General features: G+C 37.8%; 3 protein-coding genes across 4 annotated transcripts in view; all 3 read right to left on the bottom strand.

The window, feature by feature from the left end:
* Positions 1–47,441: 47,441 nt before the first annotated feature.
* CCER1 (coiled-coil glutamate rich protein 1) lies at positions 47,442–48,800 on the bottom strand. Its single transcript, XM_055336457.1, has one exon. It carries the CDS (start codon positions 48,798–48,800, stop codon positions 47,442–47,444), a length of 1,359 nt encoding a protein of 452 aa, XP_055192432.1.
* Positions 48,801–57,616: 8,816 nt separating this feature from the next.
* On the bottom strand, positions 57,617–92,484 carry EPYC (epiphycan). Its single transcript, XM_055336605.1, has 6 exons — positions 92,320–92,484; positions 70,400–70,574; positions 65,339–65,497; positions 64,100–64,302; positions 62,646–62,741; positions 57,617–57,821 (listed from the first exon to the last, which is right to left on the bottom strand). The coding sequence occupies exons 1-6, from the start codon at positions 92,482–92,484 to the stop codon at positions 57,651–57,653; spliced, it is 969 nt and encodes a 322-aa protein (XP_055192580.1). The 3' UTR covers positions 57,617–57,650.
* Positions 92,485–138,270: 45,786 nt separating this feature from the next.
* The window catches only part of KERA (keratocan), a 7,712-nt gene continuing 1,803 nt past the window's right edge, over positions 138,271–144,179 (bottom strand). For both annotated transcript variants that reach the window (XM_055336529.1, XM_055336528.1), the window contains exons 2-3: positions 143,331–144,179; positions 138,271–139,166 (exon numbers count right to left, since the gene is read on the bottom strand). The exon at positions 143,331–144,179 is cut by the window's right edge and continues 45 nt beyond it. In XM_055336529.1, the coding sequence (XP_055192504.1) occupies positions 139,000–139,166; positions 143,331–144,179 (1,016 nt within the window). In that variant the 3' untranslated portion in view covers positions 138,271–138,999. The remainder of the gene's footprint in view (positions 139,167–143,330) is intronic.

Here is a 144,179-nt window from a genome sequence, read left to right as displayed (position 1 = left end):
AGGCCATTAGCCTAATAAAGATGGAATAAGGAGGCAAGTTGCTGTATTTGTCTTATCTTATATGGATGAGTTTTGGCAGAATGGTTGAATAAGACTTAAATTACAGTTTCTCTCTTTTGTCATCCAGGTTCCCAAATAACATTACCATATATGGCATTTTAAGGACTACCTCTGAACAAAGTCTCTAAAACCCTTTGGCTATAAACTTTCTGAGGAACATCATCTAATCTCATTGTTTCATGAATCATAATTATAAAATGACTCTCCAAGCTCTATCTCAAGTCGTTCTTTTCTGGGTTATAGTCCTGAATTCCTAACACAAATTCAATATGCCCACAAAAATGTGAATCACTTTCTCCTCACTAGAGCTCCCTCTCTGGGAGTAATTCTACTTCTAAAAATGCTGCTAGCATTCTCTGAGTAACTAACACTTAAATCCGAGAGGATCCCTTCATTTTTCCCATATTAACCACTTAAAACCAATTTTTCATTGAAGTCTTTACATTTATGTCTCAAAATATTTTTCTAATTTCCAGCATCATAACCGTGTACCAAGTCTTAACTTCACTGTGAGTTTCCTTACATATATCTCCATTTTTTCCCTATTCAGCAAATTCTGCACTCTGCCATCAGATTGATCTTTCCAAATTACAGCTTTTTATCCCTCAAGTTTTCAATAGATTTCTAATATCTATAAAATTATTAAGCTTTTCCCCAGTCATTGAAAGCCACTTCTTACTTTTCTAGCCCAATCCTAAGCTTTTCTGTATGTACTTTCAAATTTCTATAAATAGGTGTATTGGAATGAATGGTGACTCCCCTAAAAGATATGTCTACTTGGAATCTGTAAAAGTGACCTTATTTGGAAAACAATCTTTGCAGATGTAATTAAGAATCTCAGGATGAGGTCTTCCTGGGTTAGAATGGCCTTAAATCCAACAAGTATCCCTATAGGAGAAGAGACAGGGAGAAGACATGGGAGAATGTCACATGAAGATGGAGACAGAGATTGGAGTTATCCAAGCCAGAGAACACCAGGAGCCACCAGAAACTGGAAGAAGGAAGGATTTTCCCCTAAAGCCTTTGGATGGAGTGCGACCCTACTGACACCTTGATATCAGACTTATGGCCTCCAGGACTGAAAAAATAAATGTCTCTTGTTATAAGCCACTCAGTTTGTGCTAATGAATTGCAGTAGCTGTAGGAAATAACACAATGGTCAACTGAGTCTTCCTAATGATATCTACTCTTGTGGTTTCTCTTGTTTAGGATGCTCACCATACTTCTCCTCCTGCAAAAATGATAGTTAACATGTTTAAGCACATACAGCATAAGGAACACTGTTCTAAGAAGACTTTCCATATATGAAATTCTTCAAATCTTTCCTTGCCCTATAAAATAGCAACATTATCTCTGCAAATAAGTAGGTATACATTCCAGAAGAGCTAAACTGAACAGAAATAACCTTACTCTAGAATCCACTCTCCTAGTGGTTTCAAAAACATCAAGGCCAAAGTTCAAAACATGGCCTTGAATTTTTCCTAAGCACCTATCTAGAAGAGACCTTTATGATTTTCTACAGCTTCTTTGGTAAGTACCACTCATGAAACAGCATATACTTTATTTATTCCCCAGATAGATTCCAAAATGCCTAAAAGAGGTGCCATAGCATATAAATATATATCTCTAATTTTCTTCTACAGAGGCTGGCATAGAGTTCCTCTAGATTCAAAATAAATAAGTCATTGAATGAAAACATGTGGTAGACGACAAATCAAATGACCATGTTTAACACAAGTTTAAAAGGGTAAAACCATTTGTCTGAGACAGTTTTTTTTTTTTTTTTAAAGAGGCTGACCTTCAGATTTCTGTCTCATCAATGCACTATTCTCTCACCATTGGGTCTCTTCTTACTTTATCTAACATACTTAAGAATACAGAAATATATTTAAAATATTTGGTTTTAGTAATCTTTATTAACAATAATTTCCAAATAGAAGACATATAAAATAATGAAATTTGACAAAACTGGGAAATTTTTCAAATCTTTAAAAATAACTTGACAGATTAAGTGAGTGTTTGTTAAAAATAATTAGTTATTTGGTTTTATTTTCAAATGTAAATGTGAAAAAATATAAGAAAGCCAATGCTTTGGGAACACCAAACCAAGATGCTAAATTCAGTGACTTATGTATTCTCTGCAAGGATAGAAAGAATGACTCACCTCCTTCTTCCTTTTCTAGCCTCACTGATTCTTCTTGAAAAATTTGTATGAAAGCAGAATCATCTCAAAAGACATGAGAAACCTGATCTAAAGCATCACTTCATGAATTCTAGAGAGGGGTTTTCTCAGCTCTGATTTTATAATCCATAAAATTTTGAAAGGTGATAATTTGTATATTTCAGTTTTCAGAGTAAATCAATGCTATATCTATGAAAAAATATCTAAAATAAGCATGTTGTTTATTTTTTCTTTATAGAAATAAGTATGAAGGAAGTGTTTAACAAGTATAGTTTTTAAAATCATTGACAATGAAATAGTATCAAGCATTAAATCTGAGGATGCATAAAAAGCATAAAGTTAAATATTTTCTCGGGATGCCTGGGTGGCTCAGTGGTTGAGCATTTGCCTTTGGCTCAGGGTGTGATCACAGGGTTCTGAGATCTAGTCCTGCATTCTCTCTCTGCCTATGTCTCTGCCTCTCTGTCTGTGTCTCTCATGAATAAATAAATAAAATCTTTAATTGTTTTTTTCTCCAAGGTTTTAGTTCCCCATCACTGAAGAAGAAATTGTTTGATTAAAATGAGGGCATAGCCAAGGAGAAATGAATAGAAGTCATCAAGAATATGATCAAGGACAGAGCATAGTACATGCTTGTATCAGTTAGGAATACTTCAGTTCAAAGTAAGAAAATATGCAAATAATAATAGTTTGAATAAAGATTTACTTGTTTACACATAATATGAACTCTGGACTTTGACAGCTAATGGTGATAGGTCCTCATCTTAGTAGTGTCCAGAATCTCCATGATCTACTTGGCTTTTTTTCATGTTCTTCATCTCACAGATATCTATAACTACAGATGAACAAAAGCCATTTACTCAGAGAAGCAAAAGTCTTCTAGGAAGCCCCATTCAGTTTGTTGTTGGTGTTGTTTTAATATTCTATTGGCCAAAGCGGTGTCACATGGTCACCTCTGTGGAGGCCATGGAGGGTAGCAGCTGAATCATCCAAACATCCAAAAGCCGATACGGCTACAAAACCACAGTGACAGTGATAGGTTTTATGGATAATTCTGTGATAATAACCTGAGGATACATTTTTCTTAAAAGATGGAGCTAAGGTTAAATATGACCCTATATATTTACTTAAAGAAATTGAAAGCATTCGAAGCTTCCTGGGTGCAGTGGTACCTATAACTACATTCTGGATCATTTACTTTTTCCATTTTGAAATCGTTTTTTCTGGAATTATCCACATGACTAAATCCTTTTCAACATTAAGTCTGAATTCAAGTGTTATCTCCTTATAGTACTACTCTGACCATATTAACTCAGTAACATCTTTCTCATTCATCATTCTTACATTATTTGTTTATATATTTATTGTCTTTCTTTCTAAGTAGAATACAAACTCTACAAGGAAATGGACTTTTCTTGTTCACAAACACATTCCCGGTACCTTAGAACAGCATCTAGCCTATGGTTAAGTATTGAATAAATGTTGATATAATGCACAAGTATATATGCATTCTTTTCTCTGCATACCACCTATGTCTATATCTAGATTTATCAGTCATCTATATTTAGAGAGTTTTGCTAAAAAGTTAAAATGAGCTATAGAATTTATATCTTATTGTAATAAACTCTCCTGCTACAGCCTCAAACCTGCATAATGTATCTGATGATAAAACCAGTATGCTTATCCAGAATGACTTTAATATGAAGGTTTTTTTTTAATATTTTTTTAATTTTTTTTTCATTTATTTATGATAGTCACAGAGAGAGAGAGAGGCAGAGACACAGGCAGAGGGAGAAGCAGGCTCCATGCACCGGGAGCCCGACGTGGGATTCGATCCCGGGTCTCCAGGATCACGCCCTGGGCCAAAGGCAGGCGCCAAACCGCTGCGCCACCCAGGGATCCCTAATATGAAGTTTTATTGGCTATTCCTATCTTTGGGCCCTGACAGTCACAAGTGGCACATCTGAGCTTAACTTAGAAATAACAACTTTGAACATGATTATGATTTGGTTCCTTTATAATAATGCATACAACTTCTTTTTACAGATATAATCATTCATGCAACTTCCTTCAAACATACATCCTTCTGTTTTCTTCTTGGAAAGCTTATAGTAATCAAAATATATTTTCTATGAATTTGTTTTGAAAAACTTTTAATTAGAATATATACAGAAATGGGCAGTATATAAAAGAAACCATTTTAATGAGTGATTTAACTAGAGTAGCTGCTATTTAAAGGTGTCTAGCTTCTCTCTGTTTAGCTTGGCGAGAGCAAAACACCTTGAAACAGATCTTTGATTTTGAAAAGAGTTTCTTGAATGATTTCTTAATTATGAGGTTGTAAAGCAATCAGGCAGCCATTTTTCCTGAAAAAAAAAGGAGGGGGGAAGTATGATGGGTACTTAATAAGGGTATATACATATTCACAGAAAATCATGAGAGGGGATCCAAACACTCTGGGCCAAAATGTGATTAGACTTTCCTTAATAGATTGAGGTGACCCTAACCTACAGGAATTGATGACCAAGTACAGATGCCCAGACTTACGATGCAGTCTTAATCAACTAGGCCAGAATTGTCTTGGATGGTGTGGAATAGTCCTGGAGACATATCTTGGCAGGCAGCTCTGTTCCACTCCTCACAATAGACAATGGGAACAATATAGGGCTCTCTGAGGCAATGATAAAAGATTATCTAGTTCTTGGCCAGATGCCCAGAGTGATGCTATTGGAACAGAATGGAGATAAGAATGACCATGATATGGTGACTCAGTAGAAGCGGACATGGGCTTACACCAAGGCCCACACTTGATGACTAATGTTACCATGGACCTGGCGTGGCCAAGACTAAACCTATCAACTAATCAATTAAGCATGTTGCTTATGATATGAACAGCAGTGTATCAGTCCAGAGTAAGAGTCAAAAGCATCAGCAAAGGGAGGATCTCTCAGGATCATTCATCTTGAAACTTGGCTTATGTTACCTCTAAGTATGATTGTGATATCTACTAGTCTCAAGATGATGCATCTGACATCTGGGGCTAATGCTGAGATGGGATAAAGACTAAAGCATGCAAGTCTAAATGCTGGGCCTCTAAATATCTTAGGAAATTTCCCTGAACAGTAAAAAAAAAAAAAAAAAATCTGGCCCATACTACATGCTATTAAAATATTAAATGACAGGTTTGGTTTTTTTAAAGATTTTATTTATTTATTCATGAGAGAGAGAGAGAGAGAGAGAGAGAGAGGCAGAGACACAGGCAGAGGGAGAAGCAGGCTCCATGCAGGGAGCCCGTCGTGGGACTCAATCCCAGGTCTCCAGGATCACGCCCTGGGCTGAAGGAGGTGCTAAACTGCTGAGCTAGCCAGGCTGCCCCAGGTTTTTAATTCTTAATGTGCATGATCTTTAATTCAACCAATAAAAACAATTAGTTGGTAAAAACAAAATGCCCTTTCAGTAATTGCTTATTGAAAGTTCAGCAGTTGAGTGACTGTGCTGGATTCCTGGGGTAGGGTGAGGTGCTGAAGATGTGTTCTTTATTTTACTATTGTACTCATTTTGTTCTGGTCATAAAGGTTTCTAACTATTCCTCAAACTAATGAGGGTACTTCTGTCTTGGGTAGGTGGCTCACTGCTTCAACTTATTCATATCTTTGCTCATGTGTCACCTTGCAAATGTGCTGAAATACCTTCCTGAAACACGTTTTTTTTTTATTATTTATGATAGTCACAGAGAGAGAGGCAGAGACATAGGCAGAGGGAGAAACAGGCTCCATGCACCGGGAGCCGGATGTGGGATTCGATCCTGGATCTCCAGGATCACGCCCTGGGCCAAAGGCAGGCGCCAAACTGCTGCGCCACCCAGGGATCCCCCCTGAAACACTTCTATCCCTTTTTAAAATCTCAACCTTTCCCCCACATGTACACTGGTAGTCTGGGAACTATCCCTGTCTCCATACTAGGAGTCTTCCCAATGTCTGATAAGCAGGATGTTCTCTTTGTCAGGGATAGCTACTATGTATCTCCCATTGCCATTCAGTGGATGTTCCCAAGGGTCTTACCTGTCCCTTTTCTATCATTGTATACTGGTTGAGTATGTATGTTGGGATGAAAGGAGGTTTAGGTAACTTCATTTTTAGTTCATATGTTGTTTTATGGAGCCAATCAAATTTCAATGGATTGTTGATTAAATCATTCAGAAATCCTGGACTTTGAGCTAATTACAGTAACTAGATTAACTTTGGGTTGTCTCTTCTGAGGTAGTGTTTTATATGAAAGATGTATTTGGGTATTTAAGAATTAGACTCTAGATGAGATGATTCATAGCAACCCTTGTGCTACCCTTCTACATTATAGAAATATATTGGGAGATGTCTTCCTAGCTCTTCTTGCATGTAGGTGGATCACTTGAATAGATATTGCCAATGAAATCTAACTATGCATTGTTACAATGAATGATTGTAAGTAATACATGTCCCTTCCTGACCTAGATGGTTAAGTGTCAGTATGCCTTCTTCCACTCATTTTCCTTATCTACCAGCTAAATGTTGATGTCCAAGATGACTATGAGAGTGTTGAAGATGGTAGGGAGGTAGAGATAAAAGATGAGAGACCCTGAATCCCAAATTAGCCCCTTGGAAGAGAGTTACTAGGGCTCTCTCATACTAGATTGTTGAATATCATTTATATACCCACCATTGCTTTATTTTTCTACAAACTATGTATTCCATGAAGTACTATTTAATTTATTTAATTTATTTATTTATTGAATGAATAGTCTCATCCTCACCAACAAGAACATAGGCTATATTAGAGCAGAAATTTTTATATGTTTTGTTTACTGATGGATTAACAAAGTCTGGCCATAAATGCTCAATAAAAATTGGTGAATGAATAAATGACTAACTGAACGAATTGAGGTAATAATAGGTAGAAATAACTGCAACATGAAGCTTGAATTAATAGGAGCGAGGTAAATAATAAGCAAAGAGTCATAAGGTTAGCAGAGAATGATTATAATGCAGCAGTGAGGGAAAGCATGAAAGGGAGTGAAACTTCTGAGTTGGATCACGTAAGAGGAAGTGTTAAGGCTGAGTAGTGTTTTACATGTGTAGAAGCCAGGGATAGCTGAGCAAAAGCAAAGATGAACAGTTACCTGGACATCCGGAGTTTTAATGTGTCTGAAGAGTCAGGTATATGGAATTGTGTAGTAGGAAGGGCAAGAAAAGGGCCATGCATCAGTCAGATTGCTCTTGGCTGTGAGGAAGGAAATCATGAATGACACGCTATCCTTAAGAACACTGGCATAAGAGGTTACAAAACTACACACTCATAATAGGGATGGATGGTTTCAATAGATCTAAGTCAGCGGGTCACTGAGATCACCAAGAACCCAGGATCTTTTTACTTTTTCACATCCTTCAGTCTTTGCCTAGGTTTCTTCCTTGGGCTTATTCAAAAGTGGCTGAGGCAAGTCTAAGACTCACATTTTCAACCACATCCGGAGGAAGAATAGAGAATGCAAGAGAATCTGGTCTCTTCCTGTGGGTCTATGTTAGCAATGATAAGACTTCCTCAGAAGACACTTAATAAATTTCCCTTCACATGTCATTGATCAAATTTGGACCACTTGTTGAATAGCTTATTAACAAACACCGAGGGAACCCCTAATATTGCCAAGCACTGTTAGGTATTTTCAAATACTACGGCATTAAACTAAATGAAACCCTTGTCCTCAAAGAGTTTATATTCCAGTTGGGGAAACCAAAAGCACACATATTATCAAACTTATAATGTCAGATTATGACAAGTTCTATGAACAAAAACACAGTAGAGTCAGAGACAAGCAAGAACAGGTATATTTTATAGGTTGGATGGGCAAAGAAGGAATGTCTGAGGAAGTGATTTTTAGGCAGACACCTGAGTGAACTGAAGGAGGGAGCTGTGTGAATATCTGAGGAAATCTGTTTCTATACAGAGAGAAGAACAAATCCAAAGCCCTGAGCCAGGAATGAGTTTGATATGTTCAAGAAACTCTGTAGAAGGCAAAGTGGCTAGGACAGAATAAGAAAAATAGAGTATGTAAGGAACTCAATTAGAAAGTCAACAAGGAAGGCAGATCATGAAGGATCTTATAGGCTTTGGTAAGGATGCTGGATTTTAATCTAAGGGAGGCACTGAATGGTTTTGAAGAGAAGAGTGGTATGATATGATTTATATTTTGGAAAAGATCATTCTGCTTGCAGAGAATCAATTATTGGGGTGAGTGCAGAAGTAGAGATAAGAAGCTAGGGTAGAAGGACAGATAAAGGAACTGTGACTTAGAGAGGATGATAGTGGTGAAGATCAGAAGTGATTGGATTCAGAGCACACTGTGAAGGTAGTGATAGGGTTGGCACCTACTCAGCCCAGAGGACTAGCCCTGATTGCTTAATCTGGTCTTTTGGGAGGAATGCATATTGAGGAGTAGAGTTTAATGCCCAGTACAGAGCGTATTAGCATCACATTATGAAGGAACAAGATAGTCACCTTTAGGAGCTAAGAGTGACCCCCAGTTGACAGCCAGTAAACAAATGACAACCTCATTCCCATAATCATGAAGGACTGGATTTGGCCAACAGCCTGGATGAGGTTGGAGGCTGATTCATCCCCAGAGTCTCTAGAAAGGAATGCAGTCCTGACAATCTCTTGTTTTGGGTCTTGTGAGACTCTAAGCAAAAAATTACTCTAAAGTGAGTCTTGGGACACCTGAGTAGCTCAGCAGTTGAGCATCTGCCTTCAGCCCAGGACATGATCCTGGAGTCCCAGAATCGAGTCCCCACATCAGGCTCCCTGCATGGAGCCTGCTTCTCCCTCTGCCTAGCCTATGTCTCTGCCTCTCTCTCTCTCTCTCTCACTGTCTCTCATGAATAAATAAATAAAATATTTAAAAAATAAAAATAAAAAAATAAAGTAAGCCTTGCTGTACCCAGAATTCAGACTGACTGAACTGTGAAATAATGAATTTGTGTTGTTTTAAACTCCTAAGTTTGTGTGAATTCTTTACATCAGCAATAGACACATAAAACAGCAAGGGGTCCTTACTTTTACTAGGACAACAACCCTTCACCTCCTGATTATGCATAAATTGAATAGCTGCACCATCTCTTTCTCCCTTAGGGATTCTATATTCTACTGACCATTCCCACAACTCTCTATGAGTCAGGCCCCATGTCTGACCATCTGATCTTGCCACTCATTATAATAATTGCATCTCATTATATAAATTGCATTATAATTAATTATAGCTTCCGACAGTGAAGTGCTATCACCAGATTTCTGTCTTCAGGTTTTATCATTCCCCTTTCTACAGTCATGAGAGAACTGCCACTGAACTTCTGTGTCACTCTGGTGACTTCTTTACTAGATTACTCTGTATGACCATGGTAAAATGTTTATCCCCTGGGCATCAGTAATCATCTGTTGGGTCTTCAAACTGTGCATAGTATTTCCATTCTTCCATGCCCACTTCCCTGGGCATTTTAATCCCTTCTTATACCACCAGCTATGGCAATTCTAGCAATCTCAACTTCACTTAGTATAGCACTTTTGTCATATGTCCAGGTGCCATCCTAATAGGGAGTTTGCACCATCTCTCTGGGGTTTTCTTCATAGTATTAAATCTTATATCTTGGGAAAATGTTCCTAAGTCATAAACTCTCTCTTATCAGTCTTTGTCTTCTAACTCCCTTGATCAAATACCCCAGAAATCCACTTCCCATGTGTACTTTCCAGCTTCCAGGTCTTGAAGTTTCTCTAGGATATACTCTCCTCTTTTCTCAGGCTCAAAAGATCCCCTTTTTGGGCTATTCTGTTACTTAACATTAGTAACAGACTTAATGGCTAAAAGGGAAGGTGGGGGTAGGGCTAGAAGAAAGGTATGCAAAAGTCTGCTGTAGAAGAGACTCTGCAGTGTCTTCAAGAAAGTGGGGAGATCTAGCTTTTGATAGCGAGGGGTGGATCATTTATATCGGCTCCAAGATAGTAGATGAATTTAGGGATTAAATTTTTAGTCAAAGCATTAACACAGATGCTCTTATCCTAATGTGATGATGCCATTATTTCCCAGTAGGGACCCTGAACCATAGCAGACCTGCCTTGTTTGAGAGTTGAGCTTTCTTTTAGCTCAGTTATTCTAATGATGAAGTCTCTGGTCTGGCCTTCAGTGTACTCTGCTTTCCTTCTACAGGAAACGGGAGCTTTTATATATCCTACCAAAATGACCCACCGACTTTCATATTAGCTTTCAATTGGTGATTAATCACTTTCAGCTTATTATCATTTTCTGGAGAGTCATTTAAACTTAGAAGGAGCCACTCAGTTTCACTGACCTTCTAACGAACTGTTTTCCCCATATTTCTCAAACTATTGACAAAATGCACCCACTAACGCATTTATTCCCTTCTATTACTAAACTAGTAGAGCATTCCAATTCATGTCAGTGGAAGTTTTACAAGATGTTAGACTGTAACTTTTTGCCAGAGGCTACCTGTGCCCACCCAAATACCAGTGTTGGGGTTCTATTACTAGCCGGACAGCAAATGTTCCAGTGGCAAAACTCCCAGGTGTCTCCTGCATCCTTAGATCGTTCTTGACACCAATTACAAATTGAATTCCTCAGTAAGTAGTCTGAGGTGGAATGTTTTGTGCAGATCATGAGGCAGTGCCTTGATGTCAACACCTGAGAAAGGGAGAACAAGGAAGAGGGATAAGGTGGAGAGAAAAGTCAAGGAGCATATTGCATGTCCAACAGCAAGCTTGGGCGATTCCACAGGAAGCTCTAAAGCTAGCCTGGCCTAGAGAGTTGTCCCAAATTAGAGCAAATGGCCAGATCTTTATGCCCTTTGTTAAATATTCATTGAATGAGGAACCCTGAAAGGGACATGACTTTGGCCAAGGTGGCTTTCCACAGTTGAGTTATTCCCGGAAAGGACTGTGACAGCTAAACACTCTCTTCTCACTGTCCCCAGCACAAGTCCTTCGGTGAAGCATAGAATCTGCTGGACACATAGCCCTGCTAGGGACACAAAGATAAGAGATTTCAAAATTTCAATTTGGGGGAGGAAGATACACATCATTTTGCCACACTAGAGTAATAATTAAAGAAAACAGTATGGAGTAATCCTAAGCCAGGTATTGAGGAATGAAAAAAAAATTATCCAAAGAGAAAAGGGAGACTATTCTGGACAAAGGATTATCATAAAAAACAGAGACATGGCCAAATTTCTTTGTTAGGGGACCCTCAGGCAGTTTAGGTTGTGAACAGCTATGCGTCTGGGCCTCAGCTTCACTACTCAGTAGGTGCTGGTCATCATTAAGCAGTTAACTTAAGTTGGTAATATAAGGTGAGGTTTGCATTTTAAAAAGAGCTAGGGGACACAATCTAGAGGATGGATTAATCAAGTTGCTTAAAATGACCTTGGATGTGTGTGGTGGTCTTACTTAACAATGGAAAGCCACTGCAGGTTTCTGAAAACATAATTGACTCGATCTCCGCTATATTTTGGTAAAAAATACATATCATTGTGGTAAGTGGATCACGTGACCAGAAAGTAAATGTGACAAATCAGTTAGAGAGCTTTTAAAATAGTGTAGGTAGCATTCTTATAAAATAATCTGTTGCTAAAAAAGAAAATCCCATACTGCAGATTTGCCAATGGTTTAAAGATCATTTGCTTCTCTACATTCAAATTAATGTATTTCAAATTACGGGCCCCTTTTCAATGGACTCCTGACTTAAGGCTTTGCTTGTCATGTAAACTACTCTGTATCTCAATATGAGCTTCCTCATATTTTTACCATGGCACACTCTAGCAGTTAGAGCCCTATTTTTCATCTCATACTACTGATAATACAGGTTGAATCTGGACAAAATAAAAGGGGCCAAATATACAACATATGGCTCTTTCCCAGTGTTTACTGAAAGGAATCCTAAAAGGCAGACATGATATGATCAGGGCCAAGACAATAGTTGTGTGGTGAATTACAATGGTATTTTTTTTTAAGATCTTTATTCACTGAAGAAGATTGAATCTGTGGGCCTGACTCCTAGAATAAGGAATATGTAGAAGTTATGACATAGATCTAGGTACAGACTGTCTATGGCTTCTCCCTACTACAGGTCAAAGTGGTTTGAAGGTCACAAGTGACAAAAAGAATGTCCAGGGAACTCTTCCATCCTGAGCTTAGCTAGTATATTCAAAGTTAAGGAAGTAGGCATTAAGTGTGAATCTGGAACCTGCAGGAACAAGTGAGTTAATCTCTCTTCCTCTGGAAATGAGAGGGGTGAAATAAAAGTCTATAACCCTTGGCCAGCTCAGGAAAGACCTGAGAAGACAGATTGCTGATGGATTCCTCAAAGAAGCCAGCCTTAAACCCCTAGATCTTAATTATTCCAATCACTGAAAAAGACATGGTAATTGTATGATGCAGTAGAATCCTAAATTGTCACTACAGTTGCAGATATAATATATAAATGCATCAAATCAACATGTTGTATATCTTACATTCACATGCAATATCATATGTCAAATACTTTTCAATTAAAACAATTTCAAAAGTAGAGACTAAAAAGAGGAAGATTATTCCAGGAGATTCGCAGTAGTGGAATCACCAGTTAAGGCGATCAACTTGTGATAAATCAACCAAATTCTCCATCTCCCTGGTAAAAAGAGTCTTTCAGACTTCTACAGAAAGACTATTTGGCAAGGGCCATCCATCATCAGAGTGCTGGGAAGGTGGTGCTGTTTCCAGCAGTAAGAAAAGAGATGTCAAAAAGTTTTTGTTCTAATTATTGAGGGAAGGCCTTTGGCAGAATAAAGTTTTGAATACAAAGAGGAACAAGAGAAACCTGGTATAGAATGACCCAAAAAGGATCAAATGACTATTTCAAATATATCAAAAAGAAGCTGAGTTCTTAAAGTCAAAACTGGTTGAGAGTACATATCTTGTTATGTAAAGATACGCATGTACTATAAGTGGAAACCCATGGGAAGCTCCAATCACCTATTTCTCCTCTTTTCACCCCAGGTGGCATCTGCCTCTCCACACCACAGCAGCTCCCTCCCTATCTTATGCTTCCTTGGAACTTCAGTTTGCCCATCACGGCTCCTCTGGGCCTTCTCTGTATCATAACTTTCACCTTAAACTCTGACGAGTAGCTGGAAAACATTTTATGTGTTTCTTGTTCCAAATTTAAGTTTACAGAAGCAGGAACTGGACATGCCTGAGTCATCTTTTCAAGTCAGGCCACAGAGGTCACTGTTACCTAGTCAGCCTATAGTCAAGGGACCATTTGTTATATACGTGACAGCTTAGCAGCCAGTGCTGACATAGAGACAGTCTCTTTTAGAAGTGACTGTGGTCAGGGAGGGTGCTGCAGCCAATATCTAAGAAGTACATTGGCTGAAGTTTTCATGCAGTGCACTTAGAATCCTTTGATAGTACACTTAGGCCATCCATAGCTTCCTTTGCTCATATACTGGCTGCAGGTAGAAAAGCCTATTGGCCAGATTTCAAGAATAAAGTATTTCTCCAAATAAAATAGAAGTTTATATTGCATCTGATTCCTACTCCTGAACACCCTCTAGAACAAGACATCTGATTAAAGTCACCTGAGAGCCCCAAGACTAGCCATTGGGTGTCAAACAATGGTCTTTAGGAAGATTGAGCTTTCACCGCCCTCTAGTGGAGTGGAGGAGGCGGTTTTGTTGCTACTAATAATCCGGGTTCAAGTTTGAACAGATAAAGAGGATCTACCTTATTCTTGAGAAAGAACCACAAGACAAGAGGAGAGAAGAGTGTTTTTGTATAAAGGGATAAAAAAAAAGTTTTTTTTAATAAATTAATTTTTATTGGTGTTCAATTTACCAACATACAGAATAACACCCAGTGCTCATCCCGGCAAGTGTCCCCCTCCGTGCCCGTCACCCATTCACCCCCACCCCCCGCCCTCCTCCCCCTCCACCACCCCTAGTTCATTTCCCAGAGTTAGAAGTCTTTATGTTCTGTGTTCCTTTCTGATATTTCCCACACATTTCTTCTCCCTTCCCTTATATTCCCTTTCACTATTATTCATATTCCCCAAATGAATGAGAACATACACTGTTTGTCCTTCTCCGATTGACTTACTTCACTCAGCATAATACCCTCCAGTTCCATCCACATTGAAGCAAATGGTGGGTATTTGTCGTTTCTAATGGCTGAGGAATATTCCATTGTATACATAAACCACATCTTCTTTATCCATTCATCTTTCGATGGACACCGAGGCTCCTTCCACAGTTTGGCTGTTGTGGACATGGCTGCTAGAAACATCGGGGTGCAGGTGTTCTGGCGTTTCATTGCATCTGAATCTTTGGGGTAAATCCCCAACAGTGCAATTGCTGGGTCGTAGGGCAGGTCTATTTTTAATTCTTTGAGGAACCTCCACACAGTTTTCCAGAGTGGCTGCACCAGTTCACATTCCCACCAACAGTGTAAGAGGGTTCCCTTTTCTCCGCATCCTCTCCAACATTTGTTGTTTCCTGCCTTATTAATTTTCCCCATTCTCACTGGTGTGAGGTGGTATCTCATTGTGGTTTTGATTTGTATTTCCCTGATGGCAAGTGATGCAGAGCATTTTCTCATGTGCGTGTTGGCCATGTCTGTCTTCCTCTGTGAGATTTCTGTTCATGTCTTTTGCCCATTTCATGATTGGATTGTTTGTTTCTTTGCTGTTGAGTTTAATAAGTTCTTTATAGATTTTGGAAACTAGCCCTTTATCTGATATGTCATTTGCAAATATCTTCTCCCATTCTGTAGGTTGTCTTTGAGTTCTGTTGACTGTATCCTTTGCTGTGCAAAAGCTTCTTATCTTGACGAAGTCCCAATAGTTCATTTTTGCTTTTGTTTCTTTTGCTTTCGTGGATGTATCTTGCAAGAAGTTACTGTGGCCAAGTTCAAAAAGGGTGTTGCCTGTGTTCTCCTCTAGGATTTTGATGGAATCTTGTCTCACATTTAGATCTTTCATCCATTTTGAGTTTATCTTTGTGTATGGTGTAAGAGAGTGGTCTAGTTTCATTCTTCTGCACGTGGATGTCCAATTTTCCCAGCACCATTTATTGAAGAGACTGTCTTTCTTCCAGTGGATAGTCTTGTATAGGTTCCCAAAACAGTCTCAGAAGAAGGGAAGATCATGGAGGAGAGCCTGAATGCTGGGAGCCCCAAACTTGGAGAACATGCATGAATGAGTAAAGCTGAGTCCTGGATGTTTCCAAGGAATGAAGAACTGAATGACAGGAGCTGTGTGGGGGCTAAATCCTCATGAAAGGACGGCCTACATGATCCTCACTTGATAGGAATGTCATGCGGACCAGTTACCCACTGTCAGCATTGTCAGACTTCAAAGCATCTGCACCCAAGGGTGTGTCTGGTTTACTGTCAAACCCATCCCACCTCCAAATTGTCCCATGGGATGCTTCCCCGCAGCATCCCTTCAGCTGTACAGTCAATACCTGGAACATAATTCAGTGCTCAAAGGCTGGTTTCACTACACATATACACACTCAACATAGACTTCTAAAACCCAAGTTCACAATTGAAAGGAACTTTTGCACAAGTTTTTGAATGATGCAATAAAAACACTGTGACATCCTAGCTAGGACATTGGAAAATGGATTCCTATGTTCTACTTCAATATTTTTCTTAGAGTAACTCAACTGAGTGTGATTTGCAAACAAAATCACTGGATACAGGCTGACCTTGTAATACAGACCTAATGTAAATATGCAGCTGATGTTTGTCCTTTACAACAGAAAAGTATGCATTGTTGAACTACTTATTTGCAAATGATCAGGCTATTAAGCTACTTAGTAAATATGGACTCACTCTTAAAACTAGAGTGAATGAATAATGATGCATAACTTTAACTGTTCGGTAACAATGAAACTAATTCTACCTGAATCAACAAGGCTTGCCTGTCTACCAAGGGGCCTTGTGGTGTATTGAGTCTAAGATGAGTACACTGTATCAATGGGAAGGTGTACAATAGTTTTTATGAGTGGTGATCCAACTGGTTGGTACAAAAACATGGCATCTTATATCATCTACTGGGAGAATTCTAGCCTGCAAGGCAATCAAATATTTATGAATAATACACTAGAGACATACTGTCAGAAACAAATGTGAATAGGGCCTTGACAGGGCATTCCTGAAAATTGCCCAGAGTAGTCCCCCAGAATGACCCTCAATAACCTATTTCACTGTTTGAATGTTATATTTTACATGGGCAGTGCAAGGACGAACTCTGGGAGCTCCACCCAACAAGAAATCAAACTGTGAAAAGAATCCCATTGAATTTATGGATCAGCCACTAAAGCAGACCATAGCAGTCCCCAAAGGGAAAACACAAGCGAGATGCAGGGAACATAGTATTGATGTCAAATCAGAGTGTCATTGGCAAGCACAAAATAGCTCAGGCAAGAAATATTTCCCCAGTTCTGTCAAAGAGCTGATCATACCTTCTGTGTTTGAGAAGAGAATCATATGGCATAGATTGTTAACTCTCTGGTATAAATTTCTATTTAGATACTAATTAGTAAAGAAGGCAGTCACTTATCACTGAAGCCAGGTAAGGAGGCCCTGCAAAAGGGAGAGACAAAGTCCCGCTGGCAGTGGTTTTTAAGGTCAGTAGACATAAGCATGACCTGGAGGGCTTGTTAAAACATTGCTGAGGCCCCACTCCCCCAGAGTTTCTGATTCAGTTACTTTGTCTGGGTGTCAGACCCCAGAATTTGCATTTCTAAGTGTCCTGGTAAGGGTGATGGTACTAAACTGGGAAATCATATTTTGTAAACCACTGACCTTGGCATCATATTGGACTTAATGTTTTTGGAAACTTTGGGAACAAGTATGCGGAGGTGACCTATATCAAATTAGAAATTGGAAAGGAATCCTGATGACTGATCCTTTCTCCACCCACATCTAGTCTTACAGAAAAAAAAGAAAACCTATATTGATGTTTTTCTTATTTCTAGGTTCTTTGCATACATCATCTCATTTAATAAGCACAGTATTCTTGAGCAAACAGAACTCAGTAACCTGTATAATACATAAATAATAAATTGTGTGAAGCCCAAGCATCCTGTGATTTAAGAAAAATATGTCTTTTGTCATTTTCTACTCGAGGAAACATTAGTCTGATGCCTATGGAAATTGAGGAAAAAATACAACTCTTTACTAAGTTTTTATCCTGAAAACATAGGAAGGTGAAAAACACTCATAAGGCATACCAAAACCCTTCCCTTCCCCTCTCTCAATATATGGAGAGGCAGGTACTCTATACTAAGCTTATTTTTGAGACCACAAAAGATGTGGATCCACAAGAACTCCTGGGGCCAGATCAAAAGAGCTGTGTTGGTTGAATTAACTGAGAACTCCAAGGAACCTGGTCTAGTTTCTCTCTGGCTCCCAAAACTGGATTTGAATGACACTCGCCAGAAACAAACAAAGCAAAACAAAAACAGAGAATGGGGTAAATTCATTTCTCACCATTCTTGATTCCCATTTAACCCATTAGAATCTACATCAAAGATGGCTATATTGAATATTAGTACTTATCTTGAAGTGGTTTTAGTGGAATGGATTCCGGAAGGATAAAAACTTGTCATGTGACCGAAACCTAGATGCTCACAGCACCACATTTTCTTGGCTACAGAGATCCGGCCCGGGTAACCTGACTACTTTCCCTCTTGGAACTTTTTACCTGGAGATAAGGGAAAGTTTCTATCTTTCAGTCAGGATCATAGCTGGCCATCTTGCTGAAGTGAGACAGGCATTGTGTTCATCAAGCAGAGAAGAGACAAGCAAAGCTTGGAGAGGGACAGAAAAGAGGATCCTGGTGTGAGACAGAAGAAAGGAACCTTGGAAGAAAAACGTGGCCCGTACTGCTTGTATTTGAATTCCAAATTTTCCACATACCTAGGGCAAGCTACTTGACTCCTTTGAGCCTGTGGTTATTCATCTCTAAAATAGGTATCTCTTAGGGTTGTTGTGAAGACTAAGTTGATATAATATGTGTATAAAAGACACCATCTGAACGCATAGTAAGTGCTGTTACATGTTGGATATTTTTTCTTTTTTCTTTTTTTTTTTCATGTTGGATATTTTTGACATTCTTTGATCCCCTGTTCTACACAGCTAAGAAGTAAATAGGTCTAAATAGCTTATACCTGCTGCTATCATAATTGACATGCACAACAGATGCCCACATTTCTCAAACTGAAGTTTTAGTCAGCAATTATGGCAGGTATTAAATTTCAAAATACCTTGAACAAAAAAGTATAATATTGATAGAGTGGTATTACACTCTATGTATTTAGAGAACTATATACTTCATTTTCTTAAAAATAATGCTACTAATACCAATTCAATAGTTCATGTATTACATATTGATGTTATGAATTGGGAAAGTATAAATCAGTAAGAAAAAAGATATCATTCGGTCACATACTATATCCCAAACAATAATTAATTTCTTCTTTATTAAATAGGGAATTTAACCAAGTTATCTCTTGTGTAGGATTCAGTTACAAAAATTCTCTAGAATTGCAAATCTTTAAAAACATACTTTTAAAGTGATAGAACTTCCTTATAAGAAGACATTTAAGGTTCATCACCCAACTCTTTTATATTAAAGATAGAGGTTGAAATGACTTAGTATGATTTCTTCAAGACTCTCTGACAAAACAATTTAGGTACTTGACCTAAAATTTGCCAGGAAAGAGGAAAAAGAGAGTTAAAATGGAAGCACAGTCAAATAAGCAAATAAACAAAAGGACTTTTATTTCACGTTGGTGGGGAAAGGCAGAGGAAATTGAAGGCTGATCAGGAACCCATTTGAGACTTCTAGGAAGAGCATTGTAAGAACAGTGTTCTAGAAGAAAGGAGAAAGGTATGGTTTATAATCCAGGTGGAAATTACCTTTGTTTTTCTTAATAAAATATTGTGGGTTTTACAAATAAAAGATTAGTGGACTGGCTATTGCAGCCTCAGTTGCTAGAGACACAGTGACACCCTATAATTCTGATTTTTTTTTTTTTTTTTTTTTTTTTGCTATTTGTTACCTTCCAACAAACCTCTCTAGTTATGCAGAGGGATTTTGATACTCTAATCCAAGTGAATGGTATCAAGTATTAGAAGTCAAACAAAACAGAAGAACTCATATGAAACCACAGCTCAGGATAAGAGCAACTCAATGATTCTAAATTGAGACCATCTTCCATCCTACATCAGTAAAATGGCAATATCATAACAAATTCCTTGGTTGTCTTCTTCTTAGTAGTATGACCCTTAAAATACCATATGTATGGATAACTGAAATCATAATGAGTCCATACTGATGAAAGACATAGCTCTTTAACAGAAAAAAAGGAAAATACTTCAAGAAATCCTCCATGAACTCTTCAAGATCAAATGCCTTCTCTTAAGAAACAAACAAAACAGTTTTATTTGGAGGACTTTTCTCTGTGAATCTGAAAAAAATTTTTAAAAAGATACAAATATGTGTTGAGGCAAAGACATGGGGGAAGAGTATGAAGGAATATGTGCCAAGATGCTATTTGACTCAATTCTCTTCATTACTTTGTTCTTATTATCATTCCTATTGCCTCCCACCACAGGATTATTTCCAGTCTTATTGTGGCTCTAGTTCACCCTCTGCCTCCTGGGAGTGGTTTAGCTCTAGGCTCTCCTGACCTCAGAAGACATTATTTGGCATCAAGATCATTCTTGCCTCTGAGCCCTGTGTCTCAGGCTTTGCTTAATAATCCATTCGCTTGCTTTGGAGCTGGTCCCTACCCCATGTTCCCAAGGTTATATTTCAGATCCCTTTTCTATGGCTTTCAGATTCTCACCAGGTCCCTCGAGGTGGATCTATTTTACCTTACTGAACATCCTTCCTCCTACTGATGACCTAGAATACTTCTATCCTTTCAGACTGAAAAATTCTCAAGCTCTTTGTCTTCATGGGCTGCACTGGTTGTAACCTTTTTTGCCCCACTCTGACATATGTTAGTATCTTCTGGTGTGGATTGTTTTTCAGCTCCAGCCTGCTCTTGAATCATACCATATTAGCATCTTAGGGCTTAGTGTTGATCACTTATGACAAATAGACTCACCTCTATATAATAAATCTAAATGCCAGCTATGTGGATTGAAGAATCATGAGATTGAGGACTTCCAGTAACTCTTCAGCAGACATAGACTAGGAAGTATGCAGAATTCACTGCGGAATTAATCATACATGAATAATCAGAGCACCAAACAATGGCAAAGGCCAGCTAAAAATGGAAAACAAGAGTCTGTAATTGTTTAGTTTGCCATGGTTCTGTATCTTTCCTAAGGATTACTCTGTGGGCTTGTTACTTAGGCAATGGCTACTAGGAAGGAATTCTGATTTGGAATTGACATCAGTGGCTTGAAAAGTTTCAGGAACATGGTGGAGGTGGTGGTGGGGGGCTTTGATTATGCTGGTACTGAAGTAATTGAGCCAAAAGTTTTACAGGAGAGGAAAAAGGTTACAGCTATAGAAATCTGTTATCATAAAATTTGCTTATTAAGTTGTGGAGCAGCTGAGTGGGAGTATTAAATGGAAAGCAACCAATGGTTGAAGAGAGAAGGTGCTGAGTTAGAGATCTCAGAGAGGATATGGCACCTTCTAATGGTTACTTCCAGCCTGATGAGCCACAAAACAGTAATTTTGCACAGAATGGGGTGCTTCAGTGGATAAAATTGATGCCATGAACAAACAGAAGGAGAAACGTGTAAATGAGTGGACAATGCCAAGACCAGTTCTAAAAGACTAATACAGAAAAATGAAATAGACTTGATCTGGTAAGTATATATTGTTTAACAAGATACTTTAAATGTCCTTAAAAGCAACAGTATGAGGTAAAGAGAACATTGACTCCATCATACCTTTCAGGTGGGCATTAGAGAAAAAGTAAAGGCATGGCAGGGTAGGAGTATTTATTTTCACAAGACAGATAAAGGTGATAAAGAAGAGGGGTTCAAAACAGTTTGGGGAGAAGTGAGAATTATGTATTTGTTTGTTTGTTTGTTTGTTTTTACCAATTATGCATTGGAGAGAAAAGGAATAAGGTGGGATGAATCAGTGCAGAGTGGGTTCTTTAAATGGCAGTGGTATAATTGGAGTTGCTTATCTACACAACAGAAGCAACAAAAGAATTGAGGTGGACAAACAGTAGGAGACAAACGCAATAGTTCTGAGGAGGTTGACGGGAAACACTTTTACACAAAGCAGAGGGTGAGAGGGTTTGAATATTGGCAAGAAGGGAAGATGAAGTCGAATTTCCATTAAGGTCTGAAGTCGTGAATTTCTCAAATGCAGAAATAATGCAACCACCAAAATTTCTTCAGGACTCAGCAATATTTTAATTACCTTGCTTTTTGGAAAGTTTATTTCCTCAAACCATCAAATTTATTTAATTTTGCCTGGTTCTGTAACAACAAAAACAAAACTATCTTGGAAAAATTCTTGGAAAATACAAGGTACAAATTGTCCTCAGGAATGCAACTATTTTTAATACATATTTGCATTATAATTTGCCTAGAGCATAAAACTCTCGCTTGGTGGTAAAGCCTGGAAAGTTGTGTTGATTCTGCTGAGATGGTAGATGCTGTATCTCATAGAAATTTTTAAAAGGACAAAAGTCAGGGATGCCTGGGTGGCTCAGCTGGTTAAGCACCTGCCTTGGGCTCAGGTCATGATCCCGAGGTCCTGGGATCGAGCCCAGTGTCTGGCTCCCTGCTCAGTGGGGAGTCTGCTTCTCCCTCTCCCTCTGCCCCTCCCCACCCCCTAGCTTGTTCTCTCTCTCAAATAAAAAAATAAAATCTTTAAAAATAAATAAATAAAAAGACAAAAGTGAAATGTAACCTTAGTGATTTGAAGCTCTCAAAGTTTTTCTTTCCTGTGCTGTGTCTTTAGTAAGTAAACCCTTTTATCGGTTTAGATAGACAGCCAACTGACTTTAAGATCACACCCACTGAGTAATAATTAAAAGTTCAATTTGTGCTTCTGAAACTGCATATTGAGTCATGCCCCAACGGAATCAAACTAAACACTGTTATTATTGTATAAATTCATATCGGCATAGCTGTTACTTAAAGTCAAATATAACCTTACGGACAATGTTTATAATCTGGTTGTGTAGATGTAATAAAGAAGGGCTGATCAAAAGACCATATTTTTCATCTTCTTCACATTAGACATACATTAAAGCAGACTCTTATTTGCAGCCAATACTTGTGGAAGTTGCTATTTTCAAGACATACTCCACATCTGAGCTGAACTAGGTGGTACAGGAATGCAAAAAATACTGGTTATGATTTGGTAGGTTTCGTATACACCCAAGGCAGGTTTCAATTAGATTTACTCTGATATTAACATAGATAAGACTTCAGATTTACTAGTGTCCTAATATTTTTGCTAAAACCCACCCACCCAACCAACCTAGAGTGATTCCATGTCTGGTTGCTTAATTTTATGTAATGCCTACAAAGCAATCAGTCCTGGGAGGCTCCCATGAACACAAAGACTTAGCTGAAATTGTTAATGCTGGCTACTTGGGCAACACGGGCGGAACATTCGCTTGGAATATGGAAACTGAAGAAGCATCTGATTTGGAACTTGTAGGCTAAGGAAGATTTTTCTAGGAGTCTTTGGGAGGATTGTAGGCAAAAATAGCAATGCCAGAAAAATTTCACAGATCTGAACACACATTGCTGGGTCTAAAAAATGCCAAGTGTTCCCAGAGTGAGCTTGGAGCCAAGAGTGGTGGGAATGAGGCCTCAGGGGGCTTTCATGTTGTGATAAGAAAGGAAAGGCCTTGAGAGGTGTTTAAGCAGAGGAGCAATACACAGCTGATATTTTCAAGATCCCTCTAGCAGATGAGTGGAGCATTGATGAATTGAAAGAAAGGCAGGAAAACCAGTGAGAATCCTAGTCTATCAATCTAGACAAGAAATAAATTAATAGGCACCTGGATTTAGGCAAAGCAAGGAAAGAGTTTGCTATTTAAGAGCCCTTTCCACCACCTTTGAGCCTCATTTTCTTCCTTTGCGCCTCTTTTTTTTTTTTTAAGATTTATTTATTTATTTGTTTGTTTGTTTATTTATGATAGACAGAGAGAGAGAGAGAGAGAGAGAGAGGCAGAAACACAGGCAGAGGGAGAAGCAGGCTCCATGCCGGGAGCCCAATGCGGGACTCTATCCTGGGCCTCCAGGATCACACCCTGGGCCAAAGGCAGGTACCAAACCGCTGAGCCACCCAGGCATCCCCCCACCTCTTTTTTTTTGAGGGGGGGTATTTTTTCATAGTCTTTCCTTCCTGATTTCTAAACAAAAGAGTTCTCCCCCCATATCTCACAGTGTAACAACTGACCCACAGAACTACCCTGGGGATTCCGTGAAACAGCACATGTAAACACATGTTCATGTGCTGTATATTTTTTATGCGCACATTTCTACATTTATGACCTATATTTTGATGGCTCTCACTTTACAGTGAAAGGATTTTCACTTTATGGGACTTAAGATTGTTTTTAAAGCCCATACCTTTCAAAGGATCCCTTTTCAATTACTCGTGTGACCCAGACCCAGTTTGCCAACTACCCACTGGTGTGTTTTTGCTTAAGTCTCAGTTGATACGTTTAAACTCAACTTTATAAAATACAAGTCAGTTAGTTGCTTCTCCTGAATTTCCTATGACCACGGATGACTCATGGGTTGTGCCAGTAAAACTCTGCGTGTAAGGCTCTGCTTCCTATGCATGCAAACTCTGCAAAACTTGCCATGTCTGCCCCCTTTCCACTTCCCCTGCTGCCACCTCCCCGTGGGCCTCGAAATCTCGCTCAGGAATGGCATCCAGAACTATTCGACTGTTCTCTGTCTCCTCCAGCTCGCTGTCAGAAGATAAAACTTCCTAAGCTGGAGGGTTCCTCGTATGACTCCTCTGCTCAAAAGCCTCCAACTGCATTTGAGCACAGCCTTGCTTTTCTAGTCACCTTTCCTGTTTCTTAGCTTTACGGAGTCTGTGCTTCAAAGTAAATTGGACGCTTTCTTCCCTGACTGCCTCATACTTTCCTGACTTTGGACATGGTCTTTCTGAGGTTAGCTCAAAGCTTTTCTAGATATTCTTTCCCCACTACCAAATATGCTCTTGATCCCTGTTAAAACTCCATGACACTTTACTCCCTTCTCTTTATGTCTAAGATACATTATAGTGAATAATTATCGTGCCCGCAAAAATTCACTTCTTGTTGGATGGAGGCTGGGTTGTCCATATTGATCCTAGGACAGAGCCGTGGGTGAGGCAGCTGTTCGCTAAGCAGCAGATTGATTTCATTGTATGGAACATGCCCACGGAGAGTCTACCTTCCAGGCCTGGGTGCCGCTGCTCCATTGAAGATGAATGTGCAACATTTGCTCATGCTTTTTCTCATCAACAGCACTGCCCATGCATCATCAATAAAGACTCATGGAATGCCTACCGATGTAATCCATGCCCACTTTGGTAGAATTGTATGTGACTGGCACAGATTCACCACAGATACTTTTCACTGCAGGACTTCATTGGTGGCAGAGGTCAGAGTTAGGCATGGCCTGGCAAAACTGACAGTGCCCTTAGTTAGGCGTGGTCTGGCAAAACTGACAGTGCCCTTAAATCAGGAAACGAGAAAGCAGAAACTCGCCTTCATACGGAGGAAATTTAGAAGTTTATGTGCTGCTGTGATTTTGTTCAGAGATAGAACTCTCCTGCCACTTCTTGTTAGTTTAGCCTTATTCATTGTGAAGCTTATTTGTGTGAAGGGTGTGAAGCATACCCTACTCGTACTTAGGAACACTAGCGAGCAATACAGACTTTTGGGCCCATTTTATTTTTTGTTTAAATTTTCAAGTTTTTATTAAAATTCTAGTGCATTAGCATCTCTGGTAAAATTAGCTTCAGGTATAGAATTTAGTGATTTGCCACTTACATACTCATCACAGTGAGTGTCATGCTTAGTGCCCATCACCTATTTAGTCCATCCCCAACCCACCTCCCTCCACTAATGCTGTTTGTTTTCTGTAAGTGAATCTTTTATGGTTTGCTTCTCTCTCTCTTCTTTGTCCTTTCCCATGTTCATCTGTTTTGTTTCTTAAATTCTACATATGAGTGAAATCATATGGTATTTATCTTTTTCTGATTGATATATTTCTCTTGGCATAATGCACTCTAGCTCTATCCACATCATTATAAATGGTAAGATTTCATTCTTTTTGATGGCTGAGTAATAGTTTATTGTTAATCTATAACCACATCTTCTTTATCCATTCATCAGTTGATGAATGTTTGGACTCTTTCCAAAGTTTGCCTATTGTTGGTAATGTTGTTATAAACATCAGAGGCCATTTTTTAGTAAAATCACCAAAATATAAAAGCATATGGCATTAAGTAGACCTCTGAAAGGACTCTTGCTTAGAGTATGAGAGCTGAAATAAGAAGGCAACGTCATTTTATTTGATCTCAGCTAGGAATGTGCAGGTTGGTTGACTTAATTTTTTCAACACTCCGCACACGTTTGTGAATATCCACAGAAGTACCTGAATATTGATTTCAAAGTTACAGGTACATTTTAGCATGTAGGTAAATTCATAAATGTGGCATCTGCAAATAATGAGGATCAATGGTACTTAGGATCATCAACCAGTAGGCAAAGATTATATTTCATTAGTTCCTTAGGTTGAAATGATGTTTATTAGGTTTCTCACCATTCCTCAGCTTGCGCTGTGTGCTAGTGATGAGAAGCTGTTTAGTATCCCCACTTAGATTTACTGCTTTAAATCTAAAAACTTTTAAATTATATAGTATGTTTTGCTTGGAAAGCTGGGCTCCCATCTTCATCACTCAGTTCCCATTTAATCATTATAGTTCAAGTTAGCGTTACCTCCACGAGGAAGCCACCAAGTGACCTCCCTCTGAAAGTATGCATTTCTCTATTTCGGCATCTGGAATTTTCTGTCATCTCTATATTGAGAACTTCTAAATAAGGCCCATGTTCAATCATTGTGTGGCTATAATATCTATCTAGCAGAATGCTTGGCACATAGTAGATACTAAATATTGGATTGGATTGAATTGAACTAAACTAGGAAGAGCATAGAAAAATTGCCTATTTTTGAAAAAAAAAAGAATTTAACTTGAGTATGTAAAAAAAAAAAAAAACACTTTCAGAAACCAGGATTGCATTTAATAAGTAAAAGTGAAAGATAGTACAGTGAGGAACAAAAAAACCCAAATTCAATTGATTTAAGAAAGACTCTGTGTGCTCAAGTACCGAGGGGGAAATGGCTTAAAACTCATCATCCAACACAAATCAGATGATTCAGCAGCCTCAAGCAATTATTTAAAAAGCTAACATTATGCAGGAGTATATTAATAGGAGTATGACAAGCTTATCATGAGTAGTAATCTTTCTCCCATATTTGGCAATAATCAAGCCTTTCCTGAAGTATTTATGAGAGTTGTAGAGAAATTGGAGCTCATTCAAAGAAGATCTACAAAAATGAAAATAAGACAATTAGAAAAGATGAAAGGGACTCTGGGCCTCCAAACAGGTCAGAGAACAGCAAGGAGGAACAAAGGAATGAATTAGAACTTGTCATCAAGCCCAGCCCAGTATTTGGCACAAGGCTCAGTAAACAACTCATTGATTAATTAGAGTACTGTATTTGAGGCTCAAAAGACCAAGATCAGTGGTCCTGCATGCGTAGGGTAGTCAAAACCGGGTGCAATAGATTAAAATGTTCAAAACAGATTAAAAGTTATTTGAAGGAGACTCTGCTGGTGCCAAGGGATTAAACACGGGAACAAACTTTAGCGAGAGATCTTGAAATGTTCCTTCATACATATCTGTTAGCACCATTCAGATGACAGACAGCTTTGACTGGCTTTAACTAAGTCCAGTCTAGAAACAGAGGCCAGACTAATTGCCCTTTTAACCACTCTGACAGAATTATAATACCTACTGGTGTAACACATATCCATTATTTTTCTGATCAAGAAGTCTGTGACCATCGTTTCATTTACTCTGTTTAACTTGTGTCCGCCATTGACTATTTTCATATTTCTCACCTCCACTCTCACATATATTTCCCTAGGGATGACCAAGAAAAGTGTCTCCGTTTATGTCCTTCTTATTCTCACCTGGTAATAGACTTGAATCAAGCTATAGGAAGAAATAACTCTTGACATAGGAAGTTGACTACATTTCTTGCAGAAATAGGAACAGTAATGATTGTTTTTATAGCACCTAATAAGAATTCAAATGTTCCCTGTACTAGGATGGGAGATGTATATGCTTTTTCTCATCTAATCCTCACAAAAAAAGTTTCTGAGCAAAGTACTATTATAATCTCTTTCATGGATGAGGAATACTCATTGTTAAGTAATTTCTAAGCCACAGGAATTAAGAGGCAGAGTGGGGATTCCATTGCAGATCTTTCTGACCCCAGAATACAGAATCCAGGTTCTTAACCATTATCTTTGTTTATTCTTTCATTCACTCACTCATTCACCTATCCTATTTATTGAAATGATCTTTACTGAAGCCCCTACTATATGGCATGATTTTTGTTGGCGGTGGAGCATAGTTTGGGTTCCCAAGGAAACAAAGTCTGAGATGGAGATTTTCTTGCACGCAGTTTATTGGGGGTGTGCTCCCAGGAACAACAAGCATTGGGCAGAGGGGCAAGATTCATTGTAAATATGTGGTTGCACAAAAGGCCTCAGCCCGTCTCCTGAGAGCTCTTGAGCTAGGTGGCCCTTCAGCATTGTCCCAGATTGTGGCAAGAGGTCTGGTCCTTCACACTCTGATTCACTAGTCACCAAGTGGGGGCTTCCCCAGGGAAGATATTTACCTTGGTGAGGCAGGACTCCTTTATCCAAGAGCGATTACAACCTCAGGACACTCCCAGATGGTATACAACAGTGAAAACACCTAAGAATACCTACCTTTGTGATGTTTACCTATTAGTAGAGGAATGGGAGAAGCTGTCAAAATATCCCACCACCCCACCACCCCACCACCCCCCGTGGCAGATGGTGGTGTGTTGCAAGGAGAAAATAAACTGAGGGAGAGGTAGCTAGAGGGAGAGGGTTGGGAATGAGGCAGTTGAGGTAAATCTTCATTAAGAAGGTGACATTTGAGCCAATATTTGAAAAGATGAGGAGGAGACACAAGTGAGCAGCCAGGGACAGAGAATTTTTGTGGGAGAGAATAGTCCCGTGCAAAAGTCCCAGGAAGGAGCATTGACTATAGTGTCTGAGGAACAGTGTGTGAGGGAAGGGCGCAGGGATGTGCAGCTGGCCAGTGGGGCTGGACCACAGCCTGCGAAGAACAGAATCATGAGAGATCAAGGCCAAAGAAATAATAGGAGAGAGAATCCCAGATAATGCAGAGGGGCTTATGACTCATTAAGGACTTTGGCATTCATTCTGAATGAGTTAGGAAGTTATTTGAGGGTTCCGAACAGAGGTGTGAATGATCTGACAAATTTTAAAAGGCTCCCTCTTATGTGTTAAGAACAGATTGTAGGGAGACAAAGCAAAAATAGAATAAGAGTTAAGCTTCTGCAGTGGTATAGGCAAGCACCGGCAGTAGTTCATGCTAGGGTGGTAATGGTGGAGGTGGTCAGAAGTGGCTGGACACTTGATACTTCTGGAGGGTGAACCCAGGGGAATGCACCAATTGAGGCCCTATGACATGCTCTTCGGCCTTGAGCAAATTACTTAATTTCCAAGAGCCTGTCCTTAAAATATGGAACAATATGTCTACTCCATCCAAGAGCTTGTGAAGTTTAAATGAAAAAAATATACGTGATGTGCATGGCCTGGCGCCTGATACAAAATGAATGACCAATAAACACTCTTCCTCCCCTTGCTTGCCTCCCATCTTTATCAATACGCTTTTCCTTTCATTACTTCATTCAGTCTCCAAATATATACTCTGAGGTAACAAGGCAAGCATTAGCAACTTTGATTTATAAATGAAGACATATAATGCCATTAATTTAAATGATTTATATGAAACTTACCCCCAAATTAATGAAAACAGCTCTGGGCTTAATTCCCCTTACAGCACACCTTCAGGTGTAGAGGAAGGCTTCTGACAGGTTGGTGTTGAAATCCTTTAAGATGCCTCATAAATCTCATAAGAAGCAAAACTCACCCTACTTTTTGGTGGATTTAAAAAGCGTGTTCTTCAAATTTTAAATTTTAAAGGTTTCTTTTAAAGAAACATATGCTCTCCCAGCTGTCTACATCTAATAAAGCAGCTACTGACAGAAGGGGGAAAAAATGGAATATAACATTTCAGGGGTTCTTCAGATACATTGAATACTATGAATGTAGTTAAATCAGGTTAACATGCAAGTGTAGGGATTATGGGAAGGTGAAATGTCCTATAATGCACCTAGAATCCCAGATTTCCAGAGGCAATAATGTTTACAATATATAGGTTACTAACAAGCCAGAAAAGGCACAGGTTATTAAATAAACAAACAAAAGCAAAAATGCACTCTTTCTGCTATTTATATATTTAAAAATCTCATCTTTACGGGCACCTGGGTGGCTTAAGCGTCTGCCTTCAGCTCAGGTCGTGATCCTGGGGTCCTGGGATCAAGCCCCACGTAGGGCTCTGCACTCAGCGGGGAGTCTGCTTCTCCCTCTGCCTCTGCCCTTCCCCACTCATGCTTTCTCTCTTTCTCTCACTGTTTCTCAAATGCATAAAATCTTTAAAAAAGTAATGTGTTTAATTACAAGATATCTTTATAACATTTCATGTTAACAAGATTTATAGTGTTGTTCCTCTCCCTCACAATCCCATGTAAATAATGATACAAGGAAGTCAGCACACGTCCCTGTTTGCTTTACTTTCTCATGGTCAGAAGTAGAAATACTGTAACAGTATTTGAAGAATTGAAGAATTTTCTTAAGTCACAATGGTAAAAACCAGTTTAAAAAAAGGAATCAATACAAAGAGGAAAATCATTAGACTTGTTAACAACTAATGCTGTGGTTTTGAGTTGAGTCAATACCTTCAATAAAAGCTATTTTTCATATAATTGACTGATGAAGCTGATATCTTACATGACTTATAGGATGATTTATGTTTAAAAGTAAATTTGGTTTTGGACACGGATCTTTCTGATCTCACTCTGCTCACAAGAGGGTCAAAATAATAAGGCTGTCGGGGCCCAAAAGGAAGAGCGAGGGCTTCTCCAGCTGCCTACTCCCTCGAGGTAGTCTCTCCTCTTCCAGGGGAGCTTCAAATACAAACTTGCTGAAAGGACAATTATGAGAGCCTCAACTGAGCCTCGCAGAATCATCTGGGAAGCTTGTTAAATATGTACATTCTTACACCTCTTGCCAACTCTCTCATATCCCAATCACCAGGGTGCGATCCAGAAATCTTACTTAATAAGATCTCTGGATATTTTCACATTATAACGTTTGGGAGTCACACATTTTTTTAAAATATTTTATTTATTTATTTATTTATTTGTTTATTTGTTTATTTATTTATTTATTTATTCATGAGACACACACACACACACACACACACACACAGAGAGAGAGAGAGACAAAGACAGAGACACCGGCAGAGGGAGAAGCAGACTCCTTGCAGGGAGCCCAATGTGGGACTTGATCCCAGAGCCCCAGGATCACGATCTGAGCTAAAGGCAGACGCTCAACCACTGAGCCACCCAAGCATCCCTGAGTGCCACACATTCTAACTCCCAAAATATCACAAACCAGTTACTGAGCCTTACTGAGCCTCGGTTTCCATCTTTGTGAATTGAAGATAGTTATACTCACCCCATAAGATCATCGTAAAGGTTAAATTAGAGAAAACCAAGACAAGAGATAGGAAGCTTGCAATGCTTAGTGCTGTTTTTAATCATGGCTAGTGACCCCGAGTTCCTGGTTTTCCAGGCTGATCCCGTCGAAAAACACAGGATTTGAGGATGTCTTTAAGACAGCAGGTCAAGGGATAGAACATGAAATTTAGACATATCACTGATTAAAATGAAGCCAGAAAAGATTTGGCAGGAGTGAAAGAAAAATGAGTGTTTAGGATGCTGAGAGTCTCAGTGAAATCAAAGAAAAATGTGTAGTGAGCTGCCATGGACAGCTGGTGGGCTGCAGAGTAGAGAAGAAGGTATGCTTTCTTTCCTCAGACTTCTAGAAGGGAAATTGTGTGTGTGTGTATGTGTGTGTGTGTGTGTGCATGTGTGTGTAGCCATGTGTCTGTGTGTATGCATATAAGTGGGTTGGAAATGTGATGATAGCACCATGAAAAGTGCATGACATCAGCTGCAAAAGTCATGAAACGTGAAACATGAGACCATTTGATATGGGGCAATGTAAAACTCTCGAGCCAACATCAAAACCCTATTTCTCCTTCATCTGAACAATCTGTTCCTCTTCCCTAAAAAATTAAGTTGTGCTTCTCTTTATGAGAGCAAGGAGTTAGAGAACAAAACGAGAAAGTTGCCAAAGAACAAGGAAGTTAGAATTGAAGATGGCACTGGTCTTGGGCTTTCCAAATATGGCAAGACCAGGGTGTGATGACAAATCACACACAGTGATGAGGTGGACAGGAAAGCCAGTGGGATTGAGGCCAAGGGCCCCTGATGTGACTATGACAGTATGGGATCCCAGCAGAGCTAGGGGGATGGCAGGGTTTCTGGGGTGGGAGGTGTAGGAAGACTGGGCTCTGGAGGCAATAAAGTGATCACTGCGAGCTAGAGGGTGTTCAGGTGCCCAGTCGGTGAGGAGGAGGGGAAAGGGGTCAAGGGCTTTGGTCATGGTCATGGTGGACACTTCACTCCCATTAGGCTAAAAAGTGTCATGGGGGTTGTAGAGCAGGGATTATGCCTCCTACCCAGACCCTGGTCCCCCCCCCACCCCGCTGCCCCGAACAGGAGAGGATAAGCAGTGTATGCTCAGGCAGTTTCAAGGGAAGCCAAGAGCCTCAAAGGATCATCAGACATCAGAAAGGCAGAAGGTTCCATCTGTCAAAAGTTTGAGATGCTGGGAAAGCCGTTGACCCGATGGGGCAGGCAGGTTTCCCGAGGATGTTCCTGGTGCCCTCAAGCAGGGCCTTGCTCTCAGAGGGAGACTCTGCTCTTGGACATTGCCTTGACGTTCTTAGCCATCTTTGCATTTGTTTTGTCAATGAAAATCTGATGGAATGATGGAGAATGTGTGCGAGCTTGGAACCTCAGCTCACCTCCTGCCCTGCCTCCCTGGACAAAGCCTCAGCCACCTACTGTTAGGCCACCGTTGGCCCAGCACAGGATTTTGACAAGTGACATGGCTCTCAGCCCCTTGGAATTATTTGGCAAGCACCTCCTGTCACTTCAAACGGAGAGCTGCCAGCCACACCCACAGACCATCTCCTTCCTTGGTGTGAAGCTTCTTAGAGATGAAGTTGGCAACCAGGTGACTCAAGTCACAGGAAGGGTGATTTACACAAAGGCTCTGCCCACCCGGAAAGACCCACATTTCTCCATTCCTGTGACCTGCCTCTAATAGAAATGACCAAGGATAATCTCAGGAATCCTGTTAGCTCAGAACCAACCTTATTTCCCTCAGTAACACATCATCATCATCATGGCCAGAATTCATAGTTTCCATTCTTAAGGAAAATAAAATGTTATAATATACTTCCACTGTGTAAAAAAAAAAAAAAAAAAAAAAAAAAAAAAGCCCCCCCCAGCCTACTCCCCCACTGCTCAGTGACTGCTGCTACCCCGTCACACACACACTGAGGGACCAGGTAGGGGCTTGGGGATGAATAAGGGGGGTCAGGAATGCAAGCCCCACACCGAAAGTGGTTGGGCAGGGCCTGGGTTCTTGTGAGGGGTCTGTGCTTGTACCTCACCAGAGGGAGCACAACATTAGTTTTTAAAACCACCATGACTGGTTTTTAAAAGAGACCAGAGAAGAAAGGAAAAAGCATTCCCCACCCCTGCTTCTTCATGCAAGGGGCACTGGGCCCTACAATCATGCAACTGGCCCCAACTAGAGGTTTCCAAAGGTAACAAAGGAAGATCACACAGAAGAAGGACAAGGAGGAGGGGACAAGGGGGACACCCATGGGACTCCAGGGGAGGGCGGCTGGCTAAACAGCAGGGGATGATGGGCCTTGCATTTTGAGCCGTGCCAAGGAGAAGATTGTGAGAGAGATGGAAACCACCCTGTCAAAGATCCAAATGGAACGCTGGCAGGAATTTTAGTGTGAGTGCCCTGAACCCTGGTGCTTACCTTTATTGCTCGTGGCCTCTGCTCAGGACACCAATCAGAAAGTTGGGAGCTTCTCATAAGTTGGTTCAATAAATCCTTTCCCAGCGGCTACCTAGACAAACCACTTCCAATCTCAAACAGCTCCTCTTGCCGGATGCAGCAGATTGCAGAGGGGGCAAGGTGGAGGCCATGGGGGGTGGTTTGGGGGGGTGGGGGGCGGTAGGGGCAGGATTAAATCTCATTGTAAAGAACTGGGTGTAGCCCAGACTTATTGAGCTTACAAAGGAAAAAACGAAAAGTCTTTGAATCCTGGCTTTTCAGGTGCCAATTTCTAAACTGATTAAAGACTCTAATTTCTTTGAGGTTTATCTGTAAAACGAGGATGGTGATCACTCTTCCTTTCTGAGTACCTGTGTCTGTCAAAAGCGTCAAAGTATATGAAAAATGTGAAACTGCCTTGCCAATAGCTACATAAATATTAATTGGTACTCGAAGTCTATACAGTTTTTTTTCTTTTTTCTTTCTTTCTTTCTTTCTTTCTTTCTTTCTTTCTTTCTTTCTTTCTTTCTTTTTTTTTTTTTTTGATAGATTACTGGATCCTTCGGATTACTCTGTGACAGCATTTAGGAGAGACACACAGGAGTCATGCTTCATGACTGCCAGCCCCACATCTCTGGAAGGTTAAAGCCTTAGGGTGGAGCCCCGAAAATGTTAAACACAAACGAAGCTAAAGCGAAAGGTGAAGTTCCAACACAGAGGAAAGCTAAGTTTATACATACAGATGTCAAGTGTGAATGCATGAATGTCCTAGAATATATATATATATATGTATATATATATGTATATATATTATATATATACATATTAGATTAAGAAGGTGGGAAGAAAAGGAAAAGGTCTTATCTTTCTGAGGTTTAGAATACTTTCTACTCTATGGCATTCATCAACAGCGAAGGAGTCTCTTTGTGTTCTTGTCCCTTTTTCCTTTCCATATATCATGGAAGGGGCTAATATGTAAGTGGGCTTAGCCTTGCTCACCCACTTTTCCTTATTTATCAGTGGAATATCCACAAGAGAGCACCTGCGGGCAGCAATGGGGAGGGGAAAAAAAAAAAAACTATGACCAATCAAAAGAGACCAATGAAGCATCTCGTTCAGTAATGATGTCAGGGTTTTACAAAAGGAGTGGAAGACGGTCCACAAATGAAAATTTGAGCAAAAATGTTTGGGTCCCCTCTTAATCAACCAAATGTTTCTGAAACCTGTTTTCTCAAAACGTGAATTTAACATTTTCAAGTAGGTCATGTTCACCTCTTCAATTTTGTCAGGTTTGCAAATCGAACAGAATTGAAAATCCTAATGTGTGCCAAATTGTTTTGTTTTGTTTTGGAGTTTTTTGCTTTTTTTTTTTTTTTTTCCTCTTGTGGAGATTAAAATAGGAAGTAGAGTAAGATGTAGGCGTTGGGCCCCGACACCAGCGCAATTCCCGCAGGTGGCGGTGCTGGCGTCGCTTCTTTGAAAAGATCGCCACCCAGCGGAAATCATGAGTCAAAGCAACATCTGCAATGCACCACTCAGGCTGCAGAATATCTAATAACATAAAGAAGAAAAACACGTATTTCAGTGGATGAGGTGGGCCACCTAGGAAACACATATGAGGTCGTGGGCCTAGTATGTGTATTTTCGCATGACTTATTTCATTTATCTATTTCATTCCTAAGTACTATTAAAACTGCATATAGCTTTCCTTTACTCATTAGGGCTTGACTTCTAATTTTGTTCCCCTTCATACTTGGAAATACTTTTAGAATATTGATATCCTGATATGTGACTGCAGGGGCAAAATTTACATTTGGGGAAAAATCCTCAATTTTAAAATAATCGGTAATTTAATTAGTACCCCCCGAAAATGTTTAAGAGCCTGACATACTAAAAACATTCTATCTCCGTTAGGTCTTAGAAATGAACAAAAAACAATTTTCCTTAAACGCCTCTGTTTCCGAGCATTTCTGACTAGGTTCTAAATCATAGCAAGTAGGGCAGGAGATATTTTAGTTGGTTGATTCAAGTAGAAATGGGTTAATTTTCTTGGCTTCAATTTCTGATAGTTTTCAATCACAGCAATTTCTGAAAGCATATTTCACGTGAAATATGATCCATGTAGTAATCTTTTTTTTTTTTTGCTAGGTAGCAAATATGGGAACTTAAAAGAAAGCAACAGATCTTTAAGGTAGGTAGGTTTAAACGGATGATTTAGCAGCTATAAGAAATGTATATCCTATTTTTTTAAAAAAAGGAAAAGCTGCCAACCTCAAAAGTTAACTCCCTTAAGAAGCCCCTAAAAATGATTTCACATTAAGTCAGATTCTGAAGATAATGATTTTTGGTTGATTAGATTCCTCTGGGTTATCAATTTTCAAAGTGTCTAGACTTATGGAGTCGGAAAGAGTATAAGCAGGGAAAAGACAACTTCATAGATATTTGAAGTTTTTTTGTCCTTTGTCTACCCTCATTAGATCTGTTGTCACACTGTTGGGTGACTGTCTATTAACTCATCAATCTCCCCAAGAAATGATAAGCTCCTTGGAAGCAGAGACTATTTTTTATATGCAATCATTCTAGAGTGCCATTTGGCCGGTGTCTGTTCTAATTAATTGATACTCCACTGGTGGTTAAAAATTTTGAATATAACTCTTAGATATTATCCATAGCACTTAGAATAGTCCCTGACATTTTAGGAAGGACACAAAACACAATGAGTGAGTGAATGAACGGATGGCCTCTCAAATTGGATCTACCCTCTGCTTTAAGTGTACGTTTATTGAATGCATCACTCTGCCCCCCACACAAATATCTCTTACTTAAGTTAATCTCCTGTAGAAGGTATGATCAACATTTGTAAGGCAAAGGCAAACATAAATTATTCTTCTCTTTTATTTTTTTCTTTAAACATTTTATTTATCTCTTCATGAAAGACAGAGAGAGAGAGAGAGAGAGAGAGAGGCAGAGACACAGGCAGAGGGAGAAGCAGGCTCCATGCAGGGAGCCTGATGTGGGACTCGATCCCGGGTCTCCAGGATCATGCCCTGAGCTGAAGGAAGGTGCTTAACTGTGGAGCCACCCAGGTGTCCCTATTCTTCTCTTTTTTAGATCATCACTAGCCTCAGCATCTTTATCGTTAATCAATCAATAAAGGAAAACTAAAGGGAACTATTTTGTCATATGAAATTATAAATGTGTCTATAAATGTACAAAGACACGTACATAATATACACATATTACAGCATATGTATTACAGTATGCATTAGTACATAACATATAATTATACAAATGCATGTAAATATAATCTTAGGAATAAGTAGTGTATTTAGTAATGGAATGGAAAAGATTTTTAGGGCGTCCGGGTGGCTCAGTCGGTTAAGCATCTGACACTTGATCTCAGCTCAGGTCTCACAGTTATCAGTTCAAGCTGTGCATTGGGCTCCATGCTGGGTGGAAAAAAAAGAAAAAGAAAGAAAGAAAGAAAGAAAAGAAAGAAAGAAAGAAAGAAAGAAAGAAAGAAAGAAAGAAAGAAAGAAAGAAAGAAAGAAAAAAGAAAGAAAGAAAGAAAGAAAGAAAGAAAGAAAGAAAGAAAGAAAGAAAGAAAGAAAGAAATCGTAGGTGTATTACCATTAATTATAAGTTCATCTACCTGGATAAGTATACTCGATGTCTGATCGCTGCCTAGTGACATTATTTAAAGGACTGGACAGCCCACATGTAACTTACCTGTATTTATGTTCAATTTAGTGAGCACTAATGATCTTCTGTTGGCAAAGTAGCTGTGTTATGAGTGTAAACGTTAGTGTCCTATAGTTTTTGTATAGAAGTGGCTAATAATAACGAACCACCTAAATGCTAAAAAATTCTGCGTTCTAAAACACACTTGACTTCAAGGATTTTAGCAAAATCCTTGCGACTCTGTCTGGTGTATGTCATCGAGACCAATCAGCTTTCTCTCTCCAGCCTGTATCAGCAATGCATCACCACATATCATCCTCCTCCAATCTTATCCTGTTCTGTTTCCACAGGCCTCCCTTTCCCTCTAAGTCACCGGCTTTGCTACACTGGACAAACTAATCCATGCTAATTTATTCACTGGGTATTATTCATTGTCAACTCTCTCCTGACAAGTGCAGAATGTAGTAGTTGATTCATAAAGAAAAAAGCTGTCTTCAACTAAAGGAGTAGTGAGGCTTAAGGTACAGTTGTTTAGGTTAGAGAAAACAGAAACAGGACGTTGACCAGTGGAAACTATTCTGGAAAAATAATTTTAAAGTACCACAAAATTTAAATTCCCTGTCTTACACCGTATTTAAGGCTGGGTGTGATGGTAATGAGTGGCAGAGGAGTTGTAACACCTTACATGGTATTATTCCTTAGCTAATTCCCTATTTCCTCTGAAGTTTCATCCACATTTCCTATTGAAATCCTTGCTTCCTCTCATTCCTGATACTTTTCATCGTGGTGAAACTTTCTCAGCTTTTACACTTGGACTCTTCATTATATCCAGAGCTTTTTCTTTTCTTTCTTTCTTTCTTTCTTTCTTTCTTTCTTTCTTTCTTTCTTTCTTTCTTTCTTTCTTCTTCTTTCTTTTCTTTCTTTCTTTCTTTCTTTCTTTCTTTCTTTCTTTCTTTCTTTCTTTCTTTCTTTCTTTCTTTCTTTCTTTCTTTCTTTCTTTCATCCAAAGCTTTCAACTGACCTCCTCATATTGGCTCCTGCTTCGATTTTCTGTATTTTCTAGTTTCTACTTTCCCCTACCAGTGACTGGCATGTGGCAGCCCTTGGGCTCTTATCCTGCCAGTAGCTAACAATTTTCCATTCCCACCCACTTCCATTAGTGACAGCCGATTCCTAATTGAGAGAATTAAGAGCTCTGCAATCAGAACGTGCTTTCTACTCTCACCTTAGAAGAAAGGCGAAAAGGGGCCAGGAAACGGCTCTAATGATGTGAATATTCTAGCACAGTTTGGCACTCCGCTTCTTGTCTCTCTTGAAAAACGTTTCATCCCATAAATAATTTATCACAGAACCTTCGGACATCAATTACTGAGACTCAGCATTTTTTTCAGGACAGGATTACAACGTGCAGTGTGACTGCAGACGTTTAACTTTGGAATATTCACTTTGAATTATATGCCCTTGAATGCTCTGAACTGAATTGGAAATTTCATCATACTCCCCTCCATTTCAGGGAGCAGAGCAAGACCGGGGTGGGGGTGGTGGTTCCAACCTGGGTCATCAATTGGCCTTGCAGCCTTGACTGCAGGAGCTGTTCTGGGTAGCCGTGTGCTTCAGCTTTCTTACTGCTAAACTAAACAGGGGTGCATGGCACACAGCTCCTGGCACAGGGTAAGGACTCGGCCAATGTTAACTTTAAATGTGGCATAAAATAAGTGTTTACATTTCCAAACCAAGTACTTTGCATTGCAGAATTATAATAAACTTAAAATGTATTTTCAGGTGCACTTTAAGAGGAGAGTTGTCGCTGTGAGCTTTAACAATCGTGGTTCGTATTTGTGATTCTGTGGCCCAAAAAGCTAGGGCCACCAGCTTCCTTCTTACATTAAGGGACTTTGTGTTCAGTTCCTATGAGGATCCGTCTGTCCACAAGGACCTGCCTGTTGTGTGACACAGAGCTAAGGGTGCAAGAGATGCTCTCCAGCCTTCCTGCTGAAAATGGCTTCAGTACCCACATCGCAAAATAAGTCACTATGCTTCCCTATGAGAACTACTTTGATCACCGTAGATCATTTCATAGATTTCATTTTATTTTTTCATAACACGAAAGACATCTATTGAGGGCTTTTCATAGGCAAGAGTCTGCACTGAAAATAGAAAATCAATTCTTTGCCCTGGGGGATTTCCTAGGCAGAAGAGAACCAGGGAAAATGATAATTTTAAAAGGATAATGGAATTATGAGTGAAGTGAGTGTGAAGGAAGTACAAAGCAGGAGCACTTGTTCTTTCCAGAGGTGCTCGGAGCAATCGATGAGCGCATTACTAGGCTAGTTGGAAATGTGGAAACTGCTTCTCAGGCTGAGACAGAGCCAATCCTTAGCACTGATTTATGCTCCCAATAGAAGTGGGTAAGCAGCTGGAAAGAGCTGGAAATGGGACAGTAATAAAAATATTAATTATCCTCTGGATGCCAGACAAATAAGCAGGTTTGTCTCTTTCCCTAATAAGTTGTGCTCTAATTAGTGTCTGTGATCGTTAATAAATTAAATGATGCTCAAGTCCCAGGAGGTAATCGACTATCACAGGTCCTGCATGTAAAACGAGGCCAAAATAATATAACACTGTATGTCAATGACTGAAATTAATATAAAAACTTAAATTTAAAAAAATATATACATAAAATAAGTAAAACTAGGCCAATGGACACATACTCTTTATTTCTCAGGATTAAAGTATTAAGCATCATTTATTTCGGCGACGTGGACTTAAAATTTAAGCATATAAAGATCTATTCCAAATTTGTTGTCTCTTCTGCTCTTGATATTAAAGTCAAAACAAATACACCATCCGTACAGAGTGCTGATGGTAACTAGTGGTGTAAATGTTAAAAGGAATTCAAAACAGATTGTAGTAATACCATTAGATAAACTTTTATTATAAATATGAAAATAATAATTTGTGGAATCCAAGACTCTTGTAGGTCTCTTTTCTTTCTTTCTCTTATAAACTTTGATAGTTTATATTAATATTTAGTTTCATAGGTCAAAAGGACACATTTTACTATTATTAAAGTCCAAAATATCTGGCAACACATTCAAATAAATGATACAAATATCTCCATATGGAGCTTTGTGCTAACATCTTTAAAAATATTCCTTTTCTATGTATTAATATATGTGTCCCCCCAAAAATGTATCTGTAAATACAACAGGAACACCGTGATCATTTTAGTTCTCATCTAAGTTTCACCTTTGCCACTAGATGGCACCTATATATTAACAGTTGAAGAGCATATGTACCGAAAGAAGACAAAACTGAGTAAATTTTTTAGAAGTTCAAAACGAACTAGGGGTGGTGGAAGGGGAGGAGGGTGGGGGGTGGGGGTGAATGGGTGACGGGCACTGAGGGGAGCACTTGACGGGATGAGCACTGGGTGTTATTCTGTATCTTGGCAAATTGAACACCAATAAAAAATAAATTAATTATTAAAAACAAAACAAAACAAAAAAGTTATTTGACTTTGTTTTGTATTTAAATATTTGTTCTGGTATATACTTTACGGTGATGGGTTGATTGCCAGAAATATTGTGGAATTCACAAAATTTTTTTAAGAAAAGGAAAACGTGATTTAGTTTTATTTATTTTATTTTATTTATTTAAAGATTTATTTTTATTTGAAAGGGAGAGAGAAAGAAAGAGAGAGAAAGTGAGCACAAGCAGGGGGAGGAGCAAAGGGAGAGAGAATCTCAAGCAGACTCCCCAATGAGAGTGGAGCCCAATGTGGGGCTTGATCTCACGACCCTGAGATCATGACCTGAGCCAAATTCAAGGCTCAAACGTCAACCAACTGAGCCACCCAGGAGCCCCTGATATTTTTATTTTTTAAAGAATAAATAAAATGTGAACATTGACTTTAGAAAATCCACTCAGGGTGGGAGAATGTAGATCCACTTAGTCCTGACCTCAGCTTGTCATTTTATATTTTCTCACAGCTCAAGGGAATGTTACAATCGAAAGAAAGTTAAAACAAAACAAAACAAATACAATTATATATAGCAGCATTCATTTTGCTTTTGGTAGTGCTATTCATGGCAAATGACATATGAAGTCTAATAGTGATTTTTGTGAGAACTGATGAATTAACACCAGCAAAAAGTCTTGATTACTAGAACTAAAAGTGACATGCAAAAAAATCTAAATGTATTCATAGGAGAGAATATTCCAATATTTCATGATAACGGAAGTATCAATTATTATAAAAAAGTTCAAATGCCACATGAAAATGACACAAGATGCAAATATTAATACCATAAGACAGAACCTTCTATGATGTTACAGTGTTATGACTAATACCCAGGGGTATTACACCCCTACAAAATTACCTACCACCCCTGTGAATATTTTTCTAACCTAAAATTTTAATTTTGGTTTAATTATAGATGAGAAGCAACACAACATCTAAAACTAAATTGTCCCAATCGAGTGTTTTGTTTCCCATCAGATATATGTAGAATGACACACACACATATATATAAAGTTATTAATCAACAGTTTCTAAGATCTTCATCATATGACTTATAGAAATGATTAACCTACTACCAAGAATTATAATTAAGACAGGAATAGTAGTTTCTCTTCCTTAGGCGCTATTATTACCAACCTCACATTGAAGAGACCATAATCTTTTCTCCTCCCCTTGGAACTCAGTTCAAACTTATTAAAGGAAACTTTGTTCCTACACAGGTTGTCTTGAAGAAGACAACAGGGAGAGGTGTTCCAATAATACAATGGGCTCATCACTGTAAACTCCAAACAGAGGACTTGGGTCCTGAAACAATTTATTACTTTGAGTTTCAGCTCCTTCATCTGTATTAGGAAAGTAAAGCATTAGTTCACAGTGTGGCTATATGTTTAAATGTGATAATGGGGGTTCAGAATCTCACATATGCTTACATGGTTTCTGAAATACTAAGATCTCTGTCCTGAATAGCTGATGTGTTCTACGTAGATGGCTTATGGCAGGTATTTAATATTTATTGGGATTTTCATCATCTTTGAGCTTACATAGGACAGAACCTTCTTCTTTAAGCATTACTATGCATGTGTTTGATTTTGAAAAGATGCGTTGCCTAATATGAAAAAGAATGAGCCTGACTTGAGTGGGCCATTCTTAGCACTACTAGCTCTTCGGTTATGGAGGTCAGCCATAAAAAAGAAGGAAACATCACTGGCCTGGCGTTAGGGAAAGATGGTGAAGAACAGAAAGTTCCAGCTGCAGAGATTTAACTGATTTGATCATCCTGCACAACGGTAAGTGCAGCTCAAAGTAATGCATCGGATTAGTTATCTACGGGGGGAATGAGACAGTTAATGAATCATTTAATTATCTTTGAGGTTTTACGTTTGTATTTGCTTCAATTACTAACAAGTGACGTTTAGACACCACTAATATGTCAACTGTCTCACCTGTACATTTACTAAATTCTTATTCTGATGACAAGTAGGTACTGAATATCACTGTTCTGAATGTTAAGTTATTGACCCATTTAGTCTTCAAAATTTCATTTAATCTCATGAGGTAGATACTACCAATGAAGAAAATGAGAGGTCAAAATTTCAGTAACATGCCTAAGGTCACCAAGTAGTAAATGAAAGACATTTCGAAGTTACAGACCGAGAGCTTTATCATTAACTTCCCACAAGGGCTCTGTGATGGCACAAATCCCCCAACCACAGAGCTTCTAGATCTCTAAGGTGCATGAGTATCACCTAAAAGTCTTACTACAAAGCAGATTCTAACCCAGTAGGTTTGAGTGGAGGCTGAGCATCTAACAAGATCTCAGGTGGTATCAATACTGTGGGGTCCATGGACTACACTTTCAATGCTAAAGCACCAGGCCCCTACATTTGCACACTATTTTACCGGGAGCCAAAACTGAATTTCTAGAGCAAGTTAGTTCACTTTTAGTTTAGTGGTGACAACGAAAATATCTAGGTATTTCGGTCCAATGGAACTGCAATGAGATGACGCTTTCTGAGCCTTGTTAATGAACCTACACTGATCTACTGTTCACAAATTGGCATGATTATAAGATTAATTTAGCATATAATGATGAACAGTGATGTATAGTGTCTACTGCACTTCTTAAATACTGGGTTATTTGATCTTCATGGTAGGTCTGAGCGGTAATGGAGTATGACAAGTACGTTTGAGGAAGCAGACCCAAGGTAAGTGGCTACTCCATGGGTCTTACGCAGCAGTGACCACACACAGATGCCCAAACTCTTCTCTTCCATCGCTGACCTTTATGTCTGGTTATGTTCCATTAACTGATTAAAAGTAAATAGGTGCAAAAATAAATAAAAAGGAAAAAGACGCAGAACAATGACTGTACTGAAACAGGTAAGATGGAGCCACATTCAGGAATTGCTTTAAATACACAGATTACCAAAGCTGAAGGGAAGCATTAATATTAAGAGTAATTTTATATTACTATTCCATTAATATGAATCTATCTAAATCAACATAGCTGCATATATAAGCTTTTTGTGCTGTTAAAATCAAAATTAAAGATGTTTTCTTAGTCCTATTCACTCCCTCGCCCCCAGACCACCTCTGAGATGACATTTGTACCGTTTTTTTCCCAGACCCTCTCGGTTTGGTGTAGCTGGCAGGAAACTGGTTATTTCACCTCCTCTGTTTATTTTAATGGAATTAAATATGTTGCAATTGCTTCTTTCCCATGCAGATGTTAAAAATTTTATGAAACTATACTCAAAGTTGATCTCTAAACGTCAGATGTCTTTGCATCCTTAGAAGACTAGTATTTTCACAGAAAAAAAAAATCCCTCTGAGTTACTGTGGAGACAAAGTAATGAAGATAAATCAAGAAACGCTGTCAGTCACCAGGAAAGGAAAATTACCAGAATCTCTATATTTAAAAACACTTGAGAATAGACAGCAAAGATTCTTATCAAGCCTAGGCCTTCCAAACACATTTGTGATTTATAATGTTATTTTTTTCTTCTCATTGACAAAGGAAATAGTACCTCGATGCTTGACAGAAATGGCTGAGTGGCTTCTCCTTTTTTAAAAAAAAAGTTCATGAGACACACACACAGAGAGGCATTGACATGGGCAGAGGGAGAAGCTGGCTCCCTGCGGGGAGACTGTTGTGGAGCTTGATCCCAGGACCCCGGGATCATGATCTGAGCTGAAGGCAGGCGCTCAACCACTGAGCCCCCAGGAGCCCCAGTGGCACCTCTTTATCACTGTGTTCACTCAAACAGTTTGAACTGATTTGAAGAAAAATGAGTTTACTTTGGAAAACTTGTGTTTTCGTCAAGTGTACACTCAACTCTAAAACTAACGACTAGGTTTATTCTGAGTTTGTACCGATGCTGAGTCATCAAGTTGTACTGAACACACCGTGCAGAGGTTCTCCATAGGAGTGCTCCAAGCATGCTAAGCAACAATCCCTAGGGCCCTGTCATTACCTGAGAGTGTAGGGAGGTGTCTGAAAAGTGTCATGATGGGTGTACTGGGATGCCTATCCTCCTCCCCAAACCCCAGCATTATTTATTTCATTTTAATGGGCCTTTAGGATTGGTGATAGGGCCATCACAATTACCTGGCTGATAAAACAGAGTGTTCAGATAGAGAATCATCAGTGACTAATCATTTTCTTCCTCCATTAATTTTTGCTGGTGCCTATTTCAGAAGATATAGGTTGTACAGAAGTGAATAGATAATAGGGCTTCTGTCTACTTCTGAAACTTTTCAGTGGCTGCTCCTTCAGGACACTCGTATTTCCATCCTCAGTTTCTTGAAGGGACTGAGCTCCTCCCAGCTCTTGGCCTTTAGACTCACGCATGGTTCCCTCTGCACACAGTTTAACATCCCTAGCTCTACTCTTGGGTTTCCTCGTGATCTGGATTTTCACAGCAATACATCTCCTTGGCATTGCTTGCCGTGACTAATTTGTCTACCTCATTTAACGTGTCTTTCCTACTAAACTATCAGCAACATAAGAGTAGGGATTTTGGTTTTTTTTTTCACCATTGTATCCTTATTAAAATTCACCTTGGTTGGCCCCTAATAGTATTTGTTGAATAACGGTTGGGGAAGTCGAGGAAATTCCTGAGGGACTGCTCATGCCTACAATCATCCTCTACAATGGCTAGTGAAGAATGCTTTGTGCCTGTAAAGGTGGTTAATGTGTCATTATTTTTTTTATTGTGAAAGTAGAATCTTTTGTAATAATGAGCTGGGAATAGTCCGGATGTGATTATGAAGAATCCCTAAATGAAATCGTAAGTCCTTAATGAAAACATACTTATGATACAGTGAATATTTGAATGTCTTGGATAAAGTATTTATGAGCTATAGTTTGCAAGGATCTGTGGACCAGTATCAGGAGCAGGACTCTTCGTTTCCCCCCCTACATATATACATTAGAATGGAGCTAGTCTTAAACTACAATTATAGGTCACTCAGAAATTGCATCCTGGAGAAAGTTGTGATCTTTTAGAGTATTATTAAATGTTTGGTTATCCATTGCGACAGTTTGGAATGTTCAGTGGCATTTTAAAATTCCCGCCATGTGTTAGTTGTTGCTTCTGTTCATCCTGTTGACCCCTGAAGTATTGCTAATTAGATTTCTGATATTTAAATAATAATGAAAAACAGAGTGCTTTCATTTAACGCTATAATCATTTTTTAAGAGCTTAAGCTTATCCCCCCAAAAGCTGCAGTATGCTGGGATATATGAGTAAAAATCAATATCCAGGTGAGATATCACCATACAGTCTGCTCTTCACCAAATACATATTGAATTGTGATTCAAACTATACTTAGAACGGTTTGTAAAAAAAAAAATGTAATTTTTGAGAAAGGTTCGAAGTCTTCACATCGAGGGATGTTCTGGAAATATGCTATGGATGGAAACTTTTATTAAGTTTTGAGAATTAAGTGCCCAGAAGGAAATGTATTTACTTCCTAAAAATGCTTGAATAAGAACTATTACTTTGAATAATGTATTCTCTGTAGGTAATTGTTTAGACATTAGAAACTAGCTCACACAGGCTTGCACTGAACACATCTTTGGTTTACTCTTCTTTAAAAGGAAGGCCAACTGGGAAAGAAGATATTCCACCCCCAAAAGGCCAATAATCCTTTAAAAAAACTCCATTCTGCAAAAACTATTTTTATGGTTCCTGTGAACTCATGACAAGGAATATATCCAGGAACAAGGCTTCAAAATCTAAGCTATGTTCCATTGTTTGTAGTTACGTTGGATTTTAACTAGATGTACAAGTTGACTTCTGACCATGGGGAATCCTCGCCATGCATGGATTTATGGATTGTTGAAGCCATGGCAAAACCCAGTTCCACAGAAGCAACTTCGTGTTCTGAGGAAGATCTACAGACTGCGGCACAAGGAATATAAATGAGTGATGCCACGAGAGACAAGTGGGGTCAGCAAAATACAACCCTCAAAAACGAACTCTGAAGGTGGAGAATCTACGAGGAAAAATATTTTTTTGAAATACAGACATTCTTACATGGTGTCACTATGATGTTAAGAGCACTGACAGACATTCAGTAGCCACGGCGTGGGCTCCTGAAGCATGGAACCGCCAAAAAACCTGTTGATTCCAAGCTCAACTGTCTACTTGACAGTTGAATAAATCTGTTACCAAAAAAAACAAAACCAAAACCAAAACAAAACAGAACAAAAAAACACCCTAGAAAAACCTTCCAGCATTGCCAGAATTAAAAAAAAAAAAAAAATTGCCAGAATCGAAAAAAAAAAAAATCTCGTGTCTAGAGAGGAAAACACCAAATGAAACCATTCAAACTGCAGTAATAAAATATTTGGCCTTTAATCATTTCCGATTAAATTATATTTGAAAGCTGCCCCTCCCCCACCCAAACTCATACACAAACACACCAGTTTCTGAACATTTTATGATGGCCAAAGAAGGGGTTTCCATTGGTATGTTTATTAATGGAACTCTTTTTTTTTTTTTTTTTGGAACTGGTTTTCAATAAGTTTGCTATTTCAATAAGTTTGCTATTCCATTTTAGCCTCACATCAGTTCCATCCCATCCTCAATCCCTTTCCTGCTAACAGTTAATGTCTCAACCACGAGGAGGGCTTCCTGGGCCACTCTAGGAATGATCTGCTTGGGGCTTAAATAAGCACAGTTTAGAACGTTCTCTCTCTCTTCCTCGGCCCCCACTAGGAAAGACAAAGGCATTTGCAGAGGTAAATGGTTCTCTTCCTCTCTCGGCTCCTCCTCCTCCTCCACGGCCTCCTCTTCTGTCTCCTCCTCCTCCTCCTCCTGGTCCTCCTCCCCCTCCTCCCCCTCCTCCTCCTCCTGATCCTCCTCCTGGTCCTCCTCCCCCTCCTCCTCCTCCCGGTCCTCCTCCCCCTCCTCCACACAGTCAGCCTCTTCGACCTCCTCCTCTTCATCATCTGAGGCCTCCTCCTCCTCCTCCTGCTCCTGCTCCTGCTCCTCCTGGCTCTCCTCCTCCTCCCCATCACTCTCCTCGTTGTCACACTCGCACTCACACTCTTCCCCCTCCTCCTCCTCCTCCTGCCCCAGCGGTGCGGCGGGAGACCCGAGCTCCCGGTCGGGGTCGGGACTGAAGACGAGCGACGGGTCCTGCACGCCGCCGCCGTACGGAGCGCCCCACGGGCCGGCGTCCTCCTCCTCCTCCCGCTCCTCCTCCTCCCCCGCCCCCTCCCCCTCCTCGCCGCGGGGGGCCTCGTCGCTCTGGGAGGAGCCCCCGGGGGCGGCCTGCTGGCTCCGCAGCGCCGCCTGCTGGCGCTCCAGCTCCTCCTGCCGCATGTCCTCGTAGATCTGGTTCATGATGAACTGCGTGGTGTTCCGCGGCGCCCGCATGCCCGGCGCGCGCCACCCGTACAGGTTGACGGGCCGGAGCAGGGTGCTCAGCGCGGCGGGCGGGCGCGGCGGGGAGGGGCGGCGAGGCTGGCGGCGCGGGCCGCGGCCGCGGCGGCCCCAGCGCTGCTTCCTGCCGGGGGGCCGCGCCCAGCCGCGCTTCCAGGGCCCGCGCCAGCACGAGCAGCAGCACAGGCAGACGGGGTGCAGGCCGTACACCCGGATCACTTGCACGCGGCCGGGCCGCCGCCAGAAGCCCCCGGGGGGCGGGCGCCAGGGCCCCCCGCGGCGCCCCCCGTCAGCGGACACGGCCCAGTAGGGCCGTCGCGGTGGCTGGAACCACGGGCCCGGGCCGTGCTGCTGCTTCGGCTGCTTCCAGGGGGGCTCATACTCAGACTTGGGGCCGTAGCGGCGGCGCCGCTTGTAAATCGGGGCGCCCCTGCGCCTTCGGTGGCAGGTGGACCAGGTGCGCAACGGGGCGGGGGGCGCCCAGCCGCCGCCCAGGTTACGAGGGTCCTCCCGTGTGTAGAGGGTCTGGGTCATCGCTCACGGAGCTCGGGGAGGTGGAAGCGGAAGCGCCCCAGAAGCTGCGGTCGTTTGGCCCGAGCCTCGGGTGTGCAGAGCCTCGGGTGTGCAGAGCCTCGTCCGCCTGCGCGGCGGCGGCACGTGCCGGTCTCCGTCCGCCCCGCTCGCTCGCTCGCGCTTCCTCCGCAGTCTCTCGTCCTGCGCCCCCGAGCGGTCCGGCCCAGGTGGGCTGCGGCTGGGTAAGGCTGGGGAGGGAGGGAGGGGGGCGAATGTGGTGGTGGGCGACGCACGGGGACACCCGCTCCCGGGGCCCCCCACGCCCGCCTCGGCGGAGGCGCCGGGAGCCTGGGAGCCGGGCAGGCCGGGGTGCGCGTACCTGGCGGCTCCCTCCCCACCCAGGCGCTTCCCCGTCGGGACCCGGGACCCGGCGGGACTGAGCGGGCGCGGGCGGCGCGGCCTTTAAATAGCGGCCGGAGCCCCCGCGTGCCCACCGCGTCCTTGGTTGCCCGGGGCGACAGCCAATCGGGGTCCAGGTCGTTCTCCTTGGGCGACGGGGGGCGGTTCGGGTGGAACCAGGTGCCCCGCGAGGGTTCGCAGGGGGCTTGTGACGCAGGATTTGAAAGGGGGCAACGGAGCCCGAGGCTGGGGCAGTGCTCCCCAACTCGGAGGACGCTCGGGCCCGGTTCATGTCGAACCTGCGCACCACCTGGGGGTGCGGGGATGAGGCACCTGGGCCTAGAGTTGAACCTCTTGGAAGCGGGGTGTAGGGTTCGGGGTGGGGGGACCTACCTTGTACATTGCAAAACATGCATCCTACGCTTGGGGAGGTGGAAGGGCTAGAGGGGAAAGTGCCTGGTGTCAGAAAACTGGGCCCCACTCGTACCTTGGGGGCCGTGCACACTCCCCTAGCGCCTGGCAGTTGCAACACCTCGTTGGTGAAACGCGAGCGCACACCCTGCTAGCCCTGCTGGCTCCCCGAGGGCCCCGGGCACACAGTCCTTAGGCCCGCGGGCTCTGTGAGCTTGGCATCGCCACCGCGCCCCCCAGCTCAGGGAATCCAGAAGTTAGTTTACCCGAGGTGGTCGGGATGAGGAGCTTTGCGGCCAGTATTCATTCATTCATTCATTCATTCATTCATTCATTCATTTATTAAAGATTTCATTTATTTATTCATGAGAGACACACAGAGAGAGGCAGAGACATAGGCAGAGGGAGAAGCAGGCTCCCCATGGGGAACCCAGTGGGGGACTGGATCCCAGGACCCCCGGACCACCCCTGAGCCAAAGGCAGATGCTCCACCACTGAGCCACGCAGGTGCCCTGGGGCCAGTATTTAAACCTCAGGCAGTTTGGCCCCCAACCCCAAATTCTTAACCATATGGCTGCGCTGGGCTGCCCATTCACCCTTAAATAGGACTTTTGGGATGCGGACACGAAATCCTATGGGAAAACACTTTAGTAATTACACCATGGCATGCAAATGTCCACTGCTTAAATAAATCATCCCAGGATGTCTGGGGGTGGTGGTGGTTATTCTTGAGAATACAAATATGCCAATGGCCTCTTTTCGGATGTCCCTTTGTCTACCAGATGGCTCATACTCTGGGAGCCTTTATAACATTACGGTGAAGAATATGGGCTTTGATTTAAATTAGCATGAACCTACTCTGAATGATGCCAAAATAGTGGTGGACATATGTCATTATGCTTCCATCTCAATCCATAGAATGTACAATATCAAGACTGAACCCTAATGTGAGCTGTAGACTTTGGGTGACGATGATGAGTCAATGGAAGTTCATCAGTTGAAAGGAGAGTACTTTCCTGGTAGGGGTTGTCCGCAAGGGAAGAAGCCCTCCATGAGTGGGACGAGGGAGTATATGGGGAAATACCAAATATGGGACTGGATATGGCTACTCTACTCAATTTTAATGTGAACCTAAAACTGCTCCAAAAAAATGAAATCTGTTCAAGAAAATGTGCTTCAAGTTCAATTCAGCAATGATTAACCTCTGTAAACCTTGTGTTCCTAACCCGAACGGAGACTACGGTTATGATACCTATTCCATAGTTGTGTTAAAGGTTTCGTAAGGTACTTCATTATAGCAGCTGGTGCCGGTACCATGAGCACACAGTGGCTGTTAGCTATGGCCATTGTCACACTTCAATACTTTAGGACTTTTAAAGAAGTTGATACAGTGTATGTAAAGATAACTAACCCTGTGAGTGATGCCATGCCCTTTTCTTGGCCCACCTTTTAGAAACATCGTGAAAGTGCTACCAGGCTTGATCTTAGAGAAAAACCATCCCAGAGTATATCCCTTTATTGCTTTTCTGGGGTGAGTGGAATAGTGGAAAATGGAACATTGCACACTGGGATCCTGAGTCTATACAAGCCTCCAGTATATGACAGAGAAAGAAATGTGGGGAAGCCCTGAAGCCTACAAAGGTCATTTGTGCCTTCCTGGTTGAAAATTGAGAACAATGTGGGGTTTTTTGGATCAGGACTTCAACCCTTGTTGTGAAACCTGGAGACTCCACAGGCTTCATTCAGTTTTGTTTGCTCTGTGGTTTGCTGCTTGACTCCGAGTGCAGAATGCTGACACTTTTAGCCCCCAGTGTCCCTTCCTGGATGTAGAATCACACAGTTGGCAGTTACTATACCCTTATTCTGCTTAATTCAGATTGGAATGCTGATACTCCAGATTTATTTTTCTGAGGACATAAGTAGTATACATATTGGGTTTTAATTGGGAACTTTAGAAATTGACCGTGTTACCGTAGTAGAATTCTCATGAATTTCTTCTTTGTCTTAAAAAAAGGTTGGGGCTCAGTGGTTGAGCATCTGCCTTTGGCTCAGGGCGTGAACCTGGGGTCCTGGGATAGAGTCCTGCATCAGGCTCCACGGAGAGCCTGCTTCTCCCTCTGCCTATGTCTGCCTCTCTCTGTGTCTCTTGTGGATAAACAAATCTAAAACAAAAATTTAAAAATAAAATAAAAAATAAAAAAGATGAACTCACAGATAATTAAGGACATTGTTTTTGTATAATTTTTCCATGATGACCCGCACAGTTCATATTAATTCTCCTTACTAAAGAACATTGATGTGGTATTGTTCTTGCTCCATCCTTCGTCTTTTTAAGAGAAGCAGAAAATTATGATTTATGATTTTTAGGGTTTTTTTTTTCCAGTAGATTAGCACGGTAATTGAAATTGTTCATGACTGGTAAATCACCCGAGAAAATTACCACCAGAGTGTGTTAAACACAACTTTCAGAAATGCAATTAAAGAATTCCTTAGGACACCATTTAATTGGCCCGTATTCTTTAAAGACTGTAAGATGAAGTGTTCTACTTCAACATTAACATATAACACACTTACTGTGCTTGAACATGTAGTATTAGTTTTCTACTGCTGTGTAACAAATTCCCACAAACTTAACTTAAAACGACATTAACATTTGTTGTCTCAGAGTTTTCTGGTGTTAGGAGCCCAAGAGTAGCTTAGTCGGATCCTCTGCTCAGGATCTCGCCAGGCTATGGTCAAGGTGCTTGGCTGGCTTGGGTTCTCATCTGGGGGCTCCATTTGGGAAAATGTTATTGCAGAATTTATTCCCTTGTGACCGTCTATGCGAGAGCCCCGCCTTTTAGCTGTCCGTTGGCTGGAGGACACCTGCAGGTTTGGAGGCCACCAACAGGTTCTAGGGGTCAGCAGCCATTCCTGGAGACCGTTCTCACTTCCTTGTCATGGGCCTCCTTAGTAGGGCTGCTCATTCCAGAAACTCAGCAAAGCAGATCTCCTTAGTGCTTCCTAGCACAACGAACACACACACACACATACACACACACACACACACACACACATATGAATCATACTCTGGGCTTGACATTAGCATTTGCGACATCCACCTTCTTTGTCATATTCTATGGGTTAGAAACAAGACCCAGGTCTTACCAGCATTCAAGGGGAGAAGGTTACCCAAAGGCTTGAATACCAAGAGATGGGAAGTTCATTTAAGGCTTACCTTAAAGTCCATTCACCACATAGACCAAGTAAATTTAGTTAAATATGTTCTTCACATTAACTGGTTATGACTTTATTTGGGATATTTTAATGACATTCAGCATTTTGAAGTTCCATTAAATGCTACATGACAGCATAGGTTATGCTATGCTTTATGTTACACAGGCCATTACATGGCCAGTTGGAAAACACACTGCTATCTTGGTGTCATTTTTTGTGCATTTGTGTGAATTGACAAGGATGAATTCTAACACTTGATGGCAGTAGTAACTCATTCAAGATTCAGTCAGTGAGAGCTCAAAACAGAGAGAAGATAGGTACTTCATTTATCTTTATCACGAATATCATATTTAAACTATTCCAGGTTGCCAACGTTAATTACCCTTTATTCTGGTGCAGCGTAATTGGGTATGTTTATTAGATTTCATCATTTTTCAATTGGCTTTTAGAAAGCAAGCCTCAGCTAATTAAACCTATAAATAAAAATTTTTAGGGATAAGTTGGATATACCTGATATAGTTGGTCATATAAATAAAATTCAACAGATATTTTTTAGATCCATCTTTGGAACCCATTAAGTCCTATGGGATATTGAAAAAATAAATGGAATGTGTTTTATACACTCTCAAAAACCCGCCTTTTGCAACTTCGAAGATATCCATGTACAGTTATTTGAAACCAAAAAGGTAGGCGCCATCTGTTGGTCATAGAAGCTAAATACAAGGTAAGAAGCCTTTATAGCTTTTCAAAAAGTGAGATGAGATTAACTCCGTGTTTTCTCTTGATAATTTGGGAAGTTGTAGGGTTAGTTAGAAAATTGGTGAGGCATGTTGTGCATCAGGGAGTAACATGGTGGAACTTCCCCATTTATAAATCTTCACGTCATTCAAACACATTATGAAGAGAAACTTAACTTTGTAAAGAGGTAACTACAAGGACAGTTTCTCCAGATATAAGAAGTAAGAATGGGAATTTTGCATGCACAATAGAACTATGTGTAGGTATTATTTACTATCACCCTTTGAAAATATTCTTAATCTTTTTAATAACTTAGGATTTGCAGAGAATTAACCCAACATATTGAAGTCGGAACATCTGAAAAACATGTGTAGGCAGTAACGATCAATTAGGAATTATTATTAGCATGGAAATGTGTGTTTATAAATCATTTTAAAGTATGCTATATTATGGGGCAATAGAAGGAAGTGCCTTCCCCCAGTGAAAAATGACCTGTTAATTTTGAGAAAAATACATACGTGTAACAATTGAATAAAGGAAAAAACTTTATTAAAAAATACAGCATTTAATCAGGGGTCAGTTTTAGAATTAGAGCTTTCAATTAAGAATGTGAAGTGCTTGGGATCCCTGGGTGGCGCAGCGGTTTGGCGCCTGCCTTTGGCCCAGGGCGCGATCCTGGAGACCCGGGATCGAATCCCACATCGGGCTCCCGGTGCATGGAGCCTGCTTCTCCCTCTGCCTGTGTCTCTGCCTCTCTCTCTCTCTCTGTGACTATCATAAAAAAAAAAAAAAAAAAAAATATTAAAAGAATGTGAAGTGCTGGAAATGGCCCCTGAAATAGGATCCATTTAGAACGAATACTAAAATGCTATCATCACATGTTCAGGGCTATTGTAGCACCTTGTCCTTATAGAATTCCTGGTAAATTAAATCTGCAGGGTAGCCTTGTGAGTAGGCAGCCATAATGGCTGGGAACATGTCATTTGGCTCTGTGTTCCCACAATAATGCCCCTCTCATCCTTGTATTTTATTTCATTGCACTTTTTGTGACAGCTGCCCACCCCCAAATTTGTAGTAACAGTATTCAGGGGAGGCTATGAGGACAGAGGTTTTTAGATCATTTGTGGGGAGATCTAAGATCATCAGTAAGATTCCTGTGGGCAAAGCCTCATTATGACTTTTTCATAAGCCCCTTCCTCCATAAGAAAATTAAAATAAAATTTCTAATTTATGACTTGTTGCAGTAAAGATAAATATAAGCCAGATTAGATTCATTACTCCATGTTTGTTATCATCGTCATCATTATTGTCGTTATCTTGCTTTTTTTATGTTAAAAGAAATGACATTTTTCATGGGTCTCTAATATCATTATTGGCCCTTGGCACCTGCGGAATCCTAAACTGAGAACTCAGTTGAGTCACAAAAGATTTTTTTACCTACATGAATTGAGAGATAATAAACTGATAATTTTGAGACAATTTTTTAAAGGCAGTGATAGAAAACAGAGTTGCAATATTAGAATTCTACTTTTAGCCTGATTCAGGATAATGTATTTAAAGGCAGTATATCTAAAAAGTCAAAATGAGGGGCATCTGGGTGGCTCAATCAGTTAAGCCTCTGCCTTTGGCTCAGGTCATGACCCTGGGGTCCTGGGAACCCGGTACTTCATCAGGCTCCTTCCTTAGTGGGGAGCCTGTTTCTCACCCTCCCTCTTCCTCTGCCCCTCCCGCTGCTCTTGCTTGCTCCTTTCTCTCAACTAAAAAAAATAAAATCTTAAAATTTTTTAAGTCCAAATGAAAATTCCATTTCTAAATATCACTGGTTTATAGTGATGGATTGATGGTTATGCTTTTTTAAGTTTTATAACTTTGGGTATACAAATTATGATTAAGTGAGTGCATGATTAGTTTTACCCAAGAAAATTGATAGTCTCAAGAAAATTGATGGGTATTTTTCAATATTACAGACATATCAATGTTTGTACTTTAAATTGAAACAAGGAGATACTTATGCACCTACTGTGGAGAACCATGAGAACAATTCTCTTCAATTGCTGCACTACAGAAATTCGGAATTTAGCTGTCGTGTCTACAAATAATGGCATCCGATGGGTGACAGAGACTAATGAGAAAAATTCAGATAATATAGATGAAGAAATATATTTGCCTGAAAGGGACAGTTGAAAATAAAAATATAGATTGTATATTTTTAAATGTTAGGGGTGTACTATGGCCAATTGTCTCTTTTTTACTTTAATAGGTTAATTCAGGAATAGATTACGCAATGATGAAAAAGTTTGACACTTAACCATTTTCGAGAGGTAGAAGAGAATCATGCACTCTCCCACACTGTCGGTGAAAGTGTAAATGGGTATAACATCTTTGAAGGCCAATCTAGTAATATTTATTAAAATTTAAAATGATATATATGCTCCTTGACCTAGAATTCCACTTCTATGAATTTATCCATAGATGTACTCTCATATGTACACAAAGCTATTTATGTTTACACAAGGCTAGTCTTTGTAATTTAATTGTAACTACAAAAAAAAATAAAATGAACATTCATGTCATGGGCTGATAGATGCTTTTCAGAATCAGTAGAGCTGTATGTGCTTATATGGAAAAATCATCAAGAAATCTTTTTAGTGAGAGAAGCAAGATTTAGAATAATGATTATCTCTTGTACTTAAAAATCCATGTTTATACACATAATAATGGTGATGTGTATGTGTGTGTAGGACCTGCACATGTATATTTATATAAGAAAGGGAAATTGCAAAAAAAAAAAAAAAAAAAAAAAAAAAGAAAGAAAAGAAAGGGAAATTGCTTGGAGCACCCGGATGGCTCAGTTGGTTAAGCGTCTGACTCTTGATTTTCAGCTCAGATCACAATCTCAGGGTCATGATCTCAGCGTCGTGAGATGGAGCCCTGCATTGAGTCCCACGTTGAGCCCCGCAGAGCCCAGTGCATGCTCAGCACAGAGTCCCCTAGACATTCTTTCCCCTCTTTCCTCCGCCCGCTCTGCTCCTCCCCCTGCCCACACTGGCTCGCACACGTCTCTCTCTGTCTCAAATAAATAAATCTTAAAAAAAGAAAAGGGAAATTGCTTATGTAGAAGTTTTTATTTCTCATGGAAACTTTCACAAAAGCATTCAAGAAACCATTTCCTAGTTATTTCTCAGGAGTAGAACTTGGAGTTTGCAACTGGGAGGAAAATCATCTTTCGTTTGGTCAATCTTTCAGTTTATGACCATGTGCTGGTATTTTGATCATACATTTCAGAAAGATCAACTTTCCTTAGCAGGCGTTCCTTAGCTTCTTCCCTAGTGCGGTGATCATATCATCATCTATTTTCCATTTTCTAAATTTTACTTTATTCAAAGGCACAGAAACATACCTATAGAAGGATTTGATAGCTGTCTGGTTGTGTTTGAGGGACGAGACCAGGGTCAGGTCCTCCTGTAACACCACCATCTCACGAGATCTACCAATAAATTGCCATTTAACCAAGGGTCTAAAATGAGTAGTCATATCTCTAAGGTGATAAAATATTGTGCAAAAACTGAAGCCGCGTGTTTTATTGTTGCATATGATTATCTGTGTGTTACGATTATAATGAATATTTTCCCACAACTCCATTGTAAATTTAAAATACTTTTATTCTCGCCTTCATTTTCTTTAATAGATTTGGATATAGAAACATGCTTTAGTGAAAAAAAAAAAGAATAGGAAAGCTTAAAAACATCTAAATCTTGGCAATACACCTAAAGTGTTGATTTTGTATTTTTCTTTATTATATGCTTAACTTGAAATTGTACGGGATATAAATCCTCAAAACTTGCAAGTTACATGTGATTTACAAGAATATCTGTGAAATATTTTTTAGCACTTAGTTTTGCTCTTACTGTACATCATTTGGTTTTATTCCTGACTTACCTGGTGTTTGCTTAAAGTACTAAATTGTCATCTTAGCTCAAAACTTTTAGGTGTACACCATTTTTCAGAATACAATTTGAAAGTATCATTCTGAGCTTCTGTTTCTGAAGAGAGCAGTAAGAATTGTTCCATTGTAGTGGGCATCGTAATGCTAACCATTATCTGAAATTAGACAAGGCTTCCAATGGGCAAGCGAGGTAGGCACATGTACGCTTGAGGAGTTTTGCTGAGATTGATAGGGTTTCCATCCAATCGAATATCCTCTAGCGCCTTACGAATATAAGTCAAATTTTTAACATTGCAGAAGGTATCTTCATGCATCTCCAAAATGTTGTTATTCTAAAAGAGATGACAATAAGTAATAAGGCAAAATATAGCATACACTTAGTATTGTTTAATAACATAGTTCATTTTGCCTCATCCCCATTTTTATTCTTTTGTTCCTTCTCTTATCCAAAAAATGCATGTTATGGGATCATTACGCATCATTGGGCAACTTCTAGGCAGTAGGAATTAAGTGACTGGAGCACAGAGTAGAAATGGGCTTGCACTTCAGTAATAGAAATGAAAGGGAGGTGAGAAAACTAATTTAAAGAAAAAGTTATTTCTAAAACTGATGAGTACTGCAAAGGAAGAATGGTAACTGTGGAAAGTTATCTGAAAGAATTATAGTGATGGAGCTGAGAATGGAATAACAACACACAGGCCTGGAAAGAGCCAAGGTAGGAATATTGCAGGGAGAGAGAACACCAAGTTCATTTTGAGTAATTACAGTGGAATTTCAAGAATGGGAAAAAAAGTCAACATGGCTGAAGTAGGGATCCCTGGGTGGCTTAGCAGTTGAGCGCCTGCCTTCAGCCCTGGGTGTGATCCTGGAGTCCTGGGATCAAGTCCCACATCAGGCTCCCTGCATGGAGCCTGCTTCTCCCTCTGCCTGTGTCTCTGCCTTTCTCTCTCTCTCTCTCTCTCTCTCTCTCTCTCTCTCTCCCTCTCTGTGTCTCTCATGAATAAATAAAGTCTTTAAAAATAATTAAAAAAAAAAAAGACATGGCTGAAGTAAAATGAGGGAGAAAGTGAGCAACTGTCAGGAAGATAAACAGGGCCCAGAAATACATATTTAAAAATAGCTTTATTGAGTATATTTCACATACCATAAAATTTATTCATTTTAAGTATATGGGTTAGTGGGTTTTAAGATAGTCCCAGAATTGTACGACCATCACCATAATTTATTTTTAATTAATATTTTTATCATAATTTGATTTTAGAACATGTTAAACATCCTCCAAAAGCCCTGTAGATATTAGCAATTACTCTCCTCGCCTCCATCCCCTATCTCTAGTGCATGGGGACTTCTAATCTACTTTCTGTTTTTTTATGGATTTTCCTATTTTGGATATGTTATGTAAATAGAATCATTTATATCATCTTCTGTGACTGGATTCTTTCACTGAGAACTGCATTTTCAAGGCTTATATATTTTGTATCAGTACTTGTACTTTATTGCCTGATAATATTCCATTGTGTAGATGTACCACATTTTTATCCGTTCATCAGTTAATAGAAATTTGGATTTGGAATTTTCCAAGTTTCGTTTTTGTTGATTTCTTTTTCCAGGAAGTGTCGAGCTTTTCTGAAGCAGCTGCACCATTTTAGATTCCTACCAGCAATGTATGTGTTCCAGTTTTCTCTGCATCCTAACCAGCACTTGAAATTATGTCTGTCTTTTTTATTTTAGCTGACCAGGTGGACTTGAAGTGGTATCTCATTGTGGTTTCATTCATGGCTACTGTAGTGAATACAATTGGTATATTATATTGATTTTATAAACTGCCACATTGCTGAACTCATTTAATAATTCAGATGGTTTGCTGGATTACTTATGACTTTCAGTTTGGGGAGTATTTCCATCGTAATAACAAATCTTCCAAACCATGAAAATGGACTACCTTTGCTTTATTTAGATCTCTGTCTCTCCAGATAAAATTATGTTTGTTTAAGGAGTACTGTATAATGTTTTGATATATGTATACATTATGAAATGATTACCACAATCAAACTAATTAAAATTTTCATCACCTCCCGCAGTTACCTTTTGTATGTGTTTCCAGGAAGAACACTTAAGACCTCTCAAAAAATTTCAAGTACATAGGGTACTCTTAACTATAGTCCTCATGCTGTATTACGTTGTATCTCCAGAACCTATTCATTCTGAATACCTAGTATTTTATGTCCTTTGACTAATATGTTCCCATATCCCCTAGTCCCCAAGTCCTGGCAATCACCATTTTACTCTCTGCTACTTTGAGTTAAACTTTTTTAGATTCCACATATAAGTGAGATCTTAAAATATGTATTTATCTGTGTTTGGTTTATTTCACTTAGCATAATATTCTCATGTTGCAAATAGAATTTTTTCTTTTTTTTGAAATTTTTAAAGTATGAATAATACCCCATTGTATACATATACATACATACATATACAATTTCTTTATCCACTCACCCATTGGTAGACAGATAGGTTGCTTCCATGTCTTAGCAATTGTGAATAACGCAGTGAACATGAAAGTCTGAGACAGTGATTTCATTTCTCTTGGATATATACCCAGGAGTGGGATTGCTGGATCATATGGCAGTTCTGTTTAATTTTTTGAAGAACCTCCTTATCATTTCCTATAAGGACTGTACCCCCTACATTCCCACAAATAGTACACAAGGGTTCCCTTTTTTTCCCATAACTTTATCAACCTTGTTATCTTTAGTCTTTTTGATAATAGCTCTTCAATGAGGTGACATTTCATTGTGGTTTTGATGTGCATTTCCCTTATGATTAGTGATGTTGGGCATCTTTTTATATACCTGTTGGCTATTTGTATGTTTTCTTTTAAGAAATATCTATTTAGGCCCTTTGCCAATAATTTAATCAATTTTCATTGAGTTGTTTGAGTTTGGTACATATTCTTGATATTAACACCTTATCAAATGTTTGGTTTGTAGATCTTTTCTTCCATTCTATAGATCATCTCTTCTCTCTATTGATTGTTCCTTCTGCTCTGCAAAAGTCTTTCAACAACATGTAGCTTTCAGTCTACAAATCTTGTACTTTTCTTGTTAAAATTATTCTTAGATGATTTATTATTTTGTTATTAATATAAATAGAATTATTTCCTTAATTTCCTTTTCAAATTGTTCATTTCTAGAGAATACGTATATAATTAATATTGGTATATTGATTTTATTACCTACTACATTGCTTAAATCACTTCTTAGATTTCTTCTTAGACTCATTACTTATTAAGGAAAGTGTTGTTTAATATCCATATGTTTGTGAGTTTTCCAAATTTCCTTTTTGTTGATTTCTATTTTAATTCCATCATAATCAGAAAAGTACTTTGATAGGTTTCAGTTCTGTTCAATCTGTTGTGGCCAATTTTGTGGCCTAGTATATGATCTACCCTAGGAAATGTTCATTAAGCACTTGCGAACAACGTAACATTTTGCTATTGTTGGATGAAGTGTTCCGTAGATGACTGTTAAGTCTAGTTGATTTTTAGTGTTGCTAAGGAGTTTTTTTTTTAATTTTTATTTATTTATGATAGGCACACAGTGAGAGAGAGAGAGGCAGAGACACAGGCAGAGGGAGAAGCAGGGTCCATGCACCGGGAGCCCGACATGGGATTCGATCCCGGGTCTCCAGGATCGCGCCCTGGGCCAAAGGCAGGCGTTAAACCGCTGCGCCACCCAGGGATCCCTTGCTAAGGAGTTCTTGAATTATTTCACCATTGATCTTATGGCTAGTTGTTCTATCCATTATTGAAAGTGAAGTATTAACATTCCAACTTATTGTTGAACTATCTATTTCTCCCTTCAGTTCTGACAGTTTATTCTTCATACATTTTTGAAGCATATTGTTTATAATCATTATTCAATGTGTGTTATATATTATATATAATATACAATAAATTATATCTAACAATATAATATATTGTTAGATACATATATGCTTATAAGCATTAAATCTTTCTAATCAATTGACCCTCTTCTCATTGCATAATGTCCATAAGGGATAAAAGTTTTAGTGCCTATGTGCTGTACTATTCCCTTTGATAGGTAATAGGTACCTGCTGTTAATAACAATTGTGACTTACATGTAAGTACTTATCATGTTCCAGTAATTATTATTTGCTTTATAAATTAAAACTGTGGTGCAGGGAGGCTCACGTATTTTGTCTAATCTTTAGATAGTATTGGAAGTTAGAATTTCAGCCCAAGGAATCTGTTTTTGCCAGAGCCTTCATTCTTAATTACTATACTATGTTTTGGCAAACATTTTGAAATGAACCAAACTAAGGGATTTTTATATAAGCATTAAAATATAAATTGAAAACAATGTAAATTAAAAACAGCTATTTACTCGATATTGGTGAAGTGGTCATTAGAAGAGATTGTTTTAAAAAGAGTTCATTGAATGCCTTTTTAAAGCTTAGAATAGAGAATATGAAGCCAATTACTTTTTTAATGTCACATTGTATACACAATCCCATTGTGTTTGAATAAACATCAGAGATGCTGTTACTTTCTAGGGTCAATATTATCACAGGCAATTGTAATAAAATTTAACTCAGAATTAGAAAACACATTGGAAACAGATTTTCTTAATCCAGAGAGATGAATATCTGTCATCTCTCAGCAGATAGGAATGCCCTAGGATTGAATTTAATTCAATACATAAAATCTAAAATTAAAAGCTAAAATTGATACTTTTTTCTCCTGAAAGCTAGAAATCAAATTAGGTTTTTCTTTCTCCCATTTTCTCTTCCATTTCTAATTCTTATACATTTCTTCAGAAGATGAAGTTTTCATTTTGTTTTTGTTTTTGTTTTTTTTTTCAAAAGTAGTTTTGGGTGCCCGAAAGATGCATTATGATTTAACAAAGACTGAAAACCTCTAAATACTAAGATTATCAGTAATCAATCAGTATAGACAGAGGCATGAAGACCTTGCACTCAGATGGAGAGAGAGAGAGAATGAGAGGAGAAAAAGAAGAAAAATGGTGACAGTGCATCAACAGGCCATTATAAACAGTCTTTGTGTCTCAACTTCCTCTTCTTTGCTTTTGTTTTTCATGGAGCTGTTTGGCATACCTTACCAGTAGAAGCCTACCTGGAGGTGAAGGGCCCGTAGGTTTTCTGGGAGTGGCAGAGGGATGTGGTCCAAATTGTTATCAGTGAGGTAGAGATGATGGAGATCATACATATCCTGTAAATATTCCAAATGTAGGGACTTAGTGGAAATTAGTGGAGCCACAGTTGTATTTTCCATTCCCTGTTCATACAACTATTTGTAAAATAGCACGTGCCTGTCAAGATCTGGTTTTGCAAAGGTGAAGGAGATTAGTTTTCTCAGGTTACTAGACAATTCAAGTGAGTTTGGAAAGAATTAACTGTAAGCAAATATTTCTTGATGAAAATGCAAAGTGTTTCTCAATCTCTACAAAGAACCTTGCTTTGTTCTCTCTAACTTACTCAGTTTAAGCAAGGCAGTGTTTTTCCAGGGAAGACACTCTGCAGAGGATTTTGAGGATTTGGGTAAGACGTAGGAGGAATGTCCTTCATGTTACAGGGATGGAGAAAAGAGAATTTCTCTCCAATAAAATCCTCTTCTCTCTCATACAAGTACCAGGAAAAGAGCCACCTGCTAAGAGATATTGTCTTGCTAAGACAATAAATATTTAGACAACAACAGGTCTACTCTCCAGCCAGACACCACAGAACAAAGTGTGACTCACCACTGCCCATGCCAACAAAAGCTGCTGAATGGGGAGACTGAACTTTGACCCTTGGCAGGCTCTAATGAGGTGGCCCAGCTCCCTTGCCTACCAGGGTAGTGTCCCAGGAGAGCTAATGGAGAAACAGGACTTTCGCCATTGCTCAGTCCTAATGGGTCCACACAGCCCCCTGAATGCTCCCTGTGTCCTTTCAAACAGTATTTTAAATTTGCTCGTTTAACAGAGATTGAGAAGGACAGTTTGGATACAGTAAGAGTGGGTAAGAAAGCTGGTTGGTGGGTGTTCCCTTACTCTATGCTGTTATTCTAAGTAAGACCACCTCGCCCCAAACTTGCTTTCTTCACTCAGAAAACACAATCTCTCTCTCTCTCTCTCTCTCTTTTTTTTTTTGAAAACACAATTTCTAAGATGAACTGAATCCATCCTTTTTTTACAGGTAATTAAAAAGATTTGAATGTCAAGGCACCACCCACACCCTGCACAAGTAGTTACCCTTAAAGCCACATAAAATATTCGCCTTGAATGGAGTTCTTGGAAAATACAATTTGTCTGGCTTGTACCATTTTCAAGTGCTCCTTATAGATTCATGTTCCAGGTAGTTACTCACTCTTTATTCCAGTTCTGTTCTCTGTTCTTGCTGTTTAACCAGCCTCAGAACTTACCAAAGCGCAATATTTCCCCAAAGCTTGATAAATAGGATTGTATAGTTTATTTTAGGAGGTAAAAGTCTCATCACATTGAATCTCCTTATGGAAATAAAAACGCTAGTCATTGACATCAAAATGGGAGGGAAGGATGAAAGTCTTCCATATCCAAATTCAAAACTCACTTTAAATGCTTCTTGTTTTATTCCTTTCCTTCCCAGCCTATTGTTGCTGATATCAATAAATGTCAAAGTGTTTGGCAGTTCTGGGAGCTGCCTTATTTTATTGTCACGCAGGACGAGCTCCCGGAGGTGAGGTAGCTTTCTGAATGCATCCTCATCAATCTCAGATATTAGATTTGAGGTCAGATCAATCCTTCTTAAATCATCTAGAAGGAAAAATGAAATAGTTAGATACGTATGAATATGCTTTGCTTGCATAAAAATATGAAGAAAAATTTTCTCACATATAAGCGAAGATAAATACGAAGTTAATTAGGAATGAACAATAAAAGAAATAATTATGTATAACTACTTTATATAAAAATTCAATTGTTTTCACCCGATACTATACATATTTATGTACTTGTAAGAAAGATTAACTTCAACAAGGAATTGATACATTATATTTAAAATAATTGGTCATTTCCCTATATTCTTCATAAGCTTTGTCTAGATTTTTACTATTTAAAAGGTTTTCCTCAGTGATGACAGATTGCTATAGTTTCTAATAGTAATAGATATATTAGCATTAAAATACAAAGGCATTAAAAAGAAATTTTCAAATGATTAAAACACTTTATAAAGACAAGTATTAAAGTTCTTCTAAGTTGGCAGCAATTATAAAGTCAGAATGTAGGCTTGTATGCATCAATCATAAAGCAATTGTGCTTTAATGGAAGTCTATTCAAACAATCCAAATTCTAGTAAATATATGACCATGACGTTTTACTCAATGTCTTAACATGATAACGGGTTCTAGCCTATAAAATATACATATTTATGGTTCTATTTCTTAAAAAAAATTAAAGGTTTTATTTATTTATTCATGAGAGACAGAGAGAGAAGCAGGCAGAGACATAGGCAGAGGAAGAAGCAGGCTCCACACAGGGAACCCGATGTGGGACTCAATCCTGGGTATCCAGGATCACGCCCTGGGCCGAAGGCAGATGCTCAACCGCTGAGCCACCCAGGCGTCCCTCTTAAAAATATTTTATTTGAAAATGTCAACTATGTAGTTTCATCATGACCTTTAACTCTTCATCATATAATTAAAACAAACCTTCAAATATTTATATAAGGAAAAAAAGTTGATTTATGAGACATTTTCATATTCAAATTTCATTTTTAGTACCAACATTTTATAGTGCTAAAGTTTAGGAAAGTCTGTAAGGAAGACAAAGATATTAGTGTTATCATACATACCTGGGCTTGCAAAATCATTTTTGTTGATCTTTTTAATTCTGTTGAAGCGGGAATAGAAATAAGCAGTGTTCTTGGGCAGTGGAGGAATAGCATCAAGTTCATGATCATCACAGTATACAGTGGTGCTTATACATGTACATAGAAGACAGGTTGGAAAGTCTAAAAGGTAGAGGCAAATAATTATATGTAAGTAACAAAAGCAATTTCTAAGAAATAATGTGATTAGATGTTTGCTAAATAAGTTTAGTCTCATGCAGACCATCCTGGTATATTTCATATTTTCTCACATGGTTTTCTGTAAGTGGAAATTAAAGTCAAGTGTACCAACCAAAGCAGCCACAACAATTAGTATATTCTTTGTAATGTCTTACATTTTATTTTAAATTCCAGAGTGTGGTTGTTGCTTTTATACTTATTAGAAATTCTCTTTTCTGATGTAAATGTTAAGACTGTGGTTTCTGTAAAGTTAAAATGTCACACATACTATTTTTTAATTAGGCCTTTGGTTCCATATTTAAAAACCACACTGAAACAAAATCTGCTTCAAGAAAAAAGATAGGGTAATCATCATTAATATTAATTGACTCAATCTCTAATTATTGAATCCTTTCTAGGTAAATGACACTGTGCTAGCTGGTGAAACAGTGAGGAGCACAAACAGATACAATTCTATTTATGATCTTCTATGGCAGATACATGTGAATAACACGAATAAAATGATGACTGTGGAAAATGTTATGAATATAGGAGCATAAAATAGGGGAATTTGACTCAGTCTGACAGTCATGGTTCTCTGATGAGGTGAAACCAGAGGTGAGGTCTGCAAGAATGGAAGGAGTTGACCATGCAGGTGGGAGTGAAGAGTATACGGCGGAGGAAGCAGCATGCGCCAAGGCCCTTCACTTTGGAGGGATTACAGAGAGCATTGAAGTGTATGGACAGACCACACAGAGGCCTTAGGGGCTGTGTTATTACAGGTGTCTTTCTTATCCTAAGGATGGGCAGGGTATTGCATAATCAAATTTGCATCTTAAGAAATCACTCTGCTTGAAGGTGTAGTAGAAGACTGAGGGAGGGCAAGTGGACAGATTGAAGTTGAGCTGTTGTCTAGATAAAAGATGATGGTTACTTGGCTGAGATCATGGTGAGGTGTTGAAAAGGCAACAGGTCCAAAAGATATTTATGAGGCTGGATTATATCTCCACACCTTGGTCTGTCTCTACTATGCACGTGCACCTGCGTACACGCCTCCTACACTCCCTGTTTCCTGGTCCAGTAGAGGACAGTGAGCTTCTAGGGAAGAGAGAAAAGTGATGACCAGATGGAAAGAAGGAAGACAGAAAGGGGGAGATGTTATGGAGGCCAGTGGAGAGAGAGAGAGTCTGAAGGACAAGGTAATAGAAAACATTCAAAAGCGCTGAGGTGCTCAGTAAGTTAAGGACTGAAGATATCTGTTGGATTAGTCATCGTGGTGATTACAGGCTGCTTCAGCAAGAGTTGAGGAGTCATGGGGCCGGGAGCCAGAAGAACAGTCATTTGAGGAGGGACTTGGGGGTGCAGAAATAGTGACAGCAAATGTAGACAACGCTATTGAGAATTTGACAGTGAAGGAGGAGAGAGATGGTGATAGGTTTCAGCAGATATATTTGCAGCATGTAAATTGACCGAAGCAGGGGCAATTTAAAGAAAAAGGTCCAAAGTAGGAGAATTTGACTCTTAAAAGGATACTGAGAGGGCAGGAGGAAATGGGACCAAAGCACAGTGGAAAGGATTGCATCCTACCTGTGAGAGGACAGACAGTTGGTCTGTTGAAATAGGAGAGGGAGATAAGGTGTATGCAGGTGCTTGTAAAGATTACATCTGAAAACAGAAGATTGAAAGGCTGCTACCCAGGAGATCGCATTTTACTCTGTGGAGTAGGAGGCTCAGCTTGAGGAGTAAAGGGAGGAGAAGAAGGGTGGTAAGATGTGAAATGAACAGAGGATGTAAAACAGCCATGAAGACTACATGGAAGTGATGCAAGAACTTTCTTGTGATTGCTCAGTGGTCAGTTCATCAACCAGGTCACTTTCCTGTTTTGTTTTGGTTTATTTTTTTTAAAGATTTGATTTACTTATTCACAAGAGACACAGAGAGAGAGGCAGAGACAAAGGCAGAGGAAGAAGCAGGCTCCTTGCAGGGAGCTGGATGTGGGACTAGATCCCACTACCCTGGGATCACGGCCTGACCAGAAGACAGACGTTCAACCTCTGAGCCACCCAGGCGTCCCTCACTTTCCTGGTTTTAGCTTTGAACTCTCCCACCGTGGGACCTCTCACTCCCAGGTGAACCAGGACACTTGGCTGCCTGAGTTGAAGGATCCATTTGTGGTTTGTGATCAAGAACTAGTTATGCACCTACTGGGTCTTCTTACTATCATTAAGTAGGAGTTATTTATAATAATAGCTTTGGGAATGAAAACTATTTTAGAACTGGAAATCTAGGAAAGACAGTTTAAGGGGAAGTTATAAAATATTTAACACCAATTTTTCAGATCATTATAAATTAATATTTGCCACTTATAAAATGTTTTAAAAAGTAAGGCATTTGACTCTTCTATGTATTCATGTCTTTGCTAATTTAATAATAATTGCTTAGGGTAATTTATATATATTCACACCAGTTATAACTTAATTCTCTTTTTTCCACTCATAACCCAAGTCTACTTTATATTGCTTCAGAACACTGTTTTGAGAAATTGGTATATGAATAGTAAAAAAATACGATATTTTGATTACTAATGCTCTAAATATTTCTTTCTAAGCCATTTAACTTTGATGAACATTTAATATTTAAATTTCATCTTAAGGTTTAGAATTTCTGGCAATGCTTCATCCATGGAAATTAAAATGTGAATTGAGTTTTAACTTCATTACTCACCTTCAGACTACTTTGGAAATAACTTTTTTTCCCCCTAAAGTCATAGATTTTTTTATATGGTTTCAAAGCTGACATTATTAAGCCATAATTTTGACTAAAGCTTTTGAAAAGATTGGGCATCATGTTTTTTGTTGTGCTTGGCTCGGCTGAAAGATCTGAGTATAGGTAATTAGTCAACTTTTGACAGATCTGAAATTACTTAAGAGTGAGTAATGTTCCAGATAAATTTAATTGCCTTATTGGAATCTTTCTTCTGGGTACTTACATTTCCTTCTATTGTAGATGTATCTCCTTGGTTTTATTTGTCGAGTGCTCTCCTACTCCGCAGAATGCTAACTATGTGGAAGGACTATGGTGTATTCACGAGAGGTACTGGCTTAGGATTTAGTGGTCTCTTTTCGAATTTCAGCACTGCTGTGAACCACCTCCATCATCTTGGACAACTTCTACTCTATGTTGGGGTTTTAGCTTTCCTACTTGTAAAGTGGAAATAATAATACCTAGTACACAGTATCATTCAGACTCTTCAAAGAATTAATATACCTGAAACACTATACTGGTTTGCGTAGACACCACATTTTACAAAAGACAACGTGTTACACCACTTATTGGTGGACAGTTAAAAATCTGGTAGGTGCGGAGAGTCGATTGGTGGTTACCAGGCACCGGGTGGGGAGTGATGAGGGTTTATTGGGCAACACACACAAAGTTTCAGTGCTGTAAAATGAGTAAGTTCTGGAGATCGGCTGTACGGTATAGTGCCTAGAGTTAATGAAACCGTATTGCACACTGAAACATTTGTTAAGAGCAAAAAATAAACTTATCAATAATAGAGTAACGAGAATAACTGACATTTATTATGTTTATTATGAGTCAGGCACTAAATCCATTCATTTAATCCTTATGATAATGCTTTGAAGATCTGTTATTTATGATCCCATATTTTAGATGAGGAAGCTAAGGCAACACTAGTGAATGGCTTGCTCCAGAATGTGTAACCAGCAAGTCCCAAAGTTGGGATTTGAATGTCCTCCCTCCCTTTTGTTCTCTCAGTATATTCTGCACACAATACTGTCATATTACCCACAACACATTATTGCCTCCTCATCTGTTTGCATGTCTGTCTCCCTGTACTAGATAAAACTATCCATGAGAACAGTCATCATTTTAAGATAAGTTTTGTTATCTCCAGAACTTACAGTACAGAGACACTCCAGTGCTGTGCTAATGAACCTTTGCAGTGGGAACTCTACTCATTTTCCCACACCCCCTTGCTATGCCATTCCCTGTATGGGAAAGTATCCTGGTGTGAGTCCATCTGAGTACCCCCAAGGAATGCACTGACAAATTCTAACAAGAAACATAGACAGATCATAGAATCAGGTTGAACACCGGGAGCTTTTTCTCATTAACAAAAAGGCCCTGGTTTAGATCACCTTCAGGTTGTACAAGAGGGAGTCCAGTGTTAGGGAACACCTTCCACTCTTCTGTTCCCCAGGACTGAGTGAGAAGCAGCCCATGTTCCAATAAATACACAGACAAGAATCAGGACAGGCTGGCTTTAAACCCAGTGTGTGAAACTAGCTGCTATGTGATCTCTGACAAGTTTCTACTCTTTTTGAGCTAGTTCCCTTTGTAATAAAGGCCTAAGGCCTTTACATGGCAGTTGTAGTCATTAAATGAGACAATGTGAGGTGCTGAGCATGTGACATTGTGACACATAGCATGTGCTCAATCAATGTAAAATATTATTACCATCACCATCATCATAATCAGCCATCCTTACCTTCTCACCCTGAGCCGCTGTGGCCTGCACTGTCAGGCATAAATTTTCATCTCACTGGTAGTGTAGTGTATTCTTTGTTCTAGAGATGGATCCCACCCCAAGGGTTTTGAGTTATGATGCTAGATAAATACTTTCATCCCGAATCTTTGGATATTTGATCATTTTCATCATGCTAAAGCTGTATTATTAAAACCGCTTTATAGTTGTTACAAAATACATGGGTATCTCCTGCTTCTAACCCAGCCTATGGCACAACTTTCTCTGTGGGTGGTGCGGATGGTCTGTGGCATTGGGGCTCGGCAGTTCTGAGGTATAACCAAGTGGACTTAATTCAAATCAGCCTTGATGGGCCTGACCTTCATTGGTGTGTGGGCCCAGAACCCCGGTGAATTCAGGCTCCTGTGGAGAAGAGCCATCGATGAGTCTGGGGGTGGACTCCTCCTCCTCCTCCTCCTCTTCAGCCTCCTCTGGCTGTGGGGGTGGGGTAAGGAGCTCTCTATTCCCAGAAGGCATCACTGTGGCTATTTCAATCTGAAAAAGAAACAAAATTTCATCAGGCAACCTTCTCACCCTGTGAGGCAGGAACACAAATTTTGAGTGTATCCACTTTGGCCACAAGAGGTCACTGGTGTTCTGAAGTTGGACACTGCAGGGCCTGCTCCCTGGGAGGGGTACATGTGGTTCTAGTTACTATTATTGTTGGTTTTAATTAATTTTGCTTCTCAAATCTTAGTAATAATTTCCAATGCCCATGGTTTTCGGTTTGTGGGTTTAGGCTTTTGCTTTTTCAAACATTCTTACATGTTTATTCATTTTTAAAAAACCCTCATTTATTGTTTTATAAATACATAGCATTGCAAGAATGCATTATTGTGGTGGAAGATTCAAATTAATCCAGAAGTGTGCAGAATAAAATCCCAAAGTCCTTTTAATCCTGAAGTCCTGACCATTCCCTTGGAAGATAAAAACCGTTAATAAATGAAGGTGTATATTCTAGTCCTTTTAATCTTGGTTTCCTAGGTTCAGATATTCTGGTTTGCTTGTTTGTTTGTTTGTTTGTTTGTTTTTTAACAACTTACGCTTCTTCCACTTGTTTTACTGTAAAGTATCCTTTCTCCTAAAAGAAAAGTATATATGGAGATATGAAAACTATATGGTTCGATTATGTTGTGCCATTTCTCATATGCTTTCAATATTATTTTGAGTAACAAGCAGTACCAACAACATTTGGGTTTGTTAAAATTGACCTTTTTGAGAGCTTTTACAACAGAGGGCATTTATTAAAATTGAAAAAATACTCAAATATTTTCTCAGGGATTATATTTTATATTCTACTTGGTTTTCTCTTCTTGCATATTTTAGGTAATGAGGAACTGCCCTTAAGAACACTGTTTGCATTTAGAATAAATCCTTCTCTCAAATCCCTTCCCATGCCTCAATGAGACAATTCTCCTGTATTGCTTAAAAAATGTCTACCTCCCTGACAATATTGTTACCTTAGGCAGGAAATCTGTTCAAGACAGTTTGCTAGTAAAATGCAGCACCCACTTTTGGGGGCACACTTTTTTCATGACATCCCCAGGAATCCCAGCTTCCCCTTTTATCACCCTGATTGGGCTGCTTGATCCTTCCCATCCTTCTTTATTTGCACTTATTAACCAAGCAAAATAACACACAAATTACCTTCTACCTTATTTAATGTCAAAAGGACACGCACAATATTATTTTTGTGTATAAAATAAGTACATGATTAGGCCAGATATTCCCTGAGTATTTTAGATAGATGTTTTATTTCATCACAACATTTTTAAAGATACACTTATTATTTAGTATTATTTTTTTATAAATTTGAATACATTGTTTCACAAATGAAAAATTATCCTTTTAAAGGAACACTAAGCTCTCTGGTCAGTTCACACTTTTGAATTGTTTCTCTGTTTCTGTAGACTTTCCTCATTTCCGCCCTTTCTTTGAAGGGCGCTGCACTGTATTGTGAGGGCTCCATCTGCACTGCACTGTATTGTGAGGGCTCCATCAATTCGTGCCTATCCAAGCCCACTAGATGGTACACTCCGAGTTACATGTTTTAGCTTTGTAACTCAAGGCTGTAGCATAATAGGTGATCAACGAGTACTTATTAAATATAATTTTAAAATTGCTTGTCCAAAATGTATCTAATTCACAGCCTTATATTTAATTTCAGAAATTCTACTGATAAGAATCATGAATGTGTTCACGCTCACTTTGATGCACTTAAAGCATGAAATCCAACCAGAAGCAGCTCATATTGTATTCGGTGCATTAGGAAGCCATACATAAAGATATTGTAAACCTTGGCCAGAAATCTCCACTTGCGAAGATTGGGCATACTTCCTTAAACAGGGAGACATACGGTTTCCATCTGCAGGATCAGAATGAAGCAGATTTAGAAGGAATAGATCTGCAGAGACCAAAAGGAGGCTCCAGGAAGGGCGGAAATTGAGACAGATGTTTCATGGAATGGAGGCAGCCTAAAGGGAGAAACACATTCCAGACACGTTGCCTTGAATCTTCAGCTTTGTAGGGAAAATGTTTGCACATACTTTCTACAGATAATTGTTTTTCCACTGATCTGATGTGAAGCTGTAAGATCTCACTTGTCATCTGATATAATGAAGCAAAACCAGCTTTTGTGTTTATCAGAACCTGTTTTGTTCATGCTTACTTGCTAATAAAATGTGAACGTTGAACAATTTTGAAGACCAAGGAGAAAGAATGCTTTTTCAATTCAGCGAAATCCCAAAACTGTAAACTCAAAATGCTGTTCCTGGTAAGCTTTTCGAATCGCAGATGCATTTATTCTCACTATTGAATAGAAATGATTTAGGCTTCTGTCTTTTTTTTTTCTTTTTCTTTTAACAATTTTCATACTGTGTTATGAAGTTGTAAGGCAATGCAAGCAAAGAAACGAAGCCAAGGAAGTATGACCACCTGGCTCTCCATGTGGCTGACTTTTATGCTTATGCTACAGAAACCTAAATTTGGGAATAAACACAAATGGCCAGAAAACATCCCAGCCCCTTTTTCTCAAGCTACAACTGGCAACACTCAAATGCAGATATAATGAGGACTCTGATATAGATATCCATCCTTCCCAAATTCTCCTTCATTATTTTTCCTTTCACCTCCTTGTTTTACTCTGACCTGAACTCCTCCTGAATTGTTTTAAGCCAATACTTATTATATTTACTTGAATTTTACAAACACAATAAATACAAAGGATCACTCCTGCATATGGCCTTAGATTTGGCCACCACTGTGCTTGCATATCTTCTCAACATAGGACCAGCAGGGCATAGCTCTGAGTTGACTTATTTGTAATAAGTTGTCTATTTCTTTCACCTTTTTACCAGGCTTTAGAACTATAGATAGTTTATGTCATGGTAGACTGTGTTTAGGAGTGCATCCCATGCCCCTGAAAGAGTATGTCTATTCCAGAGATGACAAATGCCTGGCCCATAGAGTGACCTGGGTGGAGCAAAGTGTCAGCAGATGTCAGATTGGAGTGATAATAGGGCCAAGAAGAATCATCAGACCTGCTTCAGCCTCTGCACCCCACGCAGCCTTGACTCCATGTAAGCAGTCCAGCACCTTTTTTCTTTTTTTCTTTTTTTTTTTTTTTTTCTGTGTCCACCACCGTCACCATAATCTAAGTCACTACCCTGTCTTGCTGGGAATACAATAGTCTACTTACAGGAAGTTGGCACTTCTTCCATTATACCTTCACTCAATAATGAGAATAAGCTCTTAAAAAGACAAAGCTGATCATGTCAACCTCTGCTTAAAATATTCAAATGGCTTTTTTATTGTTCTTAATGCACAAGAACAGTGGCCTTGCAGAAGCACAGAAACATTATTGGTTAAGAGGAAGGATTCTGATAACCTGAACATGACTTTAGCCTACCTCTGAGGCTTTGGGTGAGTTACTTTACCTCCTGGACCTCAGTTTCTCCATCTGTAAAATCCTGGTATATATAGTATATAGTACAGCTGTGTTAGGATGAAAATGTTACTACACATAGTTAAGCGCCATGGAAATTTACTATTATTATTTGCTATTTTCTTTTTTGCTATTTTTATTTTATGTTTGCTATTATTATTAAAATAAATTCGGGCAGCCCCAGTGGCTCAGTGGTTTAGCACCACCTTCAGTCCAGGGTGTGATCCTAGAGACCTGGGATGAGTCCCTCATCCGGCTCCCTGCATGGAGCCTGCTTCTCCCTATGCCTGTGTCTGTGCCTCTCTCTCTTTCTCTCTCTGTGTCTCTCATGAATAAATAAAATCTTTTACAAAAATAAAATAAATTCAAAACTCTTTGACTTACAAACTCCTGCATGGCTTGACCCTTCTAGTGTCCTCTTCCTCCATTTCATACCAACTGGGCTCTTCTGCTGCACTGATCATCTATAATTTCTTATGCTCCTTGTTCTATAAGACATTTGCATGTACTAGTTGCTCTGCTTGGAATTCCCAACATTCCTCACTTTTTCCCCATTCTTATTTTATTTTTTAACAGCTTTATTGGCAGTCCAGTAAATCCATGTAGAAAAAGAAAGTAAAATTATGTATACACTGAGATTCTTGTTGACTCATTGATTTTCACTTAAGGACGAAGAGATCATTGTTTCTATTAGAATAAAAAATATAATGCAGATTTAATTATAGATATGAATAGGGTCTAGGATAGTGTCCCAGTGAGGTTTCCATTCCAATAAATTGAAGTTACTTTAGATTGTTCTCATGATATAAAACTGACCTTAAAAATGCACAAGAAGGGGCACCTGGCTGCCACAATGGTTGAGCATCTGCCTTTGGCTCAGATCGTGATCCCAGAGTCCTGGGATCGAGTTCCTCATAGTCTCCCTTCAGGGAGCCTGCTTCTCCCTCTGCCTATTTCTCTGCCTCTCTCTGTCTCTGAATAAATAAATAAAATCTTAAAACACACACACACACACACACACACACACACACACACAAGAAAAGAGCATTCCTCCCAAGCGTTCGGGAGCAGCTTCCTGACTCTTGACTTACTAGTGATATTAGTACAGCTAAAGAAAGAAAAAAAAAGTGAAGAGATTGGCAGCCTAAAAAAATCAAGTTCAGGAAAGAATGGTTTATTATTGTTGCCAGCATTGTTTGGAGGAAAGAAATATTAAATTTGTTGAATATACACCAAAGTCACTAAAGAGATCATCTCTGATATGAAAAGAAGTTTTACTGGATCTCATCAGGGCCAGATGAAAAGTAACTGGCATGGATTGAATATTCATTATGTGAGAAACTGTTACGTTCTTTCCATTGATTCATGTGTAATCATCAGAAGAAATCTGTAGAAGGTGCAATAATCGTGCACATATAATAGATTTGTAAACTGAGGACAGGAGGCAGAGGACCAAATAAATTGCTGGAGGTCACAGAATTTCTAAGTAGTTAGGCCAAGATTTGCATCTAGTGCTGCCTCAGACTGCTTGCTATACTTAATTTTGATTCTGCACCCAGCCAAATAAATGTCTGCTGAGTAACGTGGCTTCTTAGGAACCTGCATTCTGAGAAAGAGGGGTTCTGGATTGGGGAAATGAGGCTTATCATTTTAAGGATTCATAACTGAACCTTCTTGTACACATTTTAAGCCTCACATAATTTTTGCATGGAATAGTAACTCATCAACCAAAAAACTAATTTGATCATCACTGATTATGTTAGTCGGTTGCTAATCCTGAAGGCTAAAGATCACACCAAGGCCATGTTGCCCTATGGGAGCAGTTGACAGCCATTCAGTCTTCCCCTGAATGACAAGTACAAAAAATATCACATAGCATTGGTGTAGATGGATTATAAAATTCAAGTAGCATTTATTATATTTCTCATTTTTTTAATAAAGATTTTATTTATTTATTAATGACAGACACACACAGAGGGAGAAAGAGAGGCAGAGACACAGGCAGAGGGAGAAGCAGGCTCCATGCAGGGACCCTGATGTGGGACTCCATCCCCGGACTCCAGGATCACACCCTAGGCCGAAGGCAGGTGCTAAACCACTGGGCCACCCAGGGATCTCCATAATTCTTATTTTTGTGAGAAATAAAGTATTATGTCAGAATAAACTTTAGTCTGGTTAAACATGATGGCTAAGACAATTCCGTGTATTTACCACAGTTTCATTTTCCTCCCGGGCATTCAGCTAAACTACATTTTCTACTTTCTTTGAATCTAGATTGGGTCATGTGGCTAGCTTTAGCTAATTGAATGAGAAGGGGTGTAATGCAGCACATCTGGCCCAAATTAATGAAGCACAAGGATACTTGCTCAATCTGTCAACGGAAGATACCATTATGACCTCGAAGTCTCAAGGTGAAGATGGTGAAGTTCTAGCAAGAAAGAAGTTTGAATCCCTGAGTAGCTACTTGGAGGACAGAAAATCTATTGACTTGTATTGGACAGTCATGTCAGCAAGATATAAATTTTTGTTGTGTAAAGCCATTGGGATTTTGGAATTGTTAATGCTGCTAATGTAACTTGCCCTAAAATACATTTTTTCAATTTTTCTTATGCATTTCTTAACCATACTGAGGGAATAATTTTTAATATGTTTATGGATTGATTTGCCTAGCACATGTCATTGACATTAGAGAAAAAGTAAATGCATATTTTTTTGTCACTCTTTCCTTTCGGATTTCTTTTTTACAAATAACTGTCCTTTGAGCTTGCTTATTTGGTGAACTACTTACTGAAATAGTATACTACCACATTTGAATGAATTCACCATTATTTCAATTTATTTATTTATAAAACTTAGTATTTTATTAGCTGGATTAAGTAAGAGTTAATAAATCTATATAATTGTCTACAAGTCCAATATCAAAATTAGTTAACTGCTTTTTATTTACTTCAAAAATCATAAAATCACAATATTTGATATTGACTTGCTAGGATGTAGTTATGAAAATGTGAATTCTTTCATGTTTTTAAAAAATCTATCCTAATAAATTATGATTCATCATAAATTCATAACTCTAAATGGTAATGCCTTTTTGTATTTAATGCAATGTTTAAGTGAAAATTTTAAATCAAAAGCAAAGAGAGCTGATGATTTGAAAGTCTCATTTAATCATACCCTCTCTAGTCTGTGTCTCTTCTGGGACTACAGCATTTTGTTGTTCACATGTTTATTTTCTCATTTCCTTTCCTTTTTGTCAGAAAGTGGCAATATTCCATTTTTAGTTGCCAGAAAATAATTCTACTTCGGTTTTATCCTAGTTTATTAAGGTCTCCATTCACCATCATCCTGCTAGGCTCCAGAAACTTTCAATATCCTAGTTCTCACAAAATGTATCATCTAGTTCTAATTGAAAATCTCCAAATAATATTGGTAGATAACTTTGGCAAAGGCTTTAGAAACATTATCTAATAACAAAGTCAGTTCACATTCCTTCCCCCCTTACTGCCCTTTTCCCCAAGTAAGGATGCCAGGAGGACAATTTAGTGTAGGCTGAAATCAGTAATCTCATGAGGATAGGGGTTGGGGGAGAATCAATCACAGTAATTGAAAACAAGAAGTTGGACTGAAAACCAAGAGATTTGGAACCTTATAAACTCTAGTTTTTTTGTGTCCTTTTTTTTTTTTTTATGATGGAGTAATTTAGATTTTTTTTTTTAAGTTTCAATCTTTCCTATCCTAACAAAAAGCAAATTGTTCTTTCTAACACAGACTTTATTGATTCAGAAAACATAATAAGCCATGGCTTTTAATAAGTAGAACTTCTCTGTATAAAATTGCTATTCAGTCATGTTGATGATGATGACAATGAGGATGATGATGATGATGATGATGTATATATTATCAGTGGGTAACAATCGACATTTTGAATAGGAAAATACGTGCATTTATAGAGGATGTCCCAGGGAGGACCAGTGAATAGCCAACTGCCTTTAAAAGGATAATTAGTAAATTAATTTGTTTCTACTATCCAATTTCGGTAGTAAAGCCTTAAAAAATTTTACAAATTTAGAAACCTGACTATCTTTTAGGGTCAGAATTACTTAAAGCAAATTCAAAAGCTGTACTAACCCAGAAAGCTAACTTAAATTCTTCTACTGCCACCAATATAGTCTCTGGAGCCTTTGTAGTCTCACTTGGGAAGCTAATTATGATCAAAAGATTGTTGGTGACCATAGAACAGAACAAAGGGCTCTAGGCAAGTCAGTTCTATAATAGCATAAGGTAAAGGAAAAGCTGTTTTCAAGGGATCAGAATCTTCAAATTTGTTGATGACCATAGGTTTTTGCTATTATTACTATGATTGAATCACCCTGCCAGTAGAAGACTGCTGAATAGTAGTTAATTGGCTTTGAAAATATTTGATTTTATGATTTTTTTCTCTTAGTACCAAAATATATCATTTCCCTTCAACCTCCTTTATGTCTTCATATATGTTACAGATTCCTTTTTTTTTATGTTACAGATTCAATATAGTTTTAGTAGAAGGATTTTTTCTCTTAAATGCCCTGGATTTGGTTTCTTTCATATTTATGTCTTTAATCAGAGTTTTGATATCATAATTCCAAAGAAAACACTTATGAGAAAATTTGATTCAGCCTTAATATCTTTTATACATATTTTCTTTATTCTTCTTGTATATATTAAGAAATGGAGTATATTTTTACTTCTTTAAATCCCACATTAAATGTGAGCAGAAAGACTGGCATGATGTCACTGTGATTATCCTTTAGAGCTCACCTATCTGCTTCTCATATTGGCCTCATTGACATCAAAAGCCAGTGAGTATGCAAACTGATGGGTGACAACATTACCATCCAATAATTCTTGCACTATTTCCATCTTGTCTGTATGGATCTTAATAAATACAGGGTAAGCCTGTCTATTCCTGGAAGACTCAAGACAAGGTTAGCCATAACTTGTCCTAGGAGTATTAAAAGGATTAATCTGTGGAATTGGGAAAGATTTAGTGAAAATTAGGCATATTAAAAGAGAGATAGGCAGGACAATAACAGGTCAGTTTCAATCTTTAGTGAGATATTAGTATGATGGGAGAAAATGTCCAGGGTAGGATTACCCAACTTGAAAATATGAAGGGTTCCAAAAATTTTTTGAACAGTGTTACTTCTAGAAGATTTATAATTCAAGAATCTTCTTAAATGTTTTTTAAGAGTTTATTTATTTATTTTTATTTATTTATTTATTTATTTATTTATTTATTTATTTATTTATTTTAGAGAATGGGGAGGCATAGAGGGAGACGGGTAACAAGAATCCAAGCAGACTCCATGCTGAGTACAGAACCTGAGATCATGATCTGAGGCAAAATTACGAGTTGGATGCTTAGCAGACTGAGCCACCCAGGTCCCTTTAATTTACTATTTTTTAAAAAAGATTTATTTATTACCTGAGAGAGAGTGTGAGGGTGAGTGGGGGGAGGAGCTGAGGGAGAGAATCTTAAGCAGACTCCCTACTGAGCCAACTGGGGGCTTGATCTCATGACCCATGAGATCATGACCTGAACCAAAATCATGAATCAGCCACTTACCTGACTGAGCCACCCAAGTGCCCCTATTTCTTTTAATCTTTCCCTATGTTAGATGCCACAAGACAAAATCAATAGGACTATGTTAGAAAAACAAAAGTCTGGATGAGAAAAAAAAAAAAAAAAGAGAAGGCACACAGGTAGCACACAGTCCTAGGGCAGTATGGGGACCAAATTCAATGCAGATTATAATAATTCAGGAAGAAAAATAAACACCAACTGACTCATACTATAAGAGGAGCCGAGGGAAGTCAAACACTTGATCTGGCCCATCCCAAGAGATTCTGATTTCAAAAGTTGGAGGTGTGGCCTAGGCATTAGGATTTCTGAAAGCTCTACAGATGAATCAAATATGTAGTCAAAGTTGAGAACCACCACACTAGAGGGGAAATGTACTCCACTGAATAGTACGTAGAAGACAGAAATGCTAATTAAGTCCCAGAATTTTGAAAGGTTAGTAAAGTCTTGATGAGAATGTGATAGAAGGATTGTTTTACACTATGCTCCGGGGGCCAGAGGCTTCACAAACATTCACAACAGCCTCAGTTCAAGAATCTGCTGAGGTTGATTCTTCAGCTGAAAAAAAAAAAGATGGGGAAGAGCGGAAAGCTCTCTGGGAGTTGGATTTCTTGAATTTTGGAGCAGGAAGCCAAGGAGAAGCCACTGGCAGAGCTTTCAGGCTGGAGAACCCCACCAGCTGAAAATTCTTGCTCACAAGATCATCTGTCACCTGAGAGAATAAATAAAGCAGCATCAGGTGCCAGAAACCCAGGGCTTAGCAGAAAAATAGGCATTCAAAGACTTTGAGTTGAGCATGCAAAAAGAGAAAGAAACTTCTGATTGACCTGGTGGCTGGGCTGGCCGCCATCATATGTTTTAAAAACATTCTGGAAAACAGAACTATCTCAAATGCTACTCTGAGAAAAGAGCCATTATACTAGGGGATGTTTCCTGGTTCAGTGCTGCTCAAATGACAGGTCCATCAGAATGACGGGGAGGAATGAAGTCCCTGATCACTCACTAGCCCTCTGGGGCTTCTGATTCGTTAGGTCTGTGGTGGGACCTGAAAATGTGCATGCCTGACCAACTCCCAGGCGATGCTGATATTGTCAGTTCAGGAACTACATTCTAAGAACAGCTACTCTAAGAACAATAAAACAGTGCAATAATTTAACTCCTGATGGAAGATTTCTCCAAGTGTTTGAGCTCAAAATTTGCAAACTAGGGATACTAAACATGAACTGACCAACATCTGGGTGAGGCTAAACCAAGATTTTCTTCCACCTCCTAATTTTTCTTAGGTACCCCATGTCTTTTCTTGAGTGTCTGCCCATACCATGTATTGGTTCTGGGGAATCTGCTTTTGCTCGGATTAATTATTTTGGAGACTCAGGATCAACTTGTCTTTAAAATAGAGTTAGTTTTGTGATAATACTGTATGTGCACTTAATCCCTCATTCTTTTTCATATTAAGGCCATGGGAGACTTGGTAATGAACTAACAAAGGATCTTCTTGAAGGAACTACATCTGTATCTAGAAGAATCCACTTATGTTGTCATTACTGGAAGAGTCCAGCTTGACCCAGGTAAGATGAAGATAAAGCAAAAGGAATTAGGAGAAGGACTATTTAGATTTAAATTTTTTGGATTTTTAAATCAAAGTCAAGCAACTCTGATTTTATACTATAATCATTTTGGATTTAAACAAGTTTAGACTTAATTTGCAGGAGAGGTTAATCTATAGTTTTTATTTTTCCTCCAAAACTTCATAGAAGTGGAGGAAATACATACATATTTGTGTTACCTTTATGTTTCTGGTATTGTTTTATTGGAGTGTATTTACTTAGCATTTAATTTCATTTCAGAGTCTTTTCTAAGCTCTATTATTATTTTTTTAATTTTTATTTATTTATGATAGTCAGAGAGAGAGAGAGAGGCAGAGACATAGGCAGAGGGAGAAGCAGGCTCCATGCAGGGAGCCCGACGTGGGATTCGATCCCGGGTCTCCGGGATCGCGCCCCGGGCCAAAGGCAGGCGCCAAACCGCTGCGCCACCCAGGGATCCCTCTAAGCTCTATTATTAAGGTGGCTTTGATACAATTTAAGGTAGAACATAGAAGTGAGAGTGAAATTTCAATTTCAGGTACAGGAAGGCTTTTGAGATAAATTCATTGATGCTCTTGGATAGATTTTAGAGCTTCTGGGATAAAAATCTACATTCTGCCAGAAGCCACCTAAGAGTGATTGTTGGCATGGTGGTAGGTCTTATAAAGGCAGGACCACAATCGTCCTAAAAATCAGGGTTTTTCTGTTGAAGGGGAGAGCTATATTGAATTTAGTAGTTAAGCCTAATGGCTGGAAGGCCACCATCCTTGGAGTGGGGGGGGGGTGGGGGGGTGTTGGATACATCCCTGTTGGCCTCTTTACTCACTCTTCCTGAGGAAGAATGACTAGGCTAATTGGTGGGTGGGAGAAAATACTAGGGCTGAGTGTTCACCCTCTCTTTTTGGGGGAATTTCCTGCCTGTCAAGAGCATAGATTGTTTTGTCCCTTCCTGCACTAAGATTTACTGGATCAGGCACTAATCTGAGGATGGTGGTTAACCACTGTTGCTGAAAACTGATGGCATATCTACTTCTGGAATTTTATATTAGGATGCTCATAATTGCTTCATACCTAAGTCATACATTTCAACCCAGCCTTTATTGGTAGTAAAGGAGATATTTTGGACTTCATTTGTCTGAATCTCATTCCTGTTACTCTACTAGGTCTGAAGTTAGGTAGTGCAATAGGAGGAGCTTATATGGGGTCCCTTAAAACCTAACACTTATTGTCCAGAAAAAAATCAGTATTATATGTATCTATATGTATTATAATACAAAATAATATGCATTTTATATATGTACCTGACTCCTGGCTTCATATTATGTTCCTAACTCTTGTTTTCTCTTTACCTTACTTTCCTAATTCATATTTTTTGTGTCATAATGTAAAAGAATACATAATCAATCATATATAGTATAAGATGTGATATTGTAGATATCTACAGACTATATCTACAGACTATATCTACAGTCTATAATATAGACTATATTATGTAATTTTAGAAATTCTTTTGTGAGATGTTGATGTAAATGGGTATTTTATCTCTATAGTAATATTCACTGTATATATCTTTATCTGTTGCTGTACACATTGTAGCTTTTATTCATGTAAGTAGCCTTAAATACTGTGATGGATACACACACAAGTAAAATGACATGTCTGAGATTCTCAACTAAGGACATATTTGGGGACAATCTCTCAGCATATATATTTTGTAACAGAATTCATAGAAGCCTTATGTCTCACCAGGTAACTACAGGTGTGTGTGTGTGTGTGTGTGTGTGTGTGTTTCACTTTCTGTATTGTGTTGAAAATGCAAATTTATAAGACGAGTAGATAAGTAGGTACTGAGGGTCAGAGAAGAACAGGTATGATTTCCCTGCCCCAATATCCTTGGCTCTCAAGAGAAGACGGGATGGCAGATATAAAGTGAACTCATGCCCCATGCAGTCAACCTGAATTACAGCTGAAATTCCATCTCTTTCCTGAAGGTTTCCATGACCACAGTGCCCAAGCTTCAGTGGCTATTGACTGAATTGACTGAATTTGATGATAAAGCTAACATTTATTAAACATTTACCATGTGCCAAGCTCTAAGTTAGGTAGTTAACAAGCATTATCTTACCTAATCATCATAAGGTAGCTTATAAGCAGGAAGCTGAAGCTCAGAAGGATTGTATGATCTTCCAAGGCTGTACAGTTGGTGTACAGACCTAGAACTCACACACAGTAAGTCTGGCTCCAAAACCCACGTCAATCAACACCATGACAAAGTGCTTCTTAAGGATGAAACAAATGTTCACATGAGAAATACCCAAAGCCAGTGGTTTCTTTCATTTTTCTTTGCAGTGTGTGGGTTGATCGTTTACATGCCAGGCAAAGTCAAGTTAGGTAAACAAATGTCCTCATCGATATATTCACTTCAATTTGGATCCTCACTGTGCCAGTCAGTTCTGAACCAATAAGGCCAGGCCTTCAAAAGATAATATTTAAATTATAGGTCTGCTTCTCATTAAAAAAAGAAAATGGAAATCCAGACAGAATGTTATTTGGATTTTCACTCTAGCACAGACTTAAGTTTTTGTTAAACAGAATGGAATTTTACATTTATCTTTTTCCAAAATTGTCCCACACAGTTGTAATAAATCTTGAAGCTATTGCTTGTCATTATGATTATGTCAACAATTGGCTTCTGAAGGTTTTAAAAGGAGTGAGACATTCAGCCTGGGTTACTAAAGATGTATTCTTAAGGGTTTCATAGGCTGGCGTGTGGTTATCTTAAAGTGCAATGGAATTTTTCTCTGAATGTGAGCCTGGTGCTCAAACTGATTTAAGTAATCCATAATAATTATCTAAAAGAATGCGACCATGAAGACTGGCAATGAAAGCTCTATCTTATTTTCTATTTTATCTTGAAAATGGAAAAGGAAGAAATGTGCTTGGCAAAGACTGCTCAATCCCCACATTTCTCACAAAGCAGCTTTCAGTTCAGTATTGTGTTACCTCTGGATCCCTTAAATACTTTGACAGCTAACACAGACGCTTAGATATAGTGTTCATTATAATCACTTGAAAATTCTTGCTTTTCTGCTTCCTAACAATCAAATTACTCAATTCCAGAGGAAAGAAACCTCAATATTGGACACAGCTAAAAGAAGTAAAGATTAAAGAGAAGAAGGAAAATAATGGGAGCTTTTAATGCCAAAGTCTCTCTGGTTTGGCATTAAAACAATCTGGTTTAAATTTTACTCTGAAATTTACTAGCTGAATAACCTTGGGCAAAATTCTGATCCTCAGTTGTTCTTAATAATTAATAATAATAATAATAATAATAGAATAATTTCAAGGGATAGTTATGAGAATTAACTTGTGTTTGTGGTCTCATAAATGAGGTATAATTCAAACACAAACAAGTCACTGACAAAGACCATAAATGTTCTTTCATTTCCTATATGAACCTATATGGTTGTATATGATGAGCCTATATGATTGTATGTTTGTTGCTACATTTTTTAAGTTTTCTAATAGTTTTAAAATAACATTCAAATAGTTTAACACTGTTTTGAGAGGAGCATATGGAAAGTTAATCAGACAACCATATTAAAAGCTCATCAGCAAAATTCTTCCCTCCCTTCCTCCAGAGTGTCTTCCATGAAGAAGATTAGCGTTTATTTGTTGCCAAATTCTGAAAAGAACATTTAATTCAGGTTGAGCCTAAGTTACTTCTTCCAATAAAAAGTGTTTTATATGCAAACCATAAGTTTGAAACCTTAAAATGTATTGTATAAACTGGCCAAAGAGAGACATCATTTCAAATATAAGGATAAAATTATTCCATGCCTTCATCACCAGAGGAAATAAATAGTAGAAATATTACTAATTTAATTACTTTTTGTTTAGAAACTACAGTGACGGTTTTTGAAATAAGCTACCTGTTAGCATTACCAATCTATTACATTTAGGTAACCTAATTAAAAATACTCTTTATGTATCATTTCCAAAGTGGACATTCTTTCTATAAGTCACCCAAAATTAATTTGATTCTACTTAAGCAATTTCTAGTGTTAGGGGCATCAACATTTATTCTAAAATTATTTGCATGGCACCAAATTACCATGATGACAACTGAAAAGAAACCAAAGTTCAACAGTTACTGAATACTACTGCCTTCACTGAGTTTTTGTCCATTTCTACAACTCCACTAAATTTAATTTTCATTCCTTTAATGAATCCTACAGGTTCTTCATCTCTGAAAGCTATTTTTAAAGTTTAATTAATATGTTTCCATGGCAGTTTTCTTTATAAGGATGATTTTAAACAATTTAGCTACTTATTCTCTTTACGAAAGAAAAAACAGGCTAATTCTAAGATCAATGGAGAGTAATAGCAAGGAAAGCATGTCTCTTCAAAAAATTTCCTGTTGGTCAATTATTACTGATATCCCTTTTCAGTTGTTATTGCTGTTTATTTATGAATGTATACCCCACCTCATTCCAGAAATTTATAAGGCAGTTTTAAATGCATGTGTGGTAATGCTTCAGTCTATACAAGGACATTAGGATGATAGGGAAGTAATATAAAATGAGGAGAAGCTCCTGGGTGGCTCAGTTAAGCATCCAACTCTTGGTTAGGCTCAGGTCATGGTCTCATGGGTCCTGAGATAAAACCCTGCCTGGGGTTTCTTGGTCAGCAAGGAGACTGCTTGAAGATTCTCTCCCTCCCACCTTTTCTCTACTCACACTTACTCTCTCTATATAATAAATACAACTTGAAAGAAAAAAAGACAGAAAGAAAAAGAAGAAAGAAAGAAAGAAAGAAAGAAAGAAAGAAAGAAAGAAAGAAAGAAAGAAAGAAGAAAGAAAGAAAGAAAGAAAGAAAGAAGAAAGAAAGAAAATAAAGAAAGAAGAAAGAATAAGACAAAAATTTGGGCTCCAGATTTCTGAGCAAAATGACTAGCACAATTAGTTACAAAATGTAGGGCCCAGAAAATAAGCAACTTTCTTAAAACTTGCAACCCATTTGGACAATTCCTAATCCATATCCTCTTGAAGAGCATTGTATGGGATCATTGCAAATGTCCTTCACACTGTCCTACATTAAATACAAACAAGTGTTCCACAGGGTTCTGAAGTAAAACTATTCATGATGTCTATTGAAGATGCAGGGACACTGCAGATTCAAGTAATAAAATTAACTACATATAAGTAAGGTAGTGTAGGACAGGATAAGTCTGACTGGGTGGAGCCAAGGAGAATTTCCTGCAGGAATGGTAGGTTCATATCCTCCTTAAATATTAATATGGCCACTGAATACTTTTCTGGGGAAAAAAAAGTAACTCATGGGCAGGGGGCATTTCTCTTAGACTTCAGAGAAATGAAAAATCAATAACCCCAAAACTACTATGAAAATGAAAACACCAAATACCTACCTTATTCAAAGACACAGTCTCAATTTAAGTCACTCAAAGGATACCACATTTTGAACTTATGAAATTTTCAAGGAAAATAGTGAAATATTTCCCTGCATTCCAAATCACCCAATAAGTATGATTTTTATAAATCTATATACAGATTAGATAGATAACCCATGACATAGATATACTATGTTGGAGAATGACTATCTACATTTATTCTTTGAAGTAGTTAGTCTTAAGCCATTCTGTATTACAGTAATTAGGTAAGTCTATCTATAAAGGTTACTTCCAGTTTACATTATTCACCCATAGAACAATGCTTTCTTTCTCCTTTAGTAGTGTGGGAGCACCAGGGTTCAGTTCAACTAAAACAGATACCAAGTTAAAAGAACAATTTGGAACCTGGTAGAGAATGGAGGGGAGATAATAGAATTTTTTATTCATCTGCTGGAAATTATTTTCTGATATGAGAACATAGTTTCACTATAATTATATGTCATTAGTAACTATAATCTTAGTCAATTACTTGCTCTTTACCTCAATATTCTCATCTATTCAATGAAAATGACAATAGCATTTCCTAGTTTTGTTGTCAGAAATGAAATAATGCACGTGAAAGCCTAGAATGATATTTGGCATATAATACATGCTCGATCAAGCTTAGCTAATATTCATCAGAAAGCAAAAAGTTCCTATTTGGTCTTATGGGTTATATCCAATTCCTTCTTATACCATTAAAGTAAAATAAAAGCTAAGTAAAAAAAAACTCAGAAATTTTATGTTATACCAGCAAATTTATCCATTCATTATTCACTGGGTAACATAGAATATCATGATGGAATTGCTGGGCCTAAGATCTGCTCTTAACATCGAATCTAGCAGAGCCTGGATATTCTAAATCATCAGAAATCATTGTTTAAGTCAGCAATCTGGAGTACTATTATTACACAAGATTTTCAAACCCAGAAATTCTTTCATGACCCTTTCCAATCACTAGGGAGGCAATGAATATCCAATCAGCAGTAGAAATCAATAAAGCTCTGTTGAGATTCTAACTCCATGGCTGGGGGTGGTAATTTGGCTCATTGTTAAGTAGATCACTGGATTCATAAATGCAAGCCTTGCAGCAGTGTAATTCAAATTTGGTTTTCAGGAAAAAATATAATTATGGCATATTGTATTAGTTTGCTATGGCTGCCTGACAAATTGCCATACATTTAGCAGCTCTAAACTATATTCATTTTTTTTTGTTTTTTTTTTTTTGTTTTGTTTTATTTATTTATGATAGGCACACAGTGAGAGAGAGAGAGAGGCAGAGACACAGGCAGAGGGAGAAGCAGGCTCCATACACTGGGAGCCTGACGTGGGATTCGATCCCGGGTCTCCAGGATCGCGCCCTGGGCCAAAGGCAGGCGCTAAACCGCTGCGCCACCCAGGGATCCCTATATTCATTTTTTTAACAGTTTCTGTGGGTCAGAAGTCCAGAGATGGCCTGACTAGGTTCTCTACTCAGGCTCTCACAAGGCCAAAATCAAGGTAATGGCCAGGGCTGTGAGCTCATGTGGTGCTCTGGGTTCCTTGGATCTATAGTATATGGTTTTCATGTGCTCACTGGCTGTTGCTTCTCTCAAAATTTAGAGACTTCCTGCACTCCTTGCTATGCGGCATCTTCAAAGCCAGCAACAGATAATTTCCCTCGCCTTGAATTTCTCTCATGCTGCAAAATTTGACCCTGACCTCAAGACACCATTTTAAAGGGAGCATAAGTGTACAATGGAATATTCCTCAGCCATCAGAAAGGATGAATACTTACCATTTACATCAACATGGATGGAACTGGAGGGTATTACGCTGAGCGAAATAAGTCAATCAGAGAAAGACAATTATCATATGGTTTGACTTATATATGGAATATAAGAAACAACGCAGAGGATCATAGAGAAAGGGAGGGAAAACTGAATGGGAAATCATCAGAGAGGGAGACAAACCATGAGAGACCCACTATAGGAAACAAATTAAGGGTTGCTGGAAGAGAAGTAGGTCAGGGAATGGGGTAACTGGGTGATGGGCATGAAGGCAGGCACAGGATGTGATAAACACTGGGTGTTATATGCAGCTGGGGGGGGTTTATCGAACACTCCATCTGAAATTAATGATGTACTATATGTTGGCAAACTGAATTCAAATTTAAAAAGAATTTAAAACAGAAAGGGAGCATAAATATAGGTCAAGTCAAGCAAGAGAACTTCCCTTTTTAAATTTCAGTTGTGCCATATAAAATAACCTAATTATAGGAGAGATATCCCAATATATCCATGTTGTTAAGGATTATAGAGGGTGTGGACATACTAGGGGATGGGACATTTCAGGTACATCTTAAAATTCTGCCTACCTCATATGTCAGAGGCCTTAAGGATTAATTATTTAGTCTAGAGGGTCTACTATAATGGCCTACAATGCCAAGCCTTAAAATTTAGAAGAAAGAGACTGTCATATATTTTAGAAGCATTGTTCAATTTTTCTGTAAATTTGTAATTTTAAACTATTAAAGCTGTCTTTTCTATAGATGATAAACTCTAGGCTAAGGTAGGCAGAACCATACTCTTGGCTTTGAGAACAAAAAATAAAGGAGCCTTGTTTTAGCACTCTCCATGTGCTTTGTTTACCATGAATTTTTCATCAACCACACCCTATATGGGTATGTTACCAGTGTTCATGCAAAAAGTATCACATAGGATGGAGAACGCATTAAACACTTGCTCTTAATTTCTAAAGGTGAGATAAATAAGGTTATCAGGAGTTATTAGAATCTGAATTTCCAGGACTAAATTCAAGAAATTCATATCATAAGTAATTGCATTCTAGAGTCCATTCACATGGCCGGATTCATTGGCTTTATTTTACATTTTTCCATAAGGAATTGTTTATTAGTTCTTTGTTTATAAAGCAATTCACATTAATGATTTGTTAAGATCTGAGATGATGTTCTGAATTTTGTTCCTCGTGTTATTTTATTTATTATATCATATTGTTTTTATCTCTTTTTTTTATAGGTGGTGGGTGAGTAGGTTGGCTAATTGAATTTTGCTACTGTGCCAATTTGGTTAAAAATATGCATAGTTTTTAAATGTACTATGTTTTCATTATAGCATGGGTATATGTATATATGTGTATCATGTATCTATACACTGGTTTTCTGATGTTGACTTCGTCACAAAAGATTATGAAACCCGGGATAACTTACGTATTTCCATTAGCAACAAGAGATTATTTAGTAGCTCCCTGGCGCTCTCAGTTGTTAAGAATACTGGGTTTGGCTAGGCCAGTGTGAAAATTAAGGAAGCCTAAATGAGGTAAGTGGGTACAATGCCACGTATTTGGTACCTTGCAAGAAGTTTGCTATCTCAGAATAAGCAAATACTGAGGAAATACTAAATATAATACTAAATTATATTTCTCTATATACACTTACTAGCTTAAATTTCTTGATGGCAGAAAGAACTTCACAATCTCATGAGAATATCTGTGCATCTAAAAGGAAAACTGTGTGGAGGTTCCTCAAAGAGTTAAAAATAGAGCTACCCTATGACCCAGCAGTTGCACTACTGGGGATTTACCTCAAAGATAAAGATGCAGTGAAATGCTGGGACACCTGCACCCCAATGATCATAGCAGCAATGTCCACAATAGCTAAACTGTGGAAAGAGTCTTGGTATCCATCAAAAGATGAATGGATAATGATGTGGTCTATATATACAATGGAGTATTACTCAACCATTAGAAATGACGAATACCCACCATTTGCTTCGACATGGATGGAACTGGAGGGTAATATGCTGAGTGAAGTAAGTCTCTCGGAAAAGGACAAATATTATATGGTTTCACTCATACGGGGAATATAAAAAATAGTGAAAGGGATTATAGGGGAAAGGAGAGAAGATGAGTGGGAAATATCAGAGAGGGTGACAAAACATGAGAGACTCCTAACTCTGGGAAACAAACAAGGGTTAGTGGAAGGGGAGGTGGGCAGGGTGTTAGGGTGACTGGGTGATGGGCACTGAGGGGGGGCACTTGGCAGGATGAGCACTGGGTGTTATACTACATGTTGGCAAATCAAACTCCAATTAAAAAAAAGGGGCTTCTGACAGCAAGGAACGGCTTTAAAGAAGTCTTCAGATAAAGCTGGTTGCCTTCACAATTTATCTAGGGCAGCCTTGAGCACTTCCTAGCATCCACTCCCAGGGCTACCCAAAACAGAGGATTCACTTACCGTACTCTCCAAGCCTCTTGATCCTATGAAATATCTTTTGAAGAAATGACAAGTAAATTTAAACTACAATATTTAGTTCTGTAGATAACTGCAGATACATACTTAGTCTTTTTTAAAAAAAAATATTTATTCAATGGGAAAAGGAGCAGGGCAGATGAGTTCAGCCCTGAAAAAGTTTCTCCTTATACTCTCCGCTGATGCATTAGGTTGAAGGTATGGAGGTCACGTACAGTGAGTCTGGTATTAATGAGCATACACTCAACAGAACATGCCTTTAACATAACAGAAGATATACAGCAAAATGAATCAAACAGTGAAAAAAGACCTGAAAAATAGAATCACAACATGGCAGAAAAAAAAAAAAAGGTCTTCTGATAAACCTAAGACTTTACTAACAAGACAGAACGAGAAAAAGGGAGACAAAGAAGGAGTAGAGGCCAGGCAGGGGAGAGTGAAAACAAAATAGAGGAAGATGGAAAGGAAAATGGAGTCTGGGAGAAGATGTGAAAACTATCATATTGTGAAAATTTGATTCTTGAATTTCATCAGGCAACATAAGCAACAAGAAGGTTTATCCTCTTAGTATGGAACTAAGTTCCATTTGAATATATGCTTTTGTCTAAATATTTTATTTCCCTAGTTATCAAAAGTAATATTCTAGGAAGATTTACACTTGAATGACTGCCCAAAATATGTTATGATCCTGTAAAGGTGATGTAATTTCCCTTTTGGTTGATTTCTACTTAATTAGTTTTTGTCAATGTTGTACATTAATTACACTCTAACATTTCAAGGTCTGTTTGTTTTCTGATTCAGAAAACATTAGTCTGTATCCTTTAGTTATGTAAAAAGCCTAACATTTAATTAGAAATATGTCATATCAGATTTATGTAATGGGCTGTAACCTTGCCAATGCCTACATTACCGCTGAGAGATAATCAGTCATTTCAGAAAACACATTCACTCTTGGAATGCAGTGGAGTTCCAAATCATCATCCTTTCTTTGCATTCTTTTTATTTTCTCTTAATTTATTTTAATCTCACATTTTTTTCCTTTGCTCCAAACTTCCCCAACTTTCTCATCATTGCATGTATATTATCTCCACTCTTCCTTACTGACTGCATTTTCTTCTAATTTTCTCTTCTAACTTGCTAGAAACTCTTTTGTTGTTGTTGTTTTAATTTTACAAGAAGTTGTAAAGGAAATGAAGTGAACCTTGAGAAAGCAAAAGAGTGTCCCAATGTTAACTTTCAAGAACTGATTGAACAGATTCTGGAGAAAAGATTCATATGAAATTATTAAGCTAGAACATCTCTATTTACAAATAAAAATCTATTTGAAAGGAACAAACTCAGTAATTCCCCATATGAATGCTTTTAAGTCTCAAGAGTGGGACCAGTCAGTTACCTCAGCTTGACCAATAGGTACGTTTTCATAGTTGTACAAATTAGCCAGGTCTTCCAAAGTGGCATCATACGTTTCTGAGTCATAGTTGATGGGTTCCAAAGTTGGAGCAGTCACAGCAGCATCAAAGATGACAAGTCCCAGAATGAGCCTTGCTAGCATTTTCATTTTTCAAGCTTTCCTAATCAAAAAATACTAAAATGTATAAATATTTAATTGATAATAACTCATGAAGACTTTTCACTAAACAGGAATGATAAATCAATATGAGTGCTTAGAGCTCAAGCTTACACAGATCATTTATAAACATATCACATGAAATTGTGTGGATTCTGAAGACTATTGATACCGATGCTCAAATTAATTCAGAAACCTATCTACGTTTTTACAGTAGATACTGTAATTACAGTGAAATTAAGTTTATTTAATAGAGAAACACAGAGAAAATGGGATGTGGAAATATTGTGATATACTTATTGACAAAAACTTTGCATTCATTAGAGTTTTACTAAACATTAAGTTTCTTTCATCAACTCTGGGATGTAGGAAGGAGAAGGAGAAGGAGGACTGGAACTGTCATTTCATTTTACAGATGAGGAAACCAAAACAGGTTTGGCTAGTGATCTAACTGGACTCAACTGTTTTTTTGTACATTCAAGCCAATGGCTTTTTTCAGACAAAATAATGAAAGTTTTTTTTTTTGTCCTATTACTTCCTTGTTGTCTCTGGGTATCATTAATGCATATATAATTTAATGTATGTATAAACTAGTATTTCATGCAATATCTTTCAAAACTTATTCTTAGCTAAATGGAGCAGAAAAGACAATTATTTTTCCTTTAGTCCTCAGTGTTTTATTTCAATTCTTAATAGCCATCTGAGCTTTGAACTCAGAATCAATAGGAATCCATGTCTAAAAGGCACTATTTGGTAAGATTTCCTTACAGGATGATTTCTACACACTTAGGATTAAAATGCCTTTTGATTTCTAATTCTTCAATAAGTGCAATTCTTATTTTCCATGATTATAATCCTGCTTTTGGGAGAGATTCAGTCAAAATCTTATAATTTTATTTATAGTATATATAATATGTTATACATATGCATGTATATATGTATAATAATATTTGTAATTTTAATTATTTTAGTTCTCTATGTACTCCTTTGAATACAGTTTCATTTAGAAAAAGAAGTCTCTCATGTTTAATTTTAAACATCTAAGTTGGGCCCATCAAAAATGTTACCTGGTGATCATTTATTGAGGAAGCAAAGCATTTGTAAAAGTTTTTAAGAAGCATGTCTAATTTTAAAGGTTTTGTATTTTGGAAACACTTCTTAGGCTTACTTCAAGAACAGTAACTACGGTGTTGGTACCTATGCACACATGTAAAAGGGAATTCATGATAAATATTACTTTTAAACTTGAATGCACCGGCAGACAAACTGACCTTCAGTTACTTGAAAGAAAGTCTTTATGAAGCAGGTTTAGGCAGAAGGATATGAAATCCCTCTGAGAATAAGACACAGTACAAGGAGCTCCTTTTTCTTCCCTCCTATGCTTTCTTTAAATCATTTTTTCATTCACACTGGATAAACTAGGCTTCTATTTTACCTGCCTTTGCAGGGCTCTCTGCAGGACTGCGGATTTGGAACTGCTGTGACCAGTCACCAACAAAAAGTCCTACTTAATCAAACATGTGATTTACAAATCTTCCAGGAACCATTCTTCCATTTTCAAGTGGGAGGCATTCACAGTGGCCACCACTAAGCTAGAAAAAAATATTTTCCTTCTCCATTCTGGCAACTTTCATTGTTCAAAGTAATTATGCACTTGCTGATTATTTTTCTCACTTCATGCTCTGTATCTGATTATAAGTGTCTACATTCTTAGAGTTTAGTTGCATTGTGAGCATCCCCTAGAGCTATCAGCAGTAAGAAAGTCTGTGCAAACTCTAAAACTATGAAGAACCCCTATGTATGTTTAGTTTAAAAAGGATTTTTCTTCTTCAAGTAACTATCCTAACATTTAATAAGTGTGTTTGTTGAAACTTTGAATCTGATGTGCACTTCACACCATGTCATATTTTGAAAATTATATAAAGCTTATATAAAACTTTAAAACATATATCTTAATAAGACAGGCCAAATGCATAATTCCCATGTGATCATCACTATATTTTTAAAACACCTGAACTCTCCCCTTTTTCTTCTTTTGCATAATATTTCAATCAATACTAATCAATAGTGCCAGTCTATACTGGCAAGAAACATGGTCTATGTCAGGGCACTCGATTTAAGGAATATATTGGAAACTACTATAATTTTATTGGCATCTATCCTGACTATTAAGATCAACTATTAAGATCAAGTTTTACTGTATGTTATTAATTCCTGAGCTAATTCAAAATTTTGGATTTTCCAAGAATAATAAAAATATAAAATAGCGAAGTTAAGTCTAGTCCATTGAATCAAAGTTCACCATGAGATATTAAAGCAAGTTGAATTATTTTTTAAAAGGTTACTATAGTAGAAAAAAAAAGTCTCTAAACCCAAGAAGAAAGCAAGTGTAAAAACTTACCTTTGGCTCCCACTTGGTGAAATGGCATGAAGTGACTGAAGACGCAGAGCCAGTAGTATTTGCCCCTGACCAATGGTTGTGAATTCTGGTCTGTGGGAGGTGGAATTTATAACACTCAATTTTCTGTTTGGAAAAGCTAACCTTGAGAAATGCTTCTCAGTCTTTAAAACCCCCAAAATTACTTTATAGTCACTCAAAATAAGCAGTAGAATCCAAATGACATAGTGTATAGAGCTCTTGAAATTATATTAAAGGAGTTATAATTGCCAATGTGCCACCTTCAATATTTTAAATGGAAGAAGTTGGTTTTAATATATTTCATCTATAAAAACTTCACCAATTAAGGAAAAGTTAATGTATACAGTGATACTATAGATGAATATTTTAGAATTATTCTAATAAGAAATAGTTTTCCTTGCATGTCTTGAATTACTTTCTTCACTTTTCATTAATGTTAGCAGAAATTTCAGTAATGTTGCAAAAGCCTTACCTGTTTTAATGTTGGATAAGTAACAAGAAAAAAAATCCAAATTATTTTGATTGTTTAGAATGCTCTGAGAGCAATGAAACTATAAACCCTCTGCATGCCCATGTACAAAAAAAAAAAAAGTTGTCCTGAAACAATGCATAAATATGATCTGAGTGGTTTGAAAAAGAGGCTCCTTTTTCTCTCTTTTATCTATCAGAGCCAAACAAATCAAATTACATAAAAACATTTTCCCACAGAATACAAGATTTGTTGTAGGCTCCTGCTACCTGACATGGTTTGTGAAACTCAGCATTATGATAGGTTTGGAGAGAAAACACATTTGTGTTAACTTCCATTTTCACCTCCACCCACACTGCAAAATTCTAGAGGAAGACGAAACTTGTGTCACGTACGTTGACAGGCTTTACATAAGTCCCGGAGTCTGGTTCTAACTTGTGCATCAGGAATCCTTGTTCCTTGACCAGAAGGGAATAGCTGTGTTGAAGTTTGCAAGTGCGTTAGGGCAAACTGATGGAGGAGAAAATCTGTCTTCAGGACTCTCACTCCTCCTTCCACCTTCCCAGCCATCTCCCCCCTCACCCCAACTTCTTTGCTTATATGGATTCAGGGCACTGCCAGCCATCCTCCTCATCACCCACACCTGCTTCCAAACTTCTACATGATTTGCTCTCCGTGTGCCTTATTTTTCTGGGGACCAGTTTTATTTGTAATGGAAAGCACTGATTCTGGGTGAAGTCCAGAACCTACCAAGACCTCTCCAACAGCAAAGAGGCCATTCTGGGGGTGGGGACTCCTTTCCTGCCTCCTTGAAGTTTCACATCCTATGGAGGCTACTTCCAGAAGCACTTCTGGAAAGAGGACTGGATATGAGTTCACCGGTTAGATGAGTTTAGATATTGTTAACTCTCAACACATTTTCAATCAGATGGGTGACACACAAGCATTAAATTATCCAGTGTCATGTGTGACGCAAACAAGGAGAAAATCAAATTGGGTCAGGTTCCCAGATGTTACTGAGACCATCTGAGGGATTCAGGTAAAGGTAAAAAGGCAAGGTGTCTCTCATCTTAGATTCTAAGGCTGTTTACCTGTCCCTGGGTGTTAGGCTCTTTTAGGTGTTTGAGGATAAAAATAGATGAATAGAATATCCATGAAAATACCTGATATTTCTTCTTCTTCCTCTGTTATTTAATCCAATACTCTGCCCACATTGTCAGGTGAAAAAGATGGCATCTAGGTAGTCCCTTCTTTTCTGAAAGGCTCTCTGGCTAAACCTCTAGGACTCTATTTCCAAAAATAACATTTTCACACTATCCTTTAGTGACCTGTTCATTTAAGTGTCATTGTTCTTCAGCTTCAGAGCACTGTCCACTAATGCAGTTGTTTTGTGACAATTTAATAACTAAATTACTTGTCCTAATATAGGATTGATAGCAGAAATGATCATTCCCGAGTCTGCTCTTTTTCCAAATTAGGTAAATCTTTCACTTTTACTTATAAAATATGGATAATTTTTCAGTCACTTCTCTTCGTCTTACTTGGACTCTCTCCAATATTTCAAAATCTATTTTGAACTGTGGGAGCTCAAATTTGTAACAATCTCATGAGGACCTAATCTCTATTTAATAGTAGAAGGATTAATTACCACTTCCAGTCTTTCTTATCCTTAGTAAATATCTTTTAGCTTCATGATAATTTTCTTAATAGAGCCTGAGCTTGGTTATTAGAAACCCTCTGGGGATCTTGCATTATCTAGCAACTGAGGCTTTCTGGCTTTCTCTCTGTAAGCCCCCAAACATTTTGCAAATCCTTTTGGCTACGATTCTTAACACAATTAACTCAATGTCAGCCTGCTTGCTTAAGTGGAATTAATTTTAAACAGAATGGTCTTCTCTTAATGATTCTCTTGGTTCTGTGGCAGCGGTGATCAGAGAGGAGCACTCTGAGGACCGCACACGGCTGCCCGTCCTTGTCCTCAGCCCCCAAAAGCCACACCGGTGGGAGCTACAGGTGGGTGTCGACATCCGACCCCACTGATTATAAGGAAGAAAACCATTACCTGAAATGATTAGCTACCTTCTTACAAAGAACCCCTATGTTGCCTTAGGGACTCTATGCTCATCAGTGCAAGTCCTGCAGTTTCAGACCATAAATGCATGCACACCTGTACCCCTGACTCTGATCTCATCACCTCCTCCAGCATCTTGCAAGGCTCACCTGCAATCTGCAAACTCTCCTTTGCCCTCAGTTTCTTTTTGGAACATTTCCCTTTGCTTCTTTTATCTTAAAAGAATCTGGCTGTCCCCTGACCAAGTTTTGTCCTACTGTCCTTTACAGTGATGGGTTTTTGTGTTTTTTTTTTCTACTTCACTCATATAACTCAAAGATGGAGCCATTTCTCTTGTTCTATATTTTCTCTTCCAAATGATGTGTCATCTTTATCTTTCAAAAAAAACCTTGCTCATTCTGAAACTCATGGCATTTGGCTTAACTCTCTGTAACCTCTCCCCAGTCATCAACTGGTTGATCTCCCAGCCAAACCTGTTGTTGATGACTGTAGCTCGTGGCTCGCTCATGCCCTCCACTGTCATCATTTCAGGGATGCCAACCTCCATGTGCATGATCCATCTATCGCGGTGACTCCTTTATCTTCACATGTATAGTAAAGTCACAGCATTCCGAGCCAGCCACTCACCATCACTGTCACACCTTCTAGCTCACCACTCGCCATCACTGTCACACCTTCTAACTCACCATCGCCAGGTCTTACATAACCCTACTAATGGGCCACTAGTATCATTTTTCCCTTTGCCTAATGAGACCTTCTTGCCATAGCCTCCATCACTTTTCCACAATTCATTACATCTTCCATCTTGACCTCTCTCTTTACCTTTGGATTTGATGCACTGTTATCATATATTTATACCTTCTCAAGCACTTTCTGCTCCTTTTTGTTCTTTCTCCTTCCACCCTACTCACCTGGAAAAACCTCAACTTTAGGTGAATACAGCTCCCAACTTTCTTCTCCCCTATATCTGAGCAGCTGTATTTTACTAGTGAAAATCATACACAAGGGATCCCTGGGTGGCGCAGCGGTTTGGCGCCTGCCTTTGGCCCAGGGCGTGATCCTGGAGACCCGGGATCGAATCCCACGTCGGGCTCCCGGTGCATGGAGCCTGCTTCTCCCTCTGCCTGTGTCTCTGCCTCTCTCTCTCTGTGTGTGTGACTATCATAAATAAATTAAAAAAAAATTTAAAAAAAAAAAAAAGAAAATCATACACAACAATGATTGGTGTCACTCTCAATTCTTTAAACTGATCTTCAACCCTGGCCAACAGACTATTTTAAGATGGCTGTTTTATAACATTTCTTCTCTTATCAAACCTTCCCTATTCCTTTTCTCTTCACAGAAAGTCATTAGAGTGATGGTCGAAGTCATCAGAAATATACTCTCTACACTTTTGCCATCCAAACCACCTGCACCTATATGCATCCTCTCTGCTTTCTCCTTCTGTGACCGAGTAAGACGTTAAAAGTAAATTCCTTAAAGGATGACCAGGATCTTAGTCCCTTTCCTCTTTTTTAAGATCTGTTTCTCTAATTATGTCCTCCCTCCCAGCATCTCCCTTTCTGCTAGGTCAGTTCTCTGCATAGACACATATGATCTGGACAAAACTGAGGCAGGAATTCCCTCTGACACAAGTGAACTGAATGAAGGTCAAAGATGGTGGCTTCATCAATATCATTGAGAACACATGTGTAAGTCCAAAGACATCAAAAAGTCAAATTATTTTAAAACACTGCTGAGTCCAAAGCTATTTGTGCAGACTTGATTCACTCTACATCTGAAATTATGTCTCAACTTTATAAAATACATTTCATCTTACTACCATCTGTTTTTATGACCCCTTTTACAGAAAAAAAAAAATCCCAGACAAATGGTGTCCATTGGCTGTTTCCCTTTGCTCTGTTCCTGTTCAATCTCCATTACCCTGTAGTTTGGGCTCCGTTGGGGTAATTTTCTGGCTTTGTCTTAACTGCTGTCCTAGCAGCCAACTTTGGTTTCCCTGTGGTTTTCCTCTTACCCCACTGGCTATGCCTTTTCTGTTCTTTTGTCAGCCACCTCTTTCTCTACCCAGCCTTTACATCCTGGAGAGCCTCTGGTTTTAAGTCCAGTGAGTCATCTTTTTTCCATTTATCCTTTTCCCTGGAGTGCCTTCAACTATTTCCATGCTATAATTACAACAAAACAAGAATAATGTCAATACTAACTAACATTTTGAATGCTCACTCTACACCTGGAATTGTTTATTATCCTCACTTGCTAAGGTCCAGGGAGGTTAAGTGACTTCAACCAGTAAGAGGCAGAGTCAAAATCAAAGCTGAAGCAGTCTGGCAGCGAAGTCCAACTTCTTAACCACAACACGAAACCACCACTTTATGTTGAAATCCTCTAGCTTTACCTCCCATCCCAGCCCTCACCATTCATTCTGAGCTGCAGATTCTTCTGTGCTGTTGACTACATTGAACATGACATCTTCATTTGGTTCATTGGTCATTGGGCCATCACGGTGTGCCTGAGATAATGATTCTGGACCCATCTTAAATTTTGTTCTTTTGCTCTTTGTGCTCAATTAAACAATATCACATCCTCTCAGATGGCTACAGTCTGAAGCCATAGAAGTATTGTAGATTTCTTCCATTTCCCTACTTCCCCCCATCTAATCTACCAAAAGATGTTGGCTCTATTTCCTGTGTATTTCATTGCACCATCCTCTCATCTGGACTATCAAAAAAGCCTGTTACCAGGTCTCCTTCTTCCTCTTCTGTGCTTCTATCATTCATTTTCCAAACCCCAGCCAGAGGTCATCTAAAATGTGAATATATGAAACTCCACGGTTTTTCATTGAAACATTCAGTAGCTTCCTATTTCTCTTTGAATAAAATGAACTCTTATGCCATGTCCCAAAAGCTCCCCATCAGCTACAGCTTACTTACTTCTCCAGGCTTAGATCAAGCACCATGCCCTCTGTCACTTGCTGCAGGTATACGAATGAGCTTTCTGTTCATACCTGATCCGGCTTCCTCAAAGTGATGCACTTAACGTTGTTACCCCTTATGTTAGAATGACTGGCTAGCTTTTGAAACTGTTCATGTTTTTACATAAACACCACCTCGAAGGAGCTTTCCTGCTTAGCCCCTTCTCCATCAGAGTAGACCCTCTTCCTCTGCATCACACTAATGACTGCACTACAGTTGTGGGGGTTTTTCATGTCACTTGCTGCAATCTGTTATTCTATTTTTCTGTCTTTTATATATCTCCCCCAGGTGTATATAAACACCATGATGCATAACATTTACTGGTCATATTCACAGTCTAAAATAGCGTCTAAAATAGTCCTTGGCCCATGATTCATGCCCAATGTTATTTAAAGGAATCAATCAAATAATGATGACTTAAATCAAATGCATAGCAATTCAAAGTAATAAATATTTATTACTAAATACTTAAATAACTAATATGATTTGTTTGGGCTACTCTAAAATATATAGGATTACTTGCATTCATAAGAAGTGGTTTTTGGCCTTTCTTTTCATCTCCTTTTTTTTTTGGAATTGCATCTTTCTGGTTTTTGTTTTTTTAAGATTTTATTTATTCATGAGACACACAGAGAGAGAGAGAGAGAGAGAGTCAGAGACATAGGTAGAGAGAGAAGCAGGGTCCCTGCAGGGAGCCTGATGCAGGACTCAATCCCAGGACCTTGGGATCATGACCTGAGCCAAAGGCAGATGCTCAACCACTGAGCCACCCAGGCACCCCACCTACATTATTTTCTTTGCCAAAATGTGATATTCACAAAAATGTGATATATCTCCTTTGTTTATTGTTGCATTTCTTTTCTGTAAGCACACAGTAAGCAGTCAATAAATATTTCTTGAATATTTTGATGAACCAACTTAGGTCTCTGGCTGAATGCTTTACCCCTGAGCCTGCAGTGAACTGAGAAAGGAGTGGTTTCCAGCAGGCACTAGTAAAAGAAGAGCAAATGAATCATGAGTGGCAAACGTCTTTGAGCTTTAGCGCATAGATTTTCTGAAAACTGTTTTGTGTGAACTGAGTGGTTTTCCGTAAAATTTATTATTTTTATCTGTCTTCCCAAAGAATAGACATCAGGTATCAATGAATCATTCACAAACAAGATGTTAGAGTAGTGCCACTCGATCTCTGCTTCATGTAGGGTTTATGGAATACTGTGTTTTCTGTATCATTTTCACATTACTCATGCTTAATCAATAGTAATTATAATAACAATTATAGACACTGTTAGTTCTGTTTAATCATCACTTAGTCTTTGAATTATTACATTTTATTTGCCTGTTTTATGTTGCGTCTTTTTAAGAAGCTTATCATTTTGGTATGAATTATACGTTTTCGTCATTATAAAAATTCCAAGACTACGTTTTGAGAAAAAGGGAAAATAAACCATCTGAATGCTCACCACCCAAAATGTTGTTATCTCTGTGTATCTACAGACAACAATGCTTTTAGCTGTATTCGTTTCCAGATTTTGTTTTCTCCAAAAACATCTCATATGTGCCAAATTCCCTGAGGTCTTGCATGTTTGAAAATGTCTGAATTTTTTACTCTGAGGACGAATTGTTTGGTAGGATATTCTTAGGTCACATTTTTCTTAGGACATCGAGACATTGCTTCATTGTCTTTTGGCTCTAAAGGTTGCAGTGGAAAAGTCTGAAACCAGCCTAATTATTTTCCACTGTTTTGGTCATTTTCTTTTCTCCTCTTATGTTTTCTACACCTTGAACCTTGGTAACATCACTAAGTGATCGCTTGACATTTATGCTTCTGTATCAATCTTTCCAAGAGAAGAATGTGCATTTTCACTTGAGATTAGTTACTATTCTTCATTTCGGCACAAATCTCTTCTAGCTTACCTTTGAATTTTGATTTCTGTTTAGTTCATTGTAATCTTTTTCTTCGGAAATAACAATTGCATCATATTGAAACTCATTTTGTTTTTTTTTTCTATTGCCATCTCTTTTCACTCTAGTCCATGTTATTATTTTTCTCTTTCCTGTGTATGTCCTTAAACTGGCTACTCTTCTATTGTTTTTATTTTTTTCTTCTATTGTTTTTAGTAAATATTTTGAAATATGCCCAAGGGAATATTAACAGAGGCTTTTTCTTCGTGGGAAGCTACCGTACCAGAGGCCCCTCTGACTTGATGGAAAAGCCATCAGCCAACTCCAGCTCCCAATAGCCTCTTTGTCCCAATAAAGTAAGAGAGAGAAAGAGCACTAAGGCATATTTCCCAGGGACTAAGGTCTACTAAAAATCTGAGATTTAACTATAAAAATACATAATGCTTATCCTCCCCAACACTTTATCAGCACATCAACAGGGCTTCAACATAAAAACAACAGATTAGACCTGAGAAAGCTTCAAGACACAGACTCTGCTGAAGAAAGAGTTCTTAAGGGAAACCCAAAGGCAACAGAAACTGGGGGAGACATCCAGCAAGGAAACTAGAGAAAACTCTAGCTTCTGGCACCTACATCTGTGGCAAACGCTGAACACAACTCAGCTCTTAGCCAGATAACATGAAACCTCACACTAAAAGTCTAATAACCTCAGTGTCTAACACTCCATATATCATGTCCAGCTTTCAATAAAAAATTACAAGACATACTAAAAGTCAAGAAAAACAGTCTGAAGAGACAAAGCAAGTATCAGAACATGACTTAGATATGACATAGATTTTGAAATGATCAGAGAGAGAATTTAAAATAAATATGCTTAATATGTTCATGACTCTATTGGAAAAAGTAGACAACTCGCAAAGGCGATGGATAATGTGGTGACAAGTAAAATGAATGACAGTGATGTTGTAAAGGATGGGAGAAAGGAGTTGGGGGACATTCTGGTGATAGCAGTTTCATTCATACTTGCCCAAAACAGGAAGCATTCAAAATACCCTTCAAAGGTGAGTGGATAAACTGCAGTACCCCTATAGAATGCAATATTATTAAAAAAATTTTAATGAGTTATCAAGCCATAAGAGAACATGGATTAAAATTGAATATATAGTTGCTAGATGAAAGAAGCTAATCTTTAAATTAGACATATTGCATGATTCCAAACATATGACATTTTGGAAAAGGCAAAACTATGAAAAGAGTAAAAAAAAAAAAATCAGTGGTGCCAGGTGTTTAAAGGGCATGTGTAGGAGTTAGTAGGTGAAGCAAAGGGAGTTTTTTAGGCATGGAAACCATTCTGTATGATACTATGGTTGATACATGATGTTATGCATTTGTCAAAACACACAGAACTGTACAGCACCAATAGTGAACCTTAATGTCAACCATGGACTTTAGTTAATATTGGTTCATTAATTATAACAAATGCCCCATACTAATGCAAGAAATTAATAATAAAGGAAAAGTATATGTGGCACAAGAGGTGATAATCTACAAATCTCTGCTCAATCTGCTCAATTTTCCTATGAATCTAAACCTATTCTTCAAAAATTAATTTTAAAAAATCTAACGTTTTCATTTCACACACACACACACACACACAAAGATTAATACATTAATTTACTCACGAATTTGCCTTAGTTTGGGTGTACTTACTACAGACATACCTCAGACATATTGCAGAGTTTTTTCCAGACCACTGCAATAGAGTAAGCCAAACAAATTTTTTTTGTTTCCCAGTGCATGTAAAAGTTATGTTTCCACTATACTGTGGTCTACTAAGTTGTGCAGTAGCATTATATTTAAAAAAAAAACAATGTACATACTTTAATCAAAAAAACACTTTATTGCTAAAAAGTGCTAACCATCATCTGAGCTTTCAGGGACTAGTCATTGATGATCACAGATCATCATAACAAATACAATAATGAAGAAGCTTGAAATATCGTGAGAACTACCAAAATGTGATGCAGAGACACTAAGCGAGAAAATATGCTGTGGAAAAAAATGGTGCCAATAGAGTTGCTCAATGCAGGGTGGCCACAGGTCTTTAATTTGGGGATGGAGGGGACACTATCTGTGAAGCTCAATAAAGCAACGGACAATAAAATGAGGTATATCTGTGTATCCCAGGCACTGTACTTGACACATACACTTTTATGGAATTCTCCTGATGTAGTGAGAACCTAAACTAAAAATACAGTATCATACTAGATTAAGGATAGACTATATTTTAAAATGACTTGCATTGTATGACTACAATCACTCCTACTGCTACTACCTTTAGTTACAGATGGATCCCTGCATTAATCTGCAGGGATAACCCACATACTGAGTACATTATATTATTCATATACATACACTGTAAAAGATATATGAATAATACATACATATATATATATATATACACACACATATATATGGGGTGGGTGTATATAAGTGTGTGTATTTATGTTTTATACAAATGTATATATAATATATGTATTATATATATTTGAGAAATTTACTCCTTCAGCAAATATTTTCTCCAAAAGAAAAACATTTAATCAAAAGAGGCCTTTATCAGAGCTGAGAACTGTAACCCACAGTACGTTTATGGTGTTCTTACTACAGAATATTGCCTCACTTCTAACTTTGTGTCTACACATGGATATAAATGCCAACAGTCTTAACACTTTGCTCCCTCGTTTTCTGACTCTGATGTTTGTTGGCTCCGTTACAGTTAACATCTAGTCTTCCCCTGGCTGAAGTTCCTTTATGTTGTCTAACTTGGTTAAATCACTCGTCCTGAGCTGAATAAGTTAATTCATGTACTTGTTTACAAGATGGTATGTTTTTTTCATCTTGGCCTTCACAGCTGGTGTAGGTGAATTGGCTTTTTGCTCCAAACTTGATTCCTATCCCAGAACATCATCCAATTTTCACTCTTTCTATGCTTCAAACATTAATTTGACTCTCATGTGTGTAGCTTAAGATGGCATTCAATATAGCTTTTAAAACTTGCTACTGTTTTTCCCTCTTTATAGGTTTCCCCAGTTACAATCATATTTTAGACTCCAGGTTTTTTAATATGCCAGTGCCAAAGCCATTAACAAAATGATAGATGATAAAATAAAAATATACACCTAAGAAAGAGTTAAAATGGAATTTTAATAAGTTTATTAATAACTAGTAAAATGTTTGTAAAAGCAACTATATGATATAATGGATAATATGGATTCTAAACCTGAAGATTTAATTCTATTTAGCCTTTTATAATTATTTGTGTAAAGTTCTTACTTTAATTCCAGTATAATTAACATACAGTGTTATATTAGTTTCAGATGCACATTATAGTGATTTAAGACTTCTATACAGCACCCAGGGCCCATCACAAGTGCACTCCTTAATCCCCATCACTCATTTCACCCATCCCCCCCTTCCCTTTGGTAACTACCAGTTTGTTCTCTAGAGTTAAAAATCTGTTTCTTGGTTTGCCTCTCTGTCTTCCCCCCACCTCCTCTGCTCATTTTCTTTTTTAATTCCACGTAGGAGTGAAATCATATTTGTGAAATCGTATTTGTCTTCCTCTGACTGACTTACTTCATTTAGCATTTTACTCTCTAGTTCCATCCATGTCATTGCAAATGGCAAGATTTCATTCTTTTTCATGCTAAATAATATTCCATTGTGTATACAGACCACATCTTCTTTATCCCTTCATCAGTGGATGGACACTTGAGCTGCTTCCATAATTTGGCTATTGTAAATAAGGCTGCTGTAAACATGAGTGTGCACGTATCTTTTTGAATTAGTGTTTTTGTATTTTAGGGGTAAATACCCAATAGTGATATTGCTGGATCATACAGTAGTCCTATTGTTAACTTTTTGAGGAACTTCCATACTGTTCCACGGTGACCACCGCACCAGTTGTATTCCCACAAACAATGTAAGGGGGTTTCTTTCTCTCCACATTCTCCCAATACCTGTTTTTTCTTGTGTTATTGATTTTAGCCATTCAACAGATGTGATATCACATTGTAGTTTTGATTTGCATTTCCTAGTCTTTTTATTATTATTTAAACTACTAAGTAAATGCCTCAAGGAATCAGAGATGTTTCTTTTCCACAAGAGAAAACATAGACAATCTGTTAATGACAACTAGAGACTTTTTCCATTTAAGTGACTATGGAATTTATCTTTCTATTTAAGGAAATGGTCTGCGTTTCTTTAAAATTGTCTATAATGCATCACTTTATACTGTTCTTATTTTTAAAAACCCTCTGATAACATTGTGTATAGTGACAACAGAGCAATGACTGACACCTTCTTATGCTTGGAATTAAATAAAAAATCAATAAAGTAGCTGAAATATTTTTTCTGTTGTGGCTTAGCACCTTTCCAACCTCACCTTATCCTGCCATGTTCTTTACTCACGAAAGATTCAGTCACATTAGTGTTTTACTGCCCCCACTGTACCAAGTTCTTTCCATTTCAAGTTCTTCACCTCTGTGGTTTCCTTTTGTCTCATATGTACTTTCATCCTCTCAAAACACCACAACGAATCATCTATGTCTTGGAGAGACCTTCCTGAGTCCTGCAAACTAGAAGTCATATTGTTATTTTTCCCGATGGCCTCTTGTTTTATTTTTCCATATTTTTTCTCATTGAATATTTTGAGCTTATTTATTATCAAATTTAATTTCCACAAAGCTAAATTCCAGAAGGGCAAAAATCATATTTTATTTTCCTGTCTTTGGATGTCCATTATCTAGTTCTGTCTCTGGAACAAAAGAAGGCTCCAAATCAATGTTTGAATAGAAAAAATCGAGTTTTAAAATTTATATTGTGAGGCCATTCATTGGGTCAAATTAGTCTAGAAATACATTAAAACCAAGTAAATACAGGTAGACCACTGGGATGATTGTTGCCTCACATGAGCAAAGTGTCTACTGGTGGAAATAGTAGTTGGTATTGTCGATTTTTTAGTATGCCTTGTGTCAGCTCTGGAGCTGGTATCCCTTACTGACCACCAGGTTGTCTGTTGTCTGATACATAGTCCTAGCCACTCAGTGGGTAACTGTTAGTTGAGTTTTCCCAACTTTTCTCTTACTTGGCATTTCATAAGAGCCTGCTGAATGAATGAATTATGAATGAAGATTCAGGAAGTCTTTATTCAGTCCTGATATGCATCACTCATGGGCATAGGGAATACAGAGTAATAAACATGATAAACTTCAGAGCTGAAGAGGTTGACAGAAGGCAGCAGAGAGAATATAACACCAATTCTCCACTCTGCTTATCATATCGACGCACACACGCACACACACACACACTACCAGAGGGAAATACATCATGATAAGGTTTAACTACCTGTGTTAAAAATTATAGATAATACAATATTTTCTTTCTTTTCTTTCAGGCCGGGAAGTTTTTTTGTTTTTATTTAGTTTTTTATTAGAGTGTGGTGGACATACAATATCATGTTAGCCTCCTACTTAATATCATATACAATAGAGTGATTCTACAATTACATACATTACAAACTGATCACCCTGATAAATCTAGCTATCATCTGTCACCATACAAAGGTCAATATTATTAACTACATTCCCAGTGACGTAAATTGCATCCCTGTGACTTATTCATTTTATAACTGGAAGCTTGTACCCTTTTTCCTTACTTTTAAGACAATTTTTATTTTTCAGAATTATTATTTCTTAAGATAAAAAGTGTTTTCTCTTATCAACTCTCACCGTCTCAGGGTAAGATGCATTTTGAACTATGCTACCTGGAAACACCAAATCTCTTTAAATCAGCTTTTATAATTATAATTTTTTATAGAATTCTTACCAAAATTAAACTAAAATTGCTAAATTATGAATAATTTTATCAATATTATTGATTATTATGTCAATAGCAAGTGTGAAATTTTACTCTTTTGTTTTACTCTGTAATTATATCTCTCAATTACTGATAAGTATTGTCAGATTTAGGAAATGAAAATACAGCAACACAGGGGCACCTGAGCAGCTCAGTTGGTTAAGCATCTGCCTTCTGCCCAGGTCATGGTCCTATGGTCCTGGCTCCCTCATCTGTCTGCTTCTCTCTCTCACTCTGCCCCTCCCCACCCTTTCTTGTACTCTCTGTTTCTCAAATAAACAAATAAAATCTTTAAAAAATATATAACACCACAGTGAAATTTCAATTTCAATGAATGACAATTTTTAAGGTACAAGTATGTCTCATGTAATATTTGGGACAGATTTATACTAAAAAATTACTCATTGTTTGCCTAAAATTAGGATTAACAGCATGTCTTGTATTTTGTAGTCAATCCTAATTAGTTTAAAATTTGAGCCGGAAAAGGAAGAATGGATCTCTTCAAATTCCAATAAGTCATTGCAAAGATTCCTCATAGAACCTCTGAATCTCTAGAATGGCAGGGAACTTACAGGTCAGGTAGGAAAGTAAAATGTGAAAAACTTAGGTACCTCTCACAGGGTATTCTGATGAGGTTTCACTGAAGGCAACGGAATCCATCTCACTTAAGCATTTGGGAGCATGTGTGTGGAGCTTGGGGCAGTGGCAATGGACCAGGGGAAGTTTATTTATCCTTTGAAATCTAAGGCGATATCCTTGAAGTTTCCGAAATCTTAAAGGTGTGTGTAGTTTCACAGCAGAGCTAGGATTTCTGAAAGTATGCATGGTTTCCAAAGGTCAGCATGAGTCAGCATGTAACATAAGAAGATGCCATATACAGGTTCTGTTTCAGCAGTCTTTTTTTTTTTTCTTCAGCAGTCTATTTTAAGCAAGTTTTTGATCAACACCTTACCTGAATTTTTAGCTATGTGCATGATGTAAGTCAGGGTAGGTGTCATAACCCCCAATATTAGTCAAGGTTCTCCCTAAAAACAGAACCAATAGAATACATGTATATATGCCATGGAGATTTATCTTAAAGAATTAGCTCACACACTTGTAGGGGCTGGTAGGTCCAAAATTCCTAGGGCCAGACATCAAGCTGGAAATTCAGGCAGTAGTTAATGTAGTAACCTTGAGTCTGAAATGTATAGGGCAGGATGGTAAAACTCATAGGAGACCTCTATATTACAGTCTTGAGGCTTAATTTCTTCTTCTTTGGAAATCTCAGTTTTCCCTCTAAAGAACTTCAATTGATTGGATGAGCCTCATTTTTATTAACAAGGATAATCTCTTTCACTTAAAGTCAGCTGACTATAGATGTTAATCACATCTACAAAATATCTGTACAGCAGCGTCTAGATTAGTGTTTGACCAGACAACTGGGCACCATAGGCTAATCAACTTGACACATAAAATTAACTATCACACTCCTTATAACTGATACACACTTAAAGGTTCAAAACATTTCGTTCCTAACGTAGCATGAAGAATCTTGCCTTTGGACTTAGATGGCCTATAAGTTCAACATTTACTGGCAATGTACCCTTGAAAAACTCATTTATTGGGCAGCCCCGGTGGCTCAGCAGTTTAGCACCACCTTCAGCATGGGGTGTGATACTGAAGACCTGGGACTGAGTCCCACATCGGGCTCCCTGCATGAAGCCTGCTTCTCCCTCTGCCTGTGTCTCTGCCTCTCTCTCCCTCTCTCTGTGTCTGTCATGAATAAATAAATAACATCTTTAAAAAAAACAAAACTCATTTATTCTTTCTTTACCTCAGATTATTGTCATGTGAAACAAGAAAAACAATACCCTTTTGGGATTGACCTGAGGACTGTATATTTAAATAATCTATTGCATGTAAAAGTGTATAGCACAATTTCCAATGTACTGGAAGCATTCAGTAAATAGTAATTTTTGTTTATACTGATAGCTATTATAATTATTTCATAATGTACCATGATTTTATTTGAATTCATGTTGTTCTCTGGATTACTTAGCTAGATTGACATTTTGCCTTGACTACTATTCCTCTTCCTAGTAGATTTTCTTTTTTTTTTTTTTTTAAGATTTTATTTATTTATGAGAGACACAGAGAGAGACAGAGACACAGGCAGAGGAAGAAGCAGGCTCCATGCAGAGAGCCTGATGTGGGACTCGATCCTGGGACTCCAGGATCACGCCCTGGCCTGAAGGCAGATGCTCAACTGCTGAGCCACCCAGGCGTCCCCCTAGTAGATTTTCTAAGGGCACTCCACATACCAGGTAAATCAAGAAGTTAAAAAAAAAAAAGTACAATTTTACTTTTAACCAGTCCTTTTCAGACACCTTAAGGCAAAATCCTTTGCTAAACCTTTTAGGTAATCCCAGTCATTATCCTAAAATGTGACTATTTAGATAAATAACATATCCTCTATGGAGAAAGGTAGAAGGTGTGAAATAAAGTGTGTGAGAAGTGTCAGGTGCACGTCCTCAGCAGAGGTATATGAGAGTAGGTCTCATCAGGAGAAAGAATCGTGCCTGAAGTGAAAGCACGGAAAAAAAAAAATATATTAGAAACACATTCACAATCCAAGTCAGCTCTGTCGGCCTTTTTAACCCTGCCACTCCTTTAAAAAGAAATTCAACCCAATTAAAGCAAACATAACACCTGCCAGCTTTCTCCTGCATATCATTTTTAGGTCACCAGCATGGAGCTGCCCAGGAGCAACCCCTGTGTGCGCCCATTCTCCTGGTGGGGGGCAGTGGGTAAGCAACAGCAAGACAGGGACTCATCTGGGATCTTTGTAGAGCCTTGGGAAGAAGCTGCCGGGACAGGTAGGAGACTGAAGTCATTGCAGTTTGAATAATTAACAAAAAGTCACCCAGGGTACCTGGGTAGCTCAGTGGTTGAGCATCTACCTTTGGCTGAGGGCATCATCCCAGCATCCTGGGATCAAGTCCTGCATCAAGGTCCCCCCAGGGAGCCTGCTTCTCCCCCTGCCTCTGTCTCTGTCTCTCTCTGTATGTCTCTCATGAATAAATAAATAAAATCTCTTTAAAAAAAAAAAAGAAAGAAAGAAAGAAAAGAAAAGTCACCTGATTTTTAGTCCCAGGCTGGCATGGCCTGGTAATCAATTGTCTTGTTTAGATATATGAATCAATGCAGTATTCTTCAAACTTCCATCATTACCAGGCCACTTTAATGAGTTTCATCATATCCTTACAAACTCCCTGCACTCCTTAATGTTTTTTTAAATCAAATGCAACTTGATTCCTTTAAACGCTTAGGCCCATATTATCTCCTGATTTCTGTAAAATTTCAGAATGTCACAGAAATTTCACAGAAATCATGAGTGCTTTATTGTCTTGTGTATCACATTAAAAATACATTTTAAAACTATCTAAACAAACTGCTGAAATCTGCGTCTCATACAACCACTTGGAAGTGTATCGTGAGAGGGTGTGTGAGTCAGGGGAGGGGTAGGGAGAGAGGTGGAATTTCAGGCAGACTCTCCACTGAGTGTCCACGTGGGGCTCAATCTCATATCCCAGAGATCATGACCTAAGCCAAAATCAAGAGATGCTTAACTGTCTGAGCCAACCAGCCACCCCAAAAATCTAGGTTTTAAACAGATTCTGAACCCTTATTGTTTTAACAAATGTTTGTCAATTATAATGTCAGGAGCTGTTCTATGCATTGCAAATGCAGAAATAATTGAGGCAGTTCATCATTGAATTTACTTTCAAGTGGGGATGTCAGACAAATGAAAAAAAAACACAGTTTAAATAATGACACATGCTACAAAGACAACAAAACAGATTAAAAGGAAAGGAAGTTACTGCAAAGGTGAAGTTTTTATTTCACTGTGGCTGAGTATCATCAGTATCCCCTTCTTTTTCTTGGCAATCATCCCAAGGCAATAAAAAGGATAAGAAACAGATACGTAAAGTTCATCATAAAATAAATAAAAATAAACGAATAAAATTTCGGCAATAACAGCAAGCAACCCTGAATTATCAAATAGGAGAGAGGATTGTCCAAACAGTGAAGACCAACAGGGTATAGAAAGAGGATCTTTGTGGTTGCAGAACTCAATTAAAAGTCCATAAACACTGCTTTGCAATCCTGAGACTCAGAAGCCAATTTTTTGTTTGCAAAAATGCCAACAGGCTGCCTGGACTGATGGGGGTAGTAGCTTCCTTGGGCCTGGCTCTTGTTTGAAGGAAAAATCACACAGACAAACTCCCTGTAGTTTAGTTCAAAGACAGGAGAGAGGTCCTTCGTGCCTTTGGGAGCTGCCTGCCAGTTGCTAACCTCAATATTTTGGGGATAAATAAAAGCTAATAAAGTTCTCACACACATCAACATAGGGCATAAACGCATTTCTTACCATCTTGGAACATGCTACAGGCCTATCCGTCAGGAAGACTTCATTCAAATAATTAGGTTAGGAAAAATCATTTTATTCAAACATCGGTTGTCAGAATGGAACTAGCTACGATACAAAATTTAAACAGACTGAGAAAACTCCAGCATGCATATTCTAATCTCTAGATTAATCCCTAAAAATATAACAAAAAGAGATACACAACTAACAAATATATGTTAGAGTTCTAAGAGATTCTCAAGTAATAAAAATACTTAATACTTTTAAGTATACTTGCTTAATAATTTTAAAGATTAGGTAAAAATACTTAATAATTTTAGAGTAATAAAAACAAAAACAGATTATTACACTAACTGTGGTGGGAATTTCATAATGTGTATTAATTCAACTTATTGTGTTATATACCTGAAACTAATATAATATTGCATATCACTAGCTTAAATGAAAAGAACAGATATTAGCTAATGCTATGGCAGCAGTAGTCACTTTGTAAAATATAAATGTATGAAATCAACATGTTGTACAACTTAAGCTTACACAATGTTATGTGTGAATTATATTTCGATAAAAACACTTTTTAAAAAGAGGAAAAGGGAATAGAAGTCAAAACAGTATAAACAGAAAACAAATAGTTAAGCGACAGATCTAAAACTATGAGTATTCATTCATATTAACTATGAATATTAATAATTACATTAAGTGTTAGTAAACTAAATGAAAAAAGGCAAAAGTCACCAAAATAGATTAATAAGAAAAAGAATGCTACATAGTAATATTAAAAGAAATAGTCTACAAAGGATACATACTCTGATTTCTTTGATATCAAAATCTAGGGCAGACAGATGAATCTATAATGGAAAAAAATTAGAACAGTGGATGTTTTCAGGAGGGTGAGGTCAATAGTTGACTTTCTGGACTGATACTGATGTTCTATATCCTGGTAAGAATTATCTTTGTTTGTTAAAATTCAGCAAATATACACTGAACATTTACATATTTCTCTTGTTTCATTTAATTTTTTTTCATCATAAATGTACTCTTTAAAACCTATCACCTACTTCCCCCATGCCCCACCCCTCTGGTAACCATCAGTTTGTTTTCTGTAGTTAAGAGTGTGTTTCTTGATTTGTTTTTCTCTCTCTTCTCTTCCTTTGCTCATTTGTTTTGTTTCCTAAATTCCACACAGGAGTGAGATCGTATGATATTGGCCTTTCTCTGACTGACTTATATTGCTTAGCATTATACTCTAGTTCTATCCATGTTGTTGCAAATGGCAAGATTTCATTCTTTTTGTGGCCTAGTAATATTCCATTATATATAATATTATATATACATGGATAAAAAATATATATCACTTAAATAAAAAAATATATATCACTTAATATATATCACTATATATACCATTTAATGATATTATATAGCATTTAATAATATTCCATTATATATATATATATACAATATATATACCACTATAATATAGAGAAAGACTATACGTATACATATAGTCTCGAGGAAGAAGTATACTGATAGCCGCAATTTATTTTGAGAAGTGCCAAATAATAAATGGATGATGAGGGGCTAGAAGTATTTATATATGATAAATATTCCATAAATATTCCACAAATACTTTAGATTAGAGTAAGTACTAATCGTGGAATCATGGTAATGAGTATATGAGTATTCAATGTAAAATTCTTTTGACTTCCTTCCAGCAGGAGGGCCTATTGAAAAGCCTGCTGAGGCATCAGGTCAAGAGACTTAGCTTCTGAAGGCAGCACAGCAAGTCTTCCCACTGTGGTAGGTTCCAGAATCAAATACCTCAAAGTCTTGATCTTCTCCTACTTTCCTTTTTTCCTAGTATCATAATCTTCAGTGTTGTACATGCAAATAAATGGGCTTTGCATTATGAAAATAAAGAAATGATTTAAAAGAGATCAATCATTGCCAAAAGATGTAGTTATTTAGGCACTTCTGGCCTTTAGTTACCTGTTCTGGTTCAGTTCATATTGCAGGGGAGTTTAAAGGCCCAGATGCCACTTTAGAACTAAAAAATAAGATACTAAAAAATAAGAATCATGCATCATTTTATATATTTAATCATCATGGTCAAGTACTATTCTGGCTTTTTGTTACAACTACTTCAAAAAAAGACTCATTGTTCCCTAACATATTACTGAAGTTACAAAAACTCAAATCACTGGGTTGTTAAAAGTTTTACAAGTAGGGATGCTGGGTGGCTCAGTCAATTAAACATCTGCCTTTGGCTCAGGTCATGATCACAGGGTTCCTGGATGGAGCCCTACATCCAGCTTTCTGCTCAGTGAGGAGTCTGCTTCTCCCCCTGGCTCCTGCTCTCTTCCCTGCTCACTGTCAAATAAGTAAACTCTTAAACACACACACACAGATTTTTACAAATAATAATAGCAAAATAGGAAGCAGAGCTGGAATATGGGAGTTTGGGGTATAAAACATTCCCCTACCCTCCCACCATCACTATTTATATTAATATTTCAGTCTTAATTAAAATAAAATCTATGTCCCTTGTTTGTACAGTGTTAATGAAATCATTAATGCAGTATAAGTTATCGGTAAGAGTCTTTGCTCTTTCAGAGAGGAGGGTCTTTAAATTATTATTTAAAACAAATTCACGGGGATCCCTGGGTGACTCAGCGGTTTGGCGCCTGCCTTCCGCCCAGGGCATGATCCTGGAGTCCGGGGATCCAGTCCCACATCGGGTTCCCCTCGTGGAGCCTGCTTCTCCCTCTGCCTATGTCTCTGCCTCTCTCTCTCTGTGTGTCTCTCATGAATAAATAAATAAAATCTTTTTAAAAAAATAAATAAAAAATAAAACAAGTTCACTTCTTTAGTAAAATTCACTATTTGGAATACATTTCTTTGAAAAACATTTATGGTTTTCACTTAAGAAACAAACTAAAAAAAACCATTCCAGACTTTGGGAGCTTAAAATATCATTTATCCTCCTGGATCTGAGTTTGAGTGAGGCAGCTCTACTTCAGATTGTCATAAGTGGCAAAAATCTAGATGAAAAGAAGGGCAAAGAATTGAAGCTAATCACAGAATATGCCACAAACACAAGTCAGCAAGTGCACCACTTGGCCCCCTTGAACTTCAGAACACACTTCACTTTTCCAAGAGAATGTTCATAAAAATTGATGATATGCTGAGCTATAAGGCATGACTCAACACATCCCAAGGACTAAAGTCAGTGGGATAAAATCTCTGACCAAAGGAAGAAGCTACAAATGGATGACAAAACAATCACTAAGCAATTACCCATTAAGAAATACACCTCTAAGTAATCCTGTAGATCAAAAAAGAAATCTCAGTTAAAATTAGGAAATACTTTTAATTCAGTGACAACAAAAATCCTGCATTACACAACCCGTGGGATGCATCTATAGTTTCTCACAGAGGGAAATTTGTAGCCTAAAATGGACAGTATGGAATTTAAAAATAAAGATAGAATTTCAATGATTTAAATATTCATTTAAGGATTTAGATAATAAGACTGAAATCTAAACAAAAGAAAGAAGGAAGAAAATAATGAAAAAGTGAATTTAAAATAATAAAATAGAAAACAAAAATAATAGAAAGGATTGAGAAGGCCAAAATTTGGTATTTGAAAAACCTCATAGGGATCCCTGGGTGGCGCAGCGGTTTGGCGCCTGCCTTTGGCTCAGGGCGCGATCCTGGAGACTCTGGATCGAATCCCATATCGGGCTCCTGGTGCATGGAGCCTGCTTCTCCCTCTGCCTGTGTCTCTGCCTCTCTCTCTCTCTGTGTGACTATCATAAATAAATAAATTTAAAAAATTAAAAAAAAAAGTTAAAAAAAAAACCTCATAAAGTTGATGAATGTCTTATGAATTTAATCTAGGGGAAAAAACAGAGAGATGTAATATAAAGAATGAAAAAGAAAAAATTATAATCCCATTTACATTGAAAGCCTAGATAAGGATATTCTGAGAAAACTTCTGTCAATAACTTTTATTCAAATCTTTCATCATTGGGCTTAATAATTTTCTATGTGTGGCTAACTTCTATAAAAATGTTTTAGGAGTACTAGGTGTCTCAGTTGGTTAAGCCATGGACTCTTAATTTTGGCTTAGGTCATGATCTCAGGGTTCTGATATCAAGCCCCACATTGGATTCTGCACTGGACATGGAGTCTGCTTAAAACTCCTCTCTCTCTCTCTCTCTCTCTCTCTCTCTCTCCCTCTGCCTCCCCCTTCTCATGAACACTTGAACACTCTCTCTCTAAAAAAATACGATAAAATTTAAAAATGCTTTTAAAAACAATTATATAATCAGCTTAAATTTTACTGAATGCTAATTCTGTGCCAACAGTAGTTCTTAGTGATTGGCATACATTATTATCTCATTTAATTCTCATGGCAACTTTACAAAGTAGGTTCTTTTCTTATTCTTACGTTAAAAATAAAAAGAAAAAAAAAAACTTGAGGCATAGAGTTTAAGAACTCGTCTAATTTACCCAGCTAAGCAGAGATACAAGTGCTCAAAGAAAAAAATAGCAAGAAAGCAGAAAAGCTGAGACAATTTGTCAGAGCTCAAGAAACAGCAATCAAGAAGTGGGAAATGAGGACAAACTTCACAATATTTGACTCTAAAGGAAAGAGTAGCTAAAGAAAATCTGAATACCCAGTCCACTACACAATCTTATAGAATGTGATGGCTTATGTGATGGCTTATTTTTATTAATTTTAATTAGGTTTATAAAATTTTGAATTAAGATTTATGTATTCAAAATTCTCAAATATGTATATTTACACACACATATTCCCAAATATGAAAATGAATATAAATACAAATATTTATAGGTATAGGCATTCATGATGCAAATATTTTCATATTACAATGACTTGGAAGTTCTCATCTTCTTTAACTTGTAAAATTATGTGAGAGTCTCATAAAATGGCAGTAGAAGTAGAAGATCATGGTTTAGGTGAAAACCAATTTACCACAAATATTACATTGGAGAACTCTAAGCCCGCAGTAGACACTGGCCTATCTGTAGCCTCCAAAGAACTTGGTCTATCCTGGAATCACCTTTAATGCCTCATTTGTGGAAGCCTAGATGAGTACTTTGCAAATATTAAATCTGAGAAACCAGATGATGAATTTGGCACTAGTATTGTTGTTTTAAGAGACTCCTACTGAATACAGCAAAGTTAAAAACACCATGGCGAAAGTTTGCAATGAGAGTTTCATTCCTCCACTATTTCTCAATGAAGGTAAGGGTTGTGGAGTATTTCAAACATGTGATGTTGGATTGGAAAGTTGAGTGAACTTTTTTTGAACTTTATGGAAAAATTGTGTTTACACAAGTGTTTGTGATAAGTAAGTAGATGGGTCCAATCATATCTCTTATTGTGAGGAATGCAGAGGAATTTTTAGTTGAGGAAGGAGAATTTCCTTTTAATTTTATTGAGAAAACTTAGAATTATTGAATACTGAATTTAGAATTTACATTTCAAAGTTAAGCCGTTTCCTAGCGTGAGAGATAAAAAGGAAAGGAACTGTTTTGTGTTTAGTTTTCTGAATATTACTTTTTGTACAGTTTGGTATTCAAATCATGCATGCCCTCATTGTTTTGCTGAAAATACTAAAAGACATGAAGCATAATTGTGCCCAGTTAATATCTTATTTTATATTAAAACCAGATAATTATATATGGCATTTTTCTCCTTATTTAGTTTTTATATATAATATTTCTAGACACATTTACTTTTAACACTAAGACACTAAGTTATAAGGACATTCAAAATTAAAGTACACAGGGGAGCTTAGTGCAAATAATACTATTGACATTATTCTGGATGAAATTTATTCTACCCCTTTCTATGTCTAAATGGTCATTTTGCATAAATATTATCTTTGATTTCAATAAAGATTTATAGCTTCTGAGATTGTTTAATTTTATGGAATGAAATTCCATAGTCAATAGAGGGTTTCAAATAATTTCTTCATAAGAGATCATCTTTGGTTAGCACGCTCTTTTCATTTCTTTAGCTCACCTTAATAATAAACTTAATCAAATACAACATATTCCAGTGTATTTACAAATATGCCAAATTTTATAATATTTGTCATTGTAATGAGAGCTAAGGGATAGGTTTTTAGACATTTTAGATGGAAAATAAGAGAATATGGGTTTTTTTGGTGTTTATAAAAGTAATATAAGTGACTTTCTTCATCTGAAATAATAGTTATTTAACTATTATTAAATATGACACTTACGATATCTGCCAAACTCACAAACACCTCTAAGGGAAAAGCAGTCAGAGCTCCGATCATAGGATTGCTCTATACACCAAATATTGTACACTGTGATACCACTCTATAAGCACCTATGATTGGACCATGACTCAATGTTGCATCCCAGAAAAGTGTGTCCATGCCAGACTGAAAGTGCCCAGTGGAAACTGCCCTGAATGACAGCGCCATTGTCAGAAATTTGAACTAAGAACCATTGGTTCTGCTGGCTTTCTTTGTGTTTATGCCCAATAATCCTTTCCACATTGCTTCTAGGAATAGAATTATCTTACTTATTAGAAACCTATTGGATATAGTTCGGGGGTGCTGACATTATTCCTGTCTCTACTGCCACAGGTATGACACTATGATTGGTTCAGAGATGGGCACTTATTATGTTAATTAGAATCAGTCAAAGTACTCTTTGTGGATATTATGTTAGAGCCATTGGAATATACACTCATTTCCAACCATATCACTAAGATGATATGATATAACTCTAGGACTAGTGGTGTCAATATGGCCCATCACTTGGAACAGTCTGGTCTGAGACAGAGACATAGAGATGAAGAGAGATGGCAAAAGGCGCAGAGCAATATTGTTTGAACCCCTGTATCAACCACTCCTAAATCTAATGGGAAACCTTTACTTATCACTTCTGTACTACAATAAATTATGTTTTATGTTAATGGCAGTTTGTTTTGGATTTCTTTTAATTGTATTTAAAAATATCTGTTAATACAGAGAAGATTTATGCATAGACAAAGAAATATAAAGCTTAAAAGAAACAGATAAAGACAAACCGTAAGTCAAAGAGAAGCATGAAGAATCATAAGGGAATCAAAATTGCGAAGGAGCAAAAGCTATGAGGAAATAGGTTGGTTTGGAGAAAAGAATGAAAGCAGATGTTTGGAAAGTTGTTAAAAGCTAGTTAATACTGAATCACCTAGAGCTGCTTAGAATCCAGTTCCAGCCTTTCTAATATTGGGTACTGCTATGGTTTCCATTATTCCCCAGATTTGGTTGCATACCTAAGTGTCATACTTCCTTATGTCCACTTGTTTCCTCACAATAAGCACCCCATTATTTGGTGATAACTTGAAAATACTGTTTTGCTTGCTTTCACAAAGGACTGACTAAAACAAATTATTTTAAGCTTTTTAATGAAATAATCACATTTTCCATATTTGTCTTTCACCATCATAGATTGATGACAGTTATGGAAATATATGAAATAGGGAAATTGCCATTTTCAACTGAAAGATTTTATTTAATGGCAGTGCATAAACAAGGTAAGTAATATAAAAATTCTATATCTTAGCAATTTAATTCATATAAACATTTACTTAATATATTCCCTTTAGTTCAGATGCTTTCCTATAAAAAAACGAAAAATATCTGAATTAAATTGATCCTATTATAAGGTAATATTATATAATTCGCAACTCAAAGTCCAGAGACAGGACAGACACCAGACTCTTTGTGGTATCTGGCTCAGTGATATCCACCAGTGAATTTCACAAACTATATGAAATAAGCAAGTACTTATAAAATGTAATTTATAAGAGAGTAATAAAAAAAGAAAATCTAATATGCCCAATATCTAGTTATGTAACTGTCATTACAAACTCGTCACAAACTCTCAATCCTGTAATGGTAAAGTAGCTTATATATGACTAATCCTCATGCAGATAAAAATTACAAATGGTAGATAAAATATTTGAAGAACTAGGGACACCTGGGTGGCTCAGTGGTTTAGTGTCTACTTTTGGCTCAGGCCATGATCCCGGGGTCCTGGGATCGAGTCCCACATCGGGCTCCCTGCAGGGAGCCTGCTTCTCCCTCTGCCCATGTCTCTGCCTCTCTCTGTGTCTTCCATGATAAATAAATAAAATATTTAAGAAAAAAAAAAGAACTAGAGAATGGCCAAAGTAACAGAAACTGGGTAGAGCTGACCCAAGAAAACAGGGAACTATACTAACTTTTCACCAGAGGGAACACTTGAGGTGGTACACAAGCTGGAATTTCACTGGGTAGAGAGAAGTAAGGAGGGAGGTCCTTTAAAGTAGGAATGACCAAGAGGAGAACTCCAAATCTGTATATAAACTCTACTTAAATCCTTTTCTGAACACTGAACTGTATGTGTGCAGTGGAGATTTCAGTGTTCTCCATGAAAAGCAACAGATAGAAGAATGAGATAAATGGGAAATTTCAGTTGACGCCCTCTTCAGGGGAACTATAATTTTGATTTTGAGTCAAGCCAGTTTAATTGCCTATTAAAATAAAAATCAGTAATCTTTAGAAAAGAGAATAGAATCCAATCTCTACAGTGTATCATCCGCACTATCCACTACACGATAAAAAGATGATGAGATGAAATTGTGACCCACTGTCAAGAGAAAAGCAATCCACAGAAATCAATCATAAAGTGCTCTGAATGTTGATATTAGAATAAATGGGTTTTAAATTGAAAAACTATAGATAGGTCCGGGAACTTCAAGTGAAATATGGTCAAAATGAATAGGCAGATAGGGATGTCAGCAGAGAAATGGAAATTCCAGAAAATAACCCAAGTTCTGTAACTGAGCGAGACTATATGTAATTTATTTTTTTAAGATTTATTTATTTTAGAAAGAGAGAACGAGCCAGGGAGGGGCAGAGGGAGAAACAGAGAGAGAATCTCTGACACAGGGCTCTATCTCAAGACTCTGAGATCATGACCTGAGCCAAAACCAAGAGTCTAATGCTTACCTGACTGAGCCACTCAGCCGCCCAAGACTATACGTAATTAAAAAAAAAGAAAGTTTTCATTTTTGGTAAAAATAAGTGGTTACTAAGCTCGAGGATAGATAATAGAAAACATACAATTTTAAGAGAACAGAGAGAAGAACATTTTAAAGTAAGTCAGTACATTCTCAGTGACCTGTGAGATTATATTAAGAGGCCTAAAATGCATGTGATTAGATTCCATGAAGGAGATGAAAGAAAGAATGGGGAATAAAAAAATTATTTGGAAAATATATTAGTTTTTTCAGGTCACCATGACACAATACCACATATGGAGTGGCTTAAACAATAGAAATTCATTTTCTTACTGTTCCGGAGGCAAGCCCACCATCAAGGTGCCATTTGGGCTGGTTTCATAAGGCCTTTCTTCTGGCTTGCTGATGGCTGACATCTGTCCATATTCCCACATGACCTCTTGTCTGTGGGCCTGTGGAGACAGAAGGAGGGGGGTAGGGGGAAGGAGAGAGAGAGAAGAAGAGGAAGGGAGAGATCTAGTGTCTCTTTCTCCTCTTACTAGGACTAGTGAGGCCACATCTGAAATGATCTCATTTAACCTCTATTTCCTCCCTAGGCCCTATCTCTAAATACAGTTACACTGCAGCAAGAACTCCCACATACAGATTTTGAGGGGAGAGAATTCAGTCTAGAGCAGAGGAATAAGGACCCTAAATTTCCCAAATGTGGTAACAAACATCTACTGGTAGGTCCAAGATTCTCAGAAAACTCTAAGCAAGATAAATATAGAGAAAAACAGCTGGTTTCATTATGAATAAACTCAAAAATCAGAAATTAAAAAAATATCTTAAAAGTAAGCAAAGGGGTACCTGGGTGGCTCAGTTGGTTAAGCACTTGACCCTTGGTTTCGGCTCAGGTGGTGATCTCATGGTTGTGAGAGTGAGCCCCAGTCGCTGCGCACTCAACATGGAGTCTGCTTGAAACTCTCTCTCCCTCTCCTTCTGCCCTCCCCCCCATTCAAATAAATAGAAATAAATCTTAAAAAAAAAAGTAAGCAGAGAAGAATGATGCATTCCTATAGGAGAGCAACAATACCAGAAACAGCTGATATCAAAAGCAAGAGAGGTCAGATGACAATGGGATCACATTTTTCAAGTGTTGGAATGAGGTTTACCATAAAGTTTATACCCAGAAAAAAAAAATCTCCAAAAATAAAAGTTAAATGAAGAGATTATCAAACATGAAAAATAGGAGGATTTGTATCCAGCAGAACTGGATATATTTTTATGGGAATTTTAGCATACGTAGATGTAAAATACATAGATGATACCACCAGCACAGGGGAAAGCACAAACAGGACTCTATCCTTTGGAATATGAATCTGGAGTTTAGACAGGCTACATCTCATTTTCTCCATTGCTTTGACTTTGCTTGCGCTAAACCACTGCCTTTCTATGTACCCTGGAAAATTTCACTCACCAGTCAAGATTCAAGTCACCTGGTTCTTTCTACATGAGGCATCTCAAAAATTTGCAGAGTGAAAGAATGCTCTGGGCTTCAGTAATAGCAATTACAGCAGTAATCTATGTTGTGCTTTCTATATGATCACCCTCTGCTAGACCACTCAAGAGCAGACACCATATTTCATTGTTCTAGCTCCTACCAGTCTGTCTCCTCCTGGTAGACATTTGAATGAAGGAAAGCTAAATGAAAAAAAAAAAAGGAAGAAAAAAAGAATGAAAGAAAGATTACCTTGTTGAACAAAGGGAAATTGGCAAAAGAAAATAATTTATAGGGTAAAATATGTTTGAACATACTGAGTTTGTGGTGCTAAAAGGTAGCAATCAAGTAAAGATGCAACCACAGCTGTGAAAAGTGGGTTGACGATGTAAACAAGAGGCAGGATTTGAAGAAAGAGCTACACATCATGGATAAAACTCATCTCATTGTAGAAAAAATCAAATAAGGAAAATCTCCCAAAACGTTACTCTCAAGAAGTAACTTTTGGGGCGCTTATCGCATCACAGCTAACCTCTAGCAGTTTAAGACTTCTATCCAAGAAATTATGTATTTTATTCTGCAGAAGAGATTTGACTATATAAACTATGGTTAATGGAAAAATGTTATAATATGTTACAGAAGGCTTATTGGCTAACCAGACTTACACTGACTCCTTATTTTCATAAGTTGACATCCTACTGTTGGAAATGGAATTTTCTCTCTGCATAAGTTCCTTATCTTCTGTTTTTATGATTAACATCTGGCATCAATAACATGGTAGTTTAGGAAACAATTATAATCATACAGGGTTTTTTTTTTTTGAGGATTTGGTTTGTTTGGGATTCTAAGTTTATTGGTCACACATGGTATCATTCTCTTTAAAATTCAAAATTAAACATTGACTAATTTCTTTTCAAATCTTGAAGCAATATTCCTTGTACTAAATGGACTATCATGAAATTTTGTGAGAGCTATATCCAATTGCTTTAGCAGATAATTTGATTTCTCCTGTGGAAGGATTTTGTTTTAGCCATGTTAATTGATTCACTTTTACAGAAGGTTTTCTGACATTGGAAAGGCATTCTGTATCCTATATAATGAAAACCAGTCAGTGTGGCATTTAAAATTTTTAAGGCTTGACCAAAAAAAATGGGTAAAGTTATTCTAAACATAATAAAAATGTATTTAATCAAAGATTCTTAGGATGAAGAACTGGAAAATCTGTCAGCTTCATCAATATTTCAAACTCATCATTTCTCAAATAACAAAACTCTAAGGCCCTGACAGAAAGACTATTCCATTGTCTTGTCAGCTAATGACAAAGGCAGTATGAGATAAAACCCGGGTTTTTTTTTTAATCAAATTGTGCACCCTTTCTACCACCAGGATAAATTTGCAATTCTACATAAACATATTTTTTAGCATGACATTTTTTCAAACTATAGGTACATCTCCACAATCGTTCATAATGCAGTCATGTTCAGTGGCCTATGTTACAGAGATGAAAAAATGAATTGATAAGAATGGGAGTAGTTATATGAAGACCCCAGCTTTCTCTTCCCTCACTGGCTAATTCCAAGAGTAGCCACTGGCTAATCTTCTGCAAGTGTCTCAGAGTTCCCAGAGCGTTTGCTCACTGGTTGCCCACCATGAAAATCATTCATTAACAAATCCATTATTGGCTCTCTTACCTCACCTCGCCCCCCCACCCCCGTTCAATTTTTTCCTGTGATGACTTCCACTCACTATGTATAACCCCAATCCTTGTCTCAGAATCTGCTTTAGGAATAAGAGAAATGAGGACAATGGGAAAATGAGGGAGTGCTTAGCCCTTCCTGTGTTTACAGGAAGGTGAGAAATAGAAAACAGGATTTGTCAGGGGCCGAGCTGACCAACCATTACTGCTACAGTGATGGTTTTTACTCTCATTAACGAATGAGAAAATCCAAGTCTAGCTATTTTGTAGTTGCCTGAAGTCTTGCAAGAACTCAGCGATGTGATTGACAAGTGCAATCTGTTATTTACTTGCCACCAGCTGCAGGGTGTGAGAGCATGTTCTCTGTGGCTGGAGTACCCCCGGAAGTGGAAGTGGGCTGAACCTTTTTTGCCTTTGTTGAGTCTGCAGTCTTTTTTCTGCATCCCAGACTGAGAAATAGCATCTTTGATTTTTTAATTACCATCAATTTTACTGATGTGTTTGTATAGTTGAAACTTCTAATATTTATGGCTCAGTATATGTTAGATACTGTGCATTTATGATGGTATCAATGTATATTTAGCAATTTACTTTTGGGATTAAAAATAGCACTAATTTTGGGGCCCCTGGGTGGCTCAGTGGCTTGGGTATCTGACTCTTGATTTCAGCTCAGGGCATGATCTCAAGGTCCCGAGAGTAATCCCTATGTCAGGCTCCATACTCAACACAGAGCCTGCTTGAGATTCTCTCTCTCCCTCTCTCTCTGCCCCTCCCCCGCTTACAGGCTATCAATGTCAATCAATCAATCAAATCCTTTAAAAGAATAAGGGTCATTTTTTTTTTTCTTAAAGTGTATTTTTCTTCTTAATCTTAGCCTATAATGTCAGGGAGTAGATTATCCTCTTTTAGACAATGGGAGGATTGCTTGCAGGCTGATCCTACTAGGACCGAGACTTGAGCAGGATCTGCACTTATAATTTCTGATTTAAAAAAAATTCTTCTAGGGATCCCTGGGTGGCGCAGCGGTTTAGCGCTTGCCTTTGGCCCAGGGCGTCATCCTGGAGACCCGGGATCGAATCCCACGTCGGGCTCCCAGTGCATGGAGTCTGCTTCTCCCTCTGCCTGTGTTTCTGCCTCTGTGTGTGTGTGTGTGTGTGTGTGTGTGACTATCATAAATTAATAAATAAATTAATTAATTAATTAAAATTCTTCTATAGGCATGGCAAAGCAATTTTGACACTTTATCTTCTCAAATTAAATTGATTCGGTTCTTTGCCACTCTTGGCATGCTGACTTTTTTTTTTTTTTAAATTTTAGCTACCATGTTGTATTGCATTTCACACTTTCTTAGACAAAGAGCAGAGCCTGATAAACCTTGTTAAAAGAATGGTGAGTAAAGGCTAACTTTCTACTTAGAAAAGGATATTAGTGATATCTGAATCTTTGTGATTCAGACAAAGATACTGCTAGATATCATATTACCAGAAATTAATACCACTGCCCCTTAAGAAAAAAAAGGAGAAAGAAAAAGCAACAACAAAGAATAGGAACCCCATATTAGTGCTTTTTTGCAAGAATTTTATGTGTTTGGAATCACACAACTTTTGATGAATGATATTGTGTAATATGTACCATCTGGAATTAAAATACTTATCATTTAGTAAAGAAGATAAAGAAAGAACATTTGGATGTCTTTACAATATGTTCATAGAACAAGCAATCTTTTGACTGCAACAAAAGATACATATAAACTTTTTTTGCCATCATTTATTTTTCCTTATGTGCATGAAATATGAGAAATTAAATGTAAAACTAGTTTCCTTGTGAACTTTTCCTTTAGGTTTGCCAATAAAGAGAGGATATAATTATTTCCAGACTTGCATTGGTTTGATTCTGTTTGTGTGTGTGTATGTTTGTGTGTGTGTATGCATGTGTGTATGTGAACATGCTAAATGAGCTATCATTTTGGAATATTTATTCTCATTACCACTGTTCACAATTTAAATTTAGTAGAATTACAACATACTTTTGGCATGAGGTCCCTGAACTAATTATGTGGATTTAATTGCAAAGTGGATTGGTATATATTTACTTCGCATCTGTAAAGATCATTCAGATGGATGTCAGCTTATTTTATTTTCTTGTGAATCTGTTCAAATTCATAACTCCATTTCAGAAAGATAACTTTGAATATTAATTCATTGCCCTCAGGCTCTTTAGTCACAGCTGTTTCTTTTATAAACAGAAGATTGGATGTGGCAATTTTCATTTTATTCTGTTGAGATCTTTCCCCAAACATTTGGAATTATTACTTAGGACCAAAAGTTTCTGTCAGCTAACTTAGAGATGTTGAACTATCTTGGCCATTTAGAATTGCTGAGAATTTAGATTGAGCATTCATTCTTTGTAAAGTTTATATGCTTAGATTTTGAGAGTAGAAACTTTCATTTTGGACAAATGAAATGCCCTGGTTTTAGACAACACTTCACTAATTAGTCTTGGTTCTATCTGCAATTGTGTAGGTTTGTATTTAAAGCTTTATGTAGTTTGTAGGGCTGAATTTAGTGCTGATTGGTGTGTTTTCCTTTTTCTGGGCTGCTTGCTTTTAAATTGGATTAATCTTAAAGCTACAGTGACTAATGTAATCAGTTTTCCTCTAAACCTTAAAAGCACCTAGCAAATTGCAGCTATGTACTTTAGTAAATAGTAATGGTTAGTCTGACAAAATACAGAAAAAATATTCACATGATCTATTATTGTGTATCTTTACCAGTTACTAAAAAAAATATTTAAAATGGTTAAGAAAGGGAAACGTTACATATTCAGATGACTACTGTTATAGACAGAATTGTGTCCCCAAAATTTATATGTTGAAGCCCTAATTTCCAGTACTTCAGAATAGACTGTATTTGGAGATAAGGTCTTTGTAAAGAAGTGATAAAGCAAAAATGGGGTTTTGAGGGTGAGTCTTTATCTAATCTGACTTATAAGGGACTTTGAACACACTCAGTGGCACCAGGGTTTTGTGTGCATAGAGAAGAACTGTGTGAGAACAAAGAGAAAGCTGCCATTTGCAAAACCAGGACAGAGGCTTCAGGAGACACCAAATCTGCCAACACCCTGATCTTAGACATCTAGCCTCTAGAAAATAAATTTTTGTATTTTGTTATGGCAGCCCTGGCAAACAAATACACTTACCAAACACAGGAACATACAGGTTTTAATGCTTTATACAGACACACCTAACCATAAATTTGGAAAGAGTAATATTCAAGTATAGGTAGATTGAAAGGAAAATGAGGAGGAAACTACTAGTAGTTTTAATATTTCACTGAATAACAAGATCTTGTGATGAGAGGGAAGAGGAATCCTGCTAACATGAGGCATGTAGGGAGTGAAAGTGTATGAAGAGGATGCGAAGGGGTGTTGGGCTGCCATCAGTGGCATATGTGAGCAAAGTCACTTATCTAGACCAAGTGGCATGATGAGATTTTAACAAAAGTATGAACAATATTCACCACAGGGCTCTGACCTCCTAAAGTACCTCTACATTTGCGGGCCAAACGTAGTCAACAGTCATTGAGATTTAACCACCTAAGTCAAGTGACCCAGGGGGCCATGGATAATTTCCTTCTCTTCCTGCTATAGCTTCTTTCCAACACCCTAATCCATGCATCTTTACCATTAGTTCCCACACTTCTTATTCTTCTTTTAATTCCAATATAGTTGACATAAAGTATTATATTACTTTCAGGTGTACAATCTAGTGATTCAGCAATTCCATGCATTACTCAGCGCTCATCGCCATAAGTGTACTCTTAATCCCCTTCACCTATTTCACCCATCCCCACTCACCTCCCCTCTGGGAACCATCAGTTTGTTCCCTATAGTTAAGAACTTGCTTTTGTTGTTTATTTATTTGTCTCTATTTTTTCTTTGTTTTGTTCTTAAATCCCAAATATGAGTGAAATCACATGGTATTGTCTTTTACTGACTTACTTCACTTTGCATTATACTCTCTAGATCAATCTATGTTATTGCAAATGGCAAGATTCCATCCTTTTTATGGATGAATAATAGTCCACTGCATTTATAGACCACATCTTTCTCTATCTATTGATGGACATTTGGGCTGCTTCCATAATTTGACTATTGTAAAAAAAAATGCTGCAATAAATATAAGGGTGTATCAATCTTTTCAAATTAGTGTCTGCATTTGCTTTAGGTAAGAATCCAGTAATGGAACTACTGAATAGTATGATAAATCTATTTTTAACTTTTTGAGAAAACTCCATACTGTTTTCCACGGTGGCTACACCAGTTTGCACTCCCACCAACAGGGCACAATGATTCCTTTTTTTCTACATCCTCTCCAACACTTGTTTCTCATGTTTTTTATTTTAGCCATTCTAACAGGTGTGAGGTGATTATCTCATTGTGGTTTTGAGTCATAGCTGCCCACTTCTTGATATTCTCTGATATACTCCTCCTTCCTGTTTCTAACATTTACCTCATCCTGGGACTCATGCTCACACTCTAAGAAGATTTCAAACAGCTACATGACATTGAATCTTTCATGGAGTAGTGATGGACAGAGAAGATGCTTTCTAAGTATATCTGTCTCCCATTCCTCTCAAAATCTCATTGAAATTATTATGCAGATTTCTAAAAAGGACTAAATCCATTACATAAAGAAACTGAAGAGGAGGTTGACTGTGGATGGCACATTTCAACATCTCCTTGGAAGATAGCTGAAACAAGATGAACATGGTGATGGGGAAATTAAATTTATAATTTCAATATTTGTTGAGGAATGGGTACAGGAACCCAGGAAAAGACAAAATTTACAGAGTCAATATACTCTAAACTGTCTTTAAAAAATTCTTTTAGCACCAGTTTATAAGTATGCATAGAAAACCTAGTTATTATTTACATAAGTGTGCAACTTTGACATGAAAATAAAGGTGTATCAGTCAGGAGATGATGGTGAAGTAAAAGGAAAGGTCAGAAAATTAATAACTCATTTCACATAGAAAAAAGTTGAGATAGTTTCCTAGAGTTGTTGAAACTGGAAATAGAAGTGTAAGTTTTCTATTCAAGTTTATTACCTAAGCTAAGAAATAGAAATAAAAAGATAGCTGCCAGAATATAAGAAGAAAGGAATAAGTAGATATGAGTATGCTAAATGAACATCTATAAAAGAGTTAGTATAGGTTGCTTAAAGTGACTAAATCAAGAAGGATAAAATCATGTTATTAACAGTATGAAGATAACTACAAGAAAATCAGTAACTAAAGTGTTGTGTCTAGAAAATTGGACCGGAGTGGTATGGGTAGAGCAGGAAATCATTGTTTTCACTGGAGGCTTTTCTGAACTGCTAAGATTTTTAGCATGCTTTTGTATCAGATAGGAGTTAAAAATTAAACAACAAATACTATACTGATTATGTAATGCTAAGTTTTCAGAATTTGTCCATTTATATCACTGAAAAGATATGTAAAATGTGAATGAATTTTTAAGGATAGACTATTATATTGTTACAGCCAATGCCACAGATTTTGCTGGCTTAATACCAAAAATAAGTTACTTTCTCTCAAAAGCTATCAGTCCCTATACCAGTTAGGAGAGGAGCTTTGTCCCATATTATCCCCCAAAGAGCTACACAAATTGCTGACAGAGTGGCAGACCCACTACCATCTGGAACCTGGAACATGTGCGCTTTTTCCTCCTCACATTAGTGGGATGGAAAAAGAAGGTTGTACCTCAGCAATGAAATCCTTTGGCCTGCTAGATAGTGTAACTTCCACTCATTACACAGTGGCCAGAAATTGTCTCATGAATTTTCTGCTTTCTTTCAAGGAGATGAGAAAGTTTCATCCTTCATTGTGCTCAGAAAGAGAGTAAAATGGTTTAGGTGAATACTAGACCTTTCCATCAAAGTAAAGAAATTTTCATTCAAAACTATAAGAGACTCTTAACCATAAAGAACAAACTGAGGGTTGATGGAAGGAGGTGGGTGGGACATAGGCTAAGTGGGTGATTGGATGTGAGGGAGGTCCCTTGTGTTGAGCACTGGGTGCTATATGTAAGTGATGAATCACCAAATTCTACTCTTGAAACCAACATGAAACAATATGCTAACTAACTAGAATTGAAATAAGAATTTTGAAAAGAAATTTGCATTCAAAGATTTTAGATAGGTTTATTTTATTTATTTATTCATTTATGATAGTCACACAGAGAGAAAGAGAGAGACAGAGACACAGGCAGAGGGAGAAGCAGGCTCCATGCACGGGGAGCCCGATGTGGGATTCGACCCCGGGTCTCCAGGATCGCGCCCTGGGCCAAAGGCAGGCGCTAAACCGCTGCGCCACCCAGGGATCCCTTAGATAGGTTTAATAGTATGACTAGCACTTTATTATTTTTTTTTCTAGCACTTTAGAACCTCTATGAGTCACTAGGATGTTATGAGTAAAAAAGAATTACCAAAGCCTTTTTCTACCTCTAGATTTGTAAAAGTTGTTTTTTTGTTTTTTGTTTTTTGTTTTTTAATTTTATTTATTTATTCAAGAGAGACACAGAGAGAGGCAGAGAGAGAAGCGGACTCCATACAGGGAGCCTGACGCGGGACTCGATTCCAGGACCCCAGGATCATGCCCTACCTAGGTGGAAGGCAGGCACTAAAACACTGAGCCACCCAGGGAACCCAGATTTGTAAAAGTTTTAGTATAAAATTTTCAAAAAATAAAATTGAAAGAATCTTACAGTGACTATCTTTATACCAAGCCTCAAGACTCCATCATTAACATTTTACCCTTCTAACTTTATCACATATTCCTTCTAGATAAATTACTGTCTAAAACTTCTTTAGTTGGGGATCCCTGGGTGGCTCAGTGGTTTAGCGCTTACCTTCAGCCCAGGGCATGATCATGGAGGCCCGGGATCGAGCCTCACATCGAGCCCCACATCGAGCCCCACATCGGGCTCTGCATGGAGCCTGCTTCTCCCTCTGTCTGTGTCTCTGCCTCTCTCTCTCTGTGTGTCTCTCATGAATAAATAAAAATCTTTTTTAAAAAATAAAAAAAAATAAAACTTCTTTAGCACGTCTTTGTTTAAGAACCTCAAATAATAATACATATGATACTAATGATAAAATTTTACTTATTGAGCACCTACTATATCATGGGCAGTTTAAATATACTACTTCTTACCATCAGAGGATTATCATTTAAAGTACATATTATTGTCTGCCTGGTATAATAAAAAAATCAGTGATCAAAGAGTTTGGGTAATTTCCTGTTTCCCTTACCTGAGGATTCAAATGTATGTGTATCCTATCATCCTCAATGCTCTTACTGCTATATCTCACCATCCTCAAGTTTAAGACATCAGTAACTATTAAGTCATCCAAATCACTTTGTGCCCCTTTCCTCTTAACTTTATGAAGGTTGTATATATGATCTAAATTTTCTACTCATATGTAGAAAACACATTTGTTCCATCTTTATTTCCATTTCTTTGAAGGCAATCTCTCTACGTCTCAACCTGGATAGTGTTCCCAGTCCATATTCCCACTAACCAACAGCTTTGTTTTGTCACTTTTAATGCAAGCAGGAAGCCAGCAAATGGAATATGTGGCAGGGCTCTTGCCCTGTTGGAAACAAACTCTGGCACCATAGCATACACTATGGATAGTTTTTCAGATGGGTTTTGTAAAAGCCATTCCTGCTAGTCATTTGACTGTTCTGATCTTTTTCCAGGACAATTTTAACTTGTTTTCAGAAACCTTTAAGAACTCAGACAATGAGTCTCTTTCTACACTTGAATTTTGTTTACTCAGCTGAATGTCACAAAGAGGGTGATATTTTTCCAAAGGTAGAACAACAAATTCAAGCTTCAAGATAATAATCCTGTGATTTTGCAAATGATGTGCTATATTTGTTTAACAGTTTTAAATTCTATAATATGCTTATATATCATTTTTATTCTTTTCCCTGTATAGAAATATTCTGAGCAAGGAGTTTCAGAGATCTGTCTCAGATGTATAAAGAACAAAAAATTATCTATAGTTTTTGGTAATAAGATATGTCACTGTTTTTCTAAATCATAAATTACTTTCAATATATGCATGCAGTACGTCAGATATTGTGCAAAGTACCATAATTTTTTAAAAAGATATTATTTATTGTGATGCCTGGGTGGCTCAGTGGTTGAGTGTCTGCCTTTGTTCAGGTCATGGTCCCGGGGTCCTGGGATTGAGTCCTTCATCCAGCTCCCTGGGATTGAGCCTGCTTCTCCCTCTACCTATGTCTCTGCCTCTCTCTGTGTGTCTCTCATGAATAAATACATAAAATATTTTTTAAAAGGATATTATTTATTTATTGACACAGGAAGTGCATGGGGAGGAGGGAAAGATATAATATCAAGCAGACCTTGTGCTGAGCACCAAGGCCCATGCAGGGCTTAATCTCATGCCCCTGAGATCATGACCTGAGCTGAAATCAAGAGCCAGACACTTTATCCATTCATCTTTCGATGGGCACCGCGGCTCCTTCCACAGTTTGGCTATTGTGGACATGGCTGCTAGAAACATCGGGGTGCAGGTGTCCCGGCGTTTCATTGCATCTGAATCTTTGGGGTAAATCCCTAACAGTGCAATTGCTGGGTCGTAGGGCAGGTCTATTTTTAACTCTTTGAGGAACCTCCACACAGTTTTCCAGAGTGGCTGCACCAGTTCACATTCCCACCAACAGTGTAAGAGGGTTCCCTTTTCTCCGCATCCTCTCCAACATTTGTGGTTTCCTGCCTTGTTAATTTTCCCCATTCTCACTGGTGTGAGGTGGTATCTCATTGTGGTTGGTAAATTGAACACCAATAAAAATTAATTTATTAAAAAAAAAAAAAGAGCCAGACACTTAGCTGATCGAGCCACCCGGATGGCCCAGGGCACAATAATTTTTAAAGCAGTATTTTAATAATCAATTACTGTGGGTACGTATGTATTATTCTAGAATAATTTTGTTATTTTTTTCTTTTTAAAACTATAATGGCCTATTTTATCATGAAAGGTGGTATAACCTGGGGGTCAAAGCAGGAGCTCTGAAGACAGACTCCCTGGGATTGAAGCCTTTGTCTGCCATTCAACAGCTACGTGATACTAAGCAAGATACTTAAATGATTTGTATTGTTGAATTATTTTCTCATTCTGTGCTGACTCTTCTTTCCAGGGCACTAAAATGAACTGTAAGCACTTGCCTCCGAGATTCTCACAATGTCATAGATCCTACTTCTCCTTAACCTTGAGGGCATTTACTTCTTTGTTCTGGCAATTCCTTCCCACACCCTCAATCTTCTCATTTCTCAGCATTGGGCTACTGAAGGCGCTGTAAGCTGTAGTCCCTCAGACTCGGATCACTCTTTTCCTTCCAGGTTATGTACACTGTAATTCCCCCTCAAGCCTAGACTTCACTCCATGGAGGCTTCAGTCTTTTTTCTTCAATTGACTCGTTCCATCCTGATTTAATTTCTTTTACTAATCAACTTTGCTGTGGTTCTCCAGCGCCATCCCATTACTATCAGCTCCACTTCCTGTGGGGTGTGGCTGTGTAGCCTTCCAGGGCATCCAAACTGAAACTAAGTTGGATCAGTTTTGCATTCTTTTTTTTTTCTCAGGTTCTTCTTACTTGCAAAATGATCTGGAGAAAACATGTGCAATGGTGTGTATCAGAGTCCCTGCTAATAATACAGTTCCAACCTACCCGTTATTGTGTGTGTCAGGTGGTAAGAACTGCATATCCGCTCTCTCTCTTATCCTCACAGCACCTATGAAAGATAGTCGGTATTATTCCCTATTTTGCAAATGAAGATCCAATCCTTAGAAATGTTCAAACTTTAGTAAAGATCAAGGAAATGGTGAAGTAAATGTGGCAAACTGGATTTGAAATTGGATCTTTTCCCTCTAAAGCACAAGCTCTTAACCATTGTAACCAGGCAATTATTGATATATGTGGATTCAAACACACTATTTTATTATATACGTTTCATTAGTCTCTCTTTTTTTTTACTTTCTTTTCTTGCTTTCTTTTAGACTCAGTAAATACTCTTTGTCACTCTATTTTCCCCTCTTGTTGGTTCAACAGTTATGCATTCCTTACCAATATATTGTGATTAACTTTGAAAAAATTCATTCTTCCTGTATGACATGTAATCCTAACTTAAACCGATAAAATTTACTCTCTTCCTGTTCAATGCATGGTTCTTAGAACACTTACAGTTTAAAATATATCAATGCATCCATCCATCCATTTATCAATACACACATTTATACTCAATCATTTTGGGGACTGGGGGGTGCTCATTGGATTCTTTGACACCAACTTTATTAAAGATGTCATCTGGGAATTGTCTTCCACCATGAAGTTCTGTCTAGGTATGTGCTTTTTGTTTGTTTGTTTGGTTGGTTTTGGTTTTGTTTTTCAAGAGAATTTAGAGAAACCAAATAAAACAATGTTACAGGGTTCTTACCACCAAAAGTCTCCTTTTTTTAACATTATCATTTGCAAATATACAGCCTATGATTATTGGATACTGTCTTTTCTCTCCTTTTTGCCCCCCTTTTACTTGCTTATGAATGAAGTTCATCGTATTTATATGGGAGAGCATAAATAAAAGTGCTTTGTTCTGTTTTGTTTTAGTTAGGGCCGTAAAATAAGAGATTCAGCATTTATTAAGATATCATAACTTCAAAAATGGTTTGAGCTTATCTAGATTTTTTCTTAATTTTTAAAAATTTTTGGTAATAGCCACAATGTATGCATCAAGAAAGAGAACAGAAGATTATTTGTAAATTTTAGAGACTTTATAGTAGCTTTGTGAATATACTAAAAAAAAAAAAAAAAGATTTCTGATGGAAACCTTACTCGATTCCTCATAGCTTCATTAGTCAATACTTAGAATTATGCCTCCATTTTCTCAATCTGTTCCCTACCTTTGTCTCAGTCTTCCCTTATAAGCATATGAATGTTTAAATGCAGAATTCTTCCAAAATTTTTAGAACTATTAACAAAATCTAGAAAATTCTACCTACATATTTATGTGCCTATCCAGACCCCTCCTTTTAACTAAATCCTCATTCAAAAACCACTTGACACCTCTTAGATGAATCAAAATAATTTTAAACTAACCACAACTAAAATCAAACTCATACTCTTCTAAGCATGCTCCTTTTAGAAAATGCACTGGCATGTATTCAGTTTTGCAAGCAGAAACCTTACCACCTCCTTGCTCTTGCTCCTATCTATCCAATCAACCACCAAACCCTGACAATATTACCTCCTAATTCTCTCATGTTTGTCTTTGTCTTTCCATTTCTACCAACACCATCAGTGCCATCATGGCTTAAGCCACCTCTGTTTTTCTAATTTGTGCTATAAGCTTAAAATCCTAACTGATCTATTCCCAACTAGTCTTAATTTTCAACAGTTTTACTCACTACACCAAGAAGCTTGCACATAAATGCATGTCTAGATCGGTGTAGCTAGATACTGCATACAATAATAATAAAGACTTACTTAGCACTTACCATGTGTTTGAACCTCTTCAAGACACTTTATATATTCTAACTCATTTAATTCTCACCATAAGGTAGGTGCTATTACTTGTCCTCATTTCACAAATGAGGAGAGATTGAGGCACAGAGAATTTAAAGATTCTGCCCAGGACCACATTGCAGGAAAGCTGGGGTTTGAACTCAGTAATTTTAGCTTCAGTGTTAATGTTCTTTACTACTACATGATATTAATCATCAATGAACACAATCCCTTCTGGCTTAAAATTCTTCAGGAACTTCTAAATTGTTCCCGGAAACTACAGTGTCTAAATTCTGTCTGAAATATTCTTCTCTTACAAGAGGGTTAAAGAAAAAAAAAAACAAACAAAAACAAACAAACAAAACAAGAGGGTTAAAGAAGTGTTCAATACTTCCCATCCTTTATATGTTTCCTTAATCATTACTTCTTTAGAGAATCTTTATATCAAATCAGTATTAGTAACTCCTTTGTACTATGTAGCTCTCTGTTAATAGCATTTATCACAGATAAATTTTATATATTGTTGTGATTTTCACCTAATTGGTGTCTTATCCACTATAGTACAAACTATTATATGCCCAGTGTGTAGTATAGTCTGGTATGCATACGGTACTCAATATATATTTTCGGAAATCAATAAAGAAAAAAGAAAGACCGAAAGGAATAGAGGAAGGAAGAACGGACAGAGAGGGAAGGAGGAAATTCTTAGACTTGAAAAGGTCATAGAGGAACATTTTACAACTTTGCTTCAAGATTGGGAATTACTTTTATAACCTTTCTTTTGAACCATTACTCATTCTCTGTTTGCACTCCATGTCAAGAAAAGTTGCTTTCATTGTTAGATGACTCCGAACAACAAGTAGAAAATTCTTCCTTAGCTAGAACTAAAATACGGCTCCATGTACATTTCACCCATATGTTCTACTCTTCATTTTGGAGCTCCTGGAATACATTTTATCCCTTACTCATATGGCAAGTTTTCAAATATTTAAAGTTCTTATATTTCTCTCAACATACTCTTTTTCCCCAGCCTAATGACATCTGATTACTTGTATTTTCATGACATAAATTTAATAATTTTATTTATGTGCTGTGAAGTCTTTTAAAAATATTCTCTTCTTAATGTCAATTAATTTCATTTCTTGCCTTTAGCCAGCATTTTTAAAACTCTGTTCAAAATATAATAATTAGTTCTTCCCTCCTAACCCCATATAAGTTTTCAGTGAAAATAAGTAGGCAAAACTATAATATGTTCTTTTCTTGAGAATTCCCCTTATAGAATAGCATATTAAGTTTCTGAGAAATCTTGTTGTAAAGTAACATGTTAGATTTTCCTTAATCTGATGTTTCACAGACATATATGATCATTTTTCTAGGGAAATATATCAAATTTTATAGCATATATCAGAATACTGTTTGAAAAATATAAAGTCATGTATTAATATCTATGGGATATTTATTATTTATAGATATGCCTCAGAAATTAGAAGCCTAAAGTAAACTATACTTTGTTACTAAATGAAATCCTGGGTTATTTCTAACTCATGAGAAATAGGTGAATTATGTTAAGTGATTAAAGTACAAATTTTTTCTTATGTTTATGAGAAGAGAAGGAAAAACAAAGGTAGGAGAACATATATATGCATATATTCATGGTAGAAAAATGGAAACTATTATTATGTAACACTTTTTATTAAAATATGTTCTTAATAAAACTTGTAAATAATGCCCCTGAAATAAATATTTTACTACTATTTTTTAGAAAGCATTCACTCTTTTTATTTAAAAAAATCCAAAATGACTGGTAAATATAAGAGCTGAACAATTTGCAGTTCAAGTGGATTTCAAATGTTAAAACACTAAGATTCTGTCAGAAATGTGTTATAATGAATGTAAAACTTAGGATTTGTTTAATTGATAGAGAACACTGTACTATATCTAAGAATAGTAGATATAAAAAATAGCAGTGAAGTAAAAATTACTGCTTTTCTATTATTTGGTATTGACTAGAAAGTCTCCTTTCATGAAGTATTTAATACATTTTATATCCATTCTTGAGCTAAATATCACACTCATGCTTACAAATGCTACTTAGCAATCTGAAATTAATTAGATAAAGAAATACCTCATTTTTTCAGATCTCCTTATCTTCTGTTAGATTACTATATTTCCACTATCAATAAAATATCTGCATTAGCAATTTTGAACATATGCAAACAAATATGCCCCTTATATTGCATAACAGTACAATTGCATTATTTGATGTTAGTAAGCTGTGAAAGAGACAAAAAAGAATTATCTTTGAGTTGATAAACTATCTGAACTCTGTGTCTGTTTTATTAATTAAAGAAAAGCCAACTGTGCTGCATATCATTGATGGAAAGCATCTTTGAACAGAAAACATAAGCTACACAAAAACAGTGGCCAAGAGCAATTGGAAATGTGACTTTTGTCTTATATATGGTAACCAAATTTCATTTCAGAAATATTAACTCATTAAGCTGATTTTAGAATGTTGATGATATGTTTAAATAATGACAGCCTGAAGGAGCCTGAAGCAGTTCATTAAATCCATTGGAATTGGTGGTTTGATTTCATTGCCATCCAGACGGAGGTAGCGAAGGTGAGGTCCATAACCAAAGGAATCTTGTTCTGCAGGCAGTATGGGAGGACATATTACAGAGACGTTCACATCTGTGGAGACAAAGGTGGCATGAACTAATGAATTGGAACAGAAGAGACCAGGTGTGGGAAGACCACATAGCCATGCAACAGTCTTATAGAGGGTCTAGAAGCCTGATTCATGGAAGTGCCAGAGATACAAACCATTTTTGTAGTTGGTGGTTAAACATATCTGTTTTATAAAAGTAACCCTAAAAAATGTGCAACATACACTCATCTCACTCCATATTTGATTTCACTTTGCAAAGAGCACAAGGGACATACCGCTAAAGCTGTGATGGAGGGAACGCCTGGGTGGTTCAGTAGGTTAAATGTTTGCCCATCCTGGGATGGACCCTTCACTGAGCTCCTTGCTCGGTGGGGAGTCTGCTTCTCCCTCTCCCTCTGCGGATTCTCCTCACCGCTCATTCTCTCTCTCTCTCTCTCTCTCTCTCTCTCTCTCTCTCTCTCCCCCCACCCCCCGTGCCTGTCTCTCTCAAATAAATAAATGAATAAATAAAATCTTTAAAAAAATAAAAGCTATGATGGAAATAAAAGAATACGAGATATATCATTTGTTTTGTAAGCTTCTAGGTGAGATAAAGCATATTTAGACTACTAAAAAAGGAGATGGGTAGTATTTAGGATATTGGAAGTAGAGACAAAAGTTCATAGAATGAATGGTTAGGTGCATGGGTAGACGGATGGATGGAGGATGGATGGATGATGGATGGATGGATGATGGATGGATGGATGTGTAGGTAAAAAATCAATATATTATCAGGGAAAGTGCTTAAAACCTTAAAATGCAAAATTTTCAGTGTTTTTTTAAAAGTGCGTTTAGCATAAGATTACATATATAATACTTACAGAAAAGAACCTTAAATCTTTATATTTAAATGTATTTAATTAGAAAGGATACATTTGCCAAGAATTGAATTACAAAGATTCAAGCCAGGAAATATCCCATCGGCTTTTTCAGATGGTTAAGATGTGAGAAATCATGCACCTGCCTTGGATCAGAGCCCTTGGCATCAATGACTATACGAAATTTAGGAGTATTCAGGAGATAAAAACCTGTTAAATTAGCAAAATTCAGACAAGTGTGCATAACAGCTCATTTCGACCATGAATCTGGTTACTGCTTTTAAGTCTCATTTGAAACTATTTTGAAAAAAAGGTCTTCTTTTAGAAGATGAGACCCACCTAATTTTGGCAATGGCCTTCCTATGAGTTTATGCTTATAGCGAGGTTGCTATGCTCTGATCTTATGCCATTTTTAATTGAATTGCTAAAAATAATGACTCATATTTGTATAGCAGTTTGTGTATATAATTTTTCACATACATTATCACTGTATCATCACAGAGCTTTTATCAGGTGATATTATTATTCTCCCTACCTAGGCATTGCAGGAATAGTGGTTCAGACGGGTAAGGCAATACACACAAGGTATGTTAGTAAGTAAGTGGTAAAGCTGAGTCCTAGCCTTGTCCTTTTCGTACTATATAGGGTGCCTTGTTTCTTGGAGAGACTCTGTCCTTTTTAACATGCTACCATACTTATTACCCTTATGCCACATAACCAATGCATGTCTGAATAGATGTAATGTGAGAAGTCAGCATTCTAAATGTAGTTATATTTTCATAAATTAATTATGATGTTTCTCAGAGAACACCAAGAAGTAACTTCCTTGAAGAGATAACATTTTTTGCCAAATTTAAAGCCCTTTAAATTTTTCAGAAGAAATAAATATTTCCATCTTTTTTTCCTAAGAAAAGGCCACTGTCCTGTAAATTCTCAGAATTCTTCATATAAAAGGTATGTTTCTTGGAAATCTCTTTGTTAACAACTAGAGTAGATTATGCAGCCAGAAGAAATAAGTACTTTAGCAGTTATTATAACACAGTGGGATATAATGGTGAGCCAATAGTTCTAGCCAGGGAAATTCTTATTTTACATTTATATTCTGGGAATATAGAAATGACCACACCTGAAATCTACATTAAGAAACAAATAAATCAATCCCTCTTTGTTGTTGCTGTTAAAATTATTCTTACCTGGGGGGATAGAAATTTTTCTGAAGTCTTATATTCTGGAAATTAAAGAAAAGTGTACTGGGATCATACTGTGAGTAGGAAACAACACTTAACACGGGAAGGCCTGAGCTCAGGTCCTGCTATTCTATTTCTTCCTTGTCCTCGGGCAAGTACCCTCACTTAGTTGGCCATCAGTTTCTTTCTCTGGAAATTCTTAATGATACCAAACAAGATTCTTGTGAGGGTTAATTGGTGATTTTTCCAAGTGTTGTCCTTGGATCAGCAGCTTCAATACCTCCTGGGAACTCAACTGTTAGACCTACTGAGTCAGAAAATGTGAAGGCGGGGCCAGCAAGCTGTGTTTTATAAGCCTTCCAGATGATCTTGTTGTATGCTAAGGCATGAGAACAACAGAAGAATAGAAATATATGAGAAAACACTAACATTTTAAAAACGTGAGTGGAGGAAGAGCAGAGTCTTACTCTTTTTTGTATAACTTTGGGTAACTATGTAAGTGTCTCCTGGCATGAGTGCCCAGCTGAGTCTTGAATTCTGCTGTCTCACTCCTAAAGACCCTTGTTCCCAGCTTCTCAGGGGACTGCCCACTTCACAAACAGGGATCTCTGTGGAATCCCTTTAAATTCACTTCCCACATCAATTATCTATGGGATTTTTGTTGTCAGGCAAGGAATGTACCTGTAGAAGCACAGAACTTTCATCAGGAAAAACAAAACAAAACATATATTTAGGTCAATGTTGGCTGTTTCAGTAAAACAGATTCAACAATTAACATTTTTCTTTCTGTTGCATCTCTTGCTTTTGACTACAGGATTAAACAATGTGTCTCATCACCATGGAACAATGTGGCAGCAGCCTCTCTGTTAATTCCTGGATGATATATATGCTCAAGTATGTTGGTAGAAAAACCAAAAAAGAAAAGAAAAGGAAAAAAATCTTAAATAACTGAGCAGCTCCCAGTGGAAAAGTAATTTATTCTTATAAATAGGATGTATGCGTGATTATTTGCTTAAAGGAAGCTAATAAATAATAACCAAGCAGTACAACCTTCTGACAATTATCTGTGCCGTTTTCCTACAAACTATCTGACTGATTCTCATTTTAGGAATGTGTTTCTTAAGACTGTGCAGGAGAGGTCTCCTGAGATTATCTTCCTAAAAGGCTTGTGCCAGGGTTGACGACGCATGGATAGGTGTCAGGCCGGTTCCAATGCCCTTGTGGCTAGACCACAACACTGTCCACTTCTGCAGCAGGATCAGTCTGGTCTCAGGCAGGATTGCAAAGACACCAGGTTTAGCATCTACAGCCTCTTCTTTCTCTAACCACTTCTTTCTCTGACCACTTCCCTTGATGGTACCTTTGCCTCCAAGGCACTCGGCACTCCTCTCTCTCCCCCTAATCAAAACCTATTTTCAGGAAAGGATCATTCATTCTTCCTTGGTGGTCACCACCAGTGCTAAGGCCTTACCAACATCCAGGAGCACTGGTTTCCATTTCAATTGAACAAAAGATGTTAAACTACGGTGTTGGTTCCCAGTGCTTAGCCCCCAGAGTAGTAGTCTCAGCACCACCTGGGAACTTGTTAGTAATGAGAAGTCTCAAGTCTCATCCAGACTTACTCCATCAGGAACTCTGGGGTGGAGCCACTGATCTGCACACTCTAAAGTTTGAGAAACCATCTCATCTAAAGCAAAGACTTTAATTAGGATGGTTTCAGGCACCCAGAGTTTTTAGGACACATCTCCCTTTTTGATACCTCCTGAATCAGAGCCTTCCTGTTTACTATTCATGAGGTTGTTGGTGCTTGGTACATTTTCCCAAATAAATCTACCCAGTGAGGCAGAAATACTGGAATCTCCTGGGAGTGAAAGAAGATGCATTCAGTTTCTCCAATGTAGATTACTAAAGTCCAGTTTAGTATTTGAAGATTTGAACTTCTTGGTTCACTAAGACTGTGTGAGAATGAATAAACAAAAACAAAATACTGAAAGTTGAAAAAAGAAATCTAAGGGCAGATTAGTTGTGTGTGGGGGGCGGGGGGGGAGAGGGAAAACCCAACAAGGTTGCTATTCTTAAAGAAAATACAGAATAAGTTTAATGATCATGAGCATCTCAAAGACATACCATGATGATTACTTACTTTTAATTTTGTTATGATCAAGATGAAGGTGCTGCAGATGAGCACTGATTCGGGGGACCTTTGTGAGTTGATTGTGAGACAGTTGGAGATCTAGAATTGAGGACACATCGAAACCACTCGAAGGGAGCCCTGCATCTGATAATTTGTTGTGGTTCAGCCGCAGGAAGGCCACCTTAGGAATCACATTAAAATAATTTTCTGGTATTCCTTCAATTGAATTGTTGTCCAAAAACAGTTGCATTGTATTGGCTGGTAATCTTGGTGGCATATTCCTTAGGGCATTCTTGGCCATATTTAGCTGCATTAGGTTCTTGAGTCCCTTAAAAGTGTCTCTTTGAAAGGCATTGTCCAAGAGTTTATTGTGCTGCAGGTCGAGAAGGGTCAGGTTCTCCAAATTGCTGAAGGTCCCCTGAGGAATTCTGGACACCTTGTTTCTGGCCAACTGTAACTGCTCTAAACTTCTTGGCAATGGAGAAGGTACCTCCTCTAGCTCATTGTCTTCCAGAAATAAGAAAAGCAGCTTCTTTAGTTGGCTCAGGGCCCCTTTTTCAATTCCATAGTTGGTTATTTTGTTCTTGTTTAGATTTATCCATCTCAGCTGGGTGGCATTCTCAAATGGTTTCTCAGGAATGGTCTCTATCAAGTTGTTCTCAAGATAAAGATACCAGATCCTTGAAGGAATGGGAGGGATTTCTTTGAGACCTCGATTTTCACAGTATAAAGCAGTAGGGAAACTAGGGGGGCAGAAGCATTCCCTGGGACAGTCAAAGTCATGCATAGTCCAGTCCTCTGGCTCACTTATGTCATAGACCTGTCTCACACTTCGAGTCCAGACGGTATCCGTTATGA

This window comes from Nyctereutes procyonoides, unplaced genomic scaffold (genome assembly GCF_905146905.1).
Source record: "Nyctereutes procyonoides isolate TBG_1078 unplaced genomic scaffold, NYPRO_anot_genome, whole genome shotgun sequence".
Lineage (NCBI taxonomy): Eukaryota > Metazoa > Chordata > Mammalia > Carnivora > Canidae > Nyctereutes > Nyctereutes procyonoides.
Note: the sequence above shows the minus strand (reverse complement) of the source record. Positions and strands in the feature narration are given on the sequence as shown.

Excerpts from the sequence above, each read along its gene's own strand:
- CCER1 (XM_055336457.1), bottom strand. The coding sequence starts at position 48,800 with ATGACCCAGACCCTCTACACACGGGAGGACCCTCGTAACCTGGGCGGC.
- EPYC (XM_055336605.1), bottom strand. The coding sequence starts at position 92,484 with ATGAAAATGCTAGCAAGGCTCATTCTGGGACTTGTCATCTTTGATGCT. Across the intron at positions 70,575-92,319 it reads TACCTATTGGTCAAGCTGAG|ATTGAAATAGCCACAGTGAT; the intron begins GTAACTGACTGG and ends TTTCTTTTTCAG. Across the intron at positions 64,303-65,338 it reads AAATGATTTTGCAAGCCCAG|ATGATTTAAGAAGGATTGAT; the intron begins GTATGTATGATA and ends TTTTCCTTCTAG.